The sequence below is a fragment of the Haliotis rubra genome, unplaced genomic scaffold (genome assembly GCF_003918875.1).
Source record: "Haliotis rubra isolate DU_JTF1 unplaced genomic scaffold, ASM391887v1 Scf174, whole genome shotgun sequence".
Lineage (NCBI taxonomy): Eukaryota > Metazoa > Mollusca > Gastropoda > Lepetellida > Haliotidae > Haliotis > Haliotis rubra.
The window spans coordinates 1,255,053-1,382,682 of NW_025765714.1; the positions used below are offsets into that span (position 1 = coordinate 1,255,053).

General features: G+C 41.0%; 3 protein-coding genes and 2 long non-coding RNA genes across 12 annotated transcripts; 2 read left to right on the forward strand and 3 right to left on the reverse strand.

The window, feature by feature from the left end:
- The first annotated feature begins 2,395 nt into the window (after positions 1 to 2,395).
- Positions 2,396 to 10,504, forward strand: LOC124272910. 2 transcript variants are annotated; one of them, XR_006897489.1, is made up of 4 exons: positions 2,396 to 2,407; positions 9,835 to 9,944; positions 10,028 to 10,180; positions 10,360 to 10,501. It is a non-coding gene; the product is annotated as an uncharacterized LOC124272910 (long non-coding RNA). The 2 variants fall into 2 exon arrangements; XR_006897490.1 differs by lacking the exon at positions 2,396 to 2,407 and having other exon boundaries at positions 9,827 to 9,898; positions 9,982 to 10,180; positions 10,360 to 10,504.
- Positions 10,505 to 12,511: 2,007 nt separating this feature from the next.
- On the reverse strand, positions 12,512 to 55,245 carry LOC124272909 (protein phosphatase 1 regulatory subunit 14C-like). 3 transcript variants are annotated; one of them, XM_046708142.1, is made up of 5 exons: positions 55,096 to 55,245; positions 46,840 to 47,181; positions 18,914 to 19,000; positions 14,338 to 14,379; positions 12,512 to 14,120 (listed from the first exon to the last, which is right to left on the reverse strand). In XM_046708142.1, the coding sequence occupies exons 2-5, from the start codon at positions 47,110 to 47,112 to the stop codon at positions 14,079 to 14,081; spliced, it is 444 nt and encodes a 147-aa protein (XP_046564098.1). In that variant the 5' UTR covers positions 47,113 to 47,181; positions 55,096 to 55,245; the 3' UTR covers positions 12,512 to 14,078. The 3 variants fall into 3 exon arrangements, with proteins under 3 accessions (XP_046564098.1, XP_046564099.1, XP_046564100.1); XM_046708143.1 differs by lacking the exon at positions 55,096 to 55,245 and adding an exon at positions 54,813 to 54,954; XM_046708144.1 differs by lacking the exon at positions 55,096 to 55,245 and adding an exon at positions 53,701 to 53,791.
- On the forward strand, positions 47,975 to 76,619 carry LOC124272908. 2 transcript variants are annotated; one of them, XM_046708140.1, is made up of 8 exons: positions 47,975 to 48,479; positions 52,832 to 53,105; positions 65,592 to 65,708; positions 68,230 to 68,373; positions 69,502 to 70,632; positions 71,936 to 71,980; positions 73,181 to 73,291; positions 73,434 to 76,619. In XM_046708140.1, the coding sequence occupies exons 1-8, from the start codon at positions 48,069 to 48,071 to the stop codon at positions 73,958 to 73,960; spliced, it is 2,760 nt and encodes a 919-aa protein (XP_046564096.1). In that variant the 5' UTR covers positions 47,975 to 48,068; the 3' UTR covers positions 73,961 to 76,619. The 2 variants fall into 2 exon arrangements, with proteins under 2 accessions (XP_046564096.1, XP_046564097.1); XM_046708141.1 differs by lacking the exons at positions 47,975 to 48,479; positions 52,832 to 53,105 and adding an exon at positions 55,364 to 55,599.
- A 293-nt stretch (positions 76,620 to 76,912) lies between these two features.
- On the reverse strand, positions 76,913 to 93,152 carry LOC124272912 (protein-L-isoaspartate(D-aspartate) O-methyltransferase-like). Of its 4 annotated transcripts, none has more exons than XM_046708154.1 (8): positions 93,052 to 93,152; positions 92,709 to 92,888; positions 88,098 to 88,234; positions 87,004 to 87,108; positions 83,738 to 83,950; positions 82,727 to 82,896; positions 78,894 to 78,933; positions 76,913 to 78,066 (listed from the first exon to the last, which is right to left on the reverse strand). In XM_046708154.1, the coding sequence occupies exons 2-7, from the start codon at positions 92,836 to 92,838 to the stop codon at positions 78,909 to 78,911; spliced, it is 780 nt and encodes a 259-aa protein (XP_046564110.1). In that variant the 5' UTR covers positions 92,839 to 92,888; positions 93,052 to 93,152; the 3' UTR covers positions 76,913 to 78,066; positions 78,894 to 78,908. The 4 variants fall into 4 exon arrangements, with proteins under 4 accessions (XP_046564110.1, XP_046564109.1, XP_046564112.1 ...); XM_046708153.1 differs by lacking the exon at positions 93,052 to 93,152 and adding an exon at positions 93,005 to 93,033; XM_046708156.1 differs by lacking the exons at positions 78,894 to 78,933; positions 93,052 to 93,152 and having other exon boundaries at positions 82,682 to 82,896; positions 92,709 to 92,977.
- LOC124272914 lies at positions 80,763 to 82,684 on the reverse strand. The gene is made up of 4 exons (XR_006897491.1): positions 82,633 to 82,684; positions 82,390 to 82,583; positions 81,715 to 82,049; positions 80,763 to 81,351 (listed from the first exon to the last, which is right to left on the reverse strand). It is a non-coding gene; the product is annotated as an uncharacterized LOC124272914 (long non-coding RNA).
- Positions 93,153 to 127,630: the final 34,478 nt, after the last annotated feature.

Genomic DNA, 127,630 nt, shown 5'->3' on the forward strand with positions numbered 1-127,630 from the left:
CGACGCCGTGACCTCTCACCTTCCTTTGAATACATACACGGGGTTACGCTGGGCCAGTATCCAGAAGTCCCGTGCCTTGATAAGCCAATAAACCAATATCGTAAATAAGAAAAATGTCTTTTGAATTTAAAGACATACGCGTGATGGTAAGTTCTAAACATGTTTAGAAAGGGCACTATTGTAACATTCTCAACTTGTTTAGATTTTAAACAGGCTTAAATATAGCGTATATAAGTAAGATATGGAGAAGATGTATGATATATACCTATATTGGGTATGCAAGTCAGGTTCATACGCACGTGCTCAAGCATATGTAACACCGGGACTGACTACATTGGTACAATACTGGCATACAGATATTCAAACACATCAAGGTAATGTTATGGTGATAGCTGACATTTGTGAAAACAGTCCCTTAGCACAGTAGGTATCGTAAAGGGCTACATATGAAAGGCTGCAGGTTCATATGGCGACTGGCCTTGTTAAGATGTGTTGTATAACTAGTAGTATTATATCATACAGGAAACAGAAGCGAACTGTGAAAGTGTGACTACTGTGATACACCCTACACACTTTTACGCCTCCCGCACCCCCTACTCTATACTTCCGTATCCCACTGAACGCTGAAAACCCCATATTTAAAGCAATCTAAGAATACACTACGTAAAAAGGATCCTACATTTAGGGCCTAACACATTTACAGAGGTTAGTTAGCCACCCCTCACCCCCACCCCACCCCGAACATGTTCAGACATACACGCATCACAATCATAGTTCAAGGAACGTCTTCAGATTTGTGTTCAGAATCTAAACACACTTTTTATTTTATATATATATACATATATCACAAGAGGTTAAGAGGGGTCAATATCTATAAGTCATGTGTGTTCATATACTATTCACACTTTGCTGTAGATCAAATCATTGATTCAACAGAAAGCTATGATGTGGGGTCTAATTTGGTTTAAATATCTAAGCTTATTGTGAGCATGGATCCTAGGTTTCAGCTTGTCATTTGGTCTTGTGGAACCCATACCTGCTATTGACAAGTGTTGTGTACTTGTCAATGAATCGTTCCATGATTTGCAAAATGGTTTATTGGTGCCATGAAAACCATTTTTATGTTTACTCACATATCAGTGCATAAGGTTAGATTAAAGTGGCTGTTTGCCTCAAGAGATGTTACCATATCATTATTTATCCAGTTTTAAATGAAACAATTTCAAACTATAATTCTATGTTTAAGTAAAGTTGGGAATTTTTGTGATCCTTAGCAAAGTGTGAGTAGTATATATATGTTGTTTCCTGAGTCTTATGTCGCATGACCTGCTTCATTTATAGAATCAAACCCAACTCACTCACTCACTCAGGCACTCTTTATAGAGTCTACACAGTACAGAAACATCGGGGGGAATGTTCAGATTTCCCAGTACAACTTCATCAACAATTACCAAATTCTACATCTGATTCATAAACAAAATCGAAATAAACCTGACAGTATAATTACATATGATTTTAAACTATTTAAACACACTGTTTAAACTGCACGACTTTGTATATAATGTCACTATAGACTAGTATCCTGGCGTACTGCCATGGCATCGTCATTGTAAGGAATATACTTCAGGAATATTCCTCTGTAGATCAACATACATAGCGAACAGATTTGGTTCAACGAGACAAGATCCAGCCCAGGGCACAGCATACAAGATGAAGCAGAAATGTACCCTCGGTACATATTGTCTCTTTGGGAAATTTATGAGAACAATTTACTAAACAATTAAAAAGAAACGATATTCCTCAACGATGATAAACATATGGGCTTCTCCATACTGCCTATTTCTGAGAATGTTTTCGGCAACAGGATAAGAATCGATATGTTTGTCTGTGCACGGCACCTCATTCATCTGTGCGGCTGGGTCCAGGACGGGTCTAGTTGTAGTGCAGGGACGGCCGCTCCCCACCACATAGTCTGTCTCACAGTCCCTGAACCACATTAATTTCCCTGCTGCCAAGCCCTCTCTGCCGTGCTTAAGCCCTAAATAAAGCAAGTCTAGATTTCCTCAGGTTCTAAATCTCTGGTCCTTCTAGGGCTCCTTTTCAATATAAATAGGCTTGTTTGTTACTATCAAAATTATATATATTCAGAGACTAAGCCTTAGTCTACCCACCACACCGCAGACACAGTATCAGGCTACGTCAACCACTCACGTGGCAAGTGCAACACAGGTTTACCCCTCCTTGAAACTAGGGTTCACGGGAAACGAAAGTCATTCGTTAATATGCGGACATTGTCGACAAGCCGTTGTCGTGACGAGCCTACAAGGGATGGTGTTGCACGCCGTCCCTGCACAGCACAGCTGACTCACCAACTGTCCCCCATGGCGTTCGGGCAGGGGGAGACAGAGTTGGTAAAAACGATACAATTTGAAAGCTGGAGTCAAACTTTTCATATTTTCAATTGTATTATGATGTGTACAATGTCCATACTATTATGTGGAAAGAATTCATACTATAATGAGAAAAGCATCTGTACTATAACGTGAAAAGTAGCTTAATTTGATGTAACGTTAAACGTATGCATACTATGATGTGAAAAGTTGTTTACTATAACGTGAAAAGTAGCTTTGCTATACGTGAAAAGTATACACTGTAATGTAAAAAGTATTCTCTGTAATGTAAAAAGTATACACTGTAATGTAAAAAGTATATACTGTAATGTAAAAAGTATTCACTGTAATGTAAAAAGTATACACTGTAATGTAAAAAGTATACACTGTAATGTAAAAAGTAAAAGTATACACTGTAATGTAAAAGTATTCTGTAATGTAAAAAAGTACTGTAATGTAAAAAGTATTCACTGTAATGTAAAAGTATTCACTGTAATGTAAAAAAAAGTATACACTGTAATGTAAAATGTAAAAGTATACACTGTAATGTAAAAAGTATACACACTGTAATGTAAAAAGTATACACTGTAAGTATACACTGTAATGTAAAAGTATACACTGTAATGTAAAAAGTATTCACTGTAATGTAAAAAGTATACACTGTAATGTAAAAGTATATAAAAGTATACACTGTAATGTGTAATGTAAAAGTATACACTGTAATGTAAAAGTATTCACTGTAATGTAAAAACTGTATAGTATTCACTGTAATGTAAAAAGTATTCACTGTAATGTAAAAAGTATACACTGTAATGTAAAAAGTATACACTGTAATGTAAAAAGTATTCACTGTAATGTAAAAAGTATTCACTGTAATGTAAAAAGTATACACTGTAATGTAAAAAAAGTAAAATACACTGTAATGTAAAAAAAGTATTCACTGTAATGTAAAAAGTATACACTGTAATGTAAAAAGTATACACTGTAATGTAAAAAGTATACACTGTAATGTAAAAAGTATACACTGTAATGTAAAAAGTATACACTGTAATGTAAAAAGTATTCACTGTAATGTAAAAAGTATACACTGTAATGTAAAAAGTATTCTCTGTAATGTAAAAAGTATACACTGTAATGTAAAAAGTATACACTGTAATGTAAAAAGTATTCACTGTAATGTAAAAAGTATTCACTGTAATGTAAAAAGTATTCAAACTAGAATGTGAGAAGTATTCCAACTGTTCGTATTTCCATTGTCTCCACAAATTGATTGACAATGCGCGTGTCGGTATTAGCCACATCTTCCTTCATTCGTCCTGAGAGCAGTCATGGACCGGCCGCAGGGGTATCACTGCCTGAAAAGTGAATTTCAGATGAAAAGAGATTCATAGTGTCGCCTGTCAGGTACAACGATTTGGGGGCCAAGGGATAAATGTTCACTCCAACTACACCCAGAAACGATGGTCGATATGGACACGCTTGTAATATCTCATATCACAATCACTCACATGCGAGTAGAATCATTTCTAAAGTCAGGGCCATGGGTACCCATTATACAACGTTACAATCAACATCTGGTGGTGGGGAATAATGCAATGTGCATACTGTGGTCTGGCCCTGGACTCTGGGTCCAACATGCATGTCCAGCAGTTTCCTTAGTCTGTCTCAGTCCCTGAACCACATTATTTTCCCTACAGCCTAGCCTTCCCTGTAGTGCTAAAGCCCTAAACGAAGCAAGTCTAGATTTCCCCAGGTTCAGGAATCTGAATCTCTGGTCTCCCTAGGGCTCCTTTTCAATTTAAATGGGCTTGTTTGTTACTATCAAAATTATATATATTCAGAGACTTAGCCTCAGTCTACAGTTTCCTGTACGTGTACGGCCACAGTGCGGACAGTGTGAAGTGACCGTTCACAAGCTGCGCCTGTGTCCGTGGTTAAAACATTCCAGTCTGACCGGTAGCCCGGTGAAACGTTTGCTATGAACTAGCTCGACAACAATGGTTTAATTGGACAGAGGAAAATAACAAAATGTGAAATACAACTATGATTTGCTACGTTTCACAGCCTCCGCCTGAATGCCACACGAGCCTGTCAGTTTTACGGTAGTCAATAGATTCGTTTGTTCGGGATCTCACAGAACAGTTTGTATTTAGATCATTTACAGTGCAGATTGGAGCACACGGAAAAACGGGCACAAAACATTTAATTCAAACAGCAGAGCTGATATGTTTAATCCCAGAGCCTGACGGAGCATCAGTTGTTTCAGCAGTCGTCAGATCAGCACGCGTCTTCAATCAGAGTTTAAAGTCCTGTCTAAATTCAGGGTTTGAAATGGGATCCACCTACTGCACGAGTGCCCCGCCTTGTATTGTGACATGTATTTGAAGTTCCTGCAGACGACAGCAAACCTAATGGCCGAACAGACGTGGGGGATGTCGGCCCCTCTCACCGCTCAGTGCTGGGGTAGATGGCTCTCAAAGATCAAGTGTAAGGTCAAGAACCATTACGTGATCAAGCCATACACCTGGAATTGTATGTAAAAGGAATAGATGTAGGATGCAATTTCAGCTCTTTGATCTCAAATAACCTGTCGCCAGTGACGTCACGAACATCTGAATAATGATACGGTCTGAGAAGCTACGTGGACAGGACGGGCAAAATGGGGACTGTGTGCTATAGGGATGACTCCGGGATACAGGTAATAGTCTGGCATTTTCCACGAGCGAATTAATCTACCAACGATAGGGAAGCTGTTATCCGCAGGCAGTTTCCCATAACCAGTAACACCTGACACTGTTCCTTGATTAATGGCAAGTGCATGCAACTCGGCCGCCTTATCTCGCGGTGTGCTGGAGAAGGAAGCTAATACTTTGACATGTGGACATAATCTGCCATTCGACCTCAACAGCAACTTCCTGAGCGACTTGTTTGTAAAATACGTGTCACGTGACCCAATCAAGGAGTTATCAATGTCAATCAATCAATCAATTCCGCGTGACATTTGAAGTCTAAATGTGTCTCGCTGGCCTCGCCCTCTGTAAATGGCTGTACATCCTGTCCGGGGAGAAAACTAAGAATCAATAATGGAACAGATTAACTTCACATATCCAGGCTAGGACATATTCTACCAACAAATGTATGATACAACCTCGAAGAGAAGTTGATATCTAATAAAGCCATTTTGTTGTAGTTACAAAATAGTTTTGTCCGAGCAAACAAGTGTCAATTTGGCAATAGCCAAGACAAAGTCAGCCATGGCCTGAAGTCCAATACTTGTGCCACAAGACGTGTGGGGGACATGTCGTGTTTGTCCCCATGTCCAGTAATGTTCATTAGTCAAGGATGTCAGTGAATCAGGTATATATCGCCACAGGGATCTGAAACAAATATATCCAAGAAAGCCTGTGCAAGTCTAGAATATTTTGCGTCTAGGAGAAAGTTTCTGAGCTCCTTGTCATGCTTTATTAAGAAATTCCTTTTCTGTAAAATGTGTTCAGAGACTCAAAGCCATGTTGGCGCAGCTACTAGTGAGGCTTAGGTGTGCAGTCATGTCTGATTGCATGCTTTGTTGAACGGTTGGATTAAGCCATGGTGTCGACCAGAGAAGGGATTTGCTGTTCAGATTAAACCAGGTGGAATTTTGCTGAAAATACAAGCCGATTATTCAGGGGGAGGGGTCAGCTTATGTAATATACACACCAGACATGTTTTGTCATGTCAGGTGTTTTGAGAATGGCGAGTGATAGACATGTGTGAATCTGGGGCCACTCAGCAGTTGGTTGGAACCCGTTATGAATGTCACATTCGCTGGTGTACAGACTTCACGTCCAGCCTCTCACACAGGGCAACCATCTCAACGTCAGCTCGAGACCAGGATGTCCTTTCTTTACTCGACAATGATAATACGATCAGCAAACAATTTAAATAATATGTGACTGTCACACACACACACACATGGACGTTGCCAAGTCACGTTCGTGTCCCTGTTCATTGTGTCCATCCCATGCAGCGTTCACGCATCACGTGCTTTGACTCGACATGCGCAGTTCCATGGAGCATGATGGTCGACATTCCAACATTCACTTGTATGTTAGTAAGTGGATTATGCTCAAGTGGCGCACAATGTACAACGAATTGTGCGTTTAACGCTTTGAGATATAAATAGATGTGTGACGTCAAGAAAGTTAATATTGAGGATGTCCTGAAAAGCATGACGAAATGAGAGGGGGAGCCTTTTTAAGGGGCTCTGGCGGGGTGCATCTGGGAGACCGGGGTGTTAGTTGACTGAACACAATGATCTGTTACACGCAAAATAACTAATTGTGGTGGTTTTCGACGCTGCGTCTTATATTGCTTGAAATGCAGTTTCAAATTTGAGAACAAAAACGAAACCATTGTTCACATTTGTATTCACCTCCTTTTCCTCCTCACACCCTGGAAATTCCACACGGTTATGCCGATCACGTCGTGTGGCCTGATCAACGAAACTAGATCCCGGATACGTCACGCCAGTGCCCGTGTCTAGCACTCTAATGAGATTACCGAGAATTAGATACACAAAAAAGGTTCGACTGGATGTATTATATTTATATGTGCTTTATGTCAGTATATGAAGTAGGAGGTACCAGTGTTGGGAATGTGCATCACCGAGGCAGCAAATCTTTAACACATTGACATTTATTCAGATAGCCTTTATCTGTTTATGATGGGGTACCCATCAATGCATCTCCCTCTCTCGCTCTCCTCTGTGTGTTCGTGTGTGCGTGTGTGTTTTACATGAACCCTTTTACAGGTGAGCGTTTTCGGCTCAAACGAGATTCCATATATACTCTCCCAAAACGTAGGAATCATTAAATATATAAGTTGTGATCTCAATAAAAGGACCTGCTTGGTAAAATGACTGCCAGGGAAACAGGGAAAGAATGGTTTCGGAACCAAAATGGAACGTCGGAAAACCCGAAACATTGCACCTGGACAAGGCAATTCTTACGTTGGTAGGGTTTCAATCCTCATTGAAAGATCGTCAACGTCAAATCGATGAGTCACTATTACTATTCGTTTTCCTTATCCATAGTAAGACTATTCAAGTTGTGTGTGAGTGTGAGTGAGTGAGTGAGTGAGTGTGTGTGTGTGTGTGTGTGTGTGTGTGAGAGAGAGAGAGAGAGAGGAGGGTAGGAGGGTGGTAAGGCAAGACTTTCTCAAATTGTCATCGGGAGATAAGTCTTCAGCATCAACTGCTTGTGTCGAGAGTCGACTAGCGCGATCGGCTGGCCTGACTCGCTGACTGGATCTCATCATATTCCAAATGCGCAGATTAATGGTCATGATGTCAATCACGGTATTGTCTGGTCCAGGGTCCATTATTTACAGACCGCCGTCGTATAGCTGGCTGCGGCGTTAAACATTCCACGCCATATAAACGAATGTTTGACCAATCTTGAGATGACCCATTATTGATGAAGTCACCTCAAGAGTTGAGACCACGTTAGTTTCATAGCGATGTTTTCGATGCAGTTTCTTGCCCCTATATGGAGCGTCGGTATGTGCAATGAACCAGAGGTTGCTATCCAAGCTATATGTGTTCTTGTTCACATACCAACTTCTAGAATGCCAGCCAAACAGGTGCACACCCATGTCGCCGTTCTTGGCAGTTTGCACCCAACCAACACATTCTGTTGGTTGTCATGTTACACCCTGTCCTTCCTTTTTCTGATTCATCTCTAACCATTACACGACATCTTTTTGTATTTCTGTAAGCATCTGTTATTTTCGAATATCTTCTACTTTCTTGCAGATACATAACGGTTCATTTACACATAAAGTTTTTAGCACACATGACAGAACAACACAGGCACCTAGGGCCCTTCAAGGTAGAATGGCACAGAAAAGTAGTGTTCCATGGCAGAACTAGACAAAGCCCTATTGGTTCCATGGCAGCACGACTGACAACTGGTAGTTCCATAATGTAACTACACAGACACCTGGCGGTCTCCATTGAAAACAATTAGTGGTCCTGAACGACACAAATAGTGGCACCAGGGTAAACTGACAGAAACAACTAGTAGATCCGTGGTAGAACCACAGACAATTTGTGGCTCTGTGGTGGAATGACACAAATAGTGGCTGCGCGGTAAACCGACAGAAACAACTAGTAGATCCGTGGTAGAACCACTGCCATTTTTCTGGCTCTGTGGTGGAACGACACAAATAGTGGCTGCACTGACAATTAGTGGCTCTGTGGTGGAACGACACAAATAGTGGCTGCATTGACAATCAGTGGTTCTGTGGTGGAACGACACAAATAGTGGGTTGAACTGCACAAAACAAGAGTGGCTGCGTAGTCGATTGACGAAGGCAGCTAGCAGATCCATGGCAGAACAACAGACGAACTTGTGGCTCAATGATAGAATGACACAAACTCCATGGTAGAACCAAACCTTTTAGCGTTAATAACCCAAATCCTACGTTTCTTCTCACTCGCATACGGATTGACAAACTGCTACATTAATGACATGAAGTGGGTTAGGCTGGCGGATTATCTTGTTAAAATATGCTGCTACTGCTGCAGCTGCAGCGTGGAAACGTATCCTGCCTGATAGCAGAGTGTAAACTAACCATAGACAAAGACGTGTGAATCTGTTCAGCAGATATGCACTTTAAAACTATTTTGTCCACTGATGAGAAAACAATGGATCTGTTTAGTGCGTTCAATACGTGTGTTTAAAGAGTCCAGTAGTTGGTATTTGGCTAGAGTTCTCTACACACTCTGAATCAACACTTAGCCTCAGGTAGACGCTCCGACTCCAGCCAGTGTCAGCACAGCACTGACCGATATCCACAAGAGTAACAGTTGAAATTGCCTGAGTGACTGGTATATTGCCAACAGGCATTCACTGGGGTGACAGTTAATATCGCCTGGCCACCAGTACAATATTTTCAATAGACATTCACGCTGGAAAAAGTATCGTCTGGGCTACTATGTTATATTACCAACAGACATTAACTACGGTGACATTTAGCCCACTACTGTACACTGCCATGAGAAATTCACTCCCAAACGCCACCCCCACGAAATTATCACATTTGGTAGTTTCTGGATCAATCACTTAACAACACCAGTGCAGCGGTTTCAATTTTTTATTCAAATTTGTACAGTAGATAAGACTTTCTGCAAAGATGACATAATAAGTTAGTGTTTACATGCAACATAGTCCACTCTGAAACTGCAGCAGCCAGCGGACCAACTCACTGACCTTGGGTAGTCTGTGGTGGCAGGAACTAAAGAGGAAGACAACTTACACTACATGCATGGATACTCAGCAGTGAAACATCGACACATACATGTACTATATGCATATGCATATGTATATGGATAGTTTAGATTCGCAGTCACTCATTTGTGAGGGCCTTCATCAAGGTTAGTTTGGATAGGGAATGGGGGGAGGAGAAAAAGAAGACAGGGTGGTGGATACATCTGGAGAGGTGGGGGAAGGGCTGGAACACGGCAGGTGTTGTTGCCAGTGAGAAGGCAGGGTGGTGGATACATCTGGAGAGGTGGGGGAAGGGCTGGGGGAAGGGCTGGGCACGGCAGGTGTTGTTGCCAGTGAGAAGGCAGGGTGGTGGATACATCTGGAGAGGAGGGGGAAGGGCTGGAACACGGCAGGTGTTGTTGCCAGTGAGAAGGCAGGGTGGTGGATACACCTGGAGAGGTGGGGGAAGGGCTGGGACACGGCAGGTGTTGTTGCCAGTGAGAAGGCAGGGTGGTGGATACATCTGGAGTGGAGGGGGAAGTGCGTGAGTGAGTGAGTTTGTTTTGACGCCACTTTTAGCAATATTCCAGCAAATATCAGGGGGACACCAGAAATGGGCTTCACACATTGTACCCATGTGGGGAATCGAACCCGGGTCTTCGGCGTGACGAGCGAACACTTTAGCCACTAGGCTACCCGACTGCCCCTGGAGGGGGAAGGGCTGGGACTCATGGCAGGTGTTGTTGCCAGTGAGAAGGCAGGGTGGTGGATACATCTGGAGTGGAAGGGGAAGGGCTGGGGTTGGAGCCACAGTGGATGGTTGTTGGATGCAGGTGAGAGTGTTGTGAGAACAGGTTTCTTAGGTTGTAGTGTTGCAGTACCAGCTAGGGATCAAAAGGGTAATTGAAACGGTCAGAGAGGATGTGGTAGTAACTGGCAACAGGTGTTTAAATTGGAGGCATTTGCCTTGTGCCCACACCCACATGGTATAGTGAAAATAAAATATTAGTGGTCTATCTAGTCTAGAACACAAATCACACTAAAAGCCATGTGAAACATGGGTTGGAGTGGCCCTTCTTTCAACATGAACAAGAGAACCCGTAGCATCAACATAAGATATCAACTAAAATATAACCCACTACAGTATCTAACCAAATCAACACAACATACAGCGTAATTACATTTTTACAACCATCATCCACAGCTCCACCCCAGTTTGCTATACATCATCAGAACCATCCTTTGGTTGAAATGTTTCATCCAGGGAGGTCTCAGTGAGCAGGGAGAGTGATTGGATCAGGTGCGTTTCTCCCATCATGCACTCTTCCTTCAAGGGAGGTCTCAGTGAGCAGGGAGAGTGATTCGATCAGGTGCATTTCTCCCATCATGCACTCTTCCTTCAAGAGAGGTCTCAGTGAGCTGGGAGAGTGATTGGATCAGGTGCATTTCTCCCATCATGCACTCTTCCTTCAAGGGAGGTCTCAGTGAGCAGGGAGAGTGATTGGATCAGGTGCATTTCTCCCATCATGCACTCTTCCTTCAAGGGAGGTCTCAGTGAGCAGGGAGAGTGATTGGATCAGGTGCGTTTCTCTCATCATGCACTCTTCCTTCAAGGGTGCTCCTGATGAAATATGGCAAGTTGGGGAACAGAGTTGTGCTTGCGTCATAACATCTATCTTGGCACATTTAGCATGTAGTTCAAAATGAAACAATATGGACAGATTCAATGGGAAATGTGCATCATCGCTATGACAATGAATGAAGTGAACTGCATCACACTGAAGTGAAAATTCAAACTAACACACAAACATATTTGTCAAATATAGTATAAATTGCATATATCAATATCCTCATTGTTATACTTGGTATTGGGACCTTAACATAGATATTAACCTTGAAGTTACATTCAAAATATATAATTTTTTACCTATTATTTCTCCAATACCATATTCTGCCAGGCAATATTGATGAATAACACCACACACTGTGTAACTGGATTTCAGGCCAAGGATATCAAGATATGCATCAGTAGCAAGGAAGGGTTACTGGACACTGCAGGATATTGCTTTTTTATGCCACTACAAAGTACATGGGGTGGGTTCTAATGAAATAAGAACAGTCAACATAGTAAACATGGTACACTCTAATTATTCATGTTTTCGCCATGGTGTTTATTTATCCAATTATTGCTATTTTCTGAATGGCACAAATATTCATATATTATATAGAAGTAACCAACATATTTATATTGCTGTGTTGTTGATCAGTATAACAAATACATCTTACAGACATTCCAAGAACACAGATCACTGGGAGTGTGCCTGAAGTTCCCCATCTGCATCTCCCAATGTTGTAGCTCTAATGATACCTGGGACTGGTTGCCTGGGCAGCCGGGGCATGGAAGCACAATGTTCTGTCCAAGTAGAACTGAAGTACCTTGACCAAAGGCTTGTCATAGTACTTTGGTAGTTTGTTCAGATGAATTGTTAGAATGAAATCTGAACATATAGAAATGAAATCTGAACATATAGAAATGAACACTGTTGAACACTGACAAAGGGGCAATGTTTTTGACCGAACACTTTGCCCACCACCCAGCGGTGTAATGTATTGATGACTCAGGCAACCAGTCCTTGTCCCTCTACATTAAGTCAAGCTACAAACCAGCAGGTACACATTTCACAAATACCTAAGAGACAATCTGGTTACAGAAAAAATAACAGTAAACTACTACTGTTTTGTCACCAATATACTTAACAAGGAAAGACTAACCATGGGTATAGATAACTATTTTCTACCTATAGAATTTGCTGGAGATTCCCCCATTATATCAGCAGTGGGACAGTGTATTGTAGCAAATGTGTTGTACAATGTTCGCAACTCATGCTTAACAGAATGCTGTACCTTTGACATTAGGTATTGTTCTATGTCTGCGTCCAATGCTTAACAGAATGCTACATAAGAAACACATTGAGATTAAAGAACAGACGTACAACACCAAATTGTTTGTTTCCATGACATCAGGCTTCAGCAGTGTAAGAGCAGCAGCAGCAACTTTATAGCAGCAAGAAAACTGAAAACTAGCAAATTGATGGACATTCCTTTGATCATCATCTACCGATTCATCTGGGAAACGTGTTGATGTTCATTGCTAGAAGCAGTACTACAGGCAAGCACATATCTAGAAATTCATTATGCCATGGAGAAATCCTTAACACAGACCAGCCAAATCTTCTTTTATCAATCATATAGTTCATGAACTATTTCACTTCAGCTGAAATGTTGCTGCCATTTTTTCTTTTTTTTCAAATATCATAGCGCACATTTCTCTCTAGTTTACTTTCCATCACTGAATAAAGAGCCAGCCAACCAGCCAGCCAGATAATGCCTTAGTTGTATGATGCCAGGTTGGAAACTGGCACGTCATTCCCCTCCGTGCTGCCCAGTAGAATGGCGAGTCAGTCCCCCATCAATAGCTAATTCTCTTCTGTAATTGTTACCAAAGATACCGTCGATATGTTTCACTTTAATTTATTATTATTATTATTATTTCACCTGTAAAATACCATTTGACAACAATTTGGGAAATGTGTGTACAGACATCAGCAGTTCTCCTCAACAAGAGTAATAAAATATGTGTAAAATTGGTACTAAAATAACAACACACTGAAGTCAAGGCCAATGCTAAACTAAAGTATTCTAGTCGACAGGTCATCTGCCCTTAGTTCAAATCATATCATAATGCCACACTCTTCCCCGGTGGCAGTGAAGGCTGAACAGCAGAACGTGACAGCAGCAGCAGCAGCAGCAGCAGCAGGAGGAGGAGCCGGTGCCACTGCCACCGCCGCCCCACCACAACATGAACTAGGAAGTCCATCTTGTGTATGGATTTGTACCTCACAGTCATGGAATCATAGAACATAGCAGCAGCAGACTGTAGATTTGCCATTCAGCAGAGTGTATGGTATAAATGCTTGGTGGAGGCCTGGCTTCAGAGATCTGTGAATCACCTGTAGATCCCGTCAGATGTGGGGGGATGCCCTAATGTCATGCAAACTCGCCCATTGAATAAAGTCCCATTTGGTGCGATATATTAGCTTCAGCCCGGTATGTTGACTGGTGTGGACCAGCTTTCTGAGGTACATTCTGTATTTACAGCAGGGATACAGGAACCAGGGTTCTATAAGGTAATACTGCTCTACACAAGATGGCCCGCACGCCCAGCCATATATGCGAGTAGTCCAGGTGTCCATGGAAGGAGGGGAGTCGAGGGATGAGGCTGTGCTGACTTATGTACAATGATAATATCCATAGTGTGGGGCACTGGCCACCTCACTGTGTGCTCTGCATCTTCAGCTGTCATGTGACTAGGTCACATGACTGTAGCACAAACACACACAGTTCATTCATTCACGATGTGAAAAGACAGATCACCATGTTATAATGTCCGTGCCTTCTGCAATAATTCGGTTACGAATTTCTGAAAGAGAACAAATGTACATGAATTATAGTGCAGACTAAACAAAATCACTAAACAAGATGATATCAACTCCTTTAATCATGGCTTAAATACTACAACTATAACTTGTACTCGTCCTCCTTCAGCCGACAGAATGTGTCACTGTGAAATGTGTCCGATTTCATCAAGAAGATTCACATTATATGGATGTACATGTTCATGTGGTCAAAATACTTACAAAAACATCAGCTTCTGGCTTTTTGGCATCTGTTAATTCTGACTGAAAAAAAGAAAAGTTATAAACTGTCACACATAGGTAAGCGTAAGTGTTAACACTACAACAACTAGCAACAGAACTGTATGTAAAACATCATTTGTTTTATTACACAGAAGTTACTAACACCTGTAGGATGTGTGTTTGTAAAATAACTGCATCCGAGATCAGAGATGATTCAGATCAAGGACATGTTTAAATTTCCATAGATACTGAGAAACGTATATTAGAAAGTGAAGTAAAATGCATAAACATGTGGATATCCACTGTCATGTAAGTGAAAGGATAATGATATTGACTATGCAGTTTGTATCCTCAAAACACCCATGAGAGTGCATCGCAGGTTTATGTAGCTAATTCCTGAGACAGGTAAATATCTTCCTAGTGGGTTTGTGTACGTAGATAACTCACAAGAGAGGGAGAAGGGTTAATATTGCCAAAGTGGGTCTATGTAGCTGTATGTAGTTAAATCCATGAGAGTGAGAAGGGTCAATATAGCAATGTCATTTAACAAATGTTATATGTTGATAATGCTCAGATATAAAGACTCTCGGACTGCTACTGACTCTGAAGGTATTTCAGGTCAGTTAACAGCCTTGGAATGCATGATGATTACCTACAATCTTTCACTCTGTTGGTTCAGCCTTTTAGAAAGGACATGAAAAGGTGTATTGAATGGCTGTAGGTATAGATACATACTCAGATCGCCTCTTGACCTACTTGCATTGTTGAATTCCTAGGGTGAACGATATACAACCCACTAACAAATGGCAATGAAATTCCTCATTTTGGCCAGTTTACCAATTAGGGAGCAAACTGTGCAGGGCTGGCATGATATACGATACCTAATATTATTCTGCATATCTATATACTGATCATACATATTGATATCACCTGTACATCCACTTAACAAGATTCTGTCAGTCTCCTTCATAAATCTAGTCAGTGCACTTACTACATACAGATCTACTGGTCTCGGGTTCACTTTACACATCTAGTCAGTCTCCTCCATTCACAAATATAGTCAGTATTCCTCTCCAATCCACACATTTCATCAGTACACTCGCCCCTTTACACACCTATTCATTCCATCATTTCCTCACCGATCTAGTAAGTTTCTCCCAAACTTCACAGATTGAGTATCATATATATTTTTGTGTAGTGTGTGTCCAAGCTTAATGCACAAGCCCCTGTTGATGAGTCAGTATTTTGAGCGTTATGTGAAGAAAAAATACATCATATCCTGGGCCTCCTTTCACAAAGCACTAAGGTGATCGTAAGTCACTAAGAAAACCTTAGTGCAATGTTAAAGAATGGGAGTTAAGGTTAACCTTAGTAAAGGTTGCTTCGTGAAAGGAGCCTCAGTAATGTAACTTCAAACAATTTTGATGCAATGATCGGAAGAATCATACCTAACAGTATTACTTTATCAAGAATAATATATTCCAGTACTGCGGTATGGTAGGTCATAGATTTTAATGAATACTGAAATAATATGATACAAAGCTATGGATGAATATATTTTAGAAATGGAACTACAGTGAGACCTTGGATATCCGGACACATTCGTTTTTACGTAAATCGTCCGGATAATTGAATATCCGGATATCTGGATTTTTGGTTTTCATACACCTCAAGGAAAATCCAAAACGTTTATGATCATCAAGCGTTTACATTCAAAAACAGCATCACAAAATAACAATCATACCTTTACAATTATTCAGTTTTGAATATCGACACACTGAACTTTTATTGCTTTGACTGAATAAACAACTTAACAGTTAGAACTCAATGGTTAACTCAGTGTCAGCTAAGCCTTCTAATCACCACCAATACCTTGATCCGGATTAGCAGACCATGTCTCGTGTCAAAACACGTGGGACTCTCACGCTTCCCATCACACAGTTAGCGGTGGTTTAAAGCTTCGTGCGGATAGGAGTGTCAATTTTGTGTTGTTTCAGCCGGTTTGTTAGTAAAATGTACCGTCCGGAAACAGAAACCGAATATCCGTCATAGACAGTCACTTTTAAAACGTAAGAGATTGGTTTTTCCTAAAAATTGACCAGAAGGTTAGGTTTCCGGAAATCTGGGGTCCGGGTATCCGAGGTCTCACTGTATTTGTCATGTCATCATCCATACTCAAGCTCAAAATAGCGAAAACATGTTCCGTGTTCACATACCATAGTCAGTCTGCAATAAATATGTCACCAATCAACAAGTCATGGTATAGTATTAGGATAAATGTATCTCTTCTCGGCTGTAAATAATGGTTTGGTGCACTGCTGATAATTTCACACACATAGGTAATTTTGAATAAATGAAATAAATTAAAAACATCCCTGCAGACATGAACACTGAGCAGATTGCATATCTAAGTTTTGATTTGTGTTCATATATCCACAGTTACATTTTCACAGCAGTGGCTCTGCATTGGGGTGAAAATGTCAAAATTCCTCATGACATGAATAATGTACACCCAACTCCACACTTTTTAGGAAACCTGTGTGCACTATGCTCAAGCAAATACGGTAACTCTTCACTACACCTCACTGATCTGTTCAAGTGCCTTTAGGCAAAACCAATCAGAGAGACATTGATTTAAGTTGTATACAGCAACAGCTCACTGTCAACATCATTACCATACACATCATGATATGAAGAGGTTCCTATATGCCACTATTGACCCAAACATAATCATTAAGTCCTATCCAAAACTTGCAATATGTTGGCTTGTGCCAGCAACTAATCCGCTACAGCCCATGTGTGAATGTTCCCAGACAGATTATGTTCCACCTGCTATGTATGTATATGATTTATTCCTTCCATAAATCAGAGGACAACAAAGTGTCCCACTCTGTGTGATTGTTCCCCAGATTAGCTCCCAGCAGCCATCATTAAACCTAGTGTGACACATACTCTAGATGATCAGGCCGTTTGCAACTGGATGACAAACAACCTAGGCTTTGTCTCCTCCAAGTGAATCACAATTGCTCAACAGTAGATGACTTGTATGATCAATGTTATGCTCTTCCCATGAAGACAGCGTGTGACTGACTCACTCCCACATTAAACATTCATAAAAAATCACTCCATCTTTGTTTTAAATATTGTGACATTCTGCATGAAATTCATGAGTTGGAAACTGAATTCAGTTACCTCTTTCATTCACTGAGATTAACATGCATCACAGGTCACCCAGTTAAGTGATGACTATCACATTTGAGGCTGCATATTGGACTGAATAACCCTTTAGTAACATGGAACTCTCCCATGAAAATCAGCGCGCCTGCCAGTAGGTCTGTGGCAAGTACATCTCGTGTCAGGCTTGCTGTATCAAAGTTGTACAAGGCCTACAGCCTGCATTAAAGACGTCTATTTCTTTGTCACAATCTGCTGCAGTTTTTAAACAGAGGAGTTTAGTCAGGGCCTGCAACTTGTAAAGACTGTGAGTCCAGATGGCAGCCTGGAAATATTGTTTCAGTTTCGAACACTGAAGCCTGCAGTAGATATGTTAGACTAACTGTAGACATGTGGCAACATACAAGCCCTGTAATGCCTGCATTTGTCGACAGTCCCACATCTGCTGACAACATTATCAATACCTCATAACTGCTCCCCAGTCAACTCATCCACACCTTTAGATCAATACTACTTTAGAAACTGGGCTGCTACAATACACAAGGAATTTACAATGAGTTTCAATAAATTTGCACTAGATGACTTGCAAAACTAGCCATTGTAGGATTCAATAAGTGATTGGAAAAGAAATGGAATACACTAGTAACTTCCTTGTTGCAAAGAAGTACCGTCTCTGCCTGGTAATGTTTGTTTAGGGTTATAGAGACTTTAAGCATTGCCTTTCCTCAACACATTGAATAAAATCTAGGAGCAACACAGCACAGGTACGAGGAGAATATTTCAGTAACACGACATTTCCCTGATGTGTGGACATTTTCCCTGATGTATGGACATTTCCCCTGATGTACGGACATTTCCCCTGATGTATGGACATTTCCCCTGATGTGGGGACATTTCCCCTGATGTGGGGACATTTCCCCTGATGTGGGGACATTTCCCCTGATGTATGGACATTTCCCCTGATGTGTGGACATTTCCCCTGATGTATGGACATTTCCCCTGATGTACGGACATTTCCCCTTATGTGTGGACATTTCCCCTGATGTCGGACATTTCCCCTGATGTGTGGACATTTCCCCTGATGTACGGACATTTCCCCTGATGTGCGGACATTTCACCTGATGTGCGGACATTTCACCTGAAGAATATTCCAGCCATATGGCGGCGGTCTGTATCGATCTGCGCCATTTGGAACCGATGACATGTGTCAACCAAGCCAGCGAGCCTGACCACCCGATCCCGTTAGTCGCCTCTTACGATAAGCATTGGTTACTGAAGGTTCATTCTAACCTGGACCTTCACAGGTACATTTCCCCTTATGTACAGACAATTTGCCCCAATCAATGAATGGTCATTAACCCAGAATCACAGACATTGACTTCAAACAGGAACTTTTACTTACTAATACGTATTCTCTTCTCTCACAATCATTGTCGAAATTTAAAACTTCTTCTAAGTCTAGCTTGCAATTATGATCCTCTTCAGCTTCCTGAAAATAAAACAGAAATTATGAGAGAAATTTCATTCAAATTGGTTATCACATTCAGATTTTAGGGCATGACTGACAACTATTGGTGTAACGATTCATCGATAGTATCTATGTTTGCATCGTTAAATATGCAATACGAGTGCATCAATACAGAACACATTTAGGCAATGTATCAGGATATTTATATCGCTAGGGTCCATGACACATTGATGTATCGCCAGAAGAGACGATATATCCCGACACAACTTAAATAATACTTAAAGTTGAAAGGAGTATTGCATTTAATAGGAATAGGAAGGGAGTCTCTTTGAAATTCTTCTGAATTTGAAAAACAAATTGAATCTTATAGGAATTTCTTTGTGCCTACTATCGTTGTTACATAAACAAAGTAGATGTATAAGTGAAAGAATGTGAACATTTTTCTCAAACTCTGTGAACTGTAAGAATACTTGTCTTCAAGTAACTGAAATATGTTTCAGTTGTTTGACAAATAACACCATTTATTAACAACTATGAACGATGTCTTAGCTTTGTTAAGAAAGAGAACAAAGAGAAGATAAAATTTAGACAGCATACTTAGAGTTTTTTTCAGTGATTCTGAATTCTGATATAAATTACACTGAATTGTTTGTGAAAGCATTGTTGCAGAAACACAACTTCCCAAGGGAAACTTCAGTTTCAAATTTATATATATTAGATCAAGGTGTACTGAATATGTTTGACTGTACTTTCTTAAGCATCAAATACTGAAACTTTATTAGATGAACAGCTTTTTAAGTGTGTGTGAATGTAACACAAGTTCTGCTGTATAACAATAAAGTTAGTCATTTTATCTATCATATATGTTCTGTTATTAGAAATTGTAAAGTATCGGGATACATATCATATCGTCACCATTATATTGTGATGATAATCGTCTTGCAGGTTTCTTGCCAATACTTTCATAATATATCGTCTCGCCTCATTAAACTGGTATCGCGATATATGGTCTTGTCACTTGGGAAGCAATACACAGCTCTACTGACAACAATTCCATTAATACTTTTCACCACGTCCAACCACTGGCCTAGACGTCAACTGAGTGCAAATTTGATAATGAGAACTTTGACAATAGTGGTGTGAAGGAAGGTCATTTCTGGATGTGAACTGTCTCTGATGACACGATAAATACAGACACTGTTATGCTGACAGTACTCACTAGATTATCAAAGCTCTTTGTAGCACGTGAAGGATAAAATGTTTTAAGTGAAATCATCAGTCAAGTACAGATTGAGTTGTTCTTTAATTTGATGAGGTTGCTGTGATGTCAGACTTATCAATGTAATAATCTTATTTATATCATATGATATCAATGATATATTTAAAGTATACCTGCATTTGGTAAAGCAGCTGTGGAGGTTTAAGATGTCCTCATTCTTCCAGTATGTCAACAATGATGACGTTGGTACAAAACATTTCTCACTTCTCGAAAACAGTCAGTTCTAATTTGATTAGTATTTCATCTACAAGCAAAAAGCACTTGATTACCCGGAAAAAATAGGAGATCATTGTGCAACACATGCCCCAAAGTAGAAATGAAGTAAATGGTAGCAGAAGACACAGTAAATTGTCAGATACAACTCAGTTATTGGTAAAAGATGGTGTAGTTAATGGTCAGGCATGACAACTTAATACTCAGGTATGATGCAGTTAATGGTCAGAGAAGATGCAGTTATTGGTCCCAGATGATGCCAATTAATGGTCAGGTATGACAACTTAATAATACTCAGGTATGATGCAGTCAATGGTCAGAGAAGACACAGTTATTGGTCACAGATGATGCCATTTAATGGTCAGGTATGATAACTTAATACTCAGGTATGATGCAGATAATGGTCAGAGAAAACACCGTTATTGGTCAGAGATGATGCCAATTAATGGTCAGGTACAACAGTGAGTGAGTGAGTGAGTGATTTAGTTTGACGCCGCATTCAGCAATATTCCAGCTATATGGCTGCGGTCTGTAAATAATTGAGTCTGGACCAGACACTCCAGTGATCAACAGCATGAGCATCGATCTACGCAATTAAGAACCGATGACCTGTGTCAACCAAGTGAGCGAGCCTGACCACCCGATCCTGTTAGTCACCTCTTACGACAAGCACAGTCGCCTTTTGTGGCAAGCATGGGTTGCCGTTAGGTACAACAACATAATACTCAGGTATGATGCAGTCAATGGTCAGAAAAGACACAGTTACCGGTCACAGATGATGCCAATTAATGGTCAGGTATGACAGCTTCATAGTCAGGTATGATGCAGTTAATGGTCAGGTATAACAACTTAATACTCAGGTATGATGCAGTCAATGGTCATTGATGATGCCAGTAAATGGTTACAGATGACAAAGTTACTGATTACAGATGATGCAGTTAATAGTGGAAGATGATGACAGTAACAGTCCGACAGATGTAGATTCCGAGTGAGAATTTACGTCCCAACAACCATGCCATAATATGCCACCAGATGGATCATATTGGTTAAATCTTTTATGTAATTCTCAGCATCAACATACAGGCTAAAAAAATGCATCTTGTGGTTGTGATTCTGGTGAGTGCCGGAACGGGGTGGCATGATGCAGGGACAACCATCTGTTGGGGCCATGTTGGAGGCAGCTTCAGGAAGTAGAACACAATGGCTGCGCTAGAGGGCCATGTGCTGCTGACATTGTGCTACAGGCCAGACAACTAGTTCCATATGCAACAGAGGATGTAGGTACCTGCACAATAGCCGGGAGGAAGCTAAACGTCAATGTAATGTGTTCTCAAATGAACCAGTTTCGGGATGTTGAATGCCTAACCACTTTTCATAACTGCATCTCAACAAATCTGCATGTAATAGTTGCAGCAGTACATGATACAATGTCAGGCCACATGTTGCTGTCAATGTGGCCAAGCTGCAATGCTAAACAAATAACAGAAAGAAAGTCCTACCAAAGCTGATCTCATAACTTACAACAAGAGGGGGAAAGAGATCATATGAGTAGTTACACTGGAACATTAAACCATTGTAATGTGTCCGTTAACTAAAAAGCATCAGCGAAGAAAAAGACAATCCCAAGTGTCACTAATGAGGGTGAATAAATTACACTTATTTGGTCTGAAGTGTGTGAACAGGCCTGTCCATGCATACTGCTTTCTACAAAAGAACCTTTAACCCATATACCTGTTTGTAAAATATATTCAGAAATTGGGCTGCAGATAAAGTGATGCCTGTTTATAAAATCATCAACAACAGTATGTATTCAATTACATTGTATCAAGAATCAATACCTCATGAACAACCTTCTTTTTTTTAAATAAATGACTTCATTCCCTTATTTCCAGGAACTATCTCTATAGTGGATCATCTAGACAACTTATATTCTCAAAATATTGTATGTAATGGTATTTACAATCAAGCAATTCCAGACCAAGATCCTGTTAGTGTGCACACAATGTCAACCCTTCATCACACCAACATCATCATGTCGGCCTCCCTCTCTCACCAGGTGATAGATCATAGCCTTACAGTTCTTGCACTGGCGCACATATATTCTTGGCAGGAGACCTACCATACCTTTTGATAGCTGGTTTAACTCACTTTCAATTGATAGTAGTACAACTGCTCTGTGAGGCTTGATCTAATGAATGTCATTCTTTCAATAGCCTACAGTACAACTGTGTACTCTCAACACAAAGTGTGTATCGTGCAGATAGCAACTTGCTAAAGCAAAGGACCAAAGTCAAGGCTACACATGCAATCATGGCAGTTGTGTCAACTATCTGATTATGCAGGTCAGGTTATAAGAATGGGATATGACATGATAGTGTGGAAAATAAAGTTTGAAGTCACTTAATTATTTATATAGTTCCTAAGACAATAACTAAAATGTGCAGAAACATGGGTACCTGACACTGACTAGGTGTGCCTCCACTACACACCCAGATTTCACATGTTCCACTGTAGCCTGGACTGTGCCAGGTGTTGACATACACACAAACTGACACTATCAACACACCTATTCATTATACCAACCTCCACACAGTAATTGGACAATAATCACATATCTGATAAATAATTAACAAAAAGGGCATTAATAAATCAAAACAACATCTTAAGTTTATCTAGTTTCACAACTATCTCCATATGATCCTGCTTTATTCATGGAAGAGAGGTGTGTAATGAAATAAGTCTATGGGAAACAGTCCCAATCATCATGATCAAATTCATGCAGAATATTCAATGACAGTATATTACTAAATGAGTGACTGCTGCTTTCACAAAACATCCAAACGTAGATATCTGTACGGAAATGATAATATCCTGTAACTACCCTGGCTACATACCACACACTATAATCTCCTGTCACTACCCTGGCTACACACTATAATCCCCTGTCACTACCCTGGCTACACACCACACACTGTAATTCCCTGTCACTTCCCTGGCTACACACTACAATCCCCTGTCACTACCCTGGTTACACACCACAAACTATAATCCCTGGCTACACACCACACACAATAATCCCTGTCACTACTCTGACTACACACTATAATCCCCGTCACTACCCTGGCTACACATCACACACTATAATTGCTGTCACTACCCTGGCTACACACCACACACTATCATCCCTGGCTACACACCACACACAATAATCCCTGTCACTACTCTGACTACACACTATAATCTCTGTCACTACCCTGGCTACATACAACACACTATAATCCCTGTCACTACCCTGGCTACACACCACACACTATAATCCCTGTCACTACCCTGGCTACACACCACACACTATAATCCCTGTCACTAGCCTGGCTTCACACCACACACTATAATCCCTGGCTACACATCACACACTATAATCCCTGTCACTACCCTGGCTACACACCACATACTATAATCCCTGGCTACACATCACACACAATAATTCCTGTCACTACTCTGGCTACATACCACACACTATAATCCCTGTCACTACCCTGGCTACACACCACACACTATAATCCCTGTCACTACCCTGGCTACACACCACACACTATAATCCCTGTCACTACCCTGGCTACACACCACACACTATAATCCCTGTCACTACCCTGGCTACACACCACACACTATAATCCCTGTCACTAGCCTGGCTTCACACCACACACTATAATCCCTGGCTACACATCACACACTATAATCCCTGTCACTACCCTGGCTACACACCACATACTATAATCCCTGGCTACACATCACACACAATAATTCCTGTCACTACTCTGGCTACATACCACACACTATAATCCCTGTCACTACCCTGGCTACACACCACACACTATAATCCCTGTCACTACCCTGGCCACACACCACACACTATAATCCCTGTCACTACCCTGGCTACACACCATACACTATAATCCCTGGCTACACATCACACACTATAATCCCTGTCACTACTCTGGCTACACACCACACACTATAATCCCTGTCACTACCCTGGCTACACACCACACACTATAATCCCTGTCACTACCCTGGCTACACACCACACACTATAATCCCTGTCACTACCCTGGCTACACACCACATACTATAATCCCTGGCTACACATCACACACTATAATCCCTGTCACTACCCTGGCTACATACCACACACTATAATCCCTGTCACTACCCTGGCTACACACCACACACTATAATTGCTGTCACTACCCTGGCTACACACCACACACTATAATCCCTGTCACTACCCTGGCTACACACCACACACTATAACACCTGTCACTACCCTGGCTACACACCACACACTATAATCTCTGTCACTACCCTGGCTACACACCACACACTATAATCCCTGTCACTACCCTGGCTACACACCATACACTATAATCCCCTTACATAAACACCTTATGTTTATGTAACTTGGCCTGTGGTTGAAGCATATCAAGATGTCTGCCCCGATCAATTGATTACATGCAGCCCCCGGAAGCTATCCAAGACAAACTTAATGGCAGAGGTGAACATGTCAACAGCATGCTTCCGCCTCATTATCTGATGCTTACAACACAAAGTTGACAATTAATTTACACTGTTGACATTTGACCTAAGGGAAATATCACAACCTATTCTTATCATTGAACAAAAAGAGGCTCAGCATCTTAACATGCATCAGTATACATTTTATGACAAAACAAAGAGTTGCTTACACCCACACAGTATCTTTTGGAGGGACTAATTAGACATCAATTCAAACAATTCATTACAAAAATGTTTCTGACAGGTGTTGATGCATTTATGTTACTCCGAACATGCCTGCAACCTTGCTGGCAGTGGGGCTATGAGTATTTATGAATTGTTGTCACATGTCTGTTGTCTTACATCCCTAGCGATAGCTGTAATTTGCCTGTTTTAAAGATACAACTTCCTTAGTGTTCACCAAATCAGGTCATAAGTGTATGCTGGGTGATCACCTAACTTGTGTCCGAGCCCACCTGGGTCTAGAGTTAATAACATTCAAACATGAGCAGTGTGAATATTATCTTAATCTGTGTGGATGTTTTTGGGATTTCCCAGTTTTGTTGACATGCTGGTTGTGTGTTGTCTCCGCGGCCACACTTGCCACGCTGGCTGCTGTGGCGGTAAAGCTGCGACTGCGACCCTGTGTTTGTATCCTAATTATGTGCCCTTGGCAACATTTCTTCATCTGCTTCATCTTCTACAAGCAGCCACAGATCTTTTTAGCTTCAACTAACTGTCCTTATTTTTAAACTTTTTGATGCTTCTTGCCAACCGTGTACCGAATGTCTGCCCTGGTGTTAGGCAGAATACTCAAGTCATTACCATGCTTATTGTAAAAGAAATGTTTGTCTGCAGTCAGACACAAAACTTGCCCAAACATGTCCTGCTCATTTCATAATTCACTACCTCTTGCCCTTTCTGTAATCCCACCTGAGTAGCTTTACTGAAACATTACTTTATAGCATTTCACAAAAGGGCCCTACATGGTATTGAACAGGTATGGATGAAGGTGTGACACAACAGCATAAACTATTACAATTGAATATACTCAGTTCAAAGGAAAATGTACATTAAGTATAGATGTTTACTCCTTATGCTTGCCACTGACAACAGATGCTCTGTGGCCAAAGCATGTGCCTTCTAACTGTCTGGTAGCAGCATGCCTGCATGCTATTCTTAGCACATGGACATTCTAGTCAGTTATAGCATGATCTTGGGGACATTTCTGGACAGTTCTCTAAGTGTGTGTCTTCTGTTGTGGAAATATACCACATGTTATTGAAAGGTGCAATAACATTTGTGGGTTTCTTTTGAAACTTAGAATGCAGTTCAAACTGTCACCCCTCTGCTTTCTGTATTGTCAGTCCTACACTGCCTGCCATGCCACCTCCCTACCCTCCCCAATTGTCTGCCAAGTCACCCCCAATTGTCTGCCAAGTCACCCCCAAATGTCTGCCAAGTCACCCCTCAATTGTCTGCCATGTCACCCCCCAATTGTCTGCCATGTCACCCCCCAATTGTCTGCCATGTCACCCCCCAATTGTCTGCCATGTCACCCCCCAATTGTCTGCCATTTCACCCCCAATTGTCTGCCATGTCACCCCCAATTGTCTGCCATGTCACCCCCCAATTGGCTGCCATTTCACCCCCAATTGTCTGCCAAGTCACCCCTCAATTGTCTGCCATGTCAGCCCCAATTGTCTGCCAAGTCACCCCCCAATTGTCTGCCATGTCACCCCCCAATTGTCTGCCATTTCACCCCAATTGTCTGCCATGTCATCCCCAATTGTCTGCCACGTCACCCCCAATTGTCTGCCATGTGACATTCCCACACAGAAGGTCCAGTACAGTATTTCCAGCATTGCAGACCTGCTGTTCTGAGTTCAGATGTCACCTTCTCTCCTCTATCCCCCAAGTGGTGTGCTGGTTTCTAGGCCCTGCTTCTGATTAGGTTTGATTGCATTACATAGAGAGCACATTGCTGCTGGTGTCATTATAAACAGACAGTGAATGTCACAGGGATTCTCAACATGCTCCATATGTAACAATGTTCAAATCATGCTTGCATGTGTTACTGAACTTGTTGCATGCCTAATTTACAGAAACAACTCGCAGTGTGTAAAAACTGGGTGTTTTAGACCACATTCACTCTGATTGGACATTTTTCCATGTGTTTTAATAAAGCTAGTGAATCAGTTTCCACATCTCCTCCTGTATGAGATGAGGAATGTGGCATACACATAATGTGGCGTTTAACAGTGATGTTGGGCCATTATCTGAGGCGGCAGCAGTTATGATGAGGCTTTCTCCGGGGCATGGTGCAGTATCTGCCGCCAGCGCTGGGACACTACCTGATAGCGTGTCTGTCTGGGGCCACTCAAATCATCACACACACATGCAGTACCCTGGCCTGTATCATTACACCATGGTGTTCCATGGGCTGCACCCCCCTTGTGTTTCATTGATAGAAAATTTGACCTGTAGGAAATTCAACAAATATTTGTCAGTCCAATCTCCTGTCAAATAGGCTTCTCTCATCCTAATTCATGGAGAATGTTATCAAAAGCCAAACCAAACACATCCAAATATCATATAAATACAGAGAGATCAAATCTGATGACAGGGGGTCTCTGCAGGCCTTTCTTTCATCATAATAAAGTTTGGCTGAGACAAAAATACTGCATTGTCTACTCATTGGGTTGCCGCACTATAAGAACATTTTAAATGCATTTGTTTAACCCTTGTTTTGAACCTAAGAGTGTGTGTTGTTGTTTGCTGTCCAAACATGAACAGGTAATGGCCAGTGGTGGAGGAGGGCCATGGGTCGGTTGTCTCTGTTGACCAGTGGTGTTGGCAATGGATGCCAGGCAGCAGTGACCATTGTTTGCCGTGTTGGGAGTCATGGCCATGTTTGTCAGGCATCTCACTTGCAATACAAAACTGACCCTAACATGCCTAATGATGAGCAAGGGAAGAGAATAAAAAAAATAAACACTAATTTTCCACAGCTCAAATCAATATATTTGAAACAAATTTCCTTATGTTTTAATTGACTTGTCTCTTTTTACACAATACTTGAAAACAAATGTTCCAAAATATTTAATATATAAACATGCACAACATGTAAATATATAACCACTATATTGGATATATAGTTTAAAATAAACACTATCCAGTGTTTCCCCATTGTAGATTCCCCCAATCTGCATAAGTCATGCATCTGTGTAGGTGGAACATGCTCAGACTGGAGACAGCCTGTGCTGTCAGAACCTTAGTCAGTCATTTCAGTACATGAGACTCTCCATGACAAAACCCAGGTTGTACCAACATATAGTTCAGCAATCATCTTAGATTAGTAACTGATAAAGAACAGGAAACAGTTAAAGAGACTATATGAATCTAGATGCAGTCTAGGAAGTACTACCAATAAACAGTTTCATGTTGTATTCCTGTCATGAGATTCCAACTGTGAGCTCCCTGTGCAGCGGGATCAATATAAAACCTGGGTGACTACTCAATAACACTGTACCCGACTTGGCAGTTTGCCAGGGCTGTTCACTCTCTTGATCGGGTGTGTCTCACAGTCAACTCAATCCACTGTTCAAACAATAGAACACAATAAAATCTAGACTTAAAGTCATGTTCTTCTCTTCCAATTATTTGCATATTTGGTATTGCATAAACTGATCAATTTCCTCCCATGTAGATTGTGTTGCCTGTAGGTCCCTTCCAAGTAACCCAACACTGCTAGCTAGAAGCCCATCACCACTACCATACGGCAATTAAACAAGCAGCATGCTTCAAGGATTGTTGCATAGATAGGCAACAAACAATGTTTAAAGGCGGGATATTTCTCTGCAGACAATGAATGGATGACAAAAAACACTTCTCCATGTAAAATTAATCAAATCACAAATAGAAAGACAGCAAATAGATCCACCAAATATTAACACTGACCATAGCAGACTACACTGGAACAAGACATACTTGTAAACACACCTGACAACCCTATCTAAGTATGTATTCAATCAGCCAGTACAAACACACAACCTACAATCAGGGCTGTGTACTGAATGCCTCATTTCAGGCATTTAACAAGGTAAATACTTCTTGTAGCCGAGACCCTAGCGACCACTACCCACCTTCGCCATTCTTATTTCATTCTGTGCCCTGAGACCCTAGCGACCACTGCGGACCCTCCTGTCCTACTGCATTCTGTTCCCTGTGGGCCAAGTCTTCACTTCCAACCTGTCTACTTGTCTTATTTCATTCTGTGCCCTGAGTCCATTTGAGACCCTAGCGACCACTGCGGACCCTCCTATCCTACTGCATCCTATTCCGTGGGCCCAGTCTCCACTAACCACCCACCCACCCACCTTCATACCTACCTACCTGTCTTATTTTGTTCTGTTTCATGAGGACCAAGTCACCACTACTGGCCTATCTTAATTAATTCAGCTCCCTGAGTCCCTAACTGACACCTCACACTCATCCCTACCTAACCGCCTTTCGTAGCCTAGTGGTTGAAGAGGTTGCTCATCATGCTGAAGACCTGCTTAATTGAGTACATTATATTAAGCCCATTTCTGGTGTCTCTCACCGTGATATTACTGGAATATTGCTAAAAGCAGCACAAAACCTCATTCACTTACTCACTCACCATTGGAAAATACATCCTTTTGAAGCACATGTTTGACGGAAGATTCACTGCTGGATGCTTGATGACAATAACTAGACAGAGAATGTGTAATTGTCAAACAAAGGATAACTATCCCTACTCATTTTCATCATGTGGGTATGTTTTGTTCAGAATTCTAAGATGCCACTTGGGGTAAGAAATTGCAGTCTGGAATTGTGGATTGTCTTACATTATTAATTGAAGGTTGTTTGTGTATAGAAGCTATCACACATTTGGCAGGATCCATCACTGGCCCAGGTGTTGACTTTCTGTTCATTGATTATATTCATACAACACATTGTTTATGGCTACCAGCTGCCGAGATTATTGCCATAACAACAGGTAATCAAGTCACCATGAAATTGCTGCCGATAGTGTGAAAGTTGGGTGTGGTTGGCAATACGAAGTTAATGGTGTGTAATCAACAGCCATGGACATGCAATGAGATGAATGAGAAGCTGGCTTTGTAAACAGAACCTTTTACTGCAGACACTGGCTGGTTTATATGCAGATATGTTCATCAATATCCATAACTCTAGCAATAGTTCAGAGGCTGCCAGGTAGGGCTGTCGCCATTATACCATCGCCTTCCTCACAGATCGATAGTTCTAATCACTTCAACTCCACAGACATGCCTGTCACATTGTAAGTTGTTAGCTATGCACTTTCATCACACAGGGAAATGGTTAAATCATGAGCTTATGGTGTATTGGTTATTGGTCAGTGGTTTTCCTTGGTTCAATATTTGCCAATGTAAATGTTATCTCAACAAACTTTTTACGCTCCAATGAATGCCGGCTACACGGTCCCTGGAACCCCTGCTAGACATGTATTGCTGGGCATCATTTGATGCTGACATTTGTCTGTATGTAGGCATGAGCACATGGCTATCATCATGTGCTTGTATCCCAACACTGAGGGAAATAAATGTGAATACACACACATACCAACATTGAAGGAGAACGTAAACTGTAAGTGTATATGACATATATATGCCAATGTTGATGGGCAGTAAATACGTATATCATATTAGAACAATGCTTGGGAATGAGCACCTGCTCGTAGGTACAAGTCCAGGGATCCCTCCTGGTTCCAAGTAAACATGGAATAATCCATTTATCCTTCTCTCAGACAAAACAAACAATATGGTAAGATTCATTTCTACATAGTCCTATCACATGATTGTGGTCTTATGGTTTAGATCTCAATAGGTCAAAGTTTAGTTCAGATCTCACGATCTTCAGAAATATCTTACAGACACACGAAACACATTTGACAGGTGTGTTCTGCTTTCTGACACTAGATGTTCAGATGCATACTATATTTTCCTAGGAAATTGACTAAGTGTGGCTTTAACACATGTACAACTGACTGCAACTTGACACGCTCCAAGGAAGATGGTTTTTCGGCATTCAGCTGCATCATGAGACAAGAATTTCCTCGGCTGACCCAACCAGACAGAGGGACAAGGAGATCGTGTTGTAAACTGTTGAAGTAAATTATCAGGTATTTGCCACAACCAGTGCTGGCTTTGTTGTGGTATCTAGCATGGGTTAGCTACTTAGGTTAATTCAACCACCTTCGTTTTAGACCCACACCCAGGTCTTTCTTCATACTTATTAAACCTTTTTCGTTTGTTTGTCTTCTAACTGGGTGTTTGAATTCTTGCTTTACCCCTTTTTTCAGGCAAATAAGTAAACAGTAAATGAATTGTGAGATTTGTTTGTCCTCAATAGGTTAAACATGTTTCTCTCTTCACCTTTTGTGCCTTTGTTATTGACTGAAGGAGAGCGCAAAGGCAACACACACCACACTGGTGCTCCTTTTTATCAACTATGGACACGGTGGACTTGAAAAAAGAAGACAACTTGTTGGTTACCACCTCTGTGAATCTCAACTGAGCAATAACCAGGCCCAGAGGATTTGTTTAATATATTTCAAAACAAATCCCTTATGCATGCTTTTCCCATTGTCTGTGCTGACAAAAACTCAAGTTGTATCTCAATATGCTGTGAACTGGTGCACGCCTCTAATGAAAATGTCCCTGCAGCGACACTGAGTTTGTTCCTACACAAAGGTACCATTTAAAATGAAAGGTAAAGTTCAGCCACAGATAAAGCATGTTGACAATGTTAACTACCCATAGAGAGGAGAGCAGAAAGCTGAACTAACAGCCAGCTGTCAACATTTTAACTTCTGGCTGCTAATTACAAGTGTGGGCCAGCAAGCAGCTATGCATTTCACAGACAACCTTGCTGTTCACTGTTGGACAGGCAGGGATGCATGTTGTCTGCAACAACCACTGCAGTGTTTCACACACACCTTATTCCTATCTGCACCATCCCATGATCCTTGACCTACAGTAATGGAGACAAACTTCTTGAGCAGCATCAAGGTGGCATCACCTTCACATCACACAGTCATTAATTACTGCTGTGTCAGTCTCTGACAATGTATCATACGCGTACAGGACCAAACAACTAAAATCACCAACCTATGACAGGAAGCTGTCTTGTACTCATGAAACTGTCACCACTAATCAAGGTTTACCTGCAATATGCTGAGGGACCTCATGACACCTACTGATTAACATGAACCAAGCTATCAGTGTCATGAACATTCATAAACTACTTGTCATGAAGTGCCTACAGTAACGACTCAGCTGTCACTCCAGGTAATAGCTGACTTTAGACAACTAACACCGAACTTTCTCACCTATTGTTTTTATGTACAAAATAATAAATAATGCAAACATATGATGACTGTTTATGCTCGCATCATAAAAAAGCTAACACTAATAACAATGACTGCCAGAAGGATTTACAACCAATGATCATCTATAATATTCAGCTGGCGTTAGTTCAATCTGCCTGAATCAATGCAATAACCCCAGTCACTTGATCTACAAGCAGCAGCAAGTGTTGGGACTTAAGTTTTTGATCAAGTAAACAAACTTTAAATACACAAGGTCCCCCCGATACATGTAAAATTTACTGTAGTTCCCATGTGGCAGCAGGGGACTGGATGTTAACACTGTCTCTTAGCGGCCATCAACAGACTCACACATGATGGTGACTGCCTACGTGACTTCATTCAGCCGTAAAGTTCTCAGGTACACATATATATAATTCAGTTTCCCTTCTGTCAATGTCGATGACATGAAGAATGTATTGCTGCTGTGAATGAGCAGAAGAGAGGCGGCCTATTTCAGTCAATATTACAACTCCTGCAAGTTAACCAGGGCCTTCGCCTAGTATCAACTTCTACAAGAGAAATCTCTTCTGTGCTTGATCAGTACTGAGCATGTGTTCGGGTGCATCCCTGGATGCCAGGAGCTGCTGACAGTGGGGACAACAGGACCTCCGGATCATCATTACAACAAGAAGACCTTAGCAGCAAGACAACAGGACCTCCGGATCATTATTACAACAAGAGGACCTTAGCAGCAAGACAACAGGACCTCCGGATCATTATTACAACAAGAGGACCTTAGCAGCAAGACAACAGGACCTCTGGATCATCATTACAACAAGAGGACCTTAGCAGCAAGACAACAGGACAATCATTACAACAAGAGGACCTTAGCAGCAAGACAACAGGACCTCCGGATCATCATTACAACAAGAGGACCTTAGCAGCAAGACAACAGGACCCCGGATCATCATTACAACAAGAGGACCTTAGCAACAAGACAACAGGACCTCCGGATCATCATTACAAAAAGAGGACCTTAGCAGCAAGACAACACCGGGGTGGGAGCACCAAAACAACATGGGGGTGGGAGCACCAGAACAACATGGGGGTGGGAGCACCAGAACAACATGGGGGTGGGAGCACCAGGACAACATGGGGGTGGGAGCACCAGGACAACATGGGGGTGGGAGCACCAGGACAACATGGGGTGGGAGCACCAGGACAACATGGGGGTGGGAGCACCAGGACAACATGGGGTGGGAGCACCAGGACAACATGGGGGTGGGAGCACCAGGACAACATGGGGTGGGAGCACCAGAACAACATGGGGGTGGGAGCACCAGGACAACATGGGGGTGGGAGCACCAGAACAACATGGGGATGGGAGCACCAGAACAACATGGGGGTGGGAGCACCAGAACAACATGGGGGTGGGAGCAACAGTGTATGTAGCAGTACTAACCAGTATGGTAACTATATCACCAATTTATATATCCAAATACAAGTCAACCTGAGTCCACATATATATTTAGAAGATAATCTTTTTGAATGAAAAGGTTTTATAAACATATTCAACCAATATCTACTTCATACAAAAACAAAAACAAACTCACAGATATCAAACAGACTTTGTTTACACACTACTATCATGGCATAAACGTACGTGAAGTCCATGCATCGTGATGCAAAAGACATGAATAAGAGTGCCCCAAACTAAAGTACTGTCGGAAATGCTAGAAAAATGCTTTTTGACTTATATTTAAAATTCAGAGGTATTACAGTTACTTAAATAATAAATATCACTTCAAGAAACATCTACCTAATGTAGACCGAGGGAATAAATGTTGAGACATGCTCTAAAATGTGTTTTTACTGATGAAAATACCAAAAACTTAGAAAAATAAGGGGTAGTGGGACGTTATTTGATACAAACATTAATTGCCTCTGTTACGTCATCAGCATGCACGGTATCGACAGGTGAAATTGACACCTGAGCACATGCTCGGGCGAGGGGTCATCTCAATAGATGTTTTCTGCAAAATGTTGAACATGTTTACGTATAGTATACGTATTGGTTATGTAAGGGGTCATTTGTGTATGTGTTTTGAAATAAACATACGAATTACTGTACATTGGAAAGAATCCTATCACATGTGTTATCTTATCGATTGATTGTAGAAATGTACAACATTTTAATAAATGTTTTGCATGTCAACAGTATATTTCATTGAAAAAATATGGATGTAATTCGGTCAGTTTAATCTAGTTGTGAACATTGGCCAAAGATTTAACGAAGTCACTGGTGTAGCTTCTTTAGAATATATATATTCTTCTTCTCCTAAAGTTTGTAGACCGCCCGTCTAAGTACTCCCTTGTCAAAGTTGTCAAGGATGGTTTTACGTCCCGGTTTTGCTTTTGAGACAGTCCCTGTCTTGTCTGATTTGTTTACAATATTGTAAACTTGTTGGTAAGACATACCAACAGCTCTACAAGTTCTGTAATAAACCCTTTCTAAACTAATGAAAGGTTTACCTCTGTCTTTTTCAAGCAGAAAAAATTTATAAACCTTTGCAACAATCGACTGCAAATCGTTGGCCATAGTGGACGCTGAGATAAAGATGTGCATGCATGACGGGAAACTTATTTATCAAGACTTAACATTTATATTAATATTTCTTCAATAAAGAAACGATAATTAAGTAAAGTAACACAAACATCCAACATTTATTTGTTTAGGAAATATGTTAATTCATATTTTTACACCACCAGTATTATTAGCATAAATGTAAAGACTATTTCAGATTTCTGTTGTTGAACTCTGAAAAAATCTTAAGTTGCTGTTTTGGTACCAAATTCTCTCCTGTAAACTGCCCTTTAAATGCATGGGAATGTTAAATCGATTGAAATAGAAATTAGGTACACTATAGGCGAGTTGATATATTGACAACATAGTACATTTATCACCTTTATAAAGATATTAAGGCTAAAAAGCATTTTTCTAGCATTTCCGACAGTACTTTAGATGTAACTGCTGCCATCACTAATTTGACAATAAAGACCGATGTTGTTTCTTTCACCCTCATCCTTTCATTCAATTCATACTGAATATGGGATGGATTTCTCAGTGGGAATCTAAGATAACAGTCCTTGTTTATTTTTCAAAAGCAGAAGGTGTGGATTCTGTTCAGTGTACTGCCACATGACTGGCAAGACAACACCATCTAGTGTGGTGAAGACCGGAGCTGATACGCCTCCTCGCGTTTATGTTGCTCAATTTAACACTGCTTCTTTCCTGCAACCTTGTATACAACCTTCAGAATATCATTAACATTCAGTCAGCTTTTGTAAAGCCTGTCACTTCAATCCTCAAAGAGTAAGTTACAAAAAAAAGAGGCACTAATTTACTTCAGAGCAGTTCAGAAAAGAAATGTCCAGGGACCTGGTATGCAATCCAGAATTACACTGATCGTGCATCATATTCTGTCATACACACACAATGTGCGGCCATGTCTCCTGACTAGACAATCTTCATCAAGAAATGTGTGTATCTCCTGCCTGTGTTTTTGATAGCTGTTGATAGTGTCAAGTTGCTGCATTCCCATGGAGTATGTAGGCAATCTAACATGTATAGACAAGGACACACTTGGCTGAGTCAGTCTTGCAGTGCTCTACTCAACATGGCTATGGAATTATCGTCATTCTTTCCATAAGATACTTGTGGACAACATATTTCATGACCTACTTTTCTGTGACATAATACAGTCACACAAGCCAATCAATTCCTTGTCAGTAACAGTGATGTGAGACAGTGGCTCACGCAGGATCTCACTACCTAAAAACTCAGTCAGTCAATAAGAAGCAAATTTTCAGTGTGTACCAGTTTATTTGTCCATATGTAGCAACCCATACAAAAGTGAAGTTGACTCTCTCAGTGTCTCAATGTTGTCTCTATAGACCTTAACATCAGACAACATTCTACATTTTCTCCAGACCACTGTGTCAGATGATATCAAACCCTGCTTTTCCTAAAAGTGGTCTGCTGACATCACCAGAAACTGACACAAGGATAGGCACAACAAAATATCACCACCTTTAACTCCTGAAAGCATCGGCACTGTCTTTCAAAATTGTTGCAGGACAAGCTGCTGGCTCATCCATCACATGAAGTCACTGGTGTCACACAGGGTAGTAACAAAAACAATCACAAACCAACGGGCAGAGGCAGGGCAACTAGATGAATACTGCCGCACTAAACAAAACACAGGATGTTGCCTGCCACACATGTACAAAAACTGGCAAACAAGTAAAGCAAAAAGAAAAAGTTTCCCGTGGTATACATAGTAACCAACACCAAAACACTGTCTAACATGTCAGCATTCTCACTGATGTCTTTGGTGGTGGGAAATGCAACATGTAGTACAGTGCACTATGGTCCAACTCTTGTTCACCTTCTCTGGTTGCTAGGGACACAAGTCTGTGTTGCTAGGTGTAGAGTGATGGTGCAACCTGCCGTTTCACATTCACCTCGAGAGGAGATATAAATAAACTAAACAGCCTAACCATACACATGTATTATTTCTACAGCAGTTTCCCACAATGTCAAACAGAGAATAAGTGTAGCCGTGACTTCACTTTCATTGTCTGATTTATTTGCTGTACAACATTTTTACGTAAAACTGTTTTAGAAAGAGTGTAGAAAGTATGTTTGGATAAAGGAATATACATTCAATTACAGAATCATAGGTAGTGAGCCCTTTGAACCAGCATGACTGACAATTGAACACCATGTACCAGGATGACCGACACCATCAGACAATGTACCAGGATGACCGACACCTTCACACCATATACCAGGATGACTGATACCTTTACACCATGTACCAGCATGACCGACACCTTCACACCATGTACCAGGATGACCGACACCGTCAGACCATATACCAGGATGACTGATACCGTCAGACCATGTACCAGGATGACCGACACCTTCAGACCATACACCAGGATGACCGATACCTTCACACCATGTACCAGGATGACTGATACCTTCACACCATGTACCAGCATGACCGACACCATCAGACCATAGACCAGGATGACCGACACCTTCACACCATGTACCAGGATGACCGATACCTTCACACTAGTACCAGGATGACCGATGCCTTCACACCATGTACCAGGATGACCGATACCTTCACACCATACACCAGGATGACCGATACCTTCACACCATGTACCAGGATGACCGATACCTTCACACCATGTACCAGGATGACCGATACCTTCACACCATACACCAGGATGACCGACACCTTCACACCATGTACCAGGATGACCGACACCTTAACACAATGTACCAGGATGACCGATACCTTCACACCATGTACCAGGATGACCGATACCTTCACACCATACACCAGGATGACCGACACCTTCACACCATGTACCAGGATGACTGATACCTTCACACCATACACCAGGATGACCGACACCTTCACACCATGTACCAGGATGACCGACACCTTCACACCATGTACCAGGATGACCGATACCTTCATACCATGTACCAGGAAACACGACACCTTCAAAATATGTGCCAACAAGATGACAACCAGGCAAATCCCACACAATGTAACTGCCCTCTTTTCACAATACTATGAACAGGTACAACCTAGGCATGGTGAGTTCAGTGTTGGTTCAGCCAGTCAGGTGTTCAACAGCCTGGCTATGGCAGTATACCCCAAAACAACACATGACCACTACCTCTACTGCACCAGGCTCAGTATAAGGCAGCATGTTTACTCTGCAGACCATGGCTGTACACTATGAACGTGGCTGGCAGGCCTGACAGCCTACTTACATGAGGCATATATTGGGAACTAGAGACCTTACCTATGGGGTAGTGTAAACACAGGGCCAGAAGTGGGTCAGATTTATCAGTACTCCATGTTGTATATTCGAAGACATTCATGGCTTTTCCACACATATACATAACATAGGTGTTCTGAAGGCTTAATAGTGAGATCAGTATCAAGGCCTGGAGCGCTGCATGCCTTCCTGAAACTGAAGCACAGGTGGGACTAAATCAACACTTCACATTAACTTTCGATATCATTCCCACAGACATAGCTTGCTAGGTTTCAGCAGTTTACACACTGAAGATGGCAAGTTTATGCAATAGCGTTGCTCAAGAGCATCAAACCATTAACACTGCATCCATGGTTTTGACTGATTATTTTCCCTTGTAAGAAACCAGACTGTTTCCTATATTACCAGCTTGTGTAATGCCAAGAGAAGTCGACTAACCAGTTGGGTGAGCTGAGGAAACAGATGTCTGAAGTAGTAGGCAGAACTAACTGTTGGAACTGTCTGAAGTAGTAGGCAGAACTAACTGTTGGAACTGTCTGAAGTAGTAGGTAGTACTAACTGTTGGAACTGTCTGAAGTAGTAGGTAGTACTAACCGATGGAACCGTCTGAAGTAGTAGGCAGAACTAACTGTTGGAACTGTCTGAAGTAGTAGGCAGAACTAACTGTTGGAACTGTCTGAAGTAGTAAGCAGAACTAACTGTTGGAACTGTCTGAAGTAGTAGGCAGAACTAACTGTTGGAACTGTCTGAAGTAATAGGCAGAACTAACTGTTGGAACCATCAATGGGTGAAAACAATGTGACATCCCGAAGGGCTTATGATCTGACAAAAACATGATCCTTGAAACACTGTAATTGTCAATGGTACAGTTGAAATATGATCTGGGCAGTTGCTGTTGTTAGGTGTGAAGGACCTGGTGTAAGAGACACAGAAGACGTAGTCTAAAGCTAATGTATGTCTGTTTCTACAGTCTAAAGCTAATGTATGTCTGGTTCTACGGTCTAAAGCTAATGTATGTCTGTTTCTAATGAAACAACTGACAGTCAAATGAACTGCTGCTGTCCATGAGTACTGGTTTGTAATGATTGGCATTGCCAATTTGTTCCTCTTTAATTGAGGTGAATAATTCTAAATGTGTCCCATGTAAATACTAGTACATATAATGCATGCTGTAAGCCAATAACACTGATCTGGATACATATTTAGTAAAAGGTAAACCTACATATGTTAAATATATTTTTGGAGACTGAGCAGTAGTGAACAGGGTAAACATAGTACATACATAACTGAAACTACACACATTTTAGAAGCTTGGTACTGGACAGTCATATATCCCTTCAGCATTGCCATTTTCTGTAAAAAAAATCTGTAATAGACAAGAAAATACTGACAAATGTAATTTTATGCAGTAAGTGGGGTGGTTATGAAGATGACATTCAGATTGATCTAGAAATGGTCAAGGTGCTCAATCCAGCAGGTCACTTAAATATGGCAAACCACTGATTTACTGGGTCTTTAATATGTTATTCCTCTGGTGAGTAATAAACCATTTGTATTACTATCTATCAATGAACACTTTGTCAAAGTACTATTGCAGTGAAAAGGCCTTAAATTGACAGCATAGACAGCACTTAAATCAATTACAAGTCTGGAAACACCCAAGGAAGATTTCTTCATCCCAAAGGGCATTCAGGCTATCATTGGCAGGAGAGACTAAATCCTAGTTAATAACAGGCTTCTGAACACCATTTTGTAACGCGACCAGACAGACTTGTTGAGAAGTTAAGGAAAATGTGGAATTAAATCTGTCTCTTCAGTGTGAATGTGGGTGTGTATGTGAACGTGGGTTTGTCTTCATGGAATAAAAGCCTTCTTCCTCTTTACATTCTTTAAACACATATTTAACTTGATTTTTTTTTTATGTTCCTTATGCTGTGGGGCTCACATGACCCTGGGTGCAGGGTTTTACACAGACTTTTAAAAACGGGAGTCATGGTGACTCACAATATTTATTTTTGGGAGTCATTTTCAATATTTGGGATCATGAAAATTTTTATATTTCTTTGTGTTAATTATTCTCAGTATGTAACTGTCTATGTCACACCACCAAATGAAGCTACAGCATTGTTCAGTTCAAACAGCCAGAATTACTGTCTCCTCTGAGACAATCTGACAGCTCTGTAAAAGTCAAACTATCATCGAACAATATCATTTTTTTGCTTATCAATAGATTTTATTGAACTGAAGTGTGAGGGCCACCCATAAAACTTGCTTCAAGCTTGACTCGTATGATAATATTTTGAGAGTCGTTTACAGAATCATGTGTCATGTAAAACCCTGGGTGTTATCGCATATGTAACAGAAAAGAAGGGAAAAAGATATGTAGAGCACAAACAGCATCTGTCTCTTTGATCTAGTGTCAGTACAGCCTACTCTGCCCAGTGTCTAACAGACCAATTACAGCCCTTCTCCCAGAGATAATATGATGTCAGTACTGACAGTGTCCAAGGCAGCTCTAGTTGTGGCTAAAGAATGTCACAGCCTGGTGGTTTGTGTGTGCATCATGATCCACACTAGGCCAGTTTCCTCCTGGTGTATCCATCCCATGCTCTCCGCCTGCCCGCCCTGCTCCGTCCCGCCCCATCACCATGTCATCTGTCCCATACAGGAAACTCACCACAACATCCAAATGTCACAATTCAAATGTCAGCAAACACTGCCTCTAACATTTGGACAACACTTGCTTTGTCACAACTGGGAACTATTCCACCGACACAACAGTTCAACACAACTGCTTGACACAATCCCTCAGGTACTAAGTGAAACAAACACAACACAATGAACTTTGCAACTGATCATAAGTAGAAACCAAGACTTCCTGAAACATAGCTCTGTACACATCTTCCTTGTCCAATGTCAATAGTCTTACCAGGAAAGTTGCCCACAAACACCCATCAACAAACATATTTCTAACCTACATATAAAATAGTAGCATAGGAATTGAGAAAACAACCAGTGACAGTGTTAAGCTTGTGTTCCCACAGCATGTACAGCATCTGCCAGTCCTGCCAGTCCTGCCAGACAGTGAGACACAACATCTTTATCTATATCTGGAAAATGCATGATGGATAGTATCACCATCATGAGTTTGTAGTACTTATTTAATTACAAGCTGCTGTAAACTAAACACCTCCAAACTTAATTGAACTGCACCAGTCCAAGGTGAAAACTTACCATGAGCAATAGATCAGTATCAGATTATACTGTTCAGTTTCTCGTAATGTTTTCACTGTGTGGTCCTTTGAAGTGACCCTTGTAAGCACAGCTGAAGCTACATGAGAGAGAGTGCCTGGTGCTGCCTACATGGCCTGACTTGTGCCCCCTGTGCTGCAGCAGCTGGGATCACATGCAGCATGGTGGAGCAGCACCATATGGAAGCAAGGTCTACTGGAATAACACATGGGTAGTTAATCCAGTGGTGTTCACCAACTGCAGGCAAATGTACACATGGCACACAGGACCAGCATCAAGTATAGACGTGACACAGGACAGTTCCTAGAGATGCAAGCCTCAGTGACTATCAGCATCTAGTATAGACAGACACAGGACAATTCCTAGAGAAACAAGCCTCAGTGACTATCAGCATCTAGTATAGACGTGACACAGGACAATTCCTAGAGAAGCAAGCCTCAGTGACTATCAGCATCTAGTATAGACGTGACACAGGACAATTCCTAGAGAAGCAAGCCTCAGTGACTATCAGCATCTAGTATAGACGTGACACAGGACAATTCCTAGAGAAGCAAGCCTCAGTGACTATCAGCATCTACGACACAGGACAATTCCTAGAAGAAGCAAGCAGTGACTATCAGCATCTAGTATAGAGTGACACAGGACAATTCCTAGAGAAGCAAGCCTCAGTGACTATCAGCATCTAGTATAGGCGTGACACAGGACAATTCCTAGAGAAGCAAGCCTCAGTGACTATCAGCATCTAGTATAGGCGTGACACAGGACAATTCCTAGAGAAGCAAGCCTCAGTGACTATCAGCATCTAGTATAGACGTGACACAGGACAATTCCTAGAGAAGCAAGCCTCAGTGACTATCAGCATCTAGTATAGACGTGACACAGGACAATTCCTAGAGAAGCAAGCCTCAGTGACTATCAGCATCTAGTATAGAAGTGACACAGGACAATTCCTAGAGAAGCAAGCCTCAGTGACTATCAGCATCTAGTATAGACGTGACACAGGACAGTTCCTAGAGAAGCAAGCCTCAGTGACTATCAGCATCTAGTATAGACGTGACACAGGACAATTCCTAGAGAAGCAAGCCTCAGTGACTATCAGCATCTAGTATAGACGTGACACAGGACAATTCCTAGAGAAGCAAGCCTCAGTGACTATCAGCATCTAGTATAGACATGACACAGGACAGTTCCTAGAGAAGCAAGCCTCAGTGACTATCAGCATCTAGTATAGACGTGACACAGGACAGTTCCTAGAGAAGCAAGCCTCAGTGACTATCAGCATCTAGTATAGACATTGACACAGGACAGTTCCTAGAGAAGCAAGCCTCAGTGACTATCAGCATCTAGTATAGACGTGACACAGGACAATTCCTAGAGAAGCAAGCCTCAGTGACTATCAGCATCTAGTATAGACATGACACAGGACAGTTCCTAGAGAAGCAAGCCTCAGTGACTATCAGCATCTAGTATAGACGTGACACAGGACAGTTCCTAGAGAAGCAAGCCTCAGAAGCAATCAGCATCTAGTATAGACATGACAGACACAGGACAATTCCTAGAGAAGCACGACTCAGTGACTATCAGCATTTAGTATAGACATGACACAGGACAATTCCTAGAGAAACAAGCCTCGGTGACTATCAGCATCTAGTATACACGTGACACAGGACAGTTCCTAGAGAAGCAAGCCTCAGTGACTATCAGCATCTAGTATAGACGTGACACAGGACAATTCCTAGAGAAGCAAGCCTCAGTGACTATCAGCATCTAGTATAGACGTGACACAGGACAATTCCTAGAGAAGCAAGCCTCAGTGACTATCAGCATCTAGTATAGACGTGACACAGGACAATTCCTAGAGAAGCAAGCCTCAGTGACTATCAGCATCTAGTATAGACGTGACACAGGACAATTCCTAGAGAAGCAAGCCTCAGTGACTATCAGCATCTAGTATAGACGTGACACAGGACAATTCCTAGAGAAGCAAGCCTCAGTGACTATCAGCATCTAGTATAGACGTGACACAGGACAATTCCTAGAGAAGCAAGCCTCAGTGACTATCAGCGCAAGTTACACAATATGGGTGGTACAAACAAAAGGCTGATACAAAGTATAGATTTAACATCCTGTTACCAATAACTGCCTCTACAAATTTAAATGCTCAGTGAAGGTCAAACACATATAAAATGCTTAAATAAAACTCATGTTGAATTAAGAACTGATACTGAAAACTAAAATTTTACTTGTGTTCACTGTTTAGTGAAATGTGACTTCATTTTCTGGTCAGTGGATCTGAGAAAAAAATCAACACCAGACTTGTAATGTGAGAGATCAGGTCTGACAAAAACAAATTAGGTGTGGTTGGCCTTTCACAACCTTAAAACTTTGCAGATATATAATATGAAGTTAATATAGCTTCAAGAACGTCCTTGTCAGTGTTGTTCTAACTGTGAACTGTGCTTTACTATTATAAGAAGTAATTATTGGCTGCAGTGGCTGCTCAAAACATAAGGCTTTCATTTGTTTATGGCCCAGGGAAGGGAATATTAAATATGTTTTCAGGTTTGTGGCAAAACACCATTTTCTGTCGATCATCTGGACAAGTAGACTTTAACTTATCCACAATACAGTTTTCATCTGATTCAGGTGGGAAAATAATTGTTCTTTGGCTTGAATACCAATTAAAATGTATACTTATGCCAATCATCAACAGCAACAGTTACATCATGCCAGACATAATTATCATATAACAGTTTGAAGTTCACTCAAACCATTCTTGTCCCGCTCATCAAAACTCTGGTGGCCAGCAGTTCTGCCACAATAAGAAACCTTCTCGAGAAACAGATTCACAATGTTTTTTCTGTTTCACAGGAAGCACTGCAGACGACTATTGAAGCACAGTCACGTTGAAGAGGAGCAAATCTGTTAAGAATATACTTTTTTACATCTGCTTTCATCTCAATACATGCTTAATTTTGTAGATTATTACTTTGTAACAGTGCTTTATGTGACACCCAAATGTATGTTCAGTACGCACAAATGTAGAGAATGGACACAGAAAACCATAAATACATTTTGTATTGCGTCCAGAGAGACCAACAAAAATACAGAGAGGGTACCAAGAATAGTATCTGTGTGTGTTATTTCACCCATCAGTCATGACCACTCATTCATGCCAGGCTCTGAAGTCATTATTATCTGAATGTACACAACACTACACCATTCCAATACTTTACAGGACCCTCATATTACCAGCAAGGACCCATACAATTTATTGAGCGGGTCCCCTGGATCGTCACTTTTGTAATTGAAGGTAAAACCCTGATGTAAGTCTTTTTTCTTTGATTTTTTTAACATAACATTTTGCAACCTTTATACATTGAAACAAAAAAGGTTTGATAGACATTAAACCATGAATGTTCCATTCTGTAGGATGTTGTGGATTTCAACAATACAACTGCCTTCAAAAATAGTGCCAAAAGAATTCTCACAAAACAGTATATTTATTGCTCCAGTCAAACTCCAATGACTTACAATAATTGTGATAGCTAATGTTTTTTCTCTCATTTCATCCCCAACATCATGTACACTGAATACTATGCAGAAGTTCAATAACATAACTAAGCACAGCTTATTCAAACAAAAGGCTGTATGACTATGGAGTAGGAGGTCTCTGTACATCCAGCAAGTGTGCTTGTTCCAGTGGCCATGTGGCATGATAGAGCTTGCCTGGTCTACCGGTACAGCACAATTTGAACCTGCTTATCTGATTAACACAAACAAAGGCCCTGTATTGCGGGAGAACATTACTCCTGCTTCAAGGCTGCCAAAGTGTTCCAACCTCTCACATTACAAAGTATACTGCCATGCTGCAAATGACAGGTACATATAGCTAGGATAAGTCCTTAACAACAGCTGAAGAGTTACATGCTTGACAAAACATTTAACACCTTGTGACACATTCTACAGACAACAGAAGGTCACATAAAACAAGAACAATGGTTGCATATGTTACATTACAAAACCGTTACAGTGCCCTTCAGTTTATACAAAGAGTAAACCGTAATAGTAATATAGAGACACAGTTTTGGTTCTGTACATGTTGTAGACCAGAACTCCACTGTTGGTCATCAGTCAAGTATCAAAGAGACACTGTCTCATCCACTGAGTAACAAAGGCACAAACAGAGCTGAACAAATCTAAGGGTCTCCATGACACCCACATCATGAATTACTTAACTGTGCGGTTATTGCAATACTTCTTACTTTATTAGACCTACTATTATGGGGACTTTCTGAAGGAAACCTACTGTCCATCGATTATTAACTGATCATTAAATACATAACCATGTCGTGATAAGTAGAAGTTACACACTATTACACAAATTGTGAGCAATGTTAAAATGTTTGATTATCTTACATGTGATTATTGCTCAGTAACAGACCAATGAAGTACACTGTTACTGAAATAGTCATATAGATAATATTCCAAATGCGGTATTTTGGACACTGAATGAACTCTTCTAGGTCCTACTTTATCAAAATATCGAGTCACCTTGGACAGACACATAGCCATTAATAGCTAATTAGAATTTTACAAATAAGATAAACAACTTTACTATCATATTGGCTTACTGTGGACTGAGCCTACACTACTAGTATCACACTTGCACTTAGTGCCACACAACCATTAGAGGCTCATTTGTGAACTCTCTAGAATATTAACAGTGGTAAATTGATTGAGCTAACAGTATTTGTTTCAAACTTACGGTAATATGATCCGACAACTTCACAAAGCTGTAGATATGTATTATTGCTTATCAACTGAAGGACAATATATCAAAACTTTGGGTGAACTAAGTTATATCATGCGAAATATTCGACAACTCTATTTTTCCTTAAAAGATAAGGTTTCATTCCTCGCTCAACCGAAACGTTGTGAGAAAGTGCCTCGTCAGTGTGCGCGGCGTCTGTGTTCATGGGGTGCCCTATAGTTATCGGTGCACAAACAAACATTGTGATACCTATATTCGAGGACAGTGTCAAAATAACATTATTATACATACTGGCTACCTATGGACAATGTTTATCACACAGCCAAGGGGGTCATAAAGGACAGTTTTTTTCACGACAGCTTGACAGAATCTAACACCGAGCTGCTCCTTGATTGCATTGTTGTACACATGAATACAACGAATACAAATGTCACCTTAGGAAGTGGTAGTCCAAAATTCAGAACCTAATAATTGACAACAAAAGTAAAACATCCAAATGATTATATCAGCACATAAATAAAAAGAATCCAACTGCTACATACCACACAATTGTATAAATCCCGTAACTGCTCAAACACCCAGTCCTCTACTGCCAGCCTTTTTCTAATCAACATCATTTGGTCCTGTCCATATTTTTGTGTGAAATATTTCTTCTTAGTTTCCTTATCTTGTTCCCTTCTGAATAACACAGACTTCTTATTCGAGTCGTGCTGTCTATAATCCATTGTACAACTTGGTTCGGGCGCTTGCGGTACCGGTGTAGCCATGACTTGATAGAAGCCAACTGTCTTTCTACTGAAGGGAAATCGACTCATAGTGTTGCTTACGCGACTTGACTCGATTAATACGCCTTATAATTCGCAACTGTCGCGACGCTCTTTCACCTGAAAAAGAAAGAAAAATTGTATCTAAAAATAATTGTGATGTTACTTTAAAATGATATCGATACATACATATAGAATATGTTTATATAGGTAGAACTATTTTAATTAGTTGTCATACTAGTTTCCTCGAAACATATTTTGAATGCCTATCTTTAAAAAACTTGAGATGTACGTTGATATACAGGGAATGTATTGAAGAACAGCAAATTATAAAATACAAAAGATCGAAATATAATATATTGTTTTAGACCAACATTTGGGTAAAGAATTACTTTTCGAAGATCATAAAATAACATTTGAAACATGAAATTGTTAACGTCACATACTGATTCGTGTTGATATTACAGAATTACAATTATGGATAATTCTGGATCCGCCTTTGCACTTTGAATGTAGTCATGCAGTCTATTTTCAAAAAACACTGATATTCACAACCAGTTGAAGTATACCTGACTCAATAACACATAGATAAGATAACCATACAGCAACTTACCATGTTTTAGTAAGTCTTTCTTCAAATATATATTTAAAAACAAACAAACAAGTACAGTAGAATATATTGTTTTGTTGGTTTCAACATTCATGTTAATCTAAATAAGAATTGTCGGATTATTGTAAGTTACTAAAACAAACTTGTGCGTGCTCTTTTCAGCTTAAAACTTTAGGTTGGGAACGAAGGTGATCCACGTTTTACAAGTTTTGATAGCTTCTGTAACACGGACGACTGAAGGCTTGTATCCTCGCACTAAGAAATGTAATAGCCCGTTTGGGGAATAGTATAATGTAACAATTCCCGGTGTCAATGCGCATGCGTCTAGTAAGAAGCCATGTTTTGATGTTTATTTGTGTGTAAAATATTGTGATAATAATTCAACCAGACTGCGAAAATGAGGATAATTGCAGCCTTATTTTTTATTCTGGTGCCTTCGATGGCAGCTAAAGAATATCCCGATGATATTTCTCAACTTCTGAAAGACCCACAGCTTATATATGACCTTGTAAAGCGGCTCGGAAGTGATGTCGATTTATCTTCATCCCCTCAGAAAAAATCTTATTCGGATAAACATTCCGATTCGACAGTACATGAAGATACTGATATCAATCGGGATCTCGTTAATAATGAAAACAAGCCGTCGTGCAACACTCGTAAACCTGAAAGGAAGATAATAAGGACCGAAGATTCTAGAAAAGCCGGTGCTATATTTCTCGCTTCGTTCGAAAATATTGCCACAAACGAAGAATGTGTATCAAAATGTTGTTCTTCGAAAGGTTGTGACCTCGCTGTTTATGAAAACAAAGTAAGTACTTGATCTGATAGATTACAGAAGTAACCACGAAATGTGTTCCTAGCGGAATTTATGGTGTTTGACAGCGCTATATAATGTTACTGATGCAAATGGGAAATATTCCCGGATATGATACAATCTATCGGTTATTTGTTACACCCTGAACTTTGGAAAGAGGTAGATATTCATTACTATCACTATCAGTTGTATAGTGTCATTTACATCACTGATCAATACCAGAAGAATAATTCATGAAACGTTCGTTTTTAATGTAGCTTCAACAAATGTACCATTAGCTGTCAAATATTACAAGGAAAACACAAACACAAAACTTTGTGAAACATATATCCCAAATTGGATAACATTTGTAACCTATGCTGGTTCTAAATATACTGTTGATTATAATATGCTATGGTAACAGCTTGTTTATATAAGGATGAGGAAAATATAATGATTCAGATCATTAGAATATAATGAGATTATCATGATAATTATATTGTCAACAGCTGTTTAAGAGAGACTCATATTTTTAAATTAGAAGTAAGATACTAGTAATCTGTCTCAGAATAATGTGAGCCACATTGTATTTAGATACACTCTGCAAACCATAACATTTTCAGCTTAATAAAACAGGTCAGTGTTTCTTTAATGTTATCATCTACAGACTGGATGAAATGGCGTCTACTCACCAGAAGGTCCTATAAGAAACACCTACTGTATCTCATGAAGTTCCACCAGTTCAGTGTTGAGTGGCCCCTTGAATCAACTTATCTTGTTATCAGTGTATTGTCTTTCAAAGTCCAGCTAGCCATGCTTCAGTGATTATGTATTGCCAGAAAGGTTTGTTTGGGCAGTGTAAATTGCCCTCCCCTCTCATTAGCAGTGTGTCATTCACTGAGCTCAGTGCGAGGGCACAATAAAGTGAGCCATATACACAACAAGGGCAAGAGAAATGCCTCAGGCTATCAGGCAGCTCAAATACACCTATATGAATTTTCATGGTCACGCACACCTTATGGATTCTAATGGAAAGACATAACATGATTTGTGCTGGTCTTAGGACAGGCGTGCTTTTACCATGATCGACTAAACTAAGGGCAAGGGTCCTCATAGAAAATATATGTCCTCTTATGTTCAGAAATAGTATACCATACGGTACAATAAGATTTGATAATTACTTTAATTACAGGAGCTTTATATTTCTTATCAAACAAATTGGTACAATCAATATTAGGTGCATCCATCAGGATGCAATGTATCTATTTTTCAGCATCCATTCTTTACATCTGTACAAACTGGATACACATTTCAGCATTGAATAAAACACTGTTAATTCAGGTGGCAAAACAAGAATACTTTCTTGAACACTTTAATCAGTGGTTATGAGCATGATGACCACCAGCATTGTTACCTGAGCTGCACAGGTTCACTTGTGTGTTCTGTGTAGCCAAAACGTTTTCTGAGTGAATACTAATCAGCAGTTATGAGTGCAACTAGCATCAAAAGTTCTGTTCATAAAACTGTCTCTCCACTAACATGTCTGTGCTTGTGATAAGTGTCTGACGTCTGCAGCACTACAATTACAGTACAACCAGAAATTATTGAGAATTTAAAGATTGTAATTTTTTAATTTTTTTCACTCATTACTCACGTATTAATGTGAATATTAGCAGAACATAACTCCAGATTCAAAGACAGGTGAACAGTTAGTATTTTGTCAAGTCACCATGGGCTGCAATGCAGGCTTCAATGCGGTGGGGCATACTACTGATCAAAGAAGTTAGAAAGTCGTGGTCCATGCTGTCCCAATATCGGACCACCTCTTCTTTCATTTCAGCAATATTTGTCAGATTTTACTTATTGACACTTTCCTTCATAAGTCCCCAAACATTTTCTATTGGATTAAGGTCAGGGCTATAGCTTGGCCAATCTAATAATGTCATATTTTCGGTCCGAAACCAGGCCTGTGAATACTTTGAACAATATTTTGGGTCGTTGTCCTGCTTGAAAATCCAAAAGTTTCCATAGAACACGTGAGCAGATGGAAGTAAATGTCCCTCGAGAATATCTGTGTACCGCTCACTGTTCATATTCCCTTCAAATACACAGAGGGGCGTTGCCCCTAACACAGATATGCCACCCCACACATTAAATTTCGGACTGTACTTTGGGTGCTGATACAAAGGTTTTTCAGTTTGTTTGGTCCAAAATTTCAGTGTATTAGGGAACAGCCACACAGAACATTCATCTGAGGAAATCACATTGTCCCAGTTAAAATTTCTATGCTGTAAGCACCAGTTCAATCTTCGTTCCTTTTGTTCAGGTTTCATGATCGGTGATGGAATTCCTTGACTTTCTGCCAACCCATTGCATGCAGCTCAGTTCTAATTGTCTCCTTACAGACAGCCACAGTTCCTCTATCAATCATATCCAGCCTTAAGTTTTCTAAACTCCTTCGTTTGTTTTTAGAAACAAGAATACCAAGCTGCCTCCTGTCACCGACAGTCAATTTTCTGGGCCTACCTGCGCCTCCCTGGTGCTCAATGCCATATCCATTTGCAATATTTTTCAAAACACGATAAACAGTGCAGAAAGGGATGCCTGTTATACTTGAAATCACTTTAGTTGATCTGATGTCCTTGTTATAATACTCTAAAATCAACTTCCTCTTCTCTAAATCATCCATACTGAGGATCACTGAAAATGTCGTCTGCAAGCAAGTAAACAAAGGGGATAACTCTTCACAAACTAATGATAAAGGATTAACGGAGTTGTCTCTCTTGAATGAAACCAAGCACTTGATAGCTGGTCAAGGTTGTTTATTCTAGAAATCCAATTAAACATATTCCTAAAATTCTCCCGGTAAAAAAGTCCCCTTTTCATTTTCTAACAGATATGTATTAGAAAAACAATGCTTTTTTATTTATTCTTTATTCATCGTCATGCATACAACAAATGTAAAGGTCCTATGACATATTGAAATGTTGATATAAAGATCATATGAAATGACTACAGTTAACATTAGTTATGAGTTACATAATGAATCATATGATCACACGAGATAGTCTAGGCCTACTGGTATCTATGAAGTCAAATGTTAACTGCCACAGTCGTCTGTTCCTTCTGGCACCATTTGATGGTCTTCCAGACAGTGTTTGGTGTACATGTGACCATCTAAGACCAGTTTCAAACCACCTTTGTTGGTCAGAGTGACCTCCATCATGGAATGGAATTGGTACTACATGTTTTACCAGGGTACATATTTATACCCAATATGAACAGATGCCAGTCCACGTAATTAATCTTCTTAATTAATATTCATATTAACAAGAATTAAGATTCTTCAGTATTTTTACTGGTAACTAGTTCTGGGTGAGATGCAATCAATTAAAATCACACTATAATCGGTGATCAGTAAACACTGACACACTGGATATTTAATCCGTGAGCAAATCATGTATTTTTGGATGTCGTTTAAAAGATGAAACATTAATTTAAAAATTTGATCTGTCATTCTGTGTGATTTCTTCATTTTATTTTTTAGATCTTTGATGTCAGTCTTGTCAAATAAATAACTAAATCAGTAAAAAGGACTTTTTCACCAGTACTTTTTTTTTACCAAGGACTTTTTACTGAGGACTTTTTTTCCTATGATCGTTTATTCAGGCATTATATTTTTAAAACATTCTGTGCCTAAACCTGCCTGTATTTCGCTCCTTATAAGTAGGTTTTACTGTAATCATATGGCATTTATTGGCTGATCTCACTAGATTGAACTGGGCAGTGAGGTAGCCTGTTGGTTATAGTGTTTGCCCCTCATGCCTAAGACCTGGGTTCGATTTCCCTCATGTTTACAGTGTGTGAAGTCCATTGATGGTTTCCCTCGCCATGATATTGCTGGAATATTGCTAAAAGATGCATAAAACCATACTCACTCTCTAGACTGTAAAGACGTTTACTGGACTTCAGCATATGTCTAATGGCTGCTGTCATAGACTGTAATAGCTAATATATCCTCAAGCAGAATCATTACAGCCAGGGCATTATACTGGGATTAGCTTGTCAACAAATTTATAATGTAGGAAGTTAATTTCTCTGACAGACACTGAAATCAAAATATCTAAAATATTCCAAACAAGTTTAGTCCATTTTGGCAAGTCGAAATTTCTTTGTTTTTTTAAAAGGAAACCTATTCCCTGGGGTCAGTACTAATATACACTGTATGTCATTATACATGTATTGAGAAACATGTTTATGTCAAACATATTTTCATTTCAGCAACTTAATCTATCTCTGTCTGTTATATATTTTACTGGTGTGAGATACATAATGTACTTTTATCAAACAAGAACCTTGTATTTCAGACAAAACACAACTGCTACCTGTTTACATGTCGAGATGCAGTGTCAGGCGAGAACAAGTGCAAATTTGAAACCCATGCCGACTATGTCTCCACAAGAATGTCCAGCTCTGTGGAGGACAACCATAAGTTGGTGGACACAGAGGACACTGGTCATCATGTTGAGCCAGACCCAGACTCTTTGGCTGATAGGCAGCAGGAAAAAGTGACGGAAGTACCAAAATCCCCCCACACCAAGGTGAAATCAACTCCTAGACCCACACAACTGCCACACTCAGGTAGGGCTTTCAAGCTTTCATTTGTGGATGATATCAATCTAAATATTTCTTCATGATATGCATGGAATGTTAAATGTGTCAGTTACATGACTATTCTTTCAGTCTGATTTTGATTTTTCAGGTTTTGACTACAGCATGCTGAAGTTGGTAATCTTATAGGAAGGATGTGGGTCACCTCTTTATTCTTAAACATGTATTCTCTGATTTTGAGAAGTTTCATATTTTGTTAAGGATTTTGCTTGTGGGACAAACCTTTATATTCAAACTAGCAAAGCCATGTCACTATTTCTTCTCAAAGGGTAATACTTAGTCATCAGTGGTATGCATGGCAGTCAAATGTTAAAAATCAACAACTTATGTGTCAGGCACTGGATCAATATGTGAATGAACAGTCTACAAAATGATTGAACCTTTCGGTATGGTTTAAATATGTTTAGTGACATAAATTACATTATAAATATCAATATGGTGTTTGAAATGGTGATGTGGAGATCTGGTGGTATTGGAAGATGTCACTCTCTATGACAGACTACTCTCTATTATATGAGGTATTTTCAGCTGTTATAGTTATAGCAATGTCATGGAGTAGACCTACCTGATACGCACTGGCATTGTATGAGTATGACACACTGAAGTGAAACCCCTCGATGCTAAACTGATTGCTGTTATCAGATGATACATCCACCTGACTAACCCACTATGACTTAAATGCTATTTGAGTGTTTGTGCATTAAGGTGTTTGAAACTGACATACATAGCCAGTCATCAGTGGAGACAGATTCACATAGCCCTAACTCAGTTTGCTCGACACTCAGTGTAGATAACTAACCAGCTGTGGAAAAACTGCTCCAGTGAACACATGCAAACCAACTTCTCTAATATATTATTTTGTGATCTGTTTATTTTTGCTATGTACGCCTTAGTTTAGTGTATGAACTTTCAGGGATCAAAGATCTCTTTCTCCAACCTTACTTGACATACCAGGAATACCTTAATAGGGGATTGTCAACAGTTTGCACATATTGAAGACCATACTATCACTATCAAATGGACAGATGATTGTCAGTTTGTCTTGTCATGTTTGATACAGTTTGTACTCTTTTGTTCTTGGTCATCATTCATATTGAGTAATAAGTATTTTGATATTATGTTTAATGTATTGTGTTCAAGTTATTTAAAGTGAGTGTTAATCTTCTATTTGTTATGATAATTAGTTTTAGTCACCACATTGAGACCTAATGCTTACATCTTACATAACATATGATACTTCAGACAAGTAGTCACTGGTATGTCGTTGTATTCCACTACCAAACACACTGTTATCAATAATGTCATATTTATCCGTATAGACATCAGCTTTTGTGGCTTCCTGTGACCTTCCAGGGGGAGAAGTTTCTTGATCACAAAGTAAATACCATCTTGACTTTACCTGCCCCTCCTACATGAACAAATCACACATATCCTACCTGTATGCCAAACAAAACCTAGACTGTTGACACCTCATGAGTAGTGAGGTCTGATACAGCTACGTGGAAGTGAAAGGTGGGCTGGCTCACCTGTCACACGGTCAAAACCAGATAAACACAATCATCCACCATCTGATCACCTTGTCCTACCACATGGCCCAAATCCAACCAGTAGATCTAATAATTGTTGATTGTGCTTTGTTGTGTAACTACAGCCCTTTCTGGTGTTTAGCAGACTTACCTTCACACAAGAGGGAATGCGAGTAGAGCCTCTAGCAACACCCTAGGCCTGTACAACCCATATCGTGTCCAACGCTTTGCAGATATATGATCACCTCTGACAAGATGTAATAGTAGCCCTCCCTACTCTACCCACTGAGTTGTTTGAAGTTTTGCCAGCAGATGCTTTGTTATCTAGCTTGACCTAGGGCCAGGCTGGCTCTCTCCACCAGTTGAAATATACCTGATATCCAAACACTATAACACAGCCGATGTGATTGTCAAATATTGGACCTTTACTGTACCTTTATAGCTGTCGTGGAATGAATTCTGATTGAAAGACAGAGAATTGTGAACACGTTTAGGACAAAGAGCTGGAACACGGGTCCTCCTTAACACAATTCCAAGATGCCTGTATGTAGCAGTGTCATGCATGAGAGATGATGATATGAACTGAATTACCAAGCAGGAAGTTTTGTGACTGGGCACATTTATTAGGTAGGGTGATGTCATTGTCATGTGATTTAGAAGTTAAGTTAGATTGTGGCAGTGTGGTTCAGGATTAGGGAATAATTGTCGGTGGCTATGCTTGTCTTGAAATGTGCCTCTGAGTAATTAGTCCTACTTCAAAAGTCCCCTATATTTTGTGTAACATGCTATATCACGAATAGAAGATGGGTACAGAAATGACCCTTCTGACGCTTTGAGGCAAGACAACTTACTTACCCTGTGTTCAGGAATAGGATTAGAGACAGGTTGCTGATGTAATAATCATAGACTCACACAAGAAGAAATGCTTTTCAGCTCAAGTATGTATATTTATTACAAACTATCAAATACCAAAACTGAAAGAAGGAAGGACATTGCATATTTTTCATAAAACACGAAACCAAATGAGGGAAATACTGAATATGAAAGTAGTGATCAGACATATGATATTTTTACAGGCATGTTGGATAAAAACTGGGCGAACAGTTGATATAGCCTCTTTAATCTGATTTTTTTTATCGAAGCATTATATAACTAGAAATTCAATAGTATTTTGTTCATGTATTTTTGCATGTTGAGCCTCGTTCTATTTGATAATCATGGTAATTTTCATATCAAATATTCAAAGTGGTGATAATTTGAACAATATGTCTTTTATGTATTCAATCTATGCAAAACTCATGATTCAGTTGGTGAATGTGAACAATAATTTCATTAAATTTCATAAGGGTTAAGTTGACCTCGATTCGGGTTGGGGTTGTCTCCTCAGTGCACCCTTCGATGAAAGTTAGGTAGGCATGGATGTTTAATGTGTTTATATAATTGTAATGTTGATTGAACAAAGAGAGTAGTGGAAGAAGGAAACGGTGACATATGATTTCAGATATGTTAGTTGTAGCTGCTACTGTTTGTTTCCAAACACACCTGCCAGAGATTTAACCTGAGGTTATTTGGGAAGTTAGCAGCAGTGAGTTCTTTATTTGGTGTCAAAGCATGGATTTATTTCCAAATTGGTAAATCACATTGGGCTTCCTTAGGCCTTTGAAAAATCTACAGATCCAATATTCCCTTGACCTGTTGAAATATGTGACTATAACAAAAGGTGTCAGGTTGGTGAGATTTGTGGAGTGTTTGTTCAGAGATGCTACAATCCCTGGCATAATGCATGTGTCTCTTCCATGTTTAGGTTAAGCATCTTGACAAGTCCATGTTGTTGTCCACCTCTCTGATGTTCCATCCAGTGATTTGTGGAGGCGCTAATCTCCATTTGATTGTCAGCACAACACTGCTTATTACTTGGCAAGCAACTTGTGCATAATCCATGTTAAGCTGCCTTCATAATTTCAAATGCTGAACTGGGACAGTAACCCTGATTTACTCAGCTTCAGCCTATAACGGCTTACTGAACACTACTTCACAAAGATTAGGAGAAAACTTGGATAGAAGACTCAAGTCTGTCATTTTCCTTTCAAGAGATATTTTAAAACTAATATTGTAAACATTGTGAAAGAGCCCCAAAACATGTTGGCCCCGCCATTGGCTATATTGGGTCTTTGTGTACTGGACAACAAGAACTTTGTAGAGGTCTTGTTTTGTTCAATGTGTCTTGGATTGTATTAAAATCACCGATACAGTCAATTATTGAATGAAATATCTTGAATCTAAATCTAAGGGACCACAAAACAATGTATTGTGAGCGTATACAGTTTATGACAGATGGTAAGACAATGTTGGCAGATAGGAATGTAAGTGTTAGATTAACTTTGAAATAACAAGACTCATCTTCCTTGATCAAGCAATATTCACTAATTGTCTCGCATGGCTGAGATTGCAACTACATATTATTATGTTTTACTTCACACCTTTCAAACATGTCGTCCAAGACCAAAATTTTATCACTGTTATCTATCAAAGAACTATGGAAGTGACATGCTATGACATGTTAGAATGCCAAAGAAACTTCTGTTTGTATCTCATTTAATTCAAATTTAAAACCTCTTTGATTACACTAATGCCACACTACCGTACTGGCCAAGGGGTAGGTATAGTCTTCCTGTTGTATGAGAGGAACAGAAGGACACTCATGTACTGTAGTGTGGAGTTGACATCAAGTATCACCAGCTTGTAGGAATGTTCGTTAGGGTTGATATTTGTCTTGACAAGACATAAACTTGGGTGTAAAGTTAATGTCCTTTTGTGATGCCACAGAGCTGTATTTCTGTGTGATGACTTGATTACTGACTCTTTACTGGACACAATCTTGATGTCATCTTATAACTATTAGTTGGTCGTTTCAGTTTACTGTAATCATTTCCTGCAGTGAGAGTGTGAAGAGTATCAATTTCCTTGGCCAAGTGCCAGTGATACATACTATAGTCCCTATCACTTATCCTGTAATGACAAGAAAGCTGAAAGTATTAATAGACTTGTCAGTCATCTCACGTCATAGGTAAGTTGATTACCTGTTAGTCTACTCCCATTAGGCATGATGGGGGATTATACTGTCATACAAGTCAGATAGTCCAGCCAACACTGTCATAGATCGGAGACCGGTATATTGACACAGGATAGTGGAGAGATGAAATTAATACAATAAACAGGACAATATTGTTGGTTTAGCAGCCTTGTGAACATATTTGTGTATTGATCTCATGTGCTTGAGAAACTAGAACTTTAAGCTAAATGCTACCTAGGTATTTAACTATACTGCCCAAATATAAATAGTGGTAAAATTTTGACATGATTTTATATGAGAAGTGACTGTTCTAATCTACATCCTGTTTTAAAAAATTCAGATTTTTCCTTATCCTGACTCATGCTCTTTTGCTTGTCTCCTTCTTCTTGCGAATGATAGTGGAACACTTGAATCCCCTTTTGAAGCCCTCTTCAAAAAAGCAGACGTAAAATCACTCACCCCGGGAGTAGCCTCCCTTTGCTCTTTGGCGCCCTTATTGGTCACCTGACCAGCCATGCTTGTTACTAGCTCCTTCATCGCCCTAGAGGACGGTTGTGAGAGCGCCTGGATCCCCTATACGGCACTATATCCTTTTAATTTTAGGCCTTTTCCACTAATTTTAGGAGATATACCAGCAATATGGTTGGGATTTTTTCTTTGTTGTCTGATTTATCTGTTTATTCACGTTGTTGACGTGATATTTCATCTTGTTTACAATTGATGAAAAACTTCGTTGCAGGTACCGGTTGTCTGCTGCTGATCCTCATCTATTATGTCCTAATTGCACTTCTACATGTTCTTCCAGCTTTCGCTGCCAACTTTGTCAGCATTTATCGGAAATTGAATTTAATAATTATTTATATTCCATTTCTTAGACGTGCTAAGGACAGGTCTAGACGGCATTTACAAGTCATGTCTAACCGAGTGAATGCGCTGATAACCGTTTATTGCTGGCTGCTGAGATTCACCATTCCAGTGAATTGCCGGTTGCTACTATGGAGCATGTTGCTGTGGCAGAGGGGGAGCTCCGGCTCCAGGAAGAGATCGTCAACGTCAGAAGTAGCCTCGTCACAGTCTTTGAAGACCAGGGCATTGTCTTCAAAGAGAAGAAGCCGTCTGCAGATGAGACTTCGGCGAAGTCTTCCCATGGGGCAGCGCAGAAGACGAGGTCCTTCTCTGCAGAGATCATCCCTCCAGGCGAAGTAGACGTGTATGACGAGCCACTCATCCTCATTCCTGAAGTAGCAGTTAAGAAGAAAACGAGATCCTCTACTACAGTGACGTCAGCAGTCATCTCAGCGCAGTCAGATGATCTATCAACGCAGACATCAGGTACCAGAGACGGCAGTTCTTCACAAGTGCAGCAGTCCTTGGAAGAAGCCTCATCACTCTCAGATGCGTCGTCATCTGCAGCAGCAGCAGCCGTCGTCGCAGAACTTCAACCTGGGTATCTTCATGCAGCAGTTTACTCAGCAGATGTTGGAGCTGATGGAGCGATGGTTCGCATAGGAGAAGGCTGCGGCGAAGGCCCCATCTACAACGAGCCTGCACGAAGGACAAGCAGTCGGCACAAAGACGAAGGCCTGCGTGAAGGATGAAGTCTGTGTGAAGGCTGCTACGACCTCATCTACGATGATGAGCCTGCACGAAGGACCAGCAGTCTTCACCACGCATCCCAACGAAGATGGAAGCCTGCGTGAAGGAGGAAGTCTGCGTGAAGGCTGATACGATGACGAATCTGCACGAAGGATCAGCAGTCTTCACATCGCATTTCCAAACGAAGATGGAAGCCTGCATGAAGGAGGAAGCCTGCGTGAAGGTTCACACTTGACTGCAACCTCGACAACGATGATGCAGCCCTAGACATGCCGGAAGGACCTTCCAAGGAGCCTTCGCACAGGAGCAGGACTAGACGTTCTTCGGAGTAGCGCAGAAGTCGGTCACATGGATCATCTTCACCCTCAGACGCGGATCTTCGTGGTGAGCCTGCGTGCAGGCACTCCTCTTCACGGAGAAGAGAATCCACACCCTTCACGAAGGCAGAGGGATACGTCTCAAGATTCAAGGGAAGATTCATATTCCAACCGTTCACCTGCGCGCAGGTCTTCAGACAGGCAGGGACTCACGTCGTCGTGGATCAGAAGCACTCGTACAAGATATCTAACGATGATTTGATACGTTCACCTTTCACCTATCGACCTGAGTGATAGCTCAAGTACCGGAGAATCTCAGCGCAGCCTTGGTAAGGCTACGAAGTTCCAGAGTCAACATGTCCCGACGTTCAACACCAGGAAATTCCTACTATAGTTTGGCATGAAAGCTTATTCAGATGATACTAAACGTTTAAGTAGAAATGTGTTGAATTTTTTTTAAAAAGAGAGCAAACGTAGCAAATCCGATTTATAAGGTGTCGGGTTACATGAAACGTACGTTTGCTATTGGCATGAAAAAGAACATCGTGCTAAAAATCGTGAAAAATAAACCAACAACCAATAAACAAAACCTTGTACAAAAAGGTAGGCATCCAAAGTTAGATCCTTTTGACATCAGGGTCATCAGCATAGCTGACCTACATTGACGAACGTTGACCTTTATGACCCAACACTGCCGCTGTTACAGGTCATTGGCTCCCTCCCTCTGCAAGCCCTCTCCGTTCTGCTGTTTATTTTGTTGACAGTTACATAGACAGATTCTTTAATACAAATGCATAAAATCGGTGATTTACAATGTGATTAGGTTGTCTGACAAAACATCCACTTGCACAGTTTGAGATCGATTGGGTCATTGGATGAAGAGATATTTACAAAAAAAACGGGTCCACATGCATTTCATGCCAAACTATAGTTCATATGGAACCCTTCATGAAGGCTCCAGAGATTGATGAGAACTACAAGATCAACGACTCCCATTGCAGAACTTAAACAACTACTAAATGTACTTGTTTCTGGCGAGACAGATCCAACATCAGCGGGCTTGACTCTTGTGAGGAACGGGACAGCTTGACAGTTATCACTGGCCTAGCATTGGCATTGTCGCAGTTCTCAGCGTGACATCGTTTTTTCACGGTCATCGTAGCGAAGAATCAACTCTACAAGAACCTTTTTGTATTCAACACAATTGGTTATTTTACGGCGCTTCATTGAGACCGATGACTACAGTCTACAAGTAACAGCGTTCAGCAAGTATGGAACTTCAGCTGATCATCTGTATAAGATGACGACTGCATTATCTTCAGTGAAGAAGGAAACAATCACAACAGCCAGGGAGACAGTCTACCTACATCGGTATTACGTGGCAAAATCCTTCGCGCGTTTTCCACTCAGCCTGCTATACACGTGTTCACTCGTGTAACTCCGGGAGGTTACGGACAAGGCCGAGTGTTAATGAAGAAATCAACAACTGCACAAGATTTTACAAGGATCTTTTTCCTGCAACACCGGTGACGTCACATCGCGGGAATCTGAGATGCATCAAATGCTGCAATTTGACTGGTCCATGAGAGACCACGCCCTACGCAGAAGTCGGGCATAGCTTACATGCCAGGAAGTCGTCTACAGTTGTAAACAACTTTTCAATTTGGGAGGAAGGCTCCATTTACAGTCCAGTTAGCAGGGTACAGCTTGATTCGACTGTCTTCACGGGTCATAAGGACCCTCCCTGTCAGCAGATTGAAGATTGTTTATCCGGCGATTTGCAGCAACATACTTTTGATGATTTCTGCTCGCGGCATCCCGTCTACTATACATAGACTTCACAGCGATGGCAGTTCCAGTACATCTAGAGACGACGAATTATGCGTCAATGCACTTTGTTGGGATTCTGGGGAAAAGTCTTCTTGACATATTATCGGAAGATTGAAGAAATAAACTTCAAGTCATGATTCCAGAACCGGACATAGCTCCGCTTCCATTACGGACATGGCAAGGGTTCCACGGTCTACTTACCTACAACATAGGATATGAGCAGATTTCTGGGAAGATGTTCATCTCACCACAGAATCGCATGGTCATCACAGAGGATCGTTGGGTCTAGATACAAGCCATGGTATCTCAAGCACTACTCTCTCCGTTACCACTACGAAGTTGGCACTACTACGCTCCTTCAAGTTGGAAGACCAACAAAAGAAGTTTAAGGAGCCTGCTTGGGATCTCGACGTAGTCTTGCAGCATCTCACCAGTGACGCTTACGAACCACTAGAAAGGACATCCTACGAGTTTTTAACTCGTTAAAATTCAAGCGCCTTTTCATCCTTCTATCCACGGAGACAACCACAGAAGTCTCACGTACAACAATATCCATTTGGATGAGACCAGTCATCTTAAGGGCCTACAAAGCAGCAGGACTTGAGCCTCCACGAGCCTCCAACCCTCATGAAGTCAGAGCTCTGGCATCGACACTCGCTCTGCATGGAAACTGCTCCATCTCGATGATAATGGATGGCTGCTTTTGGAAGTCGGAGACGGTGTTTGCCAACCACTACCTCAGAGACATTGCTACCGAGGACGTCCCCGGCATTCACCAGTTTGGGCCTTTTGTTGTAGAACAACAATTGACACGGTTCCACAAAGGCGTTGAGATGGATCTCACCCTTTTATCACGTGACTTGTAAAAGCCAACGCTCTGGAGAGCTAGAGCTGTAGAGTCCATGCGCACGTCTAGGACAGACCAGCATGAGTGATAGACCCTGTACTTGTAAAGGACTTACTCGTACATGAAGAAGGGTCGCTTCTCCACTTGATGCGAGCATCAAGACATGGAGTTGCATAAATCCACACATAATGTCAGGAGAAGAGTTGTGGTCCCCCCAGACTCATCAGAGGAAGCTGGAAGAGAAAAGGATCAGCACAAGTGCCATCATAAGTTCCCACGGGGGGTATGCAGGACGTAAATCTACAACCGATGAATCCAGAAGTGGCCTGACCCACCACCGGTTCCATCGGATTCTACAAGCAAAAGAGCATGAGTCAGGATAAGGAAAAATATGTAGTTTTCTGGCTAAAATTGATATTTTATACTTATCCTGACTCATTAGGTCATCCCTCCCAACCTCCCCTCTGGACACTCTGGATTTCCCGGTAATCTGAGAGTCGGGCTCATATACGGAGAGAGTGACAAGCATGGCTGGTCAGATGACCAATAAGGGCGCCAAAGGGCAAAGGGAGGCTACTCATGGGGTGAGTGATTTTACGTCCGCTTTTTTTAAGGGAGCTTCAAAAGGGGATTCAAGTGTTCCACTATCATTCGCAAGAAGAAGGAGACAAGCAAAAGAGCATGAGTCAGGATAAGTATAAAATATCAATTTTAGCCAGAAAATTAATTTACATGTATATACTGAACGGATAATTCTACCTGCGCGTCCTGCGTAATATACGCATGAAATTTTGGAAGGACACACAAATATCTTGTGCATCCTGTGGATGCATACATATTCACCAATCATGTTTATAAATAAATAAACTGCAAGGGTTGAAATTAACGGACGCTAATACAAATTACAATAGTAATAAAGGACGACTTTTTTGGCGTCTCACAGTGTTGCATCCAGGCTGCGCAATTGCACTATTCCCCGCGTACTTCGCCCTAAAAAAAATGAAAATCGATGTGACCTGTCACGCAATATAAATGACCACGTAACTATCATATTGTGTCAACACACGCACCTGCGTAACATGTGTGGAGTCAGGACGCATATATGCATCGCAAATCAAAAGCGTCTTTGGTAAATATATAAACAAGACTGCAAATCATGTTGATAAACTCTTCTGTTTGTTAAACCAGCCCGGTTTCATCATTCTATTTTCATGACAAATACCCAAAGCGGTTTCTTGACCTATATCTATTTTAGGTTTTGCATATATTAATGTATGGTATAGTCCGTAGGTTTACTTCAGGCAGTCAGGTGCTGCATATTAAAGCTTGGTGACGTTCGTAATTTCTTTAGACTGATGATTGATCGAAAACATCACGACCTCGTGTCCAACTAAAACTAGTCTGTCACACCAAGGGTATACTTCAGAACGGGGTGACCCGAACAATACACCGAAGTGTTATTACATAACATTAGTTATGATTATTAATATTTTACATTGATAGAGCAGAATCTGCAATTAGAATTACACAATGCTAGAATATATTTCTCTTGATAAAATAACAGTTTCCGAACTGCATCAGAATTCATATTGAAAATCACTGGTAAATCGTGGGGGACGTGTGCACAGCTGATTGCGATTTCCGGCTCTGTAATCGAGACAAATACACACGGTAATCTTAATCCCTGCATATAATACAATGCAAAGCAAAAACAAATTGGAACTGAAATGGTAAACAATCGTGTCTAGTGATGTTTAATTGCAAATTTACTGTCTTTACTGACAAAGTTGTCTTCTCTTGTTCGTTCACTCAAACCGATATGTAATGTCGTTTTCTTACTCCCTGAAAAAAGGTTTCACGAAAGTGTAGCCCGTAGATAAGCCTACCCCCTTCTACAATCAAAATTGACTGGCCCAGATCTTAGGAATTTCCCTGTTGCAGCAAAGAAAGACGTTTATTTCACAAGTGTTTACCATTAGTTAAGGTTGTGAAAACTATAGGTTATTGGTTTTGGAATTACTTTTATGTTTTTGCTTCTTGAAATTTCATTTAGTTCTAACCCTGATTAACAACAATGCTTTAAAATTGTTTTTTAACAATGAAATCTAGACATTGGTAAATGCAGTTCAGCGACAAACAAGTGGAAAACCCTGCTTGGCTTTGATTATTTGATCATTTCTTCTTCTGAAGTTTAAGGGACTCACAAAAATTTCAAAAGGACTTGTTACTTTTCAACAGTGAGTCCCAGGACTTACACACTAAAAATTGTAGATTTATCACTGAGACTGTTAAAAATGTAGAATGAGAAGTCACTAAATGCTGTTGAAGTTGAAAAAACCTAATTGCATATCCCTGAATTCTTTAGAAATGTGCCAACTTTTCTGAATGTTGAAGTTATTGTCACAATGACATCTCACATAATTTTTAACTGACTGAAAGTAGTATTTTATACAGTGAAAGATGAAAGTGCCATAATAATTGTTTTCAAAACGACACTGGCTTTAAATTGAGGCATTAAACGTCAAGCATGATATTTAAGCAGTTATGCAACCAATGTTAGCTTTTTAAAGTGTAATAATTTGCTTTTAATGGAAGCCGAATGGAAATTGTTTTATCCTGTATATTCATGCTTGATTGCTCTACAATTCCCAGATTGTGTTTCCTCCATGCATCTTATACCTGACATGTGAGGTGGTTTATCAGGACTGTCTACTGATGTTTTATCCTGTATATTAATGCTGGATTGCTCTGTAATTCATATTGATAATCTGGTCTCTAAAATTGATAATCCACTGTTGTCACATTTTTCTTGTCCATATTATATTGATGTTCAAACAGGCCATAGTGAAGTGGAATTGAGCAAGCAAAGCTTGTGGGCTCAAATTCAATCGAATTAGTAGACTAACATATGGAATGAAAATAAATGATACTGTCCAGCACAACAGACATCAGCAGAGTATGTGAATCATGGGTGGACAGGGCTATTGGAGACCATGCTATGCTGTCTGTGGCCACGCCATAGTAATCAGTATCTTTATGTATATATGACTGTGAACTCATGTAGACCATTTGTTTTTGGCCAGTATATCGTCTTTCTTCAGTTTTAGTTTGGTTTTACCTTATGTTCAATATCAATGTATCCTTTCACAGATCTATAAATGTTTCTGCTTTCTATATTAATTGGTTTTGTACATATCAGACAACACTGCCATGATTGGCATGGTAAAATAATTGGTATCATAGCTGACAAGAACCTTTATATTACAGTGGCCTTGGATGGTTCTTGTCTGGCTGACCTGAGCTGTGAGGACCCACATGCTGTCTGCTCATCAACAGGTTTCTGCAAGTGTCAGGACAACTACAAACAGAAAAGTGGTTTCTGCAGTAAGTCACACCTTGGCCAGCTTCAGGATCTGGCTGAACTGTTGCGTTTAGAATGCACTTCTACACCAAACTGTCGGTGTAGGTTTGTCCTCTCAGATATGTGCATAGAATCTTTTCTTGGCCAGGCGAACAAGAGACAAAACTAATTGGCATCAGTCAGCATTGTCCTACATATTAATCACCAGGTTCACAACTTAGTAAATTCTTTTGGTGTTCAAGTACAAATTAGATTAAAACATCATCTCCCATTCAAGTGTTGTGTCACTTAGTAAAAATAAGCTTCTGATACTCTGGATTGTTCAGGCAGCTGTCTTGGTGTGACATGCATACATATAAGTATTGACCTTCAAATACTGTCTTGTTTTTGTGTCAGAGGGTTTCTTAATGTCCCTGTTATTGACAATCCCCACCGTGTTTACTTTCCAGCAGAGCAAACAGTTGGAGTAGACGGGCTGCCAAGTGGATTTCATAAACTCGTATATTGCATTTTCCAAAGTCAATATGCTCAGATAGGGAAAGTAACTCCACTTAAAATTCCCTGTTTATCAAATTTGTAATGGTCATAGGCCAGGGTTTGATTTAAGTTTATGCTGAAATCTAAATATGTGTCAAGTATCTTATTTTAAGTCTCATGTTCCTAGGTTAAAGAGTTGGATTAAGAATTAGTTTTTGCTATGGCATACATTAATTTCAATACCAGTTGAACTTTGTGTAGGAGTAGTGTTGTATGCCATAACAACACAGGAGGCCTTTGTGCTGTTCAAGATTGAGTTATAATGTTTTTAAGTTGGTATTGGTGTGGCTTTATTGTTTAGTTTGCTCACATTTGACAGGCTAATAACAGCCTTTAGTCGTGCATCTTCTGTCAACAGTCAACCACTTATTTAATCAACTGCTTTGATGATGGAATTTTTGGATTATCTGCATAGTAATCATGAGCTCAAATAATTCTTTCATTGTACTTTTGGCTGCCTACTCATACCAGAATTAAAATCTGTAATGCTTTGTTCAGGAGAAATTTTATTTGGAATTATGTTAAGTATTCAGAGTGTGTAGAAGGGAATTTATATATACTTGTGTTAGTTGTGCCAGATTGTGTTTCGGTAAGACTACAGAATACCAGATACCTTCCGCATCTTTGAAAGCATGCGAGTTTACTTAGGGTTAGGGTAAGGTTTAGGGTTAGGGCAAGGGCAAGGTTTAAGTTTAGTTTTAGGGTTAGGGTAAGGTTTAGGGTTAGGGCAAGGTTTAAGTTTAGTTTTAGGGTCAGGTTAGGATTAGGTTGGTAGGTATTAGTGGTGGTCCGATTAATTGAAATAATCGAAGATTGGTCGCATTGACTAAACAACCAAGCAATTGATTATGTTTTCTCATAATCGACCACAAACGATTTGGGAACACTTGTTTGCATTAACAATATTTGGTTTGGCCTGTGTCATTAAATTTACATTTCAAAAGCACTACAAGCTCTTTCCAAGTCATGACTGAATTTATCGTAAAGGCTCAAAGAAATATATGTTCCTTACATGCTAGTCATACTTTAAAGATGTGAAATTTTCAAATGCATTTTGTACAATTTGCAAGAAAAAAACCAAAAACCAAAGAACTACATGGGGTTATTTTGTTTGTTGTTTTTTAATTTTGTGCATTAATAAACATAACATGAAAATTTGATAAATACCACAAACCAATTATTTTCGATTATAGATGGGGTTGTAATGAACCAATCAATTATGAAACACTAGTAGGTATCCAGTATTTTGCAGGTGTACCTGTGTTTCCTCCATGCATGTTATACCTGACATGTGAGGTGGTTTATCAGGACTGTCTACTGATGTCTCTCAACCACCTGTATCTGTAGCAAGTTTTAACTGTGCAATGTGAATGACGGATTTCTTGCTTTTGAATTGTCTGCTATGACTTTTTCTTTTTGTAAATAATAATGTAATTAATAAATATTTTTAAAAAACCCAACTCATTTAAGCTTGGTACTTAAAATGTCCATGTATGCAGACTTGGTCTCGTCACTATATGGCTAAGATAATGCTGATGTGACATAAAACTCAACTCAACTCAACTCTGACCTACAAAGCTCAAGTGTAAGAGCTGTACTTTTCTGTCCTGGCACAGCCTGTAGTTTGCAATCATATGTCTCATGTTTAGAATGTTTTACATTGTTTGTGAGAGAGACCTTAGTATCCTATTTCCTTAATCATGTTTGTACACTGAAAGCTATCTCCGATATGTTTAGCTGTTTAATATATAATAGAACATGTGACTATTAAAGTAACTACTGTGGATAAAATGAGCTGTATAGTTCATGATCTTGGGTCAAACCATAAAATTCTCAGATTTTGTATCATTTGATGCCAATGAATGAACCCTATAATTTCATACCTTCTAGATTTGCAATAAAGCCACAAATATCCTAGAATATCATCAACATAGTGTGCATGTATTGTGCAGTAACCATGTGTGCAGTCTACCATATGTCTGCAGGTGGTGTGACTGTTTGTTCCAGGAGAGGTATGTGGTGCAGATCAGGTCGAGTGCAAGATTCGAGGGACATCATGGGTGGGACCAGACTGCATCCCCAAATCCAAGCGTTGTGATGGTACCACAGAATGTGCAGATGGATCAGATGAGAGAGACTGCTCCCCTACAGGTGAATAGACTTGGCATATTGTCAGTCACTGTAATGTGACAGTCTACTTACCTTTCACTAACTTGTCTTCAGATATTTAGTAGATGAACAAAAAGTTCCTGATCTTTGGTTGCAGGTGGTTTAGAAGGGGTTGTCTAACTTGGTGTATTACATCAGTATACAGAGTATCAGGGAGGGAAGGAGGATGTTATTGTACCTGAAGTCATTGTTCATTGTTCATTTTGTTTCAAGGGAACCGCCCACAGAAACAGCATAATATGTACCCGTCTGTCAATATCTCAGTATTTACATAGGTTATTGTTATGTGGAGAGTAGCAAATTATCTTCTATATTGTACGAGTTTTGTAAATACAGAGATATCAATGTATACAACTCACATGTACTCCCCAACCCCCTTGACTTATCAGCGATCTGGTGGCGTAAAGTTACTCCTGTCTATTCACATATAGGCACATAAACACACACACACACACAGAAAAAATAGTTCTGCGATTTGATTGAATGTTAACAACCAAGCAGAATGCTACACTTTTGTTCTGAGTCACTCATGCATGATGCAAGTTGTGTTATCAATTTTACAGGGGGATAGAGGGCTACTGTTAATCCAAACAGTGGTTCAGTTGGTGGTGGGATTGAATTATTAAGAAAGGGAATTGTATTCACTGTTCCCAGTAACAAGAACCATGCTGATACTCTGTGGACAATCACAGTCAAATATGACATCACCTGACACAGGCTCTCTCCATTGTGATTTATGGCTGGCTGGAATTCACTGATGTACAGTTGTCTTATTTCAACCTGAATTACAAAGCCAAGCTGAGACGAAAACATGAAATACATATATTCTGTGGCAGGCCCCCGGGTTTATTTTGTCATTATATTACTATCTGGATACATTTTCCCAAAAAATAGTAGAAATTCAAAGTACCCGGTACTATTTTGATATTTTCTCTGAAAAATGTCTCAGAATGCTGTAGGTTTAGAAAGGAGTTCCTTCTTTGTCAGATAGATTTGAGCTTGTTGGACTCAGCATGATGTACAGTGATAACAGTTATATCCTAGTTTGGCTGGGTGTGGTCTGTTAGAGATTATGTTCATAACTAGTTTATTGGTTGTTGATTTTGTTAGCACTGGTGGCGGATAAACAGTTAGAACCATGGCAAAGGAAACCCCCAGCAAGTCTCCCTGGTGATGGGAACTATGATGATATGGGCTATGGCAGTGACATACAGATCCCTGACTTACCACAGGGAGACTACTCCAGGACAGACCTAGAGAAGGAGCTGAGTGACGGCAAGGAAGTGAGTCAGGGAGTCTACACTAAGGATGCTGATCGTACTGACAAACTTGCTGATACTGTCAACAATGCATACAGCAATACCAGGGGAAAGGTGCATGATTATGAGTACTCATCGGATGTGGATAAAGAACTAGAAAGAGTGAGCATATCTGAAACTGACCGGCCCTTGGTGAAGCCTACGTTCCTCCCATCAAAGCCAGAGGTATCATGGTACAGAGATGAAGTGTTGCCCGAGGGTCAGAGGAATGAGGACAAGCAGAAGAGTGATTCAGATGTTGCCAGTAAGAGGGTTCACAGGGTCGACACAACTGTTGAGGAAAGTGCAGATAGACCTCCAGCGAGTTCAGGAATGAAAACTCCAAAGCATGATCTACATGCAACTCCAGTTGGTCGTCCTGAAGCAAGACCTCGACCCCCTCAAAGAGCCAAGCCTGAGATTACTCACTCTCCCCAAAAGACAAGCTTGCCTAAAGCTCAGCCAAGTGAAATGTATCCCAAGCCCAGCAGTCAGGACTCAGCATTCCAGACACTAGCCCCTGATGCCCCGTCAGAAGGAGATGACAGACTCATGGACAACAAGCCTGCCTCTAACATGGGCTACAGACCAGCATTTAACAGACAGTATCCACCACATGGTTTGAACAGACAACCCCCAAGGACCCAGGCAATAAACCCCAATATTCCCGCTCCAGACTATGACACCAATCTGTATGGGCTGGGTCAGCAACGCCCTTACCCCATAAGGAGGCCATTCCAACAAGGTCATCCTAATGGCCCGTATCGGAAGTTCCCTGATACTGGTTTCAACCATGCATACACAGGTGGCTACAACAACTATGACTACAATGACTTTGATCCCTATGTCCCTCTCCAAGGCAAAGACTACAGCAATCCTGACACCCACAGAACTTATGGCAGCCAGGGCAAAGCGAACTACCCTTATAAGTCATATGGTGGAGGTACTCTATCGTTGTTGTGCTCACTGGAACCACCAGCATGTGTTGTAGTCTTCATTTTGTTGCAGTATACTCTTCAGTTCCTTCTGTCACATCGTTTTCCTTTCAGTTGCAGACAGTATCCTATCCTATGCTGTATTTGTGAATAGTTTTAGTACAGATAAACAAACTGCATTGTTTTATAATTTGTGGTAAAAATGTAGTTCATATGAAAATCCTCTTTGACATTATCGTTGTGTTTTGCTGTAATCTCACTCGCTTCTTCTGAATGTCACATGTGAGTTTTTTTCTTCTGCCCATCGTCCACTCCAGTTGTCAGTGTTGTACTCTGTTGTACTTGATGTGACACACTTCTCATCCAGCGTCATCTCCTGTGTCATAACAGATGTTGTTTCACGGCACTTTGTTCTCTTACAACTGCTGGCTGGTCAGAGGGTATCCAATAGTTTCACTGATGTAGCCACATAAAACATTATAGTTTCACAGAACTACCTGTCTTATTTGGCAATTTGTAATACTTTCCACAATATCTGAAAGAGTGTTTTCACTTTATCATATTTTATTGACATAATCTTTCAGGTACAAATGGGTCTATGTGTATGTGGCAAAGAGCATTATAAAGACATTTCAAGCAAATCTTTAACTGATTTATATAAAGAAAGAAAGAAAATCAACAAACGTATTTCTAAAAATATGATACTATTTGTATGTTTTGTAATGTAAGTCAGATGTCATATTGGCATTTGTTGTCTCAATTTTCAGACCTGTCTTCAATGTTTAATGCCAAAATATATGCATGCAATATCTTTGACACAACTTCTAGCCTGGTACATGTGTCCACCAAAATATCACCGTTAAAACTTTCCAGATAGCTTGATTTCTGACCAGAATGTAAATGTCATACATAAGGACCTTATCCATTGTTGAATGAAAATATGAATATGTTGTCTCAGATTTATATTAAAAGTAACTTAATTCAGTTAAATGCATTATTAAAATAATGTGACCCACTTGCATATATATAATATATAATATATACACATATATAAACAGCAGTATTTTCTGGATGATATTTTCCTTGATAACTGTTGGTTTGTTAGAGCCTCTGGGAACTCAGTGTGATAGCAGTAAAAGCTTTACCTTGACTGATAGTGAAAGAGTTAACCATGTGAACACATGAACGTAAATGTGCCATCCAACTCCATCCCTCAATACTTTGTCACATCCTAGCAAATAAATGTCTTGTGATTGAAAAAGAATCTGAAATAAGTACATTTTCCTGCAATGTTCATTGTTGCATTTGCAGACTATCATGATGGGAACAGCCCCCCGGACATGGTACCCTCCCAAGGTATGTCAATTGTATTGTGTTTGTAGTGGGAGGTGAGATGTGTGTTTCATATGAGAACCTACAAGAAGACAATAAGCAGGTTTCATTTGAGAATGTGTTCGGAGGTGAAATGTGTGTTTCATGTGAGAATGTACCCGAAGGCAACAACCATGTGTCATGTGAGAATGTACCAGAAGGCAACAACCATATGTCATGTGAGAATGTACCAGAAGGTGACAACCATGTTTCATGTGAGAATGTGCCCGAAGGTGACAACCATGTTTCATGTGAGAATGTGCCCGAAGGTGACAACCATGTTTCATGTGAGAATGTGCCAGAAGGCTACAACCATGTTTCATGTGAGAATGTGCCAGAAGGCAACAACCATGTTTTATGTGAGAATGTGCCAGAAGGCAACGACCATGTTTCATGTGAGAATGTGCCTAAAGGTGACAACCATGTTTCATGTGAGAATGTGCCTAAAGGTGACAACCATGTTTCATGTGAGAATGTACCAGAAGGCAACAACCATGTTTCATGTGAGAATGTGCCTAAAGGTGACAACCATGTTTCATGTGAGAATGTACCAGAAGGCAACAACCATGTTTCATGTGAGAATGTACCAGAAGGCAACGACCATGTTTCATGTGAGAATGTGCCCGAATGTGACAACCATGTTCCAAGTGAGAATGTGCCCAAAGGTGACAACCATGTTTCATGTGAGAATGTGCCGGAAGGCGACAACCATGTTTCGTGAGAATGTGCCCGAAGGTGACAACAATGTTTCATGTGAGAATGTACTAGAAGGCGACAACCATGTTTCATGTTAGAATGTGCCCGAAGGCAACAACCATGTTTCATGTGAGAATGTACCAGAAGGCGACAACCATGTTTCATGTGAGAATGTACCAAAAGGCAACAACCATGTTTCATGTGAGAATGTACCAAAAGGCAACAACCATGTTTCATGTGAGAATGTACCAAAAGGCAACAACCATGTTTCATGTGAGAATGTACCAGAAGGCAACAACCATGTTTCATGTGAGAATGTACCAGAAGGCAAGAGTTCTTTTTGTTTGAGGGTATCCTGGTTAGGTGAGATTTGTGTGAATGTGAGAACATGCTTGTAGGTTTCTCTGTTTCAAGTAAGAATTTGCTGAGAGGTGAGCTTTGTGTGAAAGTTGTAAATGTCATGTGAAGACACCTGTTTTGATTTTACAGACATGCCAGATGAACAGGTTGGATCAACTCAAGATTCTGACACTGACAATTCCAACAACTTAGCAGTTGTCAATGAAGACAAACAAACCCAACAAGGCAGTAAAAGTACAGGTTTGTTTTGATATATATTTCCGTGTATCCCTATTGTGTTGGTAAATTCTGAGATGGTAGTGCTAATGTGCAAAGATGCATCCCTCAGGAAGTGGGGCTGGAGACTGAATAACAATCAGTTGTTCCCTCTGGTCTTTTTCAGATGCCACATCCCAGTCATCAGAGGCTAAAACTGATGCAGCAGTGTCCACTAACATGGTTAAGGCAGAGAAAAAGCCAACCAGTCAAGACAAAGATGACAAGCAGGTGTCCAATCACAGCCAAAGCAACAAAGATACCCAAGAGACAGACATCAAAAAGGAACCAACTGAATCTAAAGACAAATCTAAGGATGACAAGACACTGTCTCCTACTAAGAGCATCACTGCATTGAAGCCAGTCGGTGACAAGAATGTGAAAGCAGCTTCTACACCAGTGCAACATCCAGCTGTGAATGTTGTGGATGAAGAACAGGAGACAGTATTTCTCACCAAGGAAAAAGTCATTGTAGCTAGCCCAACAGACAATGCTCAGGGACCTATAGTTGCTCTGTCACTTGGTCTGGCCATAACAGTCATATTGCTGGTGTTTGTTGGATGCAGGCTCAGAAATGTGCGGCGGAGATTACGGAAAGGACGACCCCTACATTCCAATGAGGCCGACTATCTCATAAATGGGATGTACTTGTAAAAATATTTACTTTTAATTTGAGATTGTTGAGACAAATAGTGTGTAAGTGTCATATTACGAACATCATTGTACTTGTGTATCAAACAAAGAATGAACTTTTTGCCAGGTTACAAAAGTCAAATTAAGATAGAAAAATGAAACATTCCTTCATTGAGCTTTTTGATATTTATTATGTCACTTCCAGCATTTAAATGATCTCAAAATATGTTTCTCTGATCTGTTTTGATTCAATAATTCCCACCATGGACTAAAGGGTCATGTACATTTAATCTTCAAATACTATAACATTGGCACTTCACTCCCTTACTCTTAAAGTGACATTCCAAAGGGACACATGATACCTTTTTATACTCCCATTTCTTACTTTTACATCAGCTTTAAGTGTGAAGTGTATCTTGACGTTAGAAATCCATTGGCATATGTTTTTTCTGATTTTAAAATGGCAATTACTGTGACCATTAAATGAAAGGACAAATACTCAGTTTAATATGACAGCTGTTCTTACATACAAATGTTTCTTTTCTTATTACATTAAAGATATAGATATGCACTGCTAGTTATGATGCAATCAGATTTTGTTACCTGTTTCTCCTGCTTGTCCATCTCCACTTGATGCTGCAGCCCTCCACATCAGTGTGCATTTAGGCAACAAATAAGCATTTACCGCAGGTGTACTCATTGTGATATTTGACCAAAACATTCAAGTGAGGACAGGTTACCTCTGTTGTGAGGAGTGTATTCACTTGTGAGGAAGTAGGTTGGCTTTATTCTTCACTGTTCTTGTGATATGTTTTATGGTAGCGTTATTTGTATTGGATGTCGTTGTAAATATTTGTGTGGTTCTCTTTGTTTGTTACCACGTATTCCAGCTAGATAGTGATCATCATAAACTTGTGAAGGTTGTATACAGCAGCCAGCAAAAACACCAAACATGTAATCAAAAATATGTTTATACATTCCATTTTATTTCGTTTGCTCAAATGTTGATGCCATGAAAACAGAAATCTATATACCTTTGTTAATCCCTGAGTTTCCTTATACTTACCACTGTTGATTTGATCATGTTAAATCAAATTATAATGAAAAGAACTCATTTATCACCTGCAATCAACTGTTTATGTATGCCAAGTTTCTGACTATATAGTTCTACATTTATATTTATACACTTTGTTGTCATCTTGTTGAACAGAGTATTTAATATGTTTATTCATGTTACCTTGTGAAATCTGTGCACTTCAGATTGCAAATCAAAGAAATTGAACTTTTAGGAAATGTTTAAAATGAAATGGTAACAAATCAATAGTCATCATGATTATGTATGTTTAATGTCAGCATGGTTGTGGAGGCTGTTACTCTTTAATAGTACTTTCATGTTTGACAAAGGTGTACAAGTATATGTTTACTAATCAGCTGCAATGTCTTTAAGTTTAAATGTAACATTGTACATAGCATGTACATCACATTACTTACTAGATCATAGTGACAAATGATTCTATGTAACAGGTGTAGATGTGGACTGATCCATATCTTCATCACAAACATCCTTATCCGGTGTATGAACCCTATCTTCATGGTATAGGGACAGAGTCCACTCCTCTCCATTTCACCTCTGTTGAGAGATGGTAAAGAGAGCCCAGTTTCTGCAAGCAGGTTCTGATCAATTGTATATGTTTCTGTGACATGGTATATCAGAAACTTCAGCACAACCATGATAACAGGGTACTGATGGGAGTTGAGGGGACACAACTCTACTTACAATTACAGCAGTGATGAAAGAAAATTGAATTTATGAATCATTAAATATATCAATCAGGTTCAGAATTAAAGTAATAATAGTTAATAGCTGTTGATGAAGCAGCATAAAACCTTAGCCATCTTACATTGATTGGTATGAAGCACTACCCCACTGTCCTTACAATATGTTATCACATGTGTTCTTTTATGCTACAACTTTATGCAGTGTATTTATGTACTGGTACATTAGTTTGAGAGTATTCCCTACATACTGGACAACACACTGAACAGCCTTCAGCTGTGCTTTATTTTGTTCACACAAGAAAAAGAAGAGAGGAAGACTCATTAGGTGGTTGAGAACTACATTTACAAGGTTTAGTAGGCCTATATTTCAGTGGTCATGCCAATGCTGTACATTCCATAGGGTAATGACAGATGTTTGACATTCAGTGTAGATTTCCCCCTATATCAATGAATATATAGTCATGTTTGTTGTTGAGTGGACAACTTTAATTCATATTTCAGAATGTCAGAATCAGATATGATTGGATTATTCAATAAGATACCTAAAAAGCATGATAGTTTGCAGTACCTGAGATGTATTTCTTGTGTCTTTCAGTTTGTCTTGCCCACATGTTGTGTGTGATATTTACAGGTGGAAAGCTTTGTTTGCACTGTGTTTCGGGGTATGGTTTCCAACTGCTGTAGAATGACACATTGTTGGGAATTATGTGGATATCTGGAGTAGCACTGGAAATCATGTTTTTCATGCAAAGAAAGTTTACCACATATTTACCAAACCTGTACCCAGTTAATTTCAGTTTTAACGTAGAAAAATATTTGATTGTGTGTAGGGTGACATCAGTCTCTTTCACTGTTGTCTGTGATATTTGTTTCTTTCCCAGAAATAAAAAGTATTTTGTAATTAGTGTTTTTGTTCCCTTAACAACGAAGATGTGAAACCAGCAGAAGGCCAGAGTGGAAGTCTTTGTTATTTGGAAGTCATGACGCCTTCAGATAATCCTTAGGAGAGGATGTGATGTGGTGTGATCTGTTTAACTGGGAATGCAGTAACCTGTGTTGTACAGCCCATGAGGACATGCAGTACTTAGCTGTACTTCAAACTACTCAAACCTGGAAAATATTTTTTATGTCAAATTCAGTTTAGTGCCTTCAAATTTAAGAAATGTTTAATTAATATAATGATAAACATGGGGGCTATTTTAAGCATTTTATTGAGCAAATATGTACAAAACTGTTACAAAACAAGCACAAAAATGGAGCTGGACAGTTTGCTCTAATCAGCTGAGGTTGGTAACAGTCCACTATAGCCTTTGCAAAGAACAGGAAATTGACCAGTTAGGTTTTAGGTCTAGTAGCAGCATCAGCAACAGTGAGTGGTGTTCAGAGATGATATAAATAACTGCCCATTTAGACAATACTATATACTACAGACTATTATCAAGAGATTGACTTCTCAATTGATATTCTTTTACTCCATTGTGATCCAAACATTTCAATGATTAAGAAAACATTTGAAACTGAAAAGAGGGCTTGGTGCTAAACTTTCCATTTTGAAATGTGAGTCACCTTTATATATTATGACAACAGTGACAGACTACCTGTGCAAATGACACCATTCCAGCTGACAGCTGCATGAAATATACACCCCTCTCCGGCAGTCAGCGACATATATATACACTTGGCATAGTGACATATGTACACCTGGACACATCACCTGTTTCTCACCGAAACACACAAGGTTGGAAGTGAAGGGTTCAGAGCAGACCAACAGTTACCTTGGCACGTCTATTGAAGTTGCCAGAAGAGATCTGATATAGTGGAGCAGGCTACTAGCCTGGTTCCTACATTTGTGGTCTGCCTGCACTACGGACAGGGTGCTTGGGTTGGGGATGATCAGCATAAAGAGGACTTAACTGTCCCACTCTCACCTGTACACAAAATATAACATGAAATATGCTGAAGTGCACTGCAGGTCTACACTAAGATAAAGAACAAAACTATACAATGTATCTTTCACTGTAACAAGTAATAAGCTCAGTGTGGTACATGTATCAGAATTAATGTTAACCGTAAAACGTAACTCGGGGGGGGGGAACAGTGGTTAAAACAAATCAACACAATTACAGTCAGGTGAGAAACATTGTTTCAGCTGGCATGTAGCTCTACAGTTGCCGTGGTGACTACTGTATGGTAAGACCACACTGACTTTAGTGCCGACCTCATCACATCAAGGTCAAGGCTGTCAGATAAGCATGAAGGTCAGCAAGATTAGACAGTTGGAGACTATCACTGAAACTCGAACTGCGGTCATGGGCATGGCTCCTTGTACTCACAGCTCTGGCTTGGGTCTGAAACATAAGATACAGAAGGTATAGTCTGGGGTTGGCCACTACATCGGTTGTTGATAGTCTCCATACTGCTAAACAGAAACAGTTCATTCCAGTTTCTGCAAATAACAAATCCTCAGTTATCCAGTGCCCATCTCCAGCATGATAATACCCTGACTCCTGGGCCCATTTCAGATGCAACATCACTCCATCTCTCTCAGTGTATTCAATTCAATTTCTTTTATTCCCACAAACCACCCTCGGTTGTACAGAAACATTTTACAGTATGAATATATAATATGTAACGTGATCAGTTGGGTAAATAAAAATATTACGCTTTGACGGTTTCATTCACAATCCGTATTGGCTTGAAGTTGAGAACTATCTACAGAGCCACTTCTTAACATTAGATCATCAAATATGGACATTCAAAATTGTAGGAGAGAGCTCCCGATGTAGAATTGAATCAGAATATGAGCGGTTCAAAATATAGGGAAGGAAAGTTCTTATGCTTCCATTTTCAGTATGTAACCATATGCAACAAGGCAACATGGGTCTGGGGATGTTGCTGCCTGTTGCCATCATGGAAGAAAGGTGTAATTTGATTCCACAGATATTATTGAGCATTTGTGTCTTGCAGGGTATTTATCATACTAAAATGGTGACATGTTAGATAAACAAAAATACAGTCTACGACAAAGTGGTGTTTTCTTTCAAGATGTAGTTAAAGTATCTTCCCTAAATTAGTTTTCACTTTGATTATTGGGAATGACAACTGAGATACTTCGAAAAACAGTTACACCACTGTGTTAGACAGTAAGTTTCTGCAAGTGGCAACTAGATCGTACCTACTAGAGCTCCCCTTACAACAGACAGCACTGACTGTACCTACACAAAAAGACAACAGACCTTGCATCAGTCAAAGCTCAACCACAAAACTACAACATGCAAAGTTGGTTGGAGTTGTCTCCCTTCAGGTATTCATTGTAAGGCATGTCTTATGTATGCAGCAGGGCAAAGAGGCTATGTACAGCGCCAGCTTTTCACCACTATATTTTAGTGAACAACTTGTACAACAAAGAAATAGAATAATCTGCAATGATTATTATCTTCAGTACTTCAGTATCAGGAAAACCATTTGACATCATTCAAAACTATCTGTTACACATTCAGCATCACACCAACCTATGTATTGATTGGGTTTTACATGTGTGGCACCAATCTTCACAATACCAACATAGGTCTTGATTGGATTTTACATAAAACCAACATATACATGTGGACTATTTTTTTTCACGTGTGACACCAATTTTCACAATACCAACCTTATGTTTTACACATAACCACAATCTGTATCAATCAGTTGTGATTCTGTTTGTCTTTAGGCACATTTCACAAACAAATATTGAACACTTCAAGCCAACCTTAGATTTATCCTAAGTTCCATATTCACAACTATTAAAACAATTTTGATAAAAATAGGTCAGTGTTATGTTTTGTTATTTAAAACACCATCACCAATACAAAGCTGTTACACTGAAGCCCAGTGTTCTAGACTGATTTGGTACAATGTACTTACACTGGCACATATACAGACATAATGGACTTCCTAGACTGCCAAATAACAGACCCTATGTTCTGACTCTATTCACTGAGGGGCACCAGCTATTCCAGCACCACCTGACAAATGACGGGGAGACCTTACACAATCACCACCTGACACTGAAGGGAAAACACCTGTGATGTGTGCCCCTATACATGCACCTGTGCCAGGGGCGTAGCTCCCATTATAGAAAAAAGCCCGGGCTTACACATGATTTTTGCTAAAATATTTTGTTTCTAATTCTGCCAAATACGTTATCAGAACAATTAAAAAAAATAGTAGTCCCTCCATGAATCATATTGACTACAATATTCTTTGATAACAAAGCATTATCAATACAGTAACAAACCGAAACATGAGTCTCATTAACCTATTCAGACAATGACCTACTTTTCAGCCAATCCGATTTTTTCTCGTGTGAAAGTGAAAATAGACAACTATGGTTACACTGAATTCCAATTCCTTGTTTCATAAGAAAATACTATGTACAGATGAATTTTAATTTTAAACTTTAATAACATCGTATTTCTACATTTTATGGCGATGTGTAGGCAGCATGGCCTTAACCAAGACGTCACAGACTGCCCCCAGTTTGATGAGGTCGTAAAATGATTCACAAAGCATCTGGCTCACTGGTTACACCTGTTATGTGTTTTTTTGCGCTTTTTCAGTGTAGTTCTGTAACGCACAATGTGATTGATATAATATCAAGTCCGTACCAGACTGCCAAACTTTTCTAGCGACAGAGCCTCGTTTTGAGATTGCCAGGTTTCTGTTTGTTAGTGCTCGCTGTATGACAGAGCACGCTGCACGACATGTTTGCAAGGATTATAAGGAGCATAGTGGTGCAATATACAAGTGCTTAGATGTATCAAATAATACTGATTAATATTTATGTATCCAGTTGAATGAATTGGTCTCAAAATTCTGGGCTGGTTATTGTACTAAGTTGCACAATAGGACGGAACACTGTGAACAGGAAACGAGACTGTTGTGTAATCAATGTTTTGACTTGCATGTTATTCTTCGGGGCGGTGGGGTAGCCTAGTGGTTAAAGCATTCTCTCGTCACGCTTCAAAGGACCGGGTTTCGATTCCCCACATGGGTACAATGTGTGAAGCCCATTTCTGGTGTCCTCCGCCGTGATATTGCTGGAATATTGCTAAAAACGGCGTAAAACCATACTCAGTCAGTCAGTCAGTGTCATTCTTCGTATATAAATTTGAAGTGTTTTTCTTTCAGTGATGATTGTTTTTCCATCGACATGTATGTGAATGTTTTGCTACAGTCGTAATTATATGTGAATCATAACTGAAATGCAGGTATGTACAACGAAAACGTAAGCGTTACTTCATTCTGTAGTCATTCTGAGGGCTTTTAGGTGCAACCTATCAGGCTTACACAAAAAAATTGGCTTGCTACGCGCCTGTGTGCCACTGTGATTTATGCCCCAATGCAAGTACTTGTGCTGTGTTTTTTCTGATCTGTGCTGTGGGCAATGAAGAAAGGAACTTGCTCATCAAGACAATCTGATGTTGCCGTTTACCTGCCTTGAAGCAAAACTTGGGAACTCACAATTTTTATGCTGTGTTAACAGAAGCAAGCAACGGTGCTGTGTGCCCCAAGTTAGTATGCTGTGTTACCCTAACCAAGCACCTGTGCTGTGTGCCCCAAGTTAGTATGCTGTTACCCTAAGCAAGCACCTGTGCTGTGTGCCCGAGGTTAGTATGCTGTGTTACCCTAAGCAAGCACCTGTGCTGTGTGCCCCAAGTTAGTAAGCTGTGTTACCCTAACAAAGCACCTGTGCTGTGTGCCCCAAGTTAGTAAGCTATGTTACCCTAACCAAGCACCTGTGCCGTGTGCCCCAAGTTAGTATGTTGTGTTACCCTAACCAAGCACCTGCGCTGTGTGCACCAAGTTAGTATGCTGTGTTACCAGAAGCATGCACCTGTGCTGTGTGCCCCAAGTTAGTATGCTGTTAGTCACAATATGGCTGAAATATTGCCAATGTGACTTAAAACCTTAACTCACTCACTCACTAGTATGCTGTTACCCTAATCAAGCACCTGTGCTGTGTGCCCGAAGTTAGTATGCTGTTACCCTAAGCAAGCACCTGTGCTGTGTGCCAAAAAGGTTAGTATGCTGTGTTACCAGAAGCAAGCACCTGTGCTGTGTGCCCAAAGTTAGTATGCTGTTACCCTAAGCAAGCACCTGTGCTGTGTGCCCCAAGTTAGTATGCTGTTACCCTAAGCAAGCACCTGTGCTGTGTGCCCAAGGTTAGTATGCTGTTATCCTAAGCAAGCACCTGTACTGTGTGCCCGAGGTTAGTATGCTGTGTTACCCTAACCAAGCACCTGTGCTGTGTGCCCGAAGTTAGTATGCTGTTACCCTAAGCAAGCACCTGTGCTGTGTGCCCGAAGTTAGTATGTGCTGTTACCCTAAGCAAGCACCTGTACTGTGTGCCCGAGGTTAGTATGCTGTTACCCTAAGCAAGCACCTGTGCTGTGTACCCGAAGTTAGTATGCTGTTACCCTAAGCAAGCACCTGTGCTGTGTGCCCCAAGTTAGTATGCTATGTTACTCTAACCAAGCACCTGTGCTGTGTGCCCCAAGTTAGTAAGCTATGTTACCCTAACCAAGCACCTGTGCTGTGTGCCCGAGGTTAGTATGCTGTGTTACCCTAAGCAAGCACCTGTGCTGTGTGCCCCAAGGTTAGTATGCTGTGTTACCCTAACCAAGCACCTGTGCTGTGTGCCCGAGGTTAGTATGCTGTGTTACCCTAAGCAAGCACCTGTGCTGTGTGCCCGAGGTTAGTATGCTATGTTACCCTAAGCATGCACCTGTGCTGTGTGCCCGAAGTTAGTATGCTGTTACCCTAAGCAAGCACCTGTGCTGTGTGCCCGAGGTTTGTATGCTGTGTTACCCTAAGCATGCACCTGTGCTGTGTGGCCCATGCTAGTAAGCTGTGTTACCAGAAGCATGCACCTGTGCTGTGTGCACCATGCTGGTATGCTACATTTCCCTCAGCAAGCACCTGTGCTGTGTGCCCCATGCTAGTACATGCTGCTACTATCTCCACCTGGGCCACTGCTTGTCCTTGCTGGTCAGCGGCACATAGATGACTCCCATCAGGTTCTTCCTGACCACCTGGCCATCAAGGGTCTTGTCAATCTGCATCAGCTTCTGGTTCTCTCCTTGACCTCCAACTGGGATGATCAGCCGTCCTCCTGGTTTCAGCTGATCCACCAACTGCAAGAATTCAGAGACCTACACTCATTCGATGGTTATAGTGAGCAGTGTGAGTGGTTGAATGTCTATTACTGAGGTCAGCAAATTCTGGCAACATCACTGCACACTGTAGCTGAAAGCATGAGCCCCAATCTAACAACATGCAATCAGCCACATCAAGCACACTTACTACCCTCCCTATTCTAGCTGTCTCTTATAACAAGCTAAAGGTATTGGGAACCCATCCTGACTTTGAATCACTGAATGGGTGTAAAGTGGTAGCAGTTTAGAAAGTGGTAAGCAACAGGTGTGTAGGACTGACATTCTACTGATGGGTAATATAAGGGTGTGTGGAAGTAATTAAAGGACTGTGTACAGACTGGCACATGCAGGTGTGTGGCAGACAGTTACAAGTCCTCCTGAAGAAAGGTCAATGTAGGACTAGTGCATGACTGTCTACTCACAGGTGCATGCAAGTGTGAAGAAGACAAAAACAGGACTTTCTGCAGACAGGTACATGCAGGTGTAGTGAAGTACAGGACTGTCTGTAGACAGGTACATGTAGGTGTAGTGAAATACAGGACTGTCTGTAGACAGGTACATGCAGGTGTGAGGAAGACAGGACTGTCTGTAGACAGGTACATGCAGATGTAGTGAAGTACAGGACTGTCTGTAGACATGTACATGCAGGTGTGAGGAAGACAGGACTGTCTGTAGACAGGTACATGCAGATGTAGTGAAGTACAGGACTGTCTGTAGACAGGTACATGCAGGTGTACTGATATACAGGACTGTCTGTAGACAGGTACATGCAGGTGTATGGAAGACAAATACCGTCCGGTCAACAAGTGTATTGACTCACCGCCTGGGGCAGCTCCGGGGCTGCAGCTCCCACATGTATAGCATCAAAGGGTGCATCCTCCTCATAGCCTAGTCTGCCATCACCCAGAACAAGTTTCAGCTGACCTCTATCCAGAAGTTTCCCCAGGCTCTTGTCCTTCCTGACATTGGTGGTAGCCATCTGGATAAGCTCATCGATGTGGTCAATACCCACAGCCACACCCTTCTCCCCCACCTACAGACAACAGGTGCAATACAGTCAACACGGCGGGCAAACCATTCATATAGACACGTTCCTGTATGTAGTCACATTGATAATTACTAGTTTCAGTTTAACAATTGCACGTCTGACTCTAATCCTACATGATTATGACACATTTTCCTGTCAAAGGACACTATTGTTAGAAGACATACCAAGATCTTTAGAAGCTTGTTTCAAGTATTTAGCTAAGGCATATAATAGTTTTCCTGTTTCTTTTTCACACCATAAAAATCATTGTCTATGTTTTAGATTTACATGCTAGGTTTACATCTGTGTCTGTGAATTTCTGGTCGTTTTAATGTAGTTCGTCAACAGGTTTTTTATATTTTTCAAGTTTATGTGTCATGAATGTATAACTTGTGTTAGTCAATACTAGGCTGAAATACTGCCAATGTGTCTAGAAATATAACTCAATCACTCAATGTAACCAGCCCACCTGACTATCAACACAGAATGAGAGCTAATGTTGTCTTCATGTTACCAGCCCACCTAACTATCAACACAGAATGAGATAATGTTGTCTTCATGTAAACAGCCCACCTGACTATCAACACAGAATGACGTAATGTTGTCTTCATGTAACCAGCCCACCTGACTATCAACACAGAATGAGCTAATGTTGTCTTCATGTAACCAGCCCACCAGACTATCAACACAGAATGAGCTAATGTTGTCTTCATGTAACCAGCCAACCTGACTATCAACACAGAATGAGCTAATGTTGTCTTCATGTAACCAGCCCACCTAACTATCAACACAGAATGAGCTAATATTGTTTTCATGTAACCAGCCCACCTGACTATCAACACAGAATGAGCTAATGTTGTCTTCATGTAACCAGCCCACCTGACTATCAACACAGAATGAGCTAATGTTGTCTTCATGTAACCAGCCCACCTGACTATCAACACAGAATGAGCTAATATTGTCTTCATGTAACCAGCCCACCTGACTATCAACACAGAATGAGCTAATATTGTCTTCATGTAACCAGCCCACCTGACTATCAACACAGAATGAGCTAATGTTGTCTTCATGTAACCAGCCCACCTGACTATCAACACAGAATGAGCTAATGTTGTCTTCATGTAACCAGCCCACCTAACTATCAACACAGAATGAGCTAATGTTGTCTTCATGTAACCAGCCCACCTGACTATCAACACAGAATGAGCTAATATTGTCTTCATGTAACCAGCCCACCTGACTATCAACACAGAATGAGCTAATGTTGTCTTCATGTAACCAGCCCACCTGACTATCAACACAGAATGACGTAATGTTGTCTTCATGTAGCCAGCCCACCTAACTATCAACACAGAATGAGCTAATGTTGTCTTCATGTAACCAGCCCACCTAACTATCAACACAGAATGAGCTAATGTTGTCTTCATGTAACCAGCCCACCTAACTATCAACACAGAATGAGCTAATGTTGTCTTCATGTAACCAGCCCACCTGACTATCAACACAGAATGAGCTAATGTTGTCTTCATGTAACCAGCCCACCTGACTATCAACACAGAATGAGCTAATGTTGTCTTCATGTAACCAACCCACCCATCCTAACTATCAACACAGAATGAGCTAATGTTGTCTTCATGTAACCAGCCCACCTGACTATCAACACAGAATGAGCGAATATTGGTTTCATGTAACCAGCCCACCTGACTATCAACACAGAATGAGCTAATGTTGTCTTCATGTAACCAGCCCACCTGACTATCAACACAGAATGAGCGAATATTGTTTTCATGTAACCAGCCCACCTAACAAACAACATAATCATTGCAGTCTGTAACAAGCTTAGACAAGATAAACCTGTGATTTTGGGTGAGTGAGAAGTATCTCAGTTATACCATGGCTATGTCGCAGATGCCAAAGGACAAGGTTGTTTGCTGCCATGCCTTGGTGAAACCCTCCAGCATAGACATGGTGTTGGCACACCCATAAAGCGTTCACTCACAAGATCCTGCCACAGCTAAGAATATCCTGTTTTATCATACAGTGGATAGCGTTCTCGGCAGGATAAAGCCAACAGATATTTTCGGTATCCGTTGGGGTCATATACGGATATCGATGCAAATTACAGAGGGCATATGCATATTTTAGGGACTAATTTTACAGTGTAAAGAAACATGGCGTCACGTGTCAGCTATCGCGTCCGGATTGACGGCCGTGGTTACGGTACTGTCAGTGCTTTGATCCAAGACCATTCATGTCTGGGTATGATAGATGAAGAGGATTGCGAAGACAGAAATTCATAGGCTTACGAAGATACCAACACCAGTTCCCCGAATGACTGTCAGTGTTAGCGAGTGTACGGCACAGGAATCCAGATGCGGAATGTCCGCCGAACGTTTAAGTGTATTTGTTGTTCAAAAGGTTAATTGAAGGTTTCTGAAGATCCACACGAGTTTGTAGTAATTTTTCAAAAGATTTGTTGACAACAATACAAGCTTTTACATAAAAAACTGAGAACTAGATGACCTAACGCAGTCATTTGAGTGATCAGAAGAAAATTGTGTCACTGCGCGCGTGACGTAACATATTATTACGCACATATTTGTGATGTCATAGATATCTATGCACATTCCACGAAGTTTAGTGTCATGATTTGTGGCAATTGAAACATTTTTTTTAAATTATAAAGTAAAAGTGAGTGAGTGTGTATGGTTTTACACCACTTTTAGCAATATTCCAGCAATATCACTGCGGGGTACACCAGAAATGGGCTTCACGCATTGTGCCCATGTGGGGAATCGAACCTGGGTCTTCAGCGTGACGAGCCAACGCTAAACCATTAGGCTACCCCACCGCCCCTATAAAGTAAGTATGACATTGTATGATAAAATAGGTTATCACACTCGTGTGTTTTGGGATGGTTAACAATGTTTATTCCTAATGCAGGATATTAACCATCCCAAAACACTCGCGTGATAACCAATATTGACCACCCTTTCCCCTTTGGCTTTTACACTGAGCATGTGTGAAGGAGGACACATCTCCTGCCCCCATCTGCCTACCATAAGTGCCATGCAAGCTGTGAGGTAGCCACTGCCTGATCCCACGTCCAGGGCACGCCCACCCTCCTTCAGGTTCTCCGACAGCAGCTCCAGGGCATGTGCATGCTGGCATGTACAAGAGAGAAGCTCATCACCAGCAGCATAGTAGTATCACAATGAACTTACCATGGTTCTCAGCAATCTTTCAAAAACAGAAAGGTGTAAGCATCCCTGACAATATGAAAGATAATTAATTAAATAGTCCTATTCCACAAACCATTTGTAGCGCTACGATAATCTCAGGTATAAATCTCAAACTTTAGCATAGACTTACAACATATACATTTATTAATAAGTCCATATTCTCACCCTTTCTGCAGGTGAATCACAACCCTGAAACATTTGTTTCCAAATTTCTGATAGCAAAGATGGGATATTGAAGGTAAGAAACATATAGGCTGCAAAGCAGCCATATTGGAATTGAGCCTGAAATAAAAAGAGTTTCTGTTGGGTACTACTTTCAGTGTCTAGAAACAAATGTGGCCTTTCTGTATTACAATTACAAATTACAGGGATAATTGTTGTCATCAAAATAAGTCTACGATATCAAACAAAGTTGTTTAACAAGGGTGTAGCTGAGGCTTTTTTTCAAGTGCACGCAATATATGAGACATAATATTGTGATGCAATGTTAGCAGGTACTCATGTCAGATCAGTTCCTGTCTTCAGGCTCTTTTCCCTGGATTTGGACGGAATATGTCTGCTATTTTAACTTTAGGTCATGGTGTGTCCATAACATTACCGCAAGAGTGGACACGGCAGACTCTAAATACACGAGGCATTTCATAGAATAGGAGTAGCTTCCCTTTGAAAAAGGACAAATATTCGAGGAGACAGACCAATTGATTGAAGCAAAACATAATCAGTAACACTGCTTTAAAAAATATTACTATGAACATATTACATGTAGTAATCTGTCTTTCAATCCATGTTGTACTTATGCCACACAAAAAGTAAGTTTCTGTTGGAACAAGGCTTGCTAAATATTTCTAAGTCAGGACATTTACCATCCCAGAACAATCATGATATTCTTTACTGATATGATAATTACTTACCATGTGGGGTGCACTAATTGTTACAGCGTATCCTATACTCTGGGGCGAGTCATTGTACGGGTTGAACTTGCAGAAGTGTACTCGATCTACAGCCTTCATGACTTGAACAACTTGTGGAGATTTGATTATGCCATTCGCTGAAACAGTCGAACTATGCTACATGACAAAAAGAAGTGGGATCTTCACATTTCACATCATATTCAAGGTGCCTATTGTCAACAAAAACTGAAACTGCCCCTTACTGAAATATTATATACACTGATGTACAGAAATTGTGAACCCGTCTGTACAATGAGGGCAGGAGTGAGAGCGTGGTAGGTTTGATTCATCTGTGGAAAGTGTTTCAGGTACACCACAGCATGTCAGCTGTAAACAGTGTTTCAGGTACACCCCAGCATGTCAGCTGTAAACAGTGATTCAGGTACACCCCAGCATGTCAGCTGTAAACAGTGTTTCAGGTATACCACAGCATGTCAGCTGTAAACAGTGTTTCAGGTACACCACAGCATGTCAGCTGTAAACAGTGTTTCAGGTACACCACGGCATGTCAGCTGTAAACAGTGTTTCAGGTATACCACAGCATGTCAGCTGTAAACAGTGTTTCAGGTACACCACGGCATGACAGCTGTAAACAGTGTTTCAGGTATACCACAGCATGTCAGCTGTAAACAGTGTTTCAGGTATACCACAGCATGTCAGCTGTAAACAGTGTTTCAGGTACACCACAGCATGTCAGCTGTAAACAGTGTTTCAGGTACCATACCCCAGCATGTCAGCTGTAAACAGTGTTTCAGGTACACCACAGCATGTCAGCTGTAAACAGTGTTTCAGGTACACCACAGCATGTCAGCTGTAAACAGTGTTTCAGGTACACCACAGCATGTCAGCTGTAAACAGTGTTTCAGGTACACCACAGCATGTCAGCTGTAAACAGTGTTTCAGGTACACCACAGCATGTCAGCTGTAAACAGTGTTTCAGGTATACCACAGCATGTCAGCTGTAAACAGTGTTTCAGGTACACCACAGCATGTCAGCTGTAAACAGTGTTTCAGGTACACCACAGCATGTCAGCTGTAAACAGTGTTTCAGGTATACCACAGCATGTCAGCTGTAAACAGTGTTTCAGGTACACCACAGCATGTCAGCTGTAAACAGTGTTTCAGGTACACCACAGCATGTCAGCTGTAAACAGTGTTTCAGGTACACCCACAGCATGTCAGCTGTAAACGGTGTTTCAGGTACACCACAGCATGTCAGCTGTAAACAGTGTTTCAGGTACACCACAGCATGTCAGCTGTAAACAGTGTTTCAGGTATACCCCAGCATGTCAGCTGTAAACAGTGTTTCAGGTACACCACAGCATGTCAGCTGTAAACAGTGTTTCAGGTACACCACAGCATGTCAGCTGTAAACAGTGTTTCAGGTACACCACGGCATGTCAGCTGTAAACAGTGTTTCAGGTACACCACAGCATGTCAGCTGTAAACAGTGTTTCAGGTACACCACATGGCATGTCAGCTGTAAACAGTGTTTCAGGTATACCACAGCATGTCAGCTGTAAACAGTGTTTCAGGTACACCACAGCATGTCAGCTGTAAACAGTGTTTCAGGTACACCACAGCATGTCAGCTGTAAACAGTGTTTCAGGTACACCACAGCATGTCAGCTGTAAACAGTGTTTCAGGTATACCCCAGCATGTCAGCTGTAAACAGTGTTTCAGGTACACCACAGCATGTCAGCTGTAAACAGTGTTTCAGGTACACCACAGCATGTCAGCTGTAAACAGTGTTTCAGGTACACCACAGCATGTCAGCTATAAACAGTGTTTCAGTTTCAGGTACACATGTCAGCTGTAAAGACAGTGTAAACAGTGTTTCAGGTATACCACAGCATGTCAGCTGTAAACAGTGTTTCAGGTATACCACAGCATGTCAGCTGTAAACAGTGTTTCAGGTATACCACAGCATGTCAGCTGTAAACAGTGTTTCAGGTACACCACAGCATGTCAGCTGTAAACAGTGTTTCAGGTACACCACAGCATGTCAGCTGTAAACAGTGTTTCAGGTATACCACAGCATGTCAGCTGTAAACAGTGTTTCAGGTACACCACAGCATGTCAGCTGTAAACAGTGTTTCAGGTACACCACAGCATGTCAGCTGTAAACAGTGTTTCAGGTATACCACAGCATGTCAGCTGTAAACAGTGTTTCAGGTACACCACAGCATGTCAGCTGTAAACAGTGTTTCAGGTATACCACAGCATGTCAGCTGTAAACAGTGTTTCAGGTACACCACAGCATGTCAGCTGTAAACAGTGTTTCAGGTACACCACGGCATGTCAGCTGTAAACAGTGTTTCAGTTTCAACAAATGCAGTATTTCAGCTATAAAAGGGCAATCCTCTGGAAGAGACAATCCAGTGATTGACATAATCACCATTGATCTTTGCAACTGACATACGATGACAAGCATCATATTGTCACTCGATGTTGGGACAAGCATTGGTTGCTGAAGTCTGATTCTAGCCCACAGCTTCACAGGTGGACATATTAAGTATTGCTGATGGCAAAGGTAAACAGTACATTGCTGATGGCAAAGGTAAACAGTAATACTGTCTTAGCATTGTTGAACCAAGACATCAGTGTATTGAAACCTAACTGGGTGAAATAAATGCACTGTAAGATATTTATCAGTGGGATGTTGCTTAATTTGGATGGAGTAAAATATGAAAGAAATATGCAAATGTACATGTTTTTATTCATTTTGATTTCTTCTAGATAAACATCGTATCGTTCTGTGGTTTGAATATTTTTACTAAAGTTAAATACTCTTAATAATACACTTATACAAAACTGTTAACTGTTGATTCTGATCTGGTAAGTAATAAGTGTGCTCAGTGAAATAAAATCTTTTTTCTTTCTTTTTACAATATTTTGAATACAGACCAGCAAATACTTTTGACACTAACAGCTATGATCGTGATCGAGGCAAAGAAATTCACGTAAGTGGATGTAGATATCAGTCCTAGCCCCACAGTAGTTCCAAATACACCACAAACAAGTACTTTGACATTTCATTTTCAAGACTCATCATCACCTTCTTATCATTTCCAATTACTGAAATGTCAATCCCTTCTGTCATGTCGAAATACAAACTTGAGAAATCTTATAATGCAATACATTTTGACATAAATAACATAGAAGTAAATCATGAGATTAGTTGGAATATAATTTAAGACAACGCTAAGGACCCTCAGCACAAGCTTTCAGAAACACATTTAATACTTTCATGTACAAGCTTCAATAATTCCCAGATATAATACTTTTCAACAATTCATTTACCAGCTTCTGCACATGTCACACAAATAAACCTACAAACCACCGCAACATGATTTCTGTGATTAGGTATGCACACGTCATCAGTTGTGAAACAATAATAGAGCAAACAATATGTTTGCTACTACACCTAGCCTAATCCTAGCCGTATTGTGTAAGGCATGGGTTTTGAAACATAAAGTCATATGAAGGCGACAGGCATATATTGATATGTGGAGCTAAGCATACAAACATACTTAAAACAGGCAGGAAGTAGTGGTGTTCCGATTAATTGAAATAATCGCAAGATTGGTCGAAGTGACCAAACAACCAAGCAATCGATCACATTTTCTCATGATCGAAAATAAACGATTTTGGAACTACTGTTTAAGTCTTTGAAATACTTGACAATGGAACATATCTTAGAAGTTGTCAGGGCCTGAAAACATGTTTTATTCTTAGAAAACTCACTTCGTTAACTGAAAAGTCATGACTGATTATTTCTCTAAGACTCCAGGAAGTTTATGTTCATGATATATTAGTAGTAAGTTGCATCATGTTATACTTTTCTGCAATAACAACCTGGGTAGGAAAATCTGAAAAATGACGCTTACCAATTTTTTTCAACGATTGTTCGTTGGTAATGAAGCAATCATCAGTTGTAAGATTTCAACCAATTCCCAACACTAGTAGGAACATGATGTAAGTGTGACTGCCTCTTCACATTACTAAATTATGTTATATGTCTCATTTGTTATTTCAAAATCCAAGATAAACATGTTAAATAATTCCTACCATGTTTTGCATAACAATTTTATGGATGAAATGTTCGAACTTTACAACTGGTGTATTAAAGATTTGGTGAACATATTGTAAAGTTGTGCCCAATATTTATTTATCTCAGGTATAATTCAAACAACTGAATCTGTTACATACAAGTGCACAATCATACTACTACAACCACACAAGGCTAAATATATTCTCATTCATGTTAATAATCTAAACACCAACGAAAATGCATAATGTGCATCTGTGCATGATCAGCAGAATAATAACACTGATGACATCAAACAACCAAATAACCAAAATTAAACATATTCTCTAACCAACCAGGAGTGCGTCCAATCGTGAATTTCAAACATCTAAAATATGTAACTGCTCTTAAAAATCATAATCAAATGAAACGAAGGCTATTTCTAACATTCCACACATAGGCTCGTGTGGAATGTCACAGAAGCTTGTCGAACACAAAACAAAACAATAACACATCTATTGATGTCGATGCATTTCGCTTACCATGCAAGTTGTCTACGAGGTTGGAATTGCTGGTACCGCTCGATCTCCACGCCATTGTTGACCGGGGCACCACAGCAAAGACGAAAGTCACTGAACTTAAAACGACAGCTTTCAGTCTGTCCCAAAACATCACATATCCCAATGATTCCAGCTAATGGCCATCGCCATTACTCGGCGAAACTACAAAATACAAGAAAAGCATTGCTCATGTAGTTACTATAATTTGAAAGTTTAGTTAATAATGTACTGCTTGCAACTGTTGTCAAATTGCCATTGGTATATTTGATGACGCTTACGCGTTTAAACTGACACGCGCACTCACAGACCAGCCCCCATTACTGACCTTGACCGCCGACGATGACCTTCACCTTTGGGCGACAGGTGCTCATCATTCACGAATGGACGATAAAAGCATACCGCTACATTGACGTACATTCAAAAGACGCACACTCTTGTAGGTTGGAATTTCGGAGACCATTTATCAAGGAAATAATACGCTTCGAGTAGAAAATATCTCGTGACCTTTGCCGCACGGATAACGTAAAAATAAACTGCCCCTATGTCTGTGTATAACATGAGCTATGGAGCCTCTATAAATATCTGTAAGGAAAATATTTTGCCTTCCTTTACGGAGCCAAGATCAATTTATATAAAATTTCCTTCTCCTGAAAAAGAATGTTTACCGTTCATCTTTTTTCAACAGATATTCGGGTTGATCACAAATTATCGCTTTTTCCATAAGCATTAAAGTAACATGGATCACAAAATCAGTCAATCTAACATTGAAGAACCAGACGTAGCATAGCTTGAACTGATTTGATGAACAGACAAGTTTCATATATAAATGTGAAATACATATCCAGTAGGTGTTTTAATCTATAAAAAATAATAGTGTTTAGCAATAAATATTCCAGCAATGTCACGGCTGGGGGACACCAGAAATAGGCTTCACACATTGTACCCATGTGGGGAATCAGACCCAGATATTCAGCGTAACGAGCGAACGCTTTAAATAACAACTTGGCTATAATTAGTATGTATAAGCAGATTAATAAGTAATTGTTTTGTTTCGTTAATATTTCATATTATCTTAAGGGACCGTTCATAACTTATGGCTCGGGGATGGGGGTGGAGTGTGGGGTGGGGTGTGATGATGTTAGGGGTGGGTGGGTGCTGTGTTATTTTAACCCGTTATGTCCCGAGGAGGTGGGGGGCATCAATTTTGTACACATGTACTGGAATATTAAAAACACTATGCTTACAAATTATGGGGGGGATTGATTTTGTTTGTATATGACATGCAGGGTGTCACTTACTTTGTACTTAATGTTGTTGTTTTTTGGGGGGCGGTGGGGGTGGGGTCATTCACATTGTCCATGCTTCTCCATGCAAATCATATTCACCCCTCCAAGCCATACCATTATGTTTAGGATCCAAGTAATCAAGGTAACATGGAGTGGGTAGCTGTAAATCATGATTGGCCACGGGCACCTTAAAAGTGTGCAACCAAAAGTGTAATTAGTAGTTGTTTCTTTCCAATACCGGTGAAGATCCAGGTTAGAATAGATCTTCAGTAACCCATGCTTGCCGTAAGAGGCGACTATAACGGATCGGGGTGGTCAGGCTCGCTGACTTGGTTGACACATGTCATCGTATCCCAATTGTGTAGATCGATGCTCATGCTGTTGAGCACAGGATTGTCTGGTGCAGACACGATTATTTACAGACCAACGCCATATAGCTGGAATATTGCTCAGTGCGGCGTAAAACTAAACTCACTCACTCATCTTTCCAAAATATTTTAACAACGCGGGGATAAAACGTTTACCATTTAAGAAAACATAATGATTCACTTTCACTTTCGCCGTAAACAAAATACATACGATATACAAATGAAGATGTCCGCCTATATTTTTCGGCTGATTGGTGAACGGCCGTGAACAACGTCATATACGAGGACATGATGATGACGTCATTCAATATTCAAAACATCACGGGGCGGTGGGGTAGCCTAGTGGTTAAAGCGTTAGCTCGTCACGCCGTAGACCCGGGTTCTATTCCCCACATGGGTACAATGTGTGAAGCCCATTTCTGGTGTCCCCCGTCGTGATATTGCTGGAACATTGCTAAAAGCGGCGCAAAACTAAAGTCACTCACTCACTCACACAAAACATCGCAGGTTCTTCCGTCTGATATCCCATGATACTTAATTGTAAGGTATTCTCAAATCAACTGTTATCATGGAAAATCAAATGTGTTTCATGCAACAATAAATGTAAAATCTACTACAAACTACGGAAACTCCTATATGCCATGGTAAAAATATACATAGCGTGTCACGTTTCCTCGCAATAGAGTCTCGGCGAGTCATTTGGATCAGGTATAGCCGTTCCTTCAATGAAAGTCTTGCTTGCAAGGACACAACGATATGGTGTGTTATCTTTGTATTTTTATAAATATTCATACATTCAACGACGACTTATGAAGTATTTTCAGTTTAAAAACTATTGGTCAGATTTGTATAGATTTATAACGACTCGTCGCTCCAGTATTGTATCAGTGCGAAATGTGTGTTGAATGGGTTCAGCAGATGGGAACTAACATGTACAGCTTCAGAACCTGTCAATCATTTCATCTGCTCCGAGGAGTAATTTTAATCACTTGGCAATAGAATCAATGAAGATGTGTGGTTTTACTGAATTCAGTCTGTTATCTGCAAAGTACTTATCTAGTTTTATGGATGTTTAATGTGTTAGGAACATATTACCAAATTGTGATCACTGTGATAATCGACGTTGGGCTTTTTTCTGGTTTTCTGACGAATGGAAGTTTAACCTCGACGTTTTCTGGCCATAAAAATCGATTTTGGAAACGTCCCAATGCAGCATTTTCACAGCTCGATCGTTGTGTGGGTGGGTCCATAAGGGTACCATGTGGTATGTCAATGACTGACCATTCTGTGTTCCGTATTTTCCATTGCAGAGTCACGGGTCAGTACTTTCAGGACAACGTTATCGCATCACGTTGGTGCTGCTTGAATATTACTCACCACAAGGTATAGGTAACTATTGTCTTGTCTTGGGGATATTTTTGTAAGTTGCTGCACAAATCGAGGTTTGAAACAGTCGAGAGGCATTGCTGATTTCTCGATCAGGTGTCAAATAAATGGTAGCAATTGGCTGTCTTAAATGAGTGAAACCAGAGACCAATGCATATACATGTACATGTAATTAATTGTCTCTGCTGAAACAGTAGACTATTGCTTAGTCTCTGCATATATATAGTTTTGATAGTAACAAACAAGCCCATTTAACTTGAAAAGGAGCCCCAGGGAAACCAGAGATAGGGTTTTAGCATTGCAGGGAGGGCTAGGCACTGTAGGCAGTAGGGAAAATAATATGGTTCAGTGGACTGACAGACTTGCGCTGTATACCCAGGGACCCAGACTGGAGTCACTATGGGGTTCGACAGTTAAGACTTGACGTACCCATGATTTATACCTACTATCAGTCAGGGGCGCAGGAACGGTTTTCGGGGGGGGGGGAGAGAAAGCTAATTTATGAAAAGTTATGAAAATCAAAATCAAATTGTAGTTATGGTAAGGTAGATATGGTTTCGTCTTGAAAAAAGTGTTCCTACGCCCCTGTCAATACTGTATATACAAGAAAACAATTCTTATGATGACATATCTGACTAGACAATATAGAAATGAAATCATTTCCATGTTAACGCCTTGAGCATGTGTCTTCCATCAACAGTTACTGCTCGTGATTGGGTCGTCTGCTGACACTGAGGAGCACGGGTTGTTTGTCCCGGGGAATATATGGAGGCATGACAAGAGTGGTTATGCACCTCCTTCTACGGTGACAGTTACATAAGATAAAGTACAGAAACTTAAATGTTAAACTGCCTGGTGCAATGCCCTTAATAAAATATATATCTACGTCTTTGCATAATCCTAATCACCGCAGCCATATAAACATATGAACTTATGTACAAACCGAAGGAAACTGACGTTAATATATTTTAGATTGAACATTGACACATAGTACCATTATGACTGATAGCACCAATTCTAAACAGATGACAAATACAATTAGTGCTATGAAGACTGACGACATTGCTGAAACCGCTTGCAATACAAGGGAAATAACTCTGCAAAGCTTATAGGATCATGTTCCACCAGACAAGGCGACCGGGTAACAATGTTGTACATGTGAATGTTTTAGGTTCCTCCAGGCAATAAGATTTACAACATTGTCTTATTTCTAATAGTGTGAAATAAGAAAAGGTAATCTTCTATTATTCACTTACAGTGTAACAGATTGTTTCTTGACTTCTTTGAGTGGCATTTTAGAAGTTGGAAGTCAGATAGAACAAGTATATATGGATGACAACTTCTTTTATTCTAGAGCACAACGTTTCGATACAGGTTCTTGTATTGTTTTCAAGTCATTCATTCTTACTTGAAAACGATACAAGAACCTGTATCGAAACGTCGTGCTCTAGAATAAAAGAAGTTGTCATCCATATAATATTTGTTCTATCAGATTGTTTATTATTTGAGAATTTGTGAATTTGTGAATTAGTGAATTTGTACTCTTAAAGTATGTTCAATTGTAAAACAATTATTGTATAAAATTCTTTGAACAGCATTTAGAACTGATACACATAAAAGGAGAGAATTTATGGATATCAACTTCTTTATTATGCAATAGTTCATGCAAAATATCAGTGACAGCAGAACAATTGTGGGCACATGACTGGGGCTAATAAGCATATCATCACAATACCTACAAAGGTGGAAATATGCTGATGCTACTAAATGTACAATAAACTAACTTCCTCACACAATGCTGTGGCATGTGTGGACCATATTGCATATAATATGTGGATTACATTATTATTATTTTTGGATATTTATATAGCGCACATATCAGAAATAGAAAAAAACTGTTGTTAGGTTGTTACTCTGTATCCCTAAAATTGACAAATTTACAAATAGCATATATCGAAATAACCCACATCGGCCTAACTGGGCATTCAGTGGGATGCGTCGTAATATGATATCCAGAAAAGCATGTTTACTCGTAAAATCAGGCAAAAGATCGGACTATAGATCGCAATTAGGTCGCTCAGCCAGGTATGACGACGGACCGTCGACTCACCTGGCATGAAATGCACGTCCTGCCTACATACACAAGGGGTCATCTCAAAGATATTTTATGCTTTTTCATGTGTGTTGAATATGTCTCCTCTATTGATCATAAAGTTTATGTTGAGATATGTAAAAGGGTATGATACCCATGGAAAAGCTTAAATCAGCCATCATATTAACTGTCTCAAAATATATAGGTGGCATGAGCACCCAAAGATCAACAGGACTGGATATTATTTGTAAATTGCCGTTTGCTTCCCAGTTTAATTCCCCTAAAGAATTATCGTATCTCAGCTTATATCTCTATCCCCCAGCCCGACCCCAACCACCATCTGCGACACCCGTCATGGATTTGCTTTTGAGACGACCCCTCCTACCTGTTTCTTTTTATAGTGATGGCAGCTACATCCTTAATAGTTTCAGTATTAAAGTTATTATTTTATACGTCAGCTATCATTTATAATGAAGCTAAGTTTAATTTCAAAGTGGACATTTAATAATTGTCCTTTGTAATATAATATCATCACACACTAATTTGCATAAAGCCATGGCCTGTTTTAAATAAGTCACTTTGGACTTAGAGAAGACCCGCATTTCTCATTTCTGCACCAATCTCTCCTCAGTAAAGTCCTTTTCTACTTTTCCTATCTCCCTACCACTGAGACTGTAGTTAGGCCGAACTTAGTTTAACAGATATTTCACACTTACACATATTAGCTACATAAGTTGTAGATATCAATGCGAAAAAATGTTTTTTTTCTATTTCTGACAGTACTTTAGTGCATGCTTAAGGTGCTGGTATTTTTCCCCTCGATCATTGGATGTCAATCTTAAAGGCACATTTTATTATCAGTCTCAGCTCCCTGGGGAGTATACAACTCTTGCTACCACAAGGCGCACTGAGTTATTGCGTCTTTCCCATCCTTACGAGGTACCCATTCACAGCTGGGTGGACTGGGACACATAGTCACAGTACTTTGTCCAAGTTTACTGTACGTTGCTGTACCCGCAACCATCTGGTCATATACCAACGGATTCGTGTGTTTTTTACGTGCACAGGGTTGTGTACTGTACACTAGGGGTTGTGACAACACTGAAAGAGTCTGCATACAAAGCTGACTCCATGGTTTTTACACCTGGTCACAGGTGGGCTCGATCCTGGCACCTCATGCTCGCTGGATCACTAGCCTGGCACCTTAGCCAGCTCGCCCACCACGCCCCATTAAATACCAACCTAAACACCTGAACATAGTGCAGTCACAACAAAATATCACACATTATAGCCACAAATTTAGCATATCTTTGCTACATGCATGGTAAGTACTTCATAAAAATATTCAAATCATTGCCTGTGCTAGAGAATCAGCTATTCACTAAGTCTCGCACACTACGTAGAATATAACATTTGTGTGTATATTTAGGTATTTAGTTGTAAACAAACCTTGAAAGTTCAATGTCTTCCAATTGCATCTACTTCTTTCAGACTTGAGTGTTTAAAAGGCTTGCAAAGCTGACCCTGAGGTGAATAACAGGGGCAGCCATTCAGCCGGAACATTTGGCCTGGGTGAAAGTTGTGACTGACCGAACAAAATCTACTGAAACTGTTGAAGGTGCACGTAGGTGGAACCTTCGTACCACCTGACACAGTGGGAACTGTTGAAGGTGCATGTAGGTGGAACCTTCGTACCACCTGACACAGTGGGAACTGTTGAAGGTGCATGTAGGTGGAACCTTCGTACCACCTGACACAGTGGGAACTGTTGAAGGTGCATGTAGGTGGAACCTTCGTACCACCTGACACAGTGGGAACTGTTGAAGGTGCATGTAGGTGGAACCTTCGTACCACCTGACACAGTGGGAACTGTTGAAGGTGCATGTAGGTGGAACCTTCATACCACCTGACACAGTGGGAACTGTTGAAGGTGCATGTAGGTGGAACCTTCGTACCACCTGACACAGTGGGAACTGTTGAAGGTGCATGTAGGTGGAACCTTCATACCACACCTGACACAGTGGGAACTGTTGAAGGTGCATGTAGGTGGAACCTTCATACCAGCTGACACAGTGGGAACTGTTGAAGGTGCATGTAGGTGGGTACCACCCGGACACAGTGGGAACTGTTGAAGGTGCATGTAGGTGGAACCTTCGTACCCACACAGTGGGAACTGTTGAAGGTGCCACACCTGACACAGTGGGAACTGTTGAAGGTGCATGTAGGTGGTACCACCTGACACAGTGGGAACTGTTGAAGGTGCATGTAGGTGGAACCTTCGTACCACCTGACACAGTGGGAACTGTTGAAGGTGCATGTAGGTGGAACCTTCGTACCACCTGACACAGTGGGAACTGTTGAAGGTGCATGTAGGTGGAACCTTCATGTAGGTGGAACCACACCTGACACAGTGGGAACTGTTGAAGGTGCATGTAGGTGGAACCTTCGTACCACCTGACACAGTGGGAACTGTTGAAGGTGCATGTAGGTGGAACCTTCGTACCCTGACACAGTGGGAACTGTTGAAGGTGCATGTAGGTGGAACCTTCGTACCACCTGACACAGTGGGAACTGTTGGAACTGCTGTACCACCTGACACAGTGGGAACTGTTGAAGGTGCATGTAGGTACCAGCTGACACAGTGGGAACTGTTGAAGGTGCATGTAGGTGGAACCTTCGTACCACCTGACACAGTGGGAACTGTTGAAGGTGCATGTAGGTGGAACCTTCATACCAGCTGACACAGGGGGAACTGTTGAAGGTGCATGTAGGTACCACCTGACACAGTGGGAACTGTTGAAGGTGCATGTAGGTGGAACCTTCATACCACCTGACACAGTGGGAACTGTTGAAGGTGCATGTAGGTGGAACCTTCGTACCACCTGACACAGTGGGAACTGTTGAAGGTGCATGTAGGTGGAACCTTCTGTACCACCCTGACACAGTGGGAACTGTTGAAGGTGCATGTAGGTGGAACCTTCGTACCACCTGACACAGTGGGAACTGTTGAAGGTGCATGTAGGTGGAACCTTCGTACCACCTGACACAGTGGGAACTGTTGAAGGTGCATGTAGGTGGAACCTTCGTACCACCTGACACAGTGGGAACTGTTGAAGGTGCGTGTAGGTGGAACCTTCATACCAGCTGACACAGTGGGAACTGTTGAAGGTGCATGTAGGTGGAACCTTCGTACCACCTGACACAGTGGGAACTGTTGAAGGTGCATGTAGGTACCACCTGACACAGTGGGAACTGTTGAAGGTGCATGTAGGTGGAACCTTCGCACCACCTGACACAGTGGGAACTGTTGAAGGTGCATGTAGGTACCACCTGACACAGTGGGAACTGTTGAAGGTGCATGTAGGTGGAACCTTTGTACCACCTGACACAGTGGGAACTGTTGAAGGTGCATGTAGGTACCACCTGACACAGTGGGAACTGTTGAAGGTGCATGTAGGTGGAACCTTCATACCAACTGACACAGTGGGAACTGAACTTTATGATAATAATAGGCAACTCTGACATACCATAAGCATATAACAAAAATGATCTCAAGAAACAGATTTTTTTATTTGATGTTATTTTTTTACATTTTCACGCACACATGCAAAGAAAATGTTAGAAGGAGAATAGGTTTTGTTTTTGGATTCAAATTGCCAGGTTCAATCAAAGGTCAGGAAATAATTTTGAAAATTAGTAGATCGACCAGAGCTTTGGTTTATTAATATAGGTACTACACAAATCTAACAAAAGTAACTGCTTATTTTTTAAATGTGCGTGTAATGCATAATGATCTCTGACTTCTGTAAACACATTATGAACAGAGCAAGCCTTGGCTGACATAGGCAAGTACATGTACATCTCACTGTAGTTGTAACAGAGTACACATTTCTTTCCCAAACTGTACCAAGACACCCATACAGCTGGATGGTAAATATAATAACTTTGTTTAACTAAACACATTCAAATAACCAATGAATCATGCGAGGTTTTTGGGTGTAAGCTAGATATGCCTTGCACTGTTAATACATGTTCCGAGACAGGATGAGTCAATGTAGGCAGGTATAACAAATGTTTCTGGTGACATGTACAGTATTTGGAAGGTCATATTTTAGATCATTGTAAATATGCAAATACATATCAATTGCTCTCGAGCTGAGTAGTCTCATTATGCTGACCAATAGAACCACTCCTCTGTGAAGATCTCAGCTTTATAGTCTGAAACTATGTTATGGAAGTGCTTGTTCATTTCTTAGTTCTGTAAACAGATAAAGCACACGAAAACATGGAACCAACCTGTCATCTGTATTTACCTGTAGTAAATATACAAAGTTTGCTTTAAATAGACTCAGTAAGCCTTATGTCCAAATTGATCTGGTAATGTTCTTGGTGTCCCACTGGTTGTGATATGGCTGGAATAATGTATTAATGGCATATAGTTACCCTCCCCCACACAGTCACTCAGTGATGGGTACATCTTTCTTGTATCATATGGCTGGTGAATATATTTGTAATTTCTAAATTATGTGCAACTGTTTGCTACAGAGACCAATTCACTTGCTTTATGTACATGTACATATTTCATAAGACAGGGTTCATATAACCTTATCTTCAGTGTCATGTCCTACAGGCCTACTGGAACTCCTCACCTCTCAGCCTTTAGTGTTGGCACAGGAATGAATTATGTTCTCCAGCACCATCACTCTTGAATTGAGAGATACCTACTGATACAGTATGAATCCTGATTGTATGATACTTGTTGTTTTGTGTTCAAGTTAAAATGGGGTAAAACATACAATACTTCATATGCACCTTCAACCCAGAGTCTGAACACCATAGGATCTTGTAAGTCATGCATTCATCTATCTGAATATGGGGAAAATGTCAGGCAGTTAAAACATTTAATAGACCAGCTTCTGGTGTTTCAAGAATTGATTTCCTGGCAAATCATAGGGTTAATTTGACAGGGACCGTTCATGATTTATGGCTAGGGGGTTGGTGATGATGACTTTAAGGGGGGTCACCCATTTTTTTTCTGAGGAGGGGGTGTGGTCATACACTTGTACTAGGGGACATCATCAATTTTGTACTTAACAATATTAAAAAAAGTTATGCTTAAAAGAATTGGGGAGGGTGGGTGTCATTGATTTTGTACATGACATGCGGGGTGGGTGTGGGTGTTTCAATTACATTGTCCATAAATGGTTTTTTTTGGGAGGGTCATTCACATTGTACATGCTTCTACATAAAAATCATCACACACACACACACACACACACACACACACACACACACACACACACACACACACACACACACACACACACACACCATGATGTGATTGTTTTGTGAACTGGTTGTAACATCTGCTCAGGGGTTTGAAGGTGTAGTCAGGTATGTAGTACGTCATCAATAAGTCAATAAGTAAGCAGTAAGTTTGCAGTGTCTGTGTGATGCTGTATACTGATAGTGATATATGAGTGACACCGTAACTTGAAGCAGTCATGTGATGAGTACCCATCATCAGAGGAGATGGTTGGCAATCTCTGCTTTCCATTACTCATGATTCATTCAAAATTAGTCTTTTTTGCCTAATGTTTTTACAGCCCTCTTTCTGTTTTCTGCCATAACTTGAACTTGATATTCCAATCTATCATGTATTTCCTCTGCTATGCAAAATGTAAATCATTAAAATTGCATTTAAGGTTAAACATTTACTCGGAGAAGGAACATTTACCAAGTGGGGTTAAATCGACCCTAAATGCAGGTAAACACTTGAGGCAGACTCGGCAAGCCGGCCTCCCTCTTGGTAACACAGGAGCCTTGATGACAGTGAAACAAGCTATGTAAGCCTTCATTGGGAGACCTGGCAGGCCTCTGCCATGCTGGTATGGAGGGCCATCTTACAGGGGGACTACTGTATGTCAAAGTTTGTGTTTATGAATGATAAGAAAAATACTTGCTTGACTTAACAGATTTTGTGACGTCAGGCATTCATGTCTTGCAAAGTAGTGTCAGTCACACCCACTTTTAGTGACAAAGTGATAAACCGTTTTGCTTTGTTGGGTTTAGGTTAGTATGTAGGGTGTTCATCTTAAATGAAACATAAAGGTTTATATGTCATAAAATGATGAATAAATCTGTTGAATTGTTTGAAGATAGTATCTACTTTATTTACAAAGAAAATATTAATATACAATTTATTTCATGATTACTAACAAATTGATTGGTTTAATATTAGCTTTCCCAGAAACATATTTAGTTTTGTCATTTCCCCTTATTAATTGAGTAGGCTTATTCAGGACAGACAGGAGTATTTTCTCTTCGGTGATAACAGTTCCAAATATCCCAGCATTCAGATGAGCTTTACAGCTTCATGGCTGATCCTCCCAACCACAACACTGAACAGCCTCTACATGGCTGATGTTCCCCATCACAACACTGAACAGCCTCTACATGGCTGATGTTCCCCATCACAACACTGAACAGCCTCTACATGGCTGATGTTCCCCATCACAACACTGAACAGCCTCTACATGGCTGATGTTCCCCATCACAACACTGAACAGCCTCTACATGGCTGATGTTCCCAACCACAACACTGAACAGCCTCTACATGGCTGATGTTCCCCATCACAACACTGAACAGCCTCTACATGGCTGATGTTCCCCATCACAACACTGAACAGCCTCTACATGGCCGATCCTCCCAACCACAACACTGAACAGCCTCTACATGGCTGATGTTCCCCATCACAACACTGAACAGCCTCTACATGGTTGATGTTCCCCATCACAACACTGAACAGCCTCTACATGGCTGATGTTCCCCATCACAACACTGAACAGCCTCTACATGGCTGATGTTCCCCATCACAACACTGAACAGCCTCTACATGGTTGATGTTTCCCCATCACAACACTGAACAGCCTCTACATGGCTGATGTTCCCCATCACAACACTGAACAGCCTCTACATGGCTGATGTTTCCCCATCACAACACTGAACAGCCTCTACATGGTTGATGTTCCCCATCACAACACTGAACAGCCTCTACATGGCTGATGTTCCCCATCACAACACTGAACAGCCTCTACATGGCTGATCCTCCCAACCACAACACTGAACAGCCTCTACATGGCTGATGTTCCCCATCACAACACTGAACAGCCTCTACATGGCTGATGTTCCCCATCACAACACTGAACAGCCTCTACATGGCTGATGTTCCCCATCACAACACTGAACAGCCTCTACATGGCTGATGTTCCCCATCACAACACTGAACAGCCTCTACATGGCTGATGTTCCCAACACAACACTGAACAGCCTCTACATGGCTGATGTTCCCAACCACAACACTGAACAGCCTCTACATGGCTGATGTTCCCCATCACAACACTGAACAGCCTCTACATGGCTGATGTTCCCCATCACAACACTGAACAGCCTCTACATGGCTGATGTTCCCATCACAACACTGAACAGCCTCTACATGGCTGATGTTCCCAACCACAACACTGAACAGCCTCTACATGGTTGATGTTCCCCATCACAACACTGAACAGCCTCTACATGGCTGATGTTCCTAACCACAACACTGAACAGCCTCTACATGGCTGATGTTCCCATCACAACACTGAACAGCCTCTACATGGCTGATGTTCCCCATCACAACACTGAACAGCCTCTACATGGCTGATGTTCCCCCAACCACAACACTGAACAGCCTCTACATGGCTGATGTTCCCCATCACAACACTGAACAGCCTCTCATGGCTGATGTTTCCATCACAACACTGAACAGCCTCTACATGGCTGATGTTCCCAACCACAACACTGAACAGCTTCTCTACATGGCTGATGTTCCATCACAACACTGAACAGCCTCTACATGGCTGATGTTCCCCCACAACACTGAACAGCTCTCACTGAACAACACTGAACAGCCTTACATGGCTGATGTTCCCATCACAACACTGAACAGCCTCTACATGGCTGATGTTCCCCATCACAACACTGAACAGCCTCTACATGGCTGATGTTCCCCATCACAACACTGAACAGCCTCTACATGGCTGATGTTCCCAATCACAACACTGAACAGCCTCTACATGGCTGATGTTCCCCATCACAACACTGAACAGCCTCTACATGGCTGATGTTCCCCATCACAACACTGAACAGCCTCTACATGGCTGATGTTCCCCATCACAACACTGAACAGCTCTACATGGCTGATGTTCCCCATCACAACACTGAACAGCCTCTACATGGCTGATGTTCCCCATCACAACACTGAACAGCCTCTACATGGCTGATGTTCCCCATCACAACACTGAACAGCCTCTACATGGCTGATGTTCCCATCACAACACTGAACAGCCTCTACATGGCTGATGTTCCCCATCACAACACTGAACAGCCTCTACATGGCTGATGTTCCCCATCACAACACTGAACAGCCTCTACATGGCTGATGTTCCCATCACAACACTGAACAGCCTCTACATGGCTGATGTTCCCCATCACAACACTGAACAGCCTCTACATGGCTGATGTTCCCCATCACAACACTGAACAGCCTCTACATGGCTGATGTTCCCCATCACAACACTGAACAGCCTCTACATGGCTGATGTTCCCCATCACAACACTGAACAGCTTCTACATGGCTGATGTTCCCCATCACAACACTGAACAGCCTCTACATGGCTGATGTTCCCCATCACAACACTGAACAGCCTCTACATGGCTGATGTTCCCCATCACAACACTGAACAGCCTCTACATGGCTGATGTTCCCCATCACAACACTGAACAGCCTCTACATGGCTGATGTTCCCCATCACAACACTGAACAGCCTCTACATGGCTGATGTTCCCCATCACAACACTGAACAGCTTCTACATGGCTGATGTTCCCCATCACAACACTGAACAGCCTCTACATGGCTGATGTTCCCCATCACAACACTGAACAGCCTCTACATGGCTGATGTTCCCATCACAACACTGAACAGCCTCTACATGGCTGATGTTCCCCCCATCACAACACTGAACAGCCTCTACATGGCTGATGTTCCCCATCACAACACTGAACAGCCTCTACATGGCTGATGTTCCCCATCACAACACTGAACAGCCTCTACATGGCTGATGTTCCCCATCACAACACTGAACAGCCTCTACATGGCTGATGTTCCCAACCACAACACTGAACAGCCTCTACATGGCTGATGTTCCCCATCACAACACTGAACAGCCTCTACATGGCTGATGTTCCCCATCACAACACTGAACAGCCTCTACATGGCTGATGTTCCCCATCACAACACTGAACAGCCTCTACATGGCTGATGTTCCCAACCACAACACTGAACAGCCTCTACATGGCTGATGTTCCCCATCACAACACTGAACAGCCTCTACATGGCTGATGTTCCCATCACAACACTGAACAGCCTCTACATGGCTGATGTTCCCAACCACAACACTGAACAGCCTCTACATGGCTGATGTTCCCCATCACAACACTGAACAGCCTCTACATGGCTGATGTTCCCCATCACAACACTGAACAGCCTCTACATGGCTGATGTTCCCCATCACAACACTGAACAGCCTCTACATGGCTGATGTTCCCCATCACAACACTGAACAGCCTCTACATGGTTGATGTTCCCCATCACAACACTGAACAGCCTCTACATGGCTGATGTTCCCCATCACAACACTGAAAAGCCTCTACATGGCTGATGTTCCCCATCACAACACTGAACAGCCTCTACATGGCTGATGTTCCCCATCACAACACTGAACAGCCTCTACATGGCTGATGTTCCCCATCACAACACTGAACAGCCTCTACATGGCTGATGTTCCCAACCACAACACTGAACAGCCTCTACATGGCTGATGTTCCCCATCACAACACTGAACAGCCTCTACATGGCTGATGTTCCCCATCACAACACTGAACAGCCTCTACATGGCTGATGTTCCCCATCACAACACTGAACAGCCTCTACATGGCTGATCCTCCCAACCACAACACTGAACAGCCTCTACATGGCTGATGTTCCCCATCACAACACTGAACAGCCTCTACATGGCTGATGTTCCCCATCACAACACTGAACAGCCTCTACATGGCTGATGTTCCCAACCACAACACTGAACAGCCTCTACATGGCTGATGTTCCCAACCACAACACTGAACAGCCTCTACATGGCTGATGTTCCCCATCACAACACTGAACAGCCTCTACATGGCTGATGTTCCCCATCACAACACTGAACAGCCTCTACATGGCTGATGTTCCCCATCACAACACTGAACAGCCTCTACATGGCTGATGTTCCCAACCACAACACTGAACAGCCTCCACATGGTTGATGTTCCCCATCACAACACTGAACAGCCTCTACATGGCTGATGTTCCCAACCACAACACTGAACAGCCTCTACATGGCTGATGTTCCCCATCACAACACTGAACAGCCTCTACATGGCTGATCCTCCAAACCACAACACTGAACAGCCTCTACATGGCTGATGTTCCCCATCACAACACTGAACAGCCTCTACATGGCTGATGTTCCCCATCACAACACTGAACAGCCTCTACATGGCTGATGTTCCCCATCACAACACTGAACAGCCTCTACATGGCTGATGTTCCCCATCACAACACTGAACAGCCTCTACATGGCTGATGTTCCCCATCACAACACTGAACAGCCTCTACATGGCTGATGTTCCCAACCACAACACTGAACAGCCTCTACATGGCTGATGTTCCCCATCACAACACTGAACAGCCTCTACATGGCCGATGTTCTCCATCACAACACTGAACAGCCTCTACATGGCTGATGTTCCCCATCACAACACTGAACAGCCTCTACATGGCTGATGTTCCCCATCACAACACTGAACAGCCTCTACATGGCTGATGTTCCCCATCACAACACTGAACAGCTTCTACAAGGCTGATGTTCCCCATCACAACACTGAACAGCCTCTACATGGCTGATGTTCCCCATCACAACACTGAACAGCCTCTACATGGCTGATGTTCCCCATCACAACACTGAACAGCTTCTACATGGCTGATGTTCCCCATCACAACACTGAACAGCCTCTACATGGCTGATGTTCCCCATCACAACACTGAACAGCCTCTACATGGCTGATGTTCCCCATCACAACACTGAACAGCTTCTATAAGGCTGATGTTCCCCATCACAACACTGAAAAGCCTCTACATGGCTGATGTTCCCCATCACAACACTGAACAGCCTCTACATGGCTGATGTTCCCCATCACAACACTGAACAGCTTCTACAAGGCTGATGTTCCCCATCACAACACTGAACAGCCTCTACATGGCTGATGTTCCCCATCACAACACTGAACAGCCTCTACATGGCTGATGTTCCCCATCACAACACTGAACAGCTTCTACAAGGCTGATGTTCCCCATCACAACACTGAACAGCCTCTACATGGCTGATGTTCCCCATCACAACACTGAACAGCCTCTACATGGCTGATGTTCCCCATCACAACACTGAACAGCCTCTACATGGCTGATGTTCCCCATCACAACACTGAACAGCCTCTACATGGCTGATGTTCCCAACCACAGAACTAAACATCCTCTACATGGCTGATGTTCCCCATCACAACACTGAACAGCTTCTACAAGGCTGATGTTCCCCATCACAACACTGAACAGCCTCTACATGGCTGATGTTCCCCATCACAACACTGAACAGCCTCTACATGGCTGATGTTCCCCATCACAACACTGAACAGCTTCTACAAGGCTGATGTTCCCCATCACAACACTGAACAGCCTCTACATGGCTGATGTTCCCCATCACAACACTGAACAGCCTCTACATGGCTGATGTTCCCAACCACAACACTGAACAGCCTCTACATGGCTGATGTTCCCCATCACAACACTGAACAGCCTCTACATGGCTGATGTTCCCCATCACAACACTGAACAGCCTCTACATGGCCGATCCTCCAAACCACAACACTGAACAGCCTCTACATGGCTGATGTTCCCCATCACAACACTGAACAGCCTCTACATGGCTGATGTTCCCCATCACAACACTGAACAGAACAGCTCTACATGGCTGATGTTCCCCATCACAACACTGAACAGCCTCTACATGGCTGATGTTCCCCATCACAACACTGAACAGCCTCTACATGGCTGATGTTCCCCATCACAACACTGAACAGCCTCTACATGGCTGATGTTCCCCATCACAACACTGAACAGCCTCTACATGGCTGATCCTCCCAACCACAGAACTGAACATCCTCTACATGGCTGATGTTCCCCATCACAACACTGAACAGCCTCTACATGGCTGATCCTCCCAACCACAGAAATAAACAGCCTCTACATGTCTGATGTTCCCCATCACAACACTGAACAGCCTCTACATGGCTGATGTTCCCCATCACAACACTGAACAGCCTCTACATGGCTGATGTTCCCCATCACAACACTGAACAGCCTCTACATGGCTGATGTTCCCCATCACAACACTGAACAGCCTCTACATGGCTGATGTTCCCCATCACAACACTGAACAGCCTCTACATGGCTGATGTTCCCCATCACAACACTGAACAGCCTCCACATGGTTTGATGTTCCCCATCACAACACTGAACAGCCTCTACATGGTTGATGTTCCCCATCACAACACTGAACAGCCTCTACATGGCTGATGTTCCCCATCACAACACTGAACAGCCTCTACATGGCTGATGTTCCCAACCACAACACTGAACAGCCTCTACATGGCTGATGTTCCCCATCACAACACTGAACAGCCTTTACATGGTGCGAGCTTGTGATGTAAGGAAGTTTCTTCACAACCATATTCAATGTAAAAAATTCTATCAAAAACTGTTGCAGTTTTTTATAGAACTTTCAGTGCAGCATTTGGGGCGGTGGGGTAGCCTAGTGGTCAAAGCGTTCGCTCATAACACTGAAGACCCAGGTTCGATTCCCCACATGAGTACAATGTGTGAAGCCCATTTCTGGTGTCCGCTGCCGTGATATTGCTGGAATATTGCTAAAAGCAGCGTAAAACCAAACTCACTCACTCACTCACTCAGTGCAGCATTAGTGCAAAGTATTGAACTGTATTGATGATTGAGATTATGGTTACAGTCCTGAAGTTAACAGTTAATGCTTTATCAACTTTGTTATATGCATCAACATATCAGCAATCTGGGGGTTAGCTAGGATGGTGGAAGTTATGCAGTGCTTTGTCATGTGGTTAGAGCAAACATCAGGATCTTTGGTAGTAACTAGTCTATCATGACTATAGAATTTACTCTGTCATATATCTCAAAGAAGATTAAAATCACAATTAAGTCCATCTTATTCGTGAAACCTTTTGAAAGAAAGCTAAAATGAGAGAGTACTGTTTTCTGTAGCTTTGTACAAAATCCCAGATTGTTTAGACAATGTATCACGAATGTGTAGATCGCAGTTTTGACATCAACACGAAATGATGGCAGTGTTAGATAGGGGTTGAGGCCACTGAGTCAGGTTGACATTAGTCCCTTTATCCTGGCTACAACTTCCTGTGTGTAGCGGGACAGTGTTAGATAAGGTTGAGGACATTGTTAGATAAGGTTGAGGCCACTGAGTCAGGTTGACATTAGTCCCTTTATCCTGACTACAACTTCCTGTGTGTAGCGGGACAGTGTTAGATAAGGTTGAGGCCACTGAGACAGGTTGACATTAGTCCCTTTATCCTGACTACAACTTCCTGTGTGTAGCGGGACAGTGTTAGATAAGGTTGAGGACACTGAGACAGGTTGACATTAGTCCCTTTATCCTGACTACAACTTCCTGTGTGTAGCGGGACAGTGTTAGATAAGGTTGAGGCCACTGAGTCAGGTTGACATTAGTCCCTTTATCCTGACTACAACTTCCTGTGTGTAGCGGGACATTGTTAGATAAGGTTGAGGCCACTGAGTCAGGTTGACATTAGTCCCTTTATCCTGACTACAACTTCCTGTGTGTAGCGGGACAGTGTTAGATAAGGTTGAGGACATTGTTAGATAAGGTTGAGGACACTGAGTCAGGTTGACATTAGTCCCTTTATCCTGGCTACAACTTCCTGTGTGTAGCGGGACAGTGTTAGATAAGGTTGAGGACACTGAGTCAGGTTGACGTTAGTCCCTTTATCCTGGCTACAACTTCCTGTGTAGCGGGACAGTGTTAGATAAGGTTGAGGACACTGAGACAGGTTGACATTAGTCCCTTTATCCTGGCTACAACTTCCTGTGTGTAGCGGGACAGTGTTAGATAAGGTTGAGGACACTGAGACAGGTTGACATTAGTCCCTTTATCCTGGCTACAACTTCCTGTGTGTAGCGGGACAGTGTTAGATAGGGTTGAGGACACTTAGTCAGGTTGACATTAGTCCCTTTATCCTGGCTACAACTTCCTGTGTGTAGCGGGACAGTGTTAGATAAGGTTGAGGACATTGTTAGATAAGGTTGAGGACACTGAGTCAGGTTGACATTAGTCCCTTTATCCTGGCTACAACTTCCTGTGTGTAGCGGGACAGTGTTAGATAAGGTTGAGGACACTGAGTCAGGTTGACATTAGTCCCTTTATCCTGGCTACAACTTCCTGTGTGTAGCGGGACAGTGTTAGATAGGGTTGAGGACACTTAGTCAGGTTGACATTAGTCCCTTTATCCTGGCTACAACTTCCTGTGTGTAGCGGGACAGTGTTAGATAAGGTTGAGGACACTGAGTCAGGTTGACATTAGTCCCTTTATCCTGGGTACAACTTCCTGTGTGTAGCGGGACAGTGTTAGATAAGGTTGAGGACACTGAGTCAGGTTGACATTAGTCCCTTTATCCTGGGTACAACTTCCTGTGTGTAGCGGGACAGTGTTAGATAAGGTTGAGGACACTGAGTCAGGTTGACGTTAGTCCCTTTATCCTGGCTACAACTTCCTGTGTGTAGCGGGACAGTGTTAGATAAGGTTGAGGACACTGAGACAGGTTGACATTAGTCCCTTTATCCTGGGTACAACTTCCTGTGTGTAGCGGGACAGTGTTAGATAAGGTTGAGGACACTGAGTCAGGTTGACATTAGTCCCTTTATCCTGGCTACAACTTCCTGTGTGTAGCGGGACAGTGTTAGATAAGGTTGAGGACATTGTTAGATAAGGTTGAGGACACTGAGTCAGGTTGACATTAGTCCCTTTATCCTGGCTACAACTTCCTGTATGTAGCGGGACAGTGTTAGATAAGGTTGAGGACATTGTTAGATAAGGTTGAGGACACTGAGTCAGGTTGACATTAGTCCCTTTATCCTGGCTAAAACTTCCTGTGTGTAGCGGGACAGTGTTAGATAAGGTTGAGGACATTGTTAGATAAGGTTGAGGACACTGAGTCAGGTTGACATTAGTCCCTTTATCCTGGCTACAACTTCCTGTGTGTAGCGGGACAGTGTTAGATAAGGTTGAGGACATTGTTAGATAAGGTTGAGGACACTGAGTCAGGTTGACATTAGTCCCTTTATCCTGGCTAAAACTTCCTGTGTGTAGCGGGACAGTGTTAGATAAGGTTGAGGACACTGAGTCAGGTTGACATTAGTCCCTTTATCCTGGCTACAACTTCCTGTCTGTAGCGTGACAGCGTTAGATAAGGTTGAGGACACTGAGACAGGTTGACATTAGTCCCTTTATCCTGGCTACAACTTCCTGTGTGTAGCGGGACAGTGTTAGATAAGGTTGAGGACATTGTTAGATAAGGTTGAGGACACTGAGACAGGTTGACATTAGTCCCTTTATCCTGGCTACAACTTCCTGTGTGTGTAGCGGGACAGTGTTAGATAAGGTTGAGGACACTGAGTCAGGTTGACATTAGTCCCTTTGTCCTGGCTACAACTTCCTGTGTGTAGTGGGACAGTGTTAGATAGGGTTGAGGCCACTGAGTCAGGTTGACATTAGTCCCTTTATCCTGGCTACAACTTCCTGTGTGTAGCAGGGACAGTGTTAGATAAGGTTGAGGACATTGTTAGATAAGGTTGAGGACACTGAGTCAGGTTGACATTAGTCCCTTTATCCTGGCTACAACTTCCTGTGTGTAGTGGGACAGTGTTAGATAAGGTTGAGGACACTGAGTCAGGTTGACATTAGTCCCTTTATCCTGGCTACAACTTCCTGTGTGTAGCGGGACAGTGTTAGATAGGGTTGAGGACACTTAGTCAGGTTGACATTAGTCCCTTTATCCTGGCTACAACTTCCTGTGTGTAGTGGGACAGTGTTAGATAGGGTTGAGGCCACTGAGTCAGGTTGACATTAGTCCCTTTATCCTGGCTACAACTTCCTGTGTGTAGCTGGGACAGTGTTAGATAAGGTTGAGGACATTGTTAGATAAGGTTGAGGACACTGAGTCAGGTTGACATTAGTCCTTTATCCTGGCTACAACTTCCTGTGTGTAGCGGGACAGTGTTAGATAAGGTTGAGGACACTGAGTCAGGTTGACATTAGTCCCTTTATCCTGGCTACAACTTCCTGTGTGTAGCGGGACAGTGTTAGATAAGGTTGAGGACACTGAGACAGGTTGACATTAGTCCCTTTATCCTGGGTACAACTTCCTGTGTGTAGCGGGACAGTGTTAGATAGGGTTGAGGACACTGAGTCAGGTTGACATTAGTCCCTTTATCCTGGCTACAACTTCCTGTGTGTAGCGGGACAGTGTTAGATAAGGTTGAGGACATTGTTAGATAAGGTTGAGGACACTGAGTCAGGTTGACATTAGTCCCTTTATCCTGGGTACAACTTCCTGTGTGTAGCGGGACAGTGTTAGATAAGGTTGAGGACATTGTTAGATAAGGTTGAGGACACTGAGTCAGGTTGACATTAGTCCCTTTATCCTGGCTACAACTTCCTGTCTGTAGCGTGACAGTGTTAGATAAGGTTGAGGACACTGAGTCAGGTTGACATTAGTCCCTTTATCCTGGCTACAACTTCCTGTCTGTAGCGTGACAGTGTTAGATAAGGTTGAGGACACTGAGACAGGTTGACATTAGTCCCTTTATCCTGGCTACAACTTCCTGTGTGTAGCGGGACAGTGTTAGATAAGGTTGAGGACACTGAGACAGGTTGACATTAGTCCCTTTATCCTGGCTACAACTTCCTGTGTGTAGCTGGGACAGTGTTAGATAAGGTTGAGGACATTGTTAGATAAGGTTGAGGACACTGAGACAGGTTGACATTAGTCCCTTTATCCTGGCTACAACTTCCTGTGTGTAGCGGGACAGTGTTAGATAAGGTTGAGGACACTGAGTCAGGTTGACATTAGTCCCTTTATCCTGGCTACAACTTCCTGTGTGTAGCGGGACAGTGTTAGATAAGGTTGAGGACACTGAGACAGGTTGACATTAGTCCCTTTATCCTGGCTACAACTTCCTGTGTGTAGCGGGACAGTGTTAGATAAGGTTGAGGACATTGTTAGATAAGGTTGAGGACACTGAGACAGGTTGACATTAGTCCCTTTATCCTGGCTACAACTTCCTGTGTGTAGCGGACAGTGTTAGATAAGGTTGAGGACACTGAGTCAGGTTGACATTAGTCCCTTTATCCTGGCTACAACTTCCTGTGTGTAGCGGGACAGTGTTAGATAAGGTTGAGGACACTGAGTCAGGTTGACATTAGTCCCTTTATCCTGGCTACAACTTCCTGTGTGTAGTGGGACAGTGTTAGATAGGGTTGAGGCCACTGAGTCAGGTTGACATTAGTCCCTTTATCCTGGCTACAACTTCCTGTGTGTAGCGGGACAGTGTTAGATAAGGTTGAGGACATTGTTAGATAAGGTTGAGGACACTGAGTCAGGTTGACATTAGTCCCTTTATCCTGGGTACAACTTCCTGTGTGTAGTGGGACAGTGTTAGATAGGGTTGAGGACACTGAGTCAGGTTGACATTAGTCCCTTTATCCTGGCTACAACTTCCTGTGTGTAGCGGGACAGTGTTAGATAAGGTTGAGGACATTGTTAGATAAGGTTGAGGACACTGAGTCAGGTTGACATTAGTCCCTTTATCCTGGCTACAACTTCCTGTGTGTAGCGGGACAGTGTTAGATAAGGTTGAGGACATTGTTAGATAAGGTTGAGGACACTGAGTCAGGTTGACATTAGTCCCTTTATCCTGGCTACAACTTCCTGTCTGTAGCGTGACAGTGTTAGATAAGGTTGAGGACACTGAGACAGGTTGACATTAGTCCCTTTATCCTGGCTACAACTTCCTGTGTGTAGCGGGACAGTGTTAGATAAGGTTGAGGACACTGAGACAGGTTGACATTAGTCCCTTTATCCTGGCTACAACTTCCTGTGTGTAGCGGGACAGTGTTAGATAAGGTTGAGGACATTGTTAGATAAGGTTGAGGACACTGAGACAGGTTGACATTAGTCCCTTTATCCTGGCTACAACTTCCTGTGTGTAGCGGGACAGTGTTAGATAAGGTTGAGGACACTGAGTCAGGTTGACATTAGTCCCTTTATCCTGGCTACAACTTCCTGTGTGTAGCGGGACAGTGTTAGATAAGGTTGAGGACACTGAGTCAGGTTGACATTAGTCCCTTTATCCTGGCTACAACTTCCTGTGTGTAGTGGGACAGTGTTAGATAAGGTTGAGGACACTGAGTCAGGTTGACATTAGTCCCTTTATCCTGGGTACAACTTCCTGTGTGTAGCGGGACAGTGTTAGATAAGGTTGAGGACACTGAGTCAGGTTGACATTAGTCCCTTTATCCTGGCTACAACTTCCTGTGTGTAGCGGGACAGTGCTATGGTGCAGTCTGTCACATGTCATCATAGTTAGGTTGCTTTACAACTGTACCAGGCAAGCTTACCTTATGTTTTGTTACGAATGGCTGTTGTACACAGGGGGCTTTATATTCTCAAAGACTCAAGCTCAAGTAAAGTGTGTTGATGACAATTCATTAATGAAGTGATACTGTGGGAATTATCAGTCATTCTTCAGTTGTAATCAGCAATCTGCATGACAACCAGTGTTTAACCAGTACTACATCTCTAGCTCACTTTGTTAACACCATAGGGTAACTGTTCTGGTTGAATGGAGATATATCTACTATCAATTAAAAGGTGACAGGTTGATATTGTCATTGGTTTCATATGTTTTCAAAAATTTTAAAGCTTAAGCTAATACATTCTGTTTTCAAATAAATTACATAGTTTGTATGCACCACAAACGTCTTTTGGCTTATTCCTTAGTGATGAGGCCTCACAGCTTCAGCTGCTGTTTGTTGAGGATGCAAGATTACCAATCCTTGTAGAACCAAGATCATCATGGACAAGTCAACTACAATTTACACATCAAATTATCAAATTTAGAAGATTGGAAATTCAGGTTATTATGCAACTGAACATGAGGTGACTACTATGAGTGTTTTTAATGAAGTTTGAAACATTTTGTTTACAGATACAGTTTGAGAAGGTATACATTCAATGGAATGCAGTATTTGAGGTAATTTTGCACATTCTTATAAAAAAGACAACAAAATGGATCTGGAAGAATGAAGAAGAACACATATAAGGTTGACCTTGTTTTATGTCCATGATGAGCACTGCTACAACCTCTAGGGCTACATCCTGTCCACAGCACTTTGAAGATGACACTTCTGAAAAATGATATCATCTATCAGAGTCCGGCATGTGAACTTGTTCCCCCCTCTGGGGGCCTGTTAAGCCAGATTATAGGGTTTATATATATTAAGCCACATGGTAGACCAGTTGTTGGAGGTGTTTCCAGGTGGAAAGTTCAGTGGTATGGGCTTCTATTTTAGTGTGTCCCTTGTGTCAGCTGATGTCTGCTGCACTGTGTGTCAGATGTCAGGCTGATGTATCTGGTGTATATAAACAACGCCCTGGTTCCTGTATTCAACTCATGAGATTGTTGCTCATAGGTATTCATTTGTCATATGTGGACGGCACTGGAATGCACAATCAAGCTTGTTACACTTGTACCATCAAATCAAAATTTCAGAGTGAATTAACTTTTAAAGTTACATCAAGTGTGGGTGAACGGAAATCTTTCTAGGTAACCTAAATTCATTTAGATGCACAATCTTGTAGTTTAAGTTATATTTCAGCTTGTTAATTCCAGGTGGGTGTTGTTGGCTTGGATGAATTATGTGCCTTGTGTAGCAGGTATACTGTTGGTGGCCAACCTGGAAATAGGGCAGCCATTGCTACAGAACAGATACAGAGGAGTGTGTGTCGTCGTGTTATTGGGATGCTAAATACGGAGAGCTGCCTGTCAACATCCAGCTTGATTTAGTACACAACGATTCTCATTCAAAAAAGTTTAGAGGAAGTGAAAAGATTTCAATGGAGTTTATATCCCTTTCAGCTGATCGATGAAAACATAGCTTGTTTGCTTGGTATGTATGTTTGTCAAATATTGATTGCCTTTCTTAAGTACTGCATAGTATTGATGTATGTATGTGGACTGTTAAAACAACTTCATTCAGTTACAGAATACCAGATGTGTGGAAAAAAATCTGTTCTCAAATGTTTATATCCCCCACAAAACGTGTTATGAATAAAATTAACATTGTGTGTTCGTCCAAGATGTCATTCAGGAGCAGGCCTTGAAATTGAACAATATTTCTTCACTAAAGATGGGATAGATTGGTCTAGTTGTGTCCTGGTAATTTGGGATTTTTTAAATTCCTGTTAATTTGGGATTTATTACAAGTTTCCATGGCAACAACTTTGACTTGGGTTGGAAAGTTGTGCTAATTGTACAATATGTCTTGACCTAAGGTGGAAAACTCCAGTGAGGGTCTCAGCTCCATGTCTGTGATTTTGTTTGCTTTTTCCAATTAAAGAATTTCTGTTTTTTTGAGATGTTATGGTATATATAAATATTTGCATTAAGTTTTATATGCAAATGAAGATCAGCCACCATGCATGATTCTATGCTGATTGATTTAAGGAGAATTGTTAACAGTGAGTTCAGTAGTGTACAAGAGGTGATGTTATGGGGAAACTAGAACCTTTATATAGGAGTTATGAGAACTATCAACAATGAAACCCAATATAAAAGTCATAAGGTTTATAGATAGTTAAACCTGGTGCAGAAGTGATAGGATGGAGAAACAGTGAAGTATAAAACAAAAGTTATAATATTCAAAACCAGCACCATATAATTAATGAAGATATGATTCAGAAATAATGAAGTTTGTGAACAATGCTATTTTCTAGCTTTTTTTATAATTTTATATACTGTGGAAGAAAATTACCCCTCAAATACCTTTACACCTGACATGCAGTCAACATAACTAGTTAAAGTTTTCAAGACACGTATTACCATGTGGGGGATATCAATGACCTCTTGTTTCTACAGTAAGAAGTAAGTTGACATTTATATAGAGCTGTTATAACAACTAACTTGTAAATGCCATTAAATAGACATCATAATATTTGGTGACTATAAATAACCAATCAATTTCTATTTAACAGTTTTTGCAGTGCTACTATATATAATTATTGACATACACTGATTAGTTGAATACGTATATGGTGCTGCCTTACAGGAACAGGTGCAAGGCTTTAACAACTCAGGACTGCATGAGAACGTGTGTCAGTGTTTGTTTACTTGTGTGTGACAGTGACTAGAGATATTCTACAAGAAAATACAACTTCCGTGGAACAACACAGGGAACATTTGCTAGTGGGAGTGTACAATCCCTGTCCCACAGGAGATACATGGGTTTGTATACCCATGACAAGCAGGAGGAAGAAGCCAGGTCATTGTTAGACTCCACATCTGACTTGTCGGCTTACAAGTTGTCAGTGAAGCAAAAGCTTGATGTCTCAAAGTATTGTTACATGATTGCTCTTCTCATGTTGCAGATTACGGTGTTGTAGGTTTGCTGCAAGTGCTGCTGTTGGCTGTGGGTGTGTGGACACCTTGGAGGAATCCAGCTGGGATGAGTGTGCCAAGCCAGAGGAACAACAAGTGTTGGATAACTGCACACATCTTCAATATCATTCATTATTCCCTGAAAGAAAAATTTCAAGGTGAAAACAGTCTTATCCACCTGGTGATACGATTCTGTTTCCGAAAACATAAATAAACACATGATGATATAGATATGACCGAATGACTCTCCACTACTAGATTCAGTGTTTGCCAGTGGACCATCATCAACACACAGCTGGACCAGAAGCACTTCTACCTATATGAGTACTTCTTCTGTCCACACACATTAGTTACAGAAAGGAACACGCTGTTCCTCTATGTAGTCTACAGGTTTCCTTTCCATGAGGAGCTGCACACGGGAATGTCCCCCGGGTCAGTTGGGGTCAGCTGTCATCTGAGTCTTCATCACACACCATTATAGTCTGTCCACATCCAGCCACAACAGGTGATGCTCGCATACTTTGGCCCAACTTGATAAGGATCACTGATAAATCTCCCAGTTTCTGTGTACCTGATAAACTGTCAGTTTGCTGGAGGATAACATTTGGAGGAGTTTATATGAAGTTTGGCTTTCCAATACTCTCACACTTGACAGTTTTAGCTTGGAGTAAGTCACATCACAACAGGCAAGCATAGGCTGTACCCTTATCTATTTTGAGATCCGGTTTAGGCTTTTTTGTATACAGTGCGTTGACAGTTGAATTCATATTGTGTGGGTGCAGGTATGTTGACTGGTGGCCTGTCTGTATTCAACCTCGACTAAAGTGGAACATTGAATGGGATAGGTTTACATGACGTCTGCTGTGCAGGTATCTTGTGGCACAAGTGTAACATCACCTTATGTAGCACACCTGAGCACACCTGAGCACTACACCTTTCTCTCTTACTTTATTGACCTGTTTCAGGGGACCCAGAATGTGACAAACGGTTGTGAGGTCGTGTGTGGATAATTGCCCAAATCGCCTCAATTGTGTCACAATTGTGTGGTGTTTATGGGACTATTCTCGTCTACTGAAGGAGGAAAATCGTTTGATGTTGACAGATTTGATACCTGCTGACGAGAATGTGATTCTCACTTCAACTGAGGATGTACTTCATTCAACAATATAAAGTCCCCTATTAATAGGCTGACACAAATCGGATAAAGCTTGTGATGGATAAGTTGAAAGTGGTATCACCTGTGTGGGTTTGCTGTGTGGTTGTCATAATTACATGGTAATCTGGATACATTGATAATGGAGCCAGACGAAGACCTGGTGTTATACAAGCCCTCCGCGGCGGACAAGGTGGGATCCCTGACCAGACAGAAGGCGATACGGAGGAAGGTGAACACATGGAACCAGGTGGGACATACACTTACTTACTTGACATACATAGCTGCTTGTAGCGTCACATGACATGGAGAATGTTTTACATCCTCTTGAATGTTAGCAATACCTTAAAGAATGTGGACCTAATGGACTCCAGTGAAGCATTACTTATACCTGCTTTGATGTCTATTGTAGGATATCAATCTTGATCAGGCAGTTTTTCACTCTTTCAAGGAATGGATGTAGTTTGGTCCATAGTGGCAGATCTGCATACACTCACAGTGTTAGGGCCGTCAAATGTAGCAGGTCCTTACATTTTGTGATCATGTATTTTCAGAGATACTAGGCCAATATTATTTCAGTTTTTGTGTGCATGATGTATATTACTGACATTTTGTCTCAGGGATAAACTTCCAAGCTGCTATTTGATCATATGCTAATTTAATCTATTTATAGATTAAAAATTCTTTCTTCATTGAATGAAATTCCATTGGCTGAGCAATTAACCTTTCTTGTGAATTATTTGTATTAAGTATTGAACTGTAATGAGTCTGTTCTGAGGATGTATGAAAGGACTACTCAATAGTGCCTAATACATCCATTGTAGAGAAGTGTAATGTACACCCCCAGAGCATTGGCTCCTGCTGAATGGAGAAGTCTGCATGGAATGAGGGTCTGGTGAGCTGCACATAAATCAGTCTTAGTGTTATGTACAGGTGCAGGGGGCTGGGCATGAGGGTGGGGCAGAGCATTCTTCAAGAACTTGCATGCTTTGCACATGACCGTATTATCTGCTGATAAGTGTATTGAATTTCATTGATGAGGTGTGATACCTAGCAACTTTATGTCCTCCCCAGCTGTTCACAGATATTACTGGAGATAGCTGGGATCTTTTCACAACTTTTCTCCTGGCTTGTAAGCTGTGGTTGTGTCGATTCGAGAGGACATATTCATTACAGTGTAGCCATTTAAAAGCCAAACTCAGAAGACAGGTTTTTCTGGCAAATCAGATAATTTTTTGTGCCATGTTAAAGTTTCAATATCTGCATAAAGTTCAATTGTTAGGTAATGACAGTATGCTGTGCTATGCTATATAATATTTAGAAATGGAAGTTTGGAAACTTATAATATAAGTCTATGTTCATTATCTCTTAGATATATCAGAGTTTGTGAACGTGCAGCTTTATCATGTCAACACGCATTGGGAGAAAAATGCCAATATACATACATGTACCAGTGATATCGTTGCAGCACATATGTTATTCTTTCTTTTATGTTGCATAAATAGTCAGTCTCAGCTCATTTTTAGATGTTTGGAAATATTATTTGTCTTAAATGTCACATGTATGATTGATGGTAAAAAAACAGGAAATGCACAATTCTAATCCAGTCTATTCTTGGCATATGGGTAATCTGGACACGTACAGCACCACCCACAGTTGGCAGATGGGTAATCTGGACACCTACAGCACCACCCACAGTTGGCACACAAGGAAACACTTTGTGTAACTTTTTAGGTGTTTGTGAGATGTATTGATTTTACATGAACTTGGACTCAACTGTTATCGTTGTAAAGCATATTGAGTTTATCTTGTGGAAGTCAGGTCATGAACATTGACCTCAGATTGTTTTGTCATATCCACCACACAAGGTCACAAAATACAGGAAAACTTGAAAAGACTGGAGTTTTTTAAAGTAAATGTTACAATACTGATTGTAGAACCCAGTACCATGGCAACCTGGGGTACAGGGTATAATCTAGGGCATAACTGTTGTGGGTCGTTGATCCATGGTACATGATCTGATTTGTGGTAGAACCATTGTGGGTCTCTAATCCATGGTACATGATCTAATTTGTGGCAGAACCATTGTGGGTCTCTAATCCATGGTACATGATCTAATTTGTGGCGGAACCATTGTTGGTCTCTAATCCATGGTACATGATCTAATTTGTGGCAGAACCATTGTGGGTCTCTAATCCATGGTACATGATCTAATTTGTGGCAGAACCATTGTGGGTCTCTAATCCATGGTACATGATCTAATTTGTGGCAGAACCATTGTGGGTCTCTAATCCATGGTACATGATCTAATTTTAGGCAGAATCTTTGTGGGTCTCTAATCCATGGCACATGATCTAATTTGTGGTGGAACGAATGTGGGTATCTAATCCATGGTACATGATCTAATTTGTGGCATAACCATTGTGGGTCTCTAATCCATGGTACATGATCTAATTTGTGGCGGAACCATTGTGGGTCTCTAATCCATGGTACATGATCTAATTTGTGGCAGAACCATTGTGGGTCTCTAATCCATGGTACATGATCTAATTTGTGGCGGAACCACTGAAGGTCTCTAATCCATGGTACATGATCTAATATAGTGCAGAACTATGGCAGGTCCCTAATCTGTGTTACATGATCTAATTTGTGGGGCAAAACTATTGTGAATCTCTAATCCATGGTACATGATCTAATTTGTGGCATAACCATTGTGGGTCTCTAGTCCATGGTACATGATCTAATTTGTGGCAAGACGATGTCATGTGAGGATGCTGTTTATATTATTCTTGTGGCTTCTGATGCTTTCTTCACTATGTTATCTCCCCTTACTTTTATGGTTCAAATCATACAACTCAGCTTTTTCATTATTCCTTACGGTTTTGGACATGCCTCAGTAAAATATAAAGTAGAGGGAGATCTGAGAATACACCACAAATATGTTTGACAGTTTTTCTGAGGCTTTCATGTCCTTAAAACATTTGAAACTTTTTAAAAACCCCAAAAACATCATGGTTGGGGTAACCCACATCATAAGCGATGAATGGCAAGATTTGAAAGTGAAAAATGTATGTCCAGTTTAAATTGAGTAAACACAACATTATTAGATGGATTTGTCAGAGTGACAAAGGTCAACCCTCAGGCAGTGACCACACCTTCAACTGTCACACAAAGCTGAACACTGCAGACCATTGGCTGGGTTGACTTTTGACCAGGCAAACTAGACCACATGTACTCTCTATTAGCTTAATTGATATGTACACTGGAGGACCAATTTGTTCCCTTCCAAAATCTTGTTAATAATGTTAGCCCAGGAGTTTATATTGATCCAGAGTGTTGACTGAGTCGTGTATGTGATGTTATTTTTACCAAGAGCACTGCCACCTAGTGTGTTCTTGACACAATGGGCTGGTCGGTCGGCCTGCTGACCACAGGTCAACTGCCGAGGCAGTCGGATATTGCACTTCCATGTTGTCATTGTTTTAATGCATGCAATGTTTGTTCAGAGCACTTTCTGCTCAAACACATATGGCCAATATTAGCCTTAACATGTGTGATGAACTTCTCACATGTTTCTTATTATTCCAAGGGGGAATGTACTGGTACTACAGATATTATCAATAATGCTGTTCACAAACACAAATGGTTCAACAAGGCTACCACGGTCAGGCGACAATATCTCATGCCAAAAATGGAAACATGATGTCCTGTTTGAGAACATGAAATCATAGTAACATTTTAATACCTATTGAAAGTTTAGGGATTGTCAGAGTTTGAAATAGTTCAGATCAAATTATGATGAGTCCCATATACTGTGTGTGATGTCACGAATGTGAATACATACACTGACATACAGAATACCTGTATGAATGCAAGTATTGTGAGGTCAAAACATACAGCCATGCGTTTACCTGCTGTCAGAAGTGAACCAGGCTGAGAGTACAGCATTGAACGACACTGGGAATACTCATAGTATCTGATAATGCTGTACATACCTACATATCCCACAGCAGGAAGTGTTTGATTGTATCCCTGGAAAAAATAAGCATGTACTAACAGGATGTGTTAACAGGATGTGCTGACAGTGTATCAGTGACACTCAACTTGGCTGCTGCTGTTTCATTGTGCTGTTCTAATCCCCATGTCAAAGTGACAGTTTAAACTTGCGTTGCCCTTTGGTGAAGTGTGTGGGCTGCTGTTTGTGGAATGTGTGGCCCTATCAGTACTCAGCATGACACAGACAGTTGTGAGTGGACAGATCATACAGCAAATCATTAACAGAATGCACTCATTTAGTTCTCTGAAGACATCATCAAGGAATTCTCTATTATCCCTTTGTCACTCAAGTCCTGAGAGAGATGTGGCCTTTGTCATTAGTCTGGGGGAGTGAGTGAGTTGAGTTTTACGCCGCTCTCTGCAATATTCCAGCTATATGGTGGTGGTCTGTAAATAATCGAGTCTGGACCAGACAATCCAGTGATCAACAGCATGAGCATCGATCTGCGTAATTGGGAACTGACGACATGGTGTCAACCAAGTCAGCGAGCCTGACCACCCGATCCCGTTAACTTTGGGGAAGAAAATGGATAAAACATGAGCATGTATTAATGTTTTAAAGATCTAAACTACTCCTTAAGTGTAGTCAAAATACAATAAAAATATATCTGTGCAGCTCAATATATTTTTGTTTTGTCATGGAGTTGTTGTGGTGATAGGCTGAGTGGGGGAAAATGCAATATGTGAATATTTCTACAAAAACCTATAATGCTTTTTGAATCCCCTAAGTTGGTGTAATTAGGCAAATACATATAAATAAAATATACTAAAATTATATTTATTGTATTTTCTGTGTGAGGGTTGATTTTGGATCCTGTCAGTCAAACCAGTAAAGCCAAATCAACAACTCACAACATTATCTCCTGAGCAACTACTTTGTTTTGCAGGATTTCCAAGTCCGCCACCATTTTGTTGAGCCCATCCCTACTATATTTGCAACTGATGTCACTCTTTGGCTTCTTGAATTTGTGCAGAAATCAAAATATAACATAATGATTAATAACTGTAACATAGTATCAACTGTGGTCTGTATTACAATGGATAAAACATTATGTACAACTTGTGTGATCCACATGACTTGCATGCTTTGTAGCTTTTGTCGCCATTTGGTTTTTGATTCAGCATCCTGTAAAACTTTACGTGAACAGTTGTCACCAGTGAGAAGCATCTAGCCGTTGAAGGTGCATTTTCTTCCTTATATAACAAAGAACTGTTTCATGTACATTAACCGTACCAGTTTGTAAAATGTTTCACAATCAAGTTTATCATGAAATATTACGTATACTTGTATTTGAAAACATGAAACTGCTGTTTCATCTGGGTGCTGATACCATGAGTTAGTGCCACTTTGGTTTCCAGAGTGAGTAGTAGGAAGGTATTGAGTACAATATTATAATCATATATTACTTAATGATTCTTTCATACTGCTATAGTTATCTGTAGCCTGTTGTATAATGCTAGCTGATCTCATGGATATAGTAATTTTGTAAGAAGAATTTAATGTTTGTTGTAATCTAAAATTGGAATCTTTTATTTGATAATATTATTTTTATTGTGTGAGATTATGATTTCTAGTGTCCCTCAGAATTATTTCGCCAGACTATTGCTAAAAGGGGCCAAACCCAACACACTCATTCACTTTCAATCAACATACAAAATCAAAATTTACAAAACATTTGTAACAATGTAACAAGAGGAAATTACAAGAACAAGAGGCCATAAAATACTAATTGCAAACCAATGATAGGTGCAAAGGGGGACAACTCCTGACAGGTTGTCATTTGTTTTTGACCAGAAGTTGTAAAGTTACATGCTTTTATGTGAAGGACAGCAACATTTAATCTCAGTAAGTTTCTAAACACAGGAGACATGTTTAAAAAAATCTGTATAAAGGATTCTGAAATGAGTTGTATTCAGTACACAAGATTCTAAATTATATACTGTACTGTTTTTCATGTTGCAGTTGTTCCTGGACACAAATCCTTGTGATATAACTACTCTTTTGTCCTTTGTTACAATACAAGAATTGATAAAAATCTAATTTTTGTTTCCTCTGTAAGAGCTCTTCCTTCGAAGTTGTGACATACTTGGTCTAGCACCTACACACATACAACTGGAAGTGCGTATAATAAAAACCTCTCACTCCTTGGTGAGGTGGATATTTATTGGTCACCTAAGGCATGTACAAATAAGGATAACTTTAACCTGAAAGGGAAAACAATCCTACATCCTCAGTTTTATGTGTAGCCACTATTGTCCTGCATTGTGTGATGTCATACTATGGTGTGCCCACTGTAAAGGGAGACAACTCCACTACAGGTGTGGCAGTCCACTGCATGTGTCATCACATACTGAAATAGGCATGTGTCCATGTCATTATCCCTGATAAAAATAACTTCTCGGTATTATGAGTCTGGGCAGGAATGTACATCCCCTAGAACGGCTATTGTTTCCACAGGTTCAATATTCATGAGTAGTGTATTCATGTGACTTATTTTGATGTAATGTTCTGTAATTATTTATATGTTATCATGTGTCATCGATTATTACACAGAATCTGTCAGAGAGTCTGCCAAAATCTGACATGCAGGTCAGA

Excerpts from the sequence above, each read along its gene's own strand:
- LOC124272909 (XM_046708142.1), bottom strand. The coding sequence starts at position 47,112 with ATGAGTCGATTTCCCTTCAGTAGAAAGACAGTTGGCTTCTATCAAGTC. Across the intron at positions 19,001-46,839 it reads GGGATTTATACAATTGTGTG|GAAGCTGAAGAGGATCATAA; the intron begins GTATGTAGCAGT and ends TTTTATTTTCAG. Across the intron at positions 14,380-18,913 it reads AGAGAAGAGAATACGTATTA|TCAGAATTAACAGATGCCAA; the intron begins GTAAGTAAAAGT and ends TCTTTTTTTCAG.
- LOC124272908 (XM_046708140.1), top strand. The coding sequence starts at position 48,069 with ATGAGGATAATTGCAGCCTTATTTTTTATTCTGGTGCCTTCGATGGCA. Across the intron at positions 65,709-68,229 it reads ACAGAAAAGTGGTTTCTGCA|GAGAGGTATGTGGTGCAGAT; the intron begins GTAAGTCACACC and ends TGTTTGTTCCAG. Across the intron at positions 68,374-69,501 it reads GAGAGACTGCTCCCCTACAG|CACTGGTGGCGGATAAACAG; the intron begins GTGAATAGACTT and ends TGATTTTGTTAG.
- LOC124272912 (XM_046708154.1), bottom strand. The coding sequence starts at position 92,838 with ATGTTTTGGGACAGACTGAAAGCTGTCGTTTTAAGTTCAGTGACTTTC. Across the intron at positions 88,235-92,708 it reads CCTCGTAGACAACTTGCATG|CGAATGGCATAATCAAATCT; the intron begins GTAAGCGAAATG and ends CGACTGTTTCAG. Across the intron at positions 87,109-88,097 it reads CAATTAGTGCACCCCACATG|CATGCACATGCCCTGGAGCT; the intron begins GTAAGTAATTAT and ends TGTACATGCCAG.